A 144,179-nucleotide genomic window follows, 5' to 3' on the forward strand; every position below is an offset into this window, starting at 1 on the left:
TGCGAACAGCTTCTGTCATTTTACCAAACGCGAGTAGCAATTGGCGGGGTTTGTTGTGAAAACCTGGCAACCCTGCTGTACAACGTACATTTGCTGCAGCGTCCTTCTTTTTCGCGGAATTAAATGTAACGTTACTCCCAGAACAGACGTTGAAAATAACAGAAGCTGTTCGCCTTATTAAAGGTGAGTGTACCACAGAGTGATTTTAAAGCTCATATTGCAAGGTAAAAACGTACATACAGTTGCTCTAATGTAAAGATTTTGGTCGCTATGAGTAGATTAGACGTCGGAAACGTCACGGTAATTCTATCACGACGTGAACGCATCATTGTCCTTAACATTTAACTGTTGTGGTAGATCAACACAGATCCAGAATATGTCCACCGTGTGAATACTGCTCCGTCTTGGATGTTTCTGAGTCCAGATTTAAACACCAAGAGTGTTTGATCTGATATTCTAATATTTATGTCTGTCTGTCTGTTGTGCAAGTCTATAATTGTACTATTAGGCAAAGCAAGAGGACTAAAAAGACGTCAGACTTTACCTTCTCGGAGACATATTGCAGTCCTCCACCTTCAGGACCTTTTATTATTGAATACTTGAAGTAGGAGGGTGATCTCCTGCCTTGGGAAGAGATATATTATATAGAACAAAGAAAAAAAGAGAAATATGTGGTGATGATGCATGATTATGTACATTATGTGCCAACTCAAGGCTGTGGTGAAGACTAATATTAGACTAAAGGTCTAATAGATCTAGAGAAATTATTAATAATGTAAGAAAGAAAGGAGTTTTAGCCCTGTAGGGTCTTAAGGGCCTCTGGTTTGAGCAAAGGTCCGAAATAAAGAGAACAAAAATGAAGATTTCTCTCTATATTTATATTTGTCGTGTGCCAGTTGCATTGTTTCTTTTATTTCACGATGTCAAAAAAAAAAATGCAAACCTCTGGATGATACAAACCACTGTGACAAATGCCAGAAAAGAAATCTAAAAAAGTATAAATCTAAAAAAAAAAAAAAAAAAAAAAAAAAAAAACATTGTTTTTACTTTTTTAAGATATTTATTTATGTTATGTTTTTTTATGGTTCATGCTTTTTTGAATATGTCAGTTTGGAACTGTAAGATTTGTACATGAGATTAGTTTAACTTTCGTTTTCCTGTACAGCAGTGCAAACAAGTCCAATGTGAGTGTCAGCATGCTGAATGAAACCGTGTGAACATGGTGCATCAGTCGTCACGGATGAGACGCATTGGCATCATGATGGTGTAATGTGTTTGAGAATGGTGTGTCCTCACCCACATCTTCCCGCCCACTGCCAGTGGATTGCCCGTGCAACTAAATAAAAGCGTTCGCATGTTTTCGGGGTGCAGATCTGAGATGCTAAAGAGTGTGGGATATGCTTGCATGATTGTGTCTGTGTATGCAAATAGGATCGTTCCGGGGTGTGAATGCGGCGTGCGTGCGTGTCGGAGAAAGTTAGTGAAACGAGAGCCTAGGAGGCGCGACTGGGGTGTTCGGTGTGAAATCTATGTCATGTTCGATGTTTTTAAACCCTGTTGGGCTTTACTCGGAGTCCTCAACTTCCCTGATATTTGCTATTGTATGTGTTGTAATCCCCCCCCAACTATTCTTGAGTGTCAGTCGGCTTGTTTATATCCATTAAATAAAAGTGACTTTCTTTCTGAGATATGCTCTGTTTCATTTAAAAACAAATAAAAGTTTATTAGTTGAAGTCCAATGAGTGTTTTACAGTGTCCTCATAAAAACATTCTATGTTGCTGTTACATTACATACACAACTGTTCAGAAAAACTGCTTAGTATGCATTGAGGAAACTTGGAAAAATTTTATCATGTTTTCCAAAAAAAAAAATAGATTTATTTCTGAAGGATCTTGTGAGACTGAAGACTGGAGTAATGAAGCTGAAAATTCAGCTTTGCGTTTATAGAAATAAATCAAATTTAAAAATGCGTTAAAACGAACATCAGTTTTTTAAAATTGTAATAATATTCCACAATATTACTGCATTTTTAATAAAATAAATGCAGCCTTGATGAGCAAAAGAGACATTAAAAAATCTTATTGACACCAAACATTTAAACGTAATGTACTAGTCAAAAGGTTTTGAACAGTAAAAATTTTTCATGTTTTTTTAAAGAAGTCTCTTCTTTGATCTAAAATACAGTAATATTGTGAAATGTTTTTATTATTTAGAATAACTGCTTTCTATTTGAATATATTTTAAAATGTAATTTATTCTTGTGATTAAAGCTAAAGTTTCAAATTTTCAAAATAAAGTTTTAAATTTTGGAAAAGAACTTACAGAAATTAATAGCAAGGGTGCTTTAAATTGTTCAAAAGTGATTATAAAGACATTTATAATGCTACAAAAGATTTCTATTTCAGATAAATGCTGTTCTTCTGAACGTTTTATTCATCAAAGAAATCTGAAAAATTCTACTCAGCCGTTTTCAACATAATAATAAAAATAATGTTTTTTGAGCAGCAAATCAGAATATTAGAATGATTTCTGAAGGATCATGTAATGATGCTAAAATTTCAGCTTTGAAATCTCAGGAATAAATTACATTTTAATATATATTTAAATAGAAAGCAGTTATTTTAAATAGTAAAAATATTTTAAAATTTTACAGTTTTTGCTGTACTTTAGATCAAATAAATGCAGACTTGGTGAGCAGAAGAGACTTCTTTAAAAAAACATTAAAAAAGCTTTTGACTGGTAGTGTACACACAAATAAACTTCTACAGCATTTATATACTACCTGAAGGCTAATAAAAATGCAAAGAACACAATTAAAAAAAATAACATAAGATTGATATAGTTTAAGGCCCTTGCTAGTGCACAAATTAATATTCATGAGTGACTGATTCCCAATTTACAGTAGTCAACTAGTAAGTGAAATAAAACACGGCAAGCCCAAAAGCTATTTGGGGTAGGAAAAGTTCATGCTTATTACAATACTGCTTGAACACATTGCTGCTGCTGCTATTTTATAAAAGCAGTAAGCAAGTTGTAGGCCATGTGTTACTGTGAAAACATCCTTTTTTTGCCTTACAGCAGCTTCCCTGGGCTATACCATCTTATCATGGTGTAAGGAATGGCCTAACTCGAAAAAGCTCAGCGCTGCAAATAACTTCACAGGCCGCATTTACCATTTATCTCCCCTTCAAGATGGAATCTATCACTCGGTCGCTCTTATCAGAGAGCCAGTATCCAGCCATGGCCGCCATCGCCCCCATAAAAATGGAGGTGAAGACCAAGTCCCCTTTAGCCGCCAGAGTGGCCAATGCGCACAGAACAACGCCAAAGAACATCTGTTGCAGGACCTCGATTTCATCCTCCTGGATGTCATCAAAAAGACCCTTTTCTTCAGAAGCTGAGGAGAGAGATGGGAAGACGTCATTGAATTCAGAAACATCCGGAAATGCATTTAGCATTACATTATGTGATTTATACATTGAAATTAGGTAAATGATGCATTTTAAATGCAATGTCATTTAAATTGCATAAAAACGCTTGATGAAAAAAAGTGGTGTGTAAATATATAGTCCAGTTGAGGTCAAAAGTTTACATACTGTACACTTTGCAGAATCTGCAAAATGTTAATTATTTTACCAAAGTAGGAGGGATCATACAAAATGCATGTTATTTTTTATTTAGCGCTTACCTGAATAAGATATTTCACATAAAAGATGCTTACATATAGTATACTGATTTTATAAAAACGACCCCGTTCAAAAGTTTACATACACTTGATTCTTATTACTGTGCTGTTACCTGAATGATCCACAGCTGTTTTTAAGTTTAGTGATAGTTGTTCATGAGTCCCTTGTTTGTCCTAAACAGTTAAACTGCCTGATGTTTGTTTTTTCAGCATTTTTGTGTATTTGTACCCTTTCCAACAACGACTGTATGATTTTGAGATCCATCTTTTCAGTCTGAGGACAACTGAGGGACTCATATGCAACTATTACGGAAGGTTCAAATGCTCACTGATGCTTCAGAAGGAAAAACAATGCATTTTTCTTTTAAACACTATACATTTTTTTGAATTACATAACACTGATGACAGTGTGTCCTTTGGGACAAATGTGATTCAGTGTTTGAACTTCAAGTGTTTGAGGGGTTTTATAGTGAAAGGATTAATTCACTTACAAATCACATTAATTATCACAATAATAATTTACTAATATTTTACTCACCACCATGTCATCCGAGATGTTCATGTCTTTCTTCAGTTGAAAAGAAATTAAGGTTTTTAAAGAAAACAATCCAGGATTTTCCTCCATATAGTGGACTTCATTGGGAGCCAATGGGTTCAATGTCAAAAGTTTCAATGCAGCTTCAAATGGCTTTACGTGATCCCAGCTGAGGAATAAGGGTCTTATCTAGTGAAGTGATCTCTCATTTTCCAAAAAAAGATAAAAACTAATATACTCTTTAACCACAAATGCTCATCTTGCACTAGCTCAACTTCATGCATTACGTAATTGGAAAGGTCACAGATGATGTAGGTGGATGCACCAACCCAGTGTTTACAAAGTGAACTTGCAAAGAAAGCCAAACGCCCTTTACAAAAAAAATGTAAATCAACAATGTCAGATGATTTTTGAGTATTGAGGTTTTCATCCCACCCTACCTTTTTGAGGAACTAACCATGCATGGCCTTTCCAACGTGATTACGTGATCGTGTCGTAGACATGCATTACAGAGCTAATGCAAGACGAGCATTTGTAGTTAAAAAGTATATACATTTTTATTTTTTAAGAAAATGACAGATTGTTCCGCTAGATAAGACGCTTATTCCTTGGCTGGGATTATTGAAACTGCAATTTGGATCTTCAACCCATTGGCTCCCATTGAAGTCCACTATATGGAGAAATATCCTGGAATGTTTTCCTCAAAATACGTAATTTCTTTTCGAGTGAAGAAAAAAGACATGAACATTTTGAATGTTTTGGTGAATTAATCCTTTAAATAAACTCAAACCACTAAAAAAATACGTTCATAACTAAAATCTAAAAATATATTTAAAAAATCGTAAACTTATTTTGTTTAAACTACTTAGCACTTTCATTTAGTTTAACTTGATTAACTAAAATAACTAAAACTGAAATAAAATTCATTTAAAAAATAGACATTTAAAACAAAACTAATGAAAACGGCAAAAACAATACTAACCAAATAAACTAAATAAAAACAAAAAACATAATGAAAATTTGAATACTCAATGAAACCAAAACAACACAAACACAGACTCTTTGGTACACAGATTACATCTGTGTTATTTAATATGTGTGAGAAACTGAAATGATGTGTTCCAGTTCACCTGCTGTCTGGCTTCTCTCACAGGCATCGCCTCTGGGTGTGTAACCCACTGCACACTGACAGTGAAAAGAGCCCTCTGTATTCACACAAAACACGTTGACACCAGGACAGGCCAACACCTCTTCAGCACACTCGTCTATATCTGTAGGAGAAAAAAAATACAGCTGTAATGTCTGGCCCGCAATGCAAATTGAAAAACGAGATAAGCAAGATAAACAGCTATAATTATACAGTAGAACAAAGACAGTTTTGTTGCAAAATACTAGATAATTAACATAATAATAATATATTTATCTGAAAAAATGATTGTTTGAATTACATTTTTAAGTTTATTATTGTAATTTTTTATTAGGGGTATAAGCGCACAGTGTAATTGTTAAAATGGTCACGGATCAGCAATCTACATAAAACTGATCGTGCAGACCAAACCATACGTCGTAGAGACCCCCACTTGTTCAGGTACTGGGTTGGATATCTCTTCTCTATGTCCTGTTAGAGCACTGCATACATACATTGAGTGTACCTGTCCATTGCGACAGTCACATTCACATTTGCTTATATGTTTTGACAAGAAGTGTGCAGGCAAACCTGTGTCCAAGCAACGTCTATCTCACTTTATAGTGGATACAATTTCACATGCATATTCTAGTCACAATCTTCCTATTCCTGGTGATCTAGTCGCCCACTCTACCAGGAGTATGGCCACCTCTTGGGTCACACTTTCAGACATATGCGCCGCGGCCTCTCCGTGCACGTTCACAAGATTTTATAGGACTAATGTAACAAATCCAAATTCTTTGGGGTCTGCTGTTTTATCTGTCATTAAGTTATCCAGGATAAGATCGTGGTGACGGTGTGAGTGAGGTCGAAATAGATCGTAAGTTATGTCCATAACTATGGATCTATGAGACTGAACGATGACCATCACCATCTCTTGTCACTCGGGACAAGAGGAAGACATGAGGAAGTGGCTGGTCCATCCAGATGATATATAACAGCCAACCCCTAAGGTCAGTCACCTGACGTTGTTATTAGGTCTCGAGGATAGGTGGAAGAATGGCGTCATTCAGGATAAGACCGTGGTGACGGTAATCGTTCAGTCTCATAGAACCATAGTTATGGACATAACTTATGATCTGAGATCACAGGGGGAAAAAAATGCGGAGCTTGGTGGCGCTATTAGAGAGAAAAAACATAAAAATGGCTATAACTGCACAACCATTTGTCCTATCAACATGAATCTGGTTGGAACTTGGTTGGAAGTGCTACAACTGTACAAGGACATTGGCGTATTTAATTGGCGTATTTACCTCCAACTTTCCTCAACACACCTGCCTGGAAGTTTCAAGTATACCTAGTAAGACCTTGATTAGCTGGTTCAGGTGTGTTTGATTAGGGTTGGAGCTAAACTCTGGTGACCCCTGGCATAAACGATTGTATTTCGCACGGTTTTCCGGTTTCTGAACACTTCACTGTGAACAGCGTTGCATCTAGAACCACTGCTGTCAATCAAATTGTTTGTTAAAAGATTGAGATGAACTTTCATGAACTAGTCCTAGGATTTTTTTCTCCATCTGGGAAAAAAACACTGCAGTACAATTCTCTGGACTGTCTAGGTCAATAATTATCAAAAAAAGTAAAAATTTACCCTTTGGGAAGCTATCATGGGGTCGTTTAGAAAAGGAGCCTGTCCAAATTTATCCAAAATCCTATAAAGCCTAAAGGAAAACTCAAAACGTTTAAAGGAAAACACGAAACCTGGTGAGCACATGAGACACATAATTCTAAACAAGCATGCAAAGCTTTAAGGAGATCGGACATAAAGTCATAACTGTTAAAAACATAACATTTATATGGATTGCCAAAAATGCTTTTTCAAATCATTGATTTAGGTTTCTACAAGCTTGCTACAGTAAATAATGTCTTTTTTCATATGTGCTTAAATGCCTTAAAGCACTTGAACCCTGGTAATCTCTGGTTGCAGATATATTTATTATAGTCAACATTCATGGTTGAAATGCTTACTATAGCCACAAGATGGTACCATTTGATGCAGAACAACTAATTTGTGTCATTACAGAAGAGATTCATGTATGTTTACAAGCTTGATACAACAGCAGCAAATTCCCAAATGAAACTATAATATATTTTTAATTAATTAGTCCAGCTATGAATAGTATGGCAATCAATATTAAGAAAATTTTTCTAAATTATTCAGCCAAACAAAGCAAGTCTACCATTTATAAAAGGAAAAAAGACACAGAATCTACTTAGAAGTTCAGCTTTATTTAAAATCCTGTCCATTTTTTACACTTAGAATGTCTGTCAAACTGTTGTTTGCATAATTCACGAATCCCAGATGTGACACTGTATCAGCTGACAAAAATAATCAAGATGTCTGTTATCACATTACCTAAAAACACTAGCTGAACTTCCTTCTGTCTACAGCCTGCAGTGTTTTTACCGAGCTAACAAGGAACATTCTGAACATTCTGGCAAAGTTACTTATAAGTACAAGTACAAATGCTACTCCACTGACATTATTAGAATGTTCACCCAGAGTTTTCTTAAATGTTACATTCTGAACTGTTTAAGAATGTTTAGAGAACACTCAAAACATTTCCACAGTGTTCCAAAATGATAAAATGGAATGTTTCCTTAACAGCCAAAAAACAAAACAAAAACAAAGTTAAATGTTCAGAGAACATTCAGAAAGAACGTTTTTAGTACTAAATGAGAACATATGAAAACATTTATAGAACATATTTTAGTAAAGTATTATATTTGAATTCATTTTATACTGCAAAGGCTGAAAAACAAAATATAACTAGCTATCTAGACAACTCACCTATGCATCTCATGCCTGATGATCTGTAACCAGCAGCACATTTCCTACAGCGAGCAGATCCTCCACCCATACAGCCAACACAGGCCTTATCACATTCTGATGAAGGATAAATAATTAAATAATATTTATACAGTATTAAAACAATAATCATGTGACGTGCAAGCATAATTGTGTTGCTCTTGTGATCCGTGTGTTTTGAGGGTAAATCACTGACCTTTGCATTCATAAGAGCCATGGGTATTGAAGCAGTACGTGTTGTCGGGACACTGATCCAGATCAGTACCACATTCATCAGTATCTGTCAGCGTTAGAGTGCAGAAGTGAACTTCAGAAAGAAATGGACCATGAGGTGAGTGAAGCGTACAGTGTGTTCATCTCACTCACCCACACATAGGTTGTCATGGAGGATGAATCCGGTGTGGCACTGAAGGCATTGGTCTTTCTCTGGGCCCCCGCATGCTTTACAGTGCTCTGAGCAGTTCTGGCCCAAAATTGGATGAAAAAGGGCCACGTAGAACACAGCAGACAGGAAGAACATCCGTGAGGGTGACATTACTCTTGCATTAATCCTGTGTGCAGCAAACCTCCGCTTTCCACAAAGTTTACTGTTAGAATGACACTTGATGATTTGATTTGAATGAAACAGGAATTGATTTGAAGAAAAAAAATTTATTCAATTCATTTTATGTACAAAACCTTATCAAATACACTACCAGTCAAAAGTTTTTGAACAGTAATATTTGTAATGTTTTTAAAGAAGTCTCTTCTGCTCACCAAGCCTCCATTTGTTGATTCTAAGTACAGCAAAAACAGTACACTTTTAAAATATTTTTACGATTTAAAAGAACTGTTTTCTTTTTTAATATATTTAAAATGCAATTTATTCCCGTGATTTCAAAGCTGACTTTTTAGCATCTTTACTCCAGTCACATGATCCTTCAGAAATCATTCTAATATTCTGATTTGCTGCTCAAAAAACATTTATTATTAATATGTTAGAAACAGCTGAGTAGATTTTTTTCAGGTTTCTTTGATGAATAGAAAGTTCAGAAGAACAGCATTTATCTGAAATACAAATACTTTGTAAAATTATAAGTGTCTTAATGGTCACTTTTGATCAAATTTTAAAGCATCCTTGCTAAATAAAAGTATTAATTTCTATTTTTTTGTTCTTTTTTCCCAAATAAATAATTATACTGACTATAAGCTATTTGAATAGTATAGTGTTTAATGTTACAAAAGTTAGTTTTTTGTTTTAGATAAATGCTGATCTTGAACTGTTTTAAATATTGATGATAATAATAATAAATGTTTCTTGAACAGCAAATCAGCATATTAGAATGATTTCTGAAGGATCATGTGACACTAAAGACTGGAGTAATCATGCTGGAAATTTAGCTTTGATCACAGGAATCAATTACTTTTTATAATATATTCAAACAGAAAACAGTTATTTTAAATAGTAGACACTTTTTTGCTGTACTTTAGATCAAATAAATGCAGGCTTGGTGAGCAGAACAGACTTCTTTAAAAAAAAAAAAAGTTGAACTTTTGGTAGTGTGTGTTTATATTTATTATACAATATTAAAAATGCATAGTATTTAAGGTGTGAGAACTTCATGTTAAATAAATTAATCCACTGCTTTTATAAATTATTTCAGAGCTTTATTGTTAGTGCTGCTTATGATCTGTGATAATTAAAGTGATTTATTTCACGTTATTGTTGTATATTGTACTTTTTTTTGTTTATTGTCAGACTGTGTTTGTTTACATCTATTGATTTTGTTCATTTTATTTGCATACATGTTAAAATACTATAAAAAGTTCCAGTTTTCAATTCAAGTTTCTAAAGCCAAGTAGCTAAATATTACATTTGGGGTTGAAGTGTGAGTATAAGGTTGATATATTTTTGTTATATAAACGATATTGGTTTATATTCGTAGAGGGGTTATATCATGCAACCTAAATGATATTTACCATGCATGCTAAACCGTAATGCATTAAAACAAAATAAACAAGCAGAATGCAAAAGTTTAGAAAAGATGAGCACAGAATTTGTATTTTAAATACTCACAAACGGGAGATTGATGATTGGGCGTTCAGTAAAACCAGTTATTTTCTAGTTTTCGCTTTTCGGGGTCAGGACGCACTAATACACCCAACAGATCCCCCTGTGCGCCGTTGACGGAAGAAATACAAATGCTACTATGGCGAAGGTGACCTTCATAAATATTGCATAGGATATTCCAGCATAGACTGGATAAAGTTCTATGCTAAAGGCTTGACTCATGAATATTAATAAGGTCCTGATGACGTTGCATGACAAACTTTCAAGGGTGCATGAATATTAAAAGAAAGTCTTCACCATAGTAGTCTCGCTGATTTGCTAAGCTAACGTTAACTTCGCTGTGTTCTGTCAGGGGGCGCATAAGTATTAGCGTTTACATACACTAATTCCACTGAGTAGTAGCTATAAACACAAATGTATACACAGCTCAGAAATTTATATACAAAGACACGTAATAGTAATTGCAAACGGCTCCAGCGCGGAGAAAAGTAACACACACCACCTGCTTCTGACTCATTATGGAACTTTAAATATCTGAGAAATTACACTTAGAATGCCTTTCGTTTTTAAAATGCATGCGTCAAAGTGGAAGAATTATTATTTAGATTTATTATACCTGACTATCAGGCAACTTTCGTGCCACTAAGTCTCTTTTTCTAGTTTTTTCCTCAGTCGACGCACAAACCCAACATGCAGCAGCTGAGAAAGTCGCACACGTTACACACCGCTCTTCTCAAATAACAGCGTTTATTTTTAGTCTGCATTGGTTCTGGTGGAGGATATTTTTATGCTGCCCCCTTCTTAGCTTCTTTTTATAGACTCTAATTGTCTACCCTGGTGAAAAAACCAGCATATGCTGGTAGGTATGTTTTGATGCTGGAATGCTGGTTAGGTAGGTTTTGATGTTGGTTTAAGCTGGTCCTTTGCTGGTCCTTTGCTGGTTTTTGCTGGTCATGTTGCTGGTCAAGGACCAGCATGAACCAGCAAAGGACCAGCATATACCAGCAAAGGACCAGCTTAAACCAGCATCAAAACATACCTACCAGCATATGCTGTTTTTTTCACCAGGGTATCCACTTCAAGCCTGCTGGTTGTTGGACTCAGCTGGTTTTGGTTTGTCCAGTCTGACCAGCAGGAGTGTACACCAAACCCATTTAAAACAAACAGACAAGCCTGGCTGTCAGACCAGATAGGACTAGTTTATATATATATATATATATCTCTCTCAATTTTTTCCACCTTTTTCTTCCCGTTAGAGTTGGCGCCGCCATTTGTAAAATGTATGGGTCTGGCTTCTGGTCTCTGTACAAAGCTCGTTTTGCTGCTTGATATGGCAAATTTATATGTCTTACCATGTTATTTTAATGTATTATCTTAATTATGAACACTGGTTTGTACTGCAAACACTTTTATTGTTGTTATTCTTCTCGTTATTTCCCTACAGAGTGTTTTCATGACATTGACCATGCGTTGACCATGACAGACAACACTTAAGTGTAAAACTGTATTTGAGTACAACCAGAGCAAATGACAGAGCAAACGTTCAATTAAAAAATATATATATTAGTCATATACAAAATATATGTATAGCCATATTTACATTTGGAATTTGTGTATAAACACAGCCAAAAGCCATTATTTCCATCCACTAAGTAAAAGCTGAGATGTAATTTCCTTCCAAACACCTATGAAAATATAGGAGTAAATGCATACTTATTTCTATACATACAGTATGAATATTATTTTTTTCTTTGATGTTGCGTTTAGGTGCATTTATCAATGTCTTTACTTCCTGTAGCGTCTGTACTTTCGAATTTCCTCATTTGCACTTGGAGACTTCCTTCTTAAACAATTCCCGGAGACTGTAGCCAGGTACTGTCAATATAATGTCTGTTTTATAACATATTCACATAGTACTCCAAGGTACTTATTAATAATATATATAGTTCCTTGGTATTTCCAAGCATGCCCATAAAACCTCTGGATATGGCTTTATCTTCTGGTACTTTTATTGTTCATGTTAATGTGACTGACATTCTGAACAATGTTCTGGACTGATGAGGGAGTAAATGACACATCAGTGCTGTTCAATTTTAAGAAAAATGTTTTCCTCTGTGTCTTCCGCATCTACGCTGAGTGAATCCGATTGAGTGAGCATGGATTCGGTCCTCCACCTCGACTTACAAATGTTCTGCACTCCTTGGGACAGCTTCCTCTGTGCATTTTTTATCCACCACATCTTCTTCAACTTCCCGCTCATGTTATTAGGGCTCTCCAAACACAGTTCCATAAGTAATCCCTGAGACTGCGAGGGCAGTTTATAAAGCGGAAGGCCCCTCAACAACTTAGGCATGTCATGTTCCTCATTGATGGGAAGTTCATGAAAGTCTAATTGCAGAAGGACAAACCGCTGAGCCGGGCATCCCTTTTGACGATCAGCAAAAATGCAGCCCAATGCCGAAGCCAGCGTATCTGAGGAGTATGTGGCGGGTTTGTTTTGTTTTTCCACCGCAATCTTCCAGTACAACTCAGCTCTCTCCAGTGTTGAGGGTGAAAGCACCAGAAGAGCTTTCCCACCATGTTTCTGGATGTGATCGAGCTTAGAGTGGAGCCATGCGGCTGGGCCGCGAGAACCAAGCTCTGTTTGGCTCCACAGGTCAAGAAATACTCCGAACCCCAGCTCGGAAAGCAAATGGCCCAGCTTACACACCAAATGTGGGTCTGTGGAAGAGGAATGGAGCAACAACACCTGTCCCCTCATATCTAGAAAAAGAAATGAAGAGGCCATAAGGTAAATGAACTCTTCTTGATAATAAAACACACAAATAACTAAATAAACACCTTGTGTACCTTGAGAATTACATCTTCTGTCCCATTTACTAAGCGGCCCTGTGAAAGGGAAATACAAAAAAAATTCTCATAAATTCTCATCAGAGAAGAAGACTTTCAATAATACGTCAAGGAATAGTTCACCCAAAAATCTAAATTAGCTGAAAATGTACGTCACTTGCTCATCAATGGATTCTCTGCAGCAAATGGGTGCCGTCAGAATGAGAGTCCAAAAAGCTGATAAAAACATCACAATAATCCACAAGTAATCCACACGACTTCAGTCCATCAGTTAACATCTTGTGAAGTGAATAAGCTGGATTGTGTGGATTACTTGTGAATTATTATGATGCTTTTATCAGCTGTTTGGACTGACGGCACCCATTCACTGCAGAGGATTCATTGGTGAGCAAGTGATTTAATGCTACATTTCTTCAGATCTAATGAAAAAACACCTACATCTTCGATGGCCAGAAAGTAAGTTCAATTCTATTCCTTTTAAAGTCATTAAAAGACTATAAAACACAGAGAAGGGTAAGATGGGTGAAAGAACACAAAATGAAGAAGAATGAGTTGAAAAAGACAAAGAGCATGCTGAGATGGAGCAAATGTGTTCTACACAGATCACCACTAAAATATGTGCCATTCACAGACACATGAATAGAGCCATTGACGGCATAGAGATGCAAAAAGAGTGTCTTGTATGACAACAAAATCTGTTTTAAAAGAACTTAAGTTTTTTGAGGAAAACATTCCAGGATTTTTCTCCACATAGTGAACTTCAATGGTAGACAAGTATAAAAGTATATAAATTGTATTTTTTTTTTTTTTTTTTTTTTAAATAACCAGTCGTTTCGCTAGATAAGACCCTTATTCCTTGACTGGGATCGTGTAGAGCCTTTTGAAGCTGCACTGAAATTGCAGTTTGGACCTTCAACCCACTACATGGAGAAAAATCCTGGAATGTTTTCCTCCAAAAACCTTAATTTCTAAACTGAAGAAAGAAAGAACATCTTTGATGACATGGGGGATTACGAAATTTCTATTTGTTTTATTTTTATTTAATACATGGTGATTTTAGTTAGAAATGTAAGTCATCCCCTACATTATCTTACTATATAAACAGAGATGCTGTAGATTGCAAAGACTTACATTTGAGTTTGTTCACCAGGAGAAGAACTGCAAAAGCAGTCAGACAAACAAGGACCAGCGGCAGGAGAACAAGAAGGCTCCAGTACTGTCGCTCCACTAAGACAACATGAACAATAGATCAACTGATAACAATCTCCATACTTATTTTCACTATAGTAAAATAGTTTCAGTACAACAAACACAAATATCATGTGATCAAATGACAATGAATGGCAGTTTTAAACAGGATATAAATGAAATGTCTTTTTTTCTCTCATCACACACTTACCGGGATGTTGACAGTACTGCACAATCTTTTCATCCACTTTGAGCTGCAGACAAAGACACAGACAAAGATGAATGTTTACCATGTTCATTGTCTGTTTGCACTAAATGACTGATGAATGCTGAAAGAAAGAAATCAAAAAGACAGATGCTATCACACCATCACGCAGAGTCGCTGCTGATCCCGAGACCTGATATTCACGAACTTCCCGGATGCCTGTAGAGAACAAATATCATTAAAGTAAACTGCTTTTTAACTAACTGGAAAAACAATTATTAGCTTTGACCTCAGTCAAAGTAGATGCCATATTTAATTTCACATACGTTAAAACGAAAGCAAACATTTATGGTAGTTTGTTGTGTACCTGGCAGTCATTCAGTTTCAAAAATCCAAAAGTGACCAGTTTTGCATTTTTTTCTCATTTAAATAATACAAAATTGTTGTCATTGTCATTACTTCATTACTAATTATTACTAATTACTGTCATTACTAATTATTACTAACACATTTGATGTAAAAAAAAAAAAAAAAAACACATCAGAAAGTCTTGTATTTGTTATATTGGTCTTTGGCTTTAATGTTTAATGTTTAATCTTGCTTTAAATATTTATTATTTATTTTATGTCAAAATGTCTATTTGATATGGAAGCCCGTTTTCACCACAGAATAATAAACATTAAAAAGGTAATTGTGATTTTTTTATCTCACAATTCTGACTTAAAAAAAAAATCTGAATTCTAAGAAAAAAGTCAGAAATGTGAGATGTTAACTTTCAAATGTGAGATAAAAAGGCAGAATTACATTTATTTATTTACTTTATTTTTATTTACTTTATTTTTTTCCTCTGGCAGAAACAGGCTTCCATACTTTGTTGTAATTTCTTTTTTAATTCTAAAAGCATTTATTTTCAAGTTTCAATGAAAAAAACTTGGAAATACATTTTATATCCTGCTCATGCAATATTTCTGCTTCCTAACAACCTCATTCCATTTATGCCAAATTTAATATGCTGTCTATTAGGTCTACACAGGACAGAAAATACATATACTCAAACTTTATATTTACCCATAGTACTGTGTTGTTTTCTGTCCAATCATTACAGCATTTCTGCCTGAATCCTTTAACTTCTGTGCATGTTCCATCTGCCTTGATCTGACACGGCCACAATTCGGCTCTTATCCTGCAGGGAGCTGTTAAATTCCAGCTTAGCACTGGCTCACCATTATTTGCCTTGATGTGGGCTAAAGACACTGACATGTTGTTCAGGACATTGTCTTGAAGTTCTGCCAGTAAAAAAAAAATGGTGGGAAGACAAAATAAATTAAGATGGTGTTGAAAATCTTCCAGATCCTAACTTGTATTTTTAAGAAAGGTGAAGACATTAGATCAGCGGTTCTCAACCAAGGGCTGGGGTCCGCTAGGGGGCACTAGATTATTTAAAATAGATTTAAATCTGATGTAAATAAATAACATCTTATTATATACATTTTTCTGGTTATTTTATATGGTGCAAATAAATAAATACACATTTTAAAAAATATATTAAATATATTTATAATACTATTATTTAATACATAATTTTATACAATTTAATTCTTATCGGGTAAATCACAAACAACTGGAAAAAGTAGAACTGTAAAAGTCATGGGGTCTCTGAATATTGTTGTGGTTTTACCTGTTTTATTGTTTTCAAAGGGACAGATTTCCACACGAACTGAATCATTTTTCCATACCTGAAGCATATGCACACACACAGGGCAAATTAAAATCATGTAGAAATAGATTTTAGATGGCAATGTTTTGAGTGTGTGCATGACTGAAAAGCACTGTACCTGGAAACATGTGCAGTATGTGACTGACGCCAGTGGAATGCTGTTATTTGACAGGTCCTGAGAGAAGAAAAGGTAAGTTAGCAAGAACCAAAACACAAACGGGTTTGTACGGTCTACTGTTTGTCTGTAATGAGCCCTCAGGCTGTGTGTCATTTTGGACAGAAGTAATGGGTTAGTTCACTGACCCAGCATCTTCCTTCTCTTCCACGTTTCATACACAGGGACAGGCCCTCAGAAGCTCTTTCACCCTCATCAGCCAACAGCACCTTAACCCAACCCTCCTCTATTTTAATGTACACCCTGGGACCTAAAAATGAAAATAAGGAAACATGGAGTATAAAATGACTTTGGTCTTTTATACTTTAAATAAGGGAGGCTGTTGTCAGAAACTTTTTTTTTTAAAGGGGTCTTATTCTGTTATTTATCTTTAGAAAAGCATGTAGTTAAACCCAGACACCAAATCTCCGATCCAAAGAACCTACAGTTTAATGTAACCTATAATTTAGCATTTAAGGCTCAAAGTTAACTCAAGTCAAATACCTTACGCATTGTTTTTTTTGTTTTTTTTTTTACATGTTTTTTGATAGGAAAAGTTGGTGAACAAAATGTATTGTAAAGAACCATTGAGGAACTTCTGTTTTACTATTCCTTAACACCCATTTTAGCACTTCTTTTAAAATACATTTTAGTATGGGATTAAATGAGGAAAGCTTTTTTTAAAAATATAAATTAAAATGAAAGAAATTTAAAAATACAATCAATTTGCACATACCTTTACACTGATTTATGTTCTTTAGGTCTGGTAAGGAACACACTGTCAAAAAAAAAAGCCAGTTGTACATGAAAGCTTACACATTAATACAATCTCCCCTAACATATAACACAGTATAAATATAATTAATGAATAAATAAATAATTCTTATAATAACATTAGATGCAACAAGACAAAAGTTGTTTGAATAAAACTAGCACAAATCGATAAAACAGAGATTTACAACAACAAAATATCTACTTTTGATCATATGCTGTTGTACAGTCAAAAGTTTTTGAACAGTAAGATTTTTAATGTTTTTAACGAAGTATCTTCTGCTCACCAAGCCTGCATTTATTTGATCCAAAGTACAGCAAAAACAGTACAATTTTGAAGTATTTTTACTTTTTTAAATAACTGTTTTCTATTTGAATATATTTTAAAATGTAACTTATTCTTGTGATCAAAGCTAAATTAAAGAAAGTAATACTTTTATTTAACAAGGATGCTTTAAATTGATAAAAAGTGATGATAAAAACATTTATAATGTTACAAAAGATTTACTACTTCAGATAAATGTTGCTCTTCTGAACTTTCTATTCATTAAAAAAATTCTACTCAGCTGTTTTCAACATAATAATAAAATTAAATTTTTTTGGAGCAGCAAATCAGAATATTAGAATGATTTCTGAAGGATCGTGTGACTGGAGTAATGATGCTAAAAATTCAGCTTTAATCACAGGAATAAATTACATTTTTAAATATATTCAAATAGAAAACAGTTATTTTTAAAAAGTAAAAATATTTCAAAATGTTACTGTTTTGCTGTACTTTGGATCAAATAAATGCAGGCTTGGTGAGCAGAAGAGAATTCTTTAAAAACATTAAAAATCTTACTGTTCAAAAACTTTTGACTGATAGTGTATATGCACTGAGAGTAAGCAAAAACAATTGCTACCTGTTTTTAATGTAGGAAACTCATTAATTTCAACTGCAGGTGACTTGGCGAATGATCCAACAGTGATCTTCATTGTTCTGCCAAAGTCAACATCTTTATACTCCACCAGAGTCAGCTGCAGCACATAAGATAAACAGTGAGATAACAATCACATCACCAATTTTACGCACACTTACAAAGATTTTCTTCCCCATTGCTTCTGTCAGGTTTTTCTGGAAATTCTACATTTGTTCACTGTTCACTGCTTTTTTGTATAATAAAAACCTGCCTGACCTTAAAAGAATTTAAATTAAATTTAAATTAAATATAAATAGTATAGGTCCCAATATTACACCGTCATTACTGGTACAAATAATTAAGTTGGTCATGTTGCTTATATTTAATTTAGACTTTTTTTGGACTACAAAACGTACAGTGTATCCAATCCACTCTTACAGATCATCCCACAGAGGTCTTATTTAGAAGAGAAAAGTACAACATTCCTGGACAAAATTATTATTTTTTTTTTTTTTTTGTAGCCTATTTCTAAGTTACCCTGTGTGAACAAAGTCAGTAAGTTTTAGTCCAAGGCAATAACATCAACTAGCATTTTCAGGAAAAAGAAAATCTTTTCTGGGCTAAAATAGCCAGAAGATAACATGAGGGTTAAATGGACATGGTGGTGACACTTACACTGAGAAGTTTATGAGCAGAAGTCACTGTGAAGTCTAATCTCTTGCAGCGCACTTGCTGCCCTTCTGCTGCATGGTAGCATATTGTAATAGTAGCTACATGAAGAAAACACAAAGAGGTGAGCTTTAATAACGCACTGCATGACAGACAATGGTCAATCCACTGCTGTCTTTCATCAAGAGCAAATACAGTTTGAGAAAATCAGTCCATTAGCACAAATAAACAAATAAAGGGCTTTTTAAGCCCACTTGGCTTACCTTTATCTTGCTGGTCTTCACAGACAGAGTAGTCTTCCTGTTAAAAAGAATAAGACAAAGGTTTTAATTATAGATGAGATTTTCAACTTTTAAAAAGAAATTTTGGTTATAATGAACAAAAACATACCCTTCGAACTTCTGATGTGTCGTCTGACACGGAAACACATCCTGAATCCCAGTTCGCTGAAATTAGAAAGGTTAGTGTTAGCATAAACCGCTGTTAGGTCTACGACTGTAATGTGCTGCTACTGTAAGCGCTCACCACTGCTCTCCTCTTCATGTTCTGATTTCTCAGTATCTCTTTCCTCGTCATCTTTGAGGTCTGGAATAATACTCAGCTGGATGGCGATCCACAAACACGGTTCGCAGTCCGTCCCGTGACAGCACAATTTTGGCTTTACGGCCAGAGAACACACATATACAGGACCACAGATCACATTATGTGGTGTGATAGGGTCTGTATTTCTCACCCTGCAGTTAAGATCCTAAAAACACAAACATATTCTAGTTTATAAACGGATCACTATCTTGCTTGCTTTTGTTTTAAAACATTTCGTATTAGCATTTGAATTCACTTTTTAGTTTTGGTTTGACGTGCATCACTGACACAAAATTTCAAGTTTCGAATTTCGAGTTTCAAATTTCATACTGTTCTTTTTTTTAATGGGAAAATTGTAAATCCATACATAAAAGTGCCTTAAAACAAAACTATTATTATTTGTATTTCAAACATAATTCTGGAATTATTATCAGTCTTTAAAACATGTAAATGAAAAGAAAAAAAGTTAATTATGTATTCAGGACAACTGACTTAATCTACCAAAAATCAATGAAATGACAAAAAAAAAATGAACATAAAATTCTTAAGAAAAATTGTTTGCATGTGACATTTTCCAAATTTTTACATTTTACATTTGCATTTTATGAAAACCCATGTTTTGATGATTTTTCTTCTTTCCCCCCCCCCCCTTTTTTACATGAATGACTTTAAAAAAAATATTTGAAAAGTATATGTACACTGTGTATTTTAGTACTTGTTTAATGATAGTTTGACCACTTGAAATCGAACATAAATCAATGTTTGTTTAAAAAGATTACTTTTTTATCATCTCATGCATCCTTGTTTGACTGTGTGTTAATTGACAGACTAAACATTTTTAAGGCAACTAGCATAATATTTAAAAACAAACAAAAAAAATGTATTAATTAATTTATGAATATTTTTTGGTTCTACGTGCTGTTTCTGTACTAAAAATATAATGCTTGCTATTTGAATATATTTTTTAAATAAAATTATTCCTGTGATTTCAAAGCTGAATTTTTAGCATCATTACTCCAGTCACATGATCCTTAAGAAATCATTCTAATATTCTGATTTGCTGCTCAAAAAACATTTAGTATTAATATTATGTTGAAAACAGCTGAGTAGAATTTTGTTTCTTTGATGAATAGAAAGTTCAGAAAACCAGCATTTAAAAAACAGAAATCTTTTGTAACATTATAAATGTCTTGATCATTATTTTTGCTCAATTTAAAGCATCCTTGCTAAATAAAAGTAGTCATTTCTCTCTCTCAAAAAATAAATAAATAAATAAAAATTAAAAATACTGACTCCATGCCTTTGAATGTTACAGTGTATAATGTTACAAAAAGCGTTTTATTTCAGATAAATGCTGATCTTTGGATCGTTCTATCCATCAAAGAATCCTGAAAAAACCTTTTTTAAATATTGATAATAATAATTAAAAAAAATTTTCTTGAACAGCAAATCTGCATATTTTAAAGACTGGAGTAATGAAGCTGAAAATTCAGGATCACATTAATAAATTAAAATATATTAAAATAGAAAGAAGTTATTTTAAATAGTAAAAATATTTTACTGTTTTTGCTGTACTTTGGATCAAACAAATGCAGGCTTAGAGAGCATGCAGAGACTTCTTCTCGTTTGTTTTTTTTTTTTTTTTTTTTTTTTTTTTTTTTTTTTAAATAGCTAATAGGGGTAATATACTTGAGTTGTATAGCCTACTGAGCACTGGACACCTTTGTATATGTATTTTATTAACATTCATAGTTATACAAATAAACAAACTTGTTTAATGAATGAATGAATACTCAACCTGAGGACAGATGACGTTGTTTTCGGGGTTGTGTGTGACTCGTTCCAGTGAACACACGCATCCGCAGGCCAATAGGAGCAGTTGGACAATCCAGCACGTCAGCTTCATTGCGCAACAGTTTCGTTCTCGTTTCCCAAAGACAAGTAATCGAAACCGCTTAAAAACAAAATTCTATAGGTTATATCCTTCGCTGTGTCGTCTCTAGAACCCAAGATGACCATAGTTCTGATCGGCTCGGATGCACAGTCCAAATCTACCGACCGGTGCTCGAATCTCGCCGAGCCGGAAGCGCGAAAACGCGCAGTTACACATCATACTGTCCCGGTTGTCTGTAAGAAGGTGAGAGGAGAACAAGATTAGTGATTAATTATTCCGCGATTCAAACTCTTTCCCTCCTGTGATGTGTCAATTTTGAATTTTGCTCCTAAAAAGCGGTGGAACTGTGTTCGGTAAGAAGTCACCTGGCTTCCAGTATGCCCAGGTGTGTCTCTGTGAGTTACCAGATTGCCAGATAACGTGGGTGTACATGAATCATTTGTACCGCTCTGCCTAGAATGCCTGGATTTCCGATACATGTTAAAGGGCCAAGAATATTGTTCTCATGTATAGTATGTAAACTCTATTATCACTGCAGTTCAGACAGCATTCAAAAATAACATTTCCATAATGCTTGCAAAGTAACAAAAATGTAACATTCCCTAACGTTCTAACGTTCGAATAACCATAAAAGACGTTTTTTAAAAAGTATTTTTGAAATGTTCTGAGAACATTCAGAAATAACATTCCTATAACGCTTGAAAAATAACAAAATGTAACATTCCCTAACGTTCGATTAACCAAAAAGACGTTTTTTAAAAATAAATGTGAAATGTTCTGAGAACATTTAGAAATAACATTCCTATAATGCTTGCGAAACAACAAAAATGTTACATTTCCTAACGTTCTAATGTTTGAATAACCAAAAGGACGTTTTTTAAACATTTAAAAGTGCTTTTGAAATGTTCTGAGAACATTCAGAAATAACATTCCCATAATGCTTGCAAAATAACAAAATGTAATATTCCCTAACAGTCGAATAACCAAAAAGATGTTTTTTTTTAACATTTAAACATAAATGTGAAATGTTCTGAGAACATTCAGAAATAACATTCCCATAATGCTTGCAAAATAACAAAAATCTAACATTCCCCAACGTTCTAACGTTCGAATAATCAAAGACATTTTTTTAAACATTAAAAAATACGTTTTAAATACTCTGAGAACATTCATAAATAACATTCCCATGTTTGCAAAATAACAAAAATGTAACATGCCTTGACGTTCTAATGTTCGAATAAACAAAGACGTTTCTTAAACATTTAAAAATAAATGTGAAATGTTCTGAGAACATTCAGAAATGACATTCCCATAATGCTTGCAAAATAACTAAATTTAACATTCCCTAACATTCGAATAACTAAAAAGATGATTTTTAACATTTCAACATAAATGTGAAAATTTCAGAGAGCGTACTTAATGGGAATGTTAGCAAAATGTTCTTAGAACATATTTTTGTTAGCTAGTTTACTTGTTACTTAATAAAAATACAACTTAAAATTAAACATTAAATACTTATTTAATAGTTTAAACTTAGTATACGTATAGTATAAAATTAGTATGTTTTAAACTACATTTTAAAAATATTTTAATTTCTTACCATCTCATATGTCCATATACTGACCTATGTTTATTTTTAATTGAGACTACTCTTTAAATACTTTTAAATATATATATATATATATATATATATATATATATATATATTGCATAGCTACAATAAAAGATTAGCTTTTATTTAAAGAATGCTCACAAACAAAACAAAATTACTTTAGCTTTAACACAAAATGTTACTTACTGTAAAATGGTCTAAATGGAAAGGTGTTTCTGAAGCACTACGGAGTATGATTATAAAACCTCATATGACTTGTTTGTCTTTGACACACATTCATTAAATGAAAGAATGTGTGAGTGAACCTTGAGTGTATGAGAGACTCACTCCTCCCAGCTGACAGTCAAAACACACACACTCTCTCTTCCTCTCTCACACACACACACACACACACACACACACACACACACACACACACACACACATGTTTGTTTTTGTGAATTGTGGGGACTTTCCATAGACTTCTATAGTTTTTATACTGACCAAACAATATTGTCTATCCCCTAACCCAACCCTAACCCTAAACCTAGCCCTCACAGAAAACATGTTTGCATCGTTACACTTTCAGATAAACATCATTTACTATTTATAATAATTTTTTAACATGTCAAAAATTTCAGGTTTTACTATCCTTGTGGGGACATTTGGTCCCCACAATGTAGCAAAAACAAGTACACACACACACACACACACACACACACACACACACACACACACAGACAAGCACCAGGTGGCTTTGTGGACAAAACCTCAGAAGTAAAAAGATGTTTGTTTGCTTATAATTAACAGAGCTGCTGTACTGGATGAGAATTTGATCTTGGTTGATTGCAGCTTTGTAAAACTGTAACCAGGAAACTGCCACTGGTGCAAAGTTCCCTGTCTGGATCATTCTCTGTAACCGAGTGAATTTGTTTAACAGCTCTTTCATGTATCATGGCAACTGGTCATAATAACTCACCTGAAATTAAGAGTCACTGTTAATAACTGACAGAAACCACCCAAAACAGGGAGTAGCATAGTGTTAGATCATCCAGATGCTTCTTTCAGAGATAATTAGAAACACCCCAAAAACACCCATCCCTGAAGCAGAATGCATCTTGGGGAGACTGGGGCTACCTGTCACAAGGACAAGAGCAACTGTCATGCTGGGGCAAGTTGTAACGTATGTTTCATGTCATGTCATTAAAAGCCCACTATTAAAAGGACACTACCTGCAAAAAAGAAAAAAAAAAATGTAATGGTGAATTATTATTATTATTTTTTTCATTTAGGAATTGTTTGTAAATTTCACAAATGCATTGAATTTAATGTTAACATTTTAAATATATTACTAGTTTTTATTGCATTTTTTGAAATTATAGGGATAATTTATAATAATAATAACAGTTCCTAGTTTTACTTACATTTGACTTTTATTACATATTACTTTTTATAGCATGGACAATAAAGCTGGACATATGCAACAGCTATTCTGAAGCCAAGATTTTAAAGTTTGTATAGATGTTGAGTCCCAAATATAAATATATAAAATATTTAATAGCATAATGTATTCTTTAGCCATTTCTTTTCACTGCAGTGGCCTGCTTGAAGACAAAACAACATGAAAGTACACTGCTTTTCCAGAAAGCTTGCACATTTAAGCTGTATTTATTGAAGTCAAATGATATGATTTAGTTTGACTGAATTAACCTGACATTTGGTGGACATTAAATAAAGTATATGTGTATTTTGTGTGCTTGTTCTAGAAATGCCTAATGGCTGGGCGAGCCCAAAAAAAATCTGAATAAACAAGTCGGTTAGCATTCTTTCGCTTCTTTTTGCTCTACTTCGGAAAAAAGATAGAGGCATTACTCAGACCTGCCCATGCACATTTATTAAATGCTTTTGTCTCATTCAGAAAGGTTATTTGATGCGTATAGCATAACAATTGTTCCTTAAAGAGACTATAATATACGGTTCATGTGTTTTGTGTGAAATGAAAGTGTGAAATGCTCTTTTTATTTCCTCTTTTGTATAAGAAGAACATTAAGTGAATATTTATTGATGCCCCCTTTTTTTTTTTTTTTTTTTTTTGCAATTATTGTTTACAAGTCAACATTATTCAGCTACCATAACACTATATTTTAATTTCTAGAGCATAAAAATGGTAACAGTTGGATTACATTGTTAATACAAAAATATATTTAAACTCAAATCGCTTTTTTTTGTGCAAGTAGGCGTTTCACCTACGTATATTAACAGTAAAGTCACAAAGCGCCCCCTGCAGACTGTATTATGTGATACAATCCAACATTCATTACTGGAAAAAGATTTTAGTGAACCCTTCAATGATTTGAAAGAAAAAGAAAAAAGGTTTGCATGTGTTTATCATATTTGATACATAAGGTTTGTATGGCTCATATACAGTACGATATAGGAGAATTTGGAGCTCATACACTTGGAAAAAGTTGCTGATATTTATATGGCCAAATCGTCAGATAAAATGATGACAGCTTAATGTAAGTCAGTTTCCAAAACCATGTCAGGTTTTGAATAAACAAGCTTTCCATCGATGTATGGTTTGTTAGGATATGACAATATATGGCCAAAATACAGCTATTTGAAAATCTGAGGGTGCAAAAAAATCTGAATTTTGGGAAAATCACTCTTAAAGTTTTCCAAATGAAGTTTTTAGCAATGCATATTACTAATCAAAATTTAAGTTTTGATATAATTACAGTAGAAAATGTACAAAATATCTTCATGGAATATGATCTTTACTTAATATCCTAATGATTTTTTGGCATAAAAGAAAAATCTATCATTTTGACCCATACAATGTAAATTTGGCTATTGCTACAAATATACCCGTGCTACTTAAGACTGGTTTTGTGGTCCAGGGTCACATATAAAAATGCATATGAATATCAGTTGTCACTCTGTATCTCCCAATAATATGATATTTTAATGCTTAGTTTTTATGATTTTTTTTTCAACATTATTCAGCTACCATAACACTATATTTTAATTTTTAGAGCATAAAAATGGTAACAGTTGGATTACACTGTTACTACAAAAATATATTTAAACTCAAATCGCTTTTTTGTGCAAGTAGGCGTTTCACGTGCGTATATTAACAGTAAAGTCACAAAGCGCCCCCTGCAGACTGTATTATGTGATACAATCCAACATTCATCACTGGAAACCCTATAAAGCTTAATAAAATAAAGCAAAATAAAAGATTTTAGTGAACCCTTAAATCATTTGAAAGAAAAAGAAAAAAGGTTTGCATGTGTTCATCATATTTGATACATAAGGTTTGTATGGCTCATATACAGTACGATATAGGAGAATTTGGAGCTCATACACTTGGAAAAAGTTGCTGATATTTATATGGCCAAATCGTCCGATAAAATGATGACAGCTTAATGTAAGTCAGTATTCAAAACCAGTCAGATTTTGAATAAATAAGCTTTCCATCGATGTATGGTTTGTTAGGACATGACAACATATGGTCAAGATACAACTAGGGTGCAAAAAAAAAAAATCTAAATTTTGAGAAAATCACTCTTAAAGTTTTCCAAGTAAAGTTTTTAGCAATGCATATTACTACTCAAAAATTAAGTTTTGATATATTTACAGTAGAAAATGTACAAAATATCTTCATGGAACATGATCTTTACTTTATGTCCTAATGATTTTTTGGCATAATAGAAGAATCTATCATTTTGACCCATACAATATATTTTTGGTATATATTATACTGTAATGCAATGCAATACAGTGATGAATTGAGAGATGAACAAATAAACATTCCTCAAAATCCTGATGTATTATAGTTGACTCACATTTTAACATGATAAGCCTAAGTTGCTTCAGTCCTGTAAGTGATCATTTTAAAATATTACTAACAATATAAAAGTTATTCTTACATTTACTTTATAAAAATCACTAAAGATTTCACAGCAAACAGACACATCTACTGTATCACAACTTGAAGTGGGACATTTTATAATTAGACTAAAAAGCCTTTTACTTGCAAACTTTTAATCAGAATTTGGAGGACAGAGAAAATTGCATATTAAATGTGATACAGTAGGCGTGTCTGTGACAAACTTCCTATACGTCCCTATTAAAAACTCAGAATAGAATAGTTCAAAAATAGAATAGAACACATTGCATATATATCATAGAGAAACCATGCCAGAAAGTGCTCTATAATACAGAATGCCTGTACATATATCATGAAGTTCTGCGTGGTTGCACAACTTCTCCTTTGGGATAGGCATAATATTGCAGCACTTTCTGTTTTCAGTGCTTGAACTGAAAATCTGTTATGTATTTTATCTCGGCAACCTCTCAGATGACACTCCACTTAAAAGTGAAATTGAAAAGTTATTTTTTCAAAATATGCTATTGTGGAATTATTGTGAAACTCATCAAATGCTGATATAAGTATGAACTCACAAATATGCAAGCTTTACAGTATCTATACTCATAAACATTTTAAAACAAGAATGTATACACTACGTGCTTCTTATACTACATTTTTTATTTCTTCTTACCTTCTCACTGAGAGTAAAACGATGACAGTAGCCAAAAAGCCACAGAGAATCAGGTTCAAGAATACAAATACAGGGGGAGCTTTCTTCTTCGTCTGGTCAATAATAGCCAATAGCAGGATGCGGGCATGAATTTAAAAGCAGGAGTTTGGAGGTCAGTTTCCTGTGCAGGACATGATGGATCGAGCAGTTCTCCGGCTGGTTCTCTTGGGTGTTTTTCTCATCTCAGCCACTTCAGGTTCTGTTAAGAAGGTGAGGGTCAATTAACATATCAGGCAACGTGCTCAGGGTACAAAAAGGCAGATAAAGGCATACTTATTTGATTATCTATACATCATTTGTTAGAAAAATCATGCTAAAATGCACATATGATATACAACAGGCTTTTGAGGGTTGTGTATTTGTTCATCTTATTTATCATTGCATTGCCCCACAATTAAAACTATAGGATTTTGATCATGAAACTAAGCATTTAAATATCATCTTACTAAGTAGCCTATAATTGGAAGATGGAAGATATAGAATAAAAACTGATATTTATATGCATTTTATATAAGAAGTCTGCTTTACTGTTATAAACGTCATCTTATGTTTTGGCTATAAGTACCTTCTGGGGATCTTAACACAATTGAGATGTTTTGTGCTAATTAAGCTTGTGTTAAGATGTCTGTGATATTTTACTTTTTATTCAGTTAACAACAACAACAAACTATTCAAAGTAAAAGCTGTTTGGTTTCTCTGTTAAAATACACAGAACCACTGATGACTGAAATATATTTGACTCTTCTGAACTATCTATTTCTCAATAGTTTACTCTGAGATATAGTTGCATTTGTTATTTAGTCCAAAGGCCTTTTCTCTGTTGAATTTACCAGCAGTAAATATTTGAGCAGTCCCACACGAGTAGGAGTCATTTTTCACAATCCAATCAGTTCACAAAGAACACATTTTTTGTGCTCCACTATGCTGCCTTTTAATTGACTTTAATGTAAATATGAAGTAATCCACCTAATTCTTCAATGCCGAAGAAGAAAGCCTATGGGCGAGACTTCCGTTTCATTAGTCGCTATAGAAAAATAATGAGAATAACAACAATATGCAGTAAACGGTAAAACTGTTTGCAATACAAACCAAACTTGTTAATCATGCTAGAAACATGCTAGCAACTTGCTAATCATGCCAGAAACATGCTAGCAACTTGCTAATCTTGCCAGAAACATGCTAGCAACTTGATCATGCTAGAAACATGCTAGCAACTTGCTAATCATGCCAGAAACATGCTAGCAACTTGCTAATCATGCCAGAAACATGCTAGCAACTTGTTGATCATGCTGGAAACATGCTAGCAACTTGCTAATCATGCCAGAAACATGCTAGCAACCTGTTAATCATGCCAGAAACATGCTAGCAACTTGATCATGCTAGAAACATGCTAGCAACTTGCTAATCATGCCAGAAACATGCTAGCAACTTGTTGATCATGCTAGAAACATGCTAGCAACTTGCTAATCATGCCAGAAACATGCTAGCAACTTAATCATGCCAGAAACATGCTAGCAACTTGTTGATCATGCTAGAAACATGCTAGCAACTTGCTAATCATGCCAGAAACATGCTAGCAACTTGTTGATCATGCTAGAAACATGCTAGCAACTTGCTAATCATGCCAGAAACATGCTAGCAACTTGCTAATCATGCCAGAAACATGCTAGCAACTTGATCATGCTAGAAACATGCTAGCAACTTGCTAATCATGCCAGAAACATGCTAGCAAATTGTTGATCATGCTAGAAACATGCTAGCAACTTGCTAATCATGCCAGAAACATGCTAGCAACTTGCTAATCATGCCAGAAACATGCTAGCAACTTGTTGATCATGCTAGAAACATGCTAGCAACTTGCTAATCATGACAGAAACATGCTAGCAACTTGCTAATCATGCTAGAAACATACTAGCAAATTGATAACCATGTCAGAAACATACTAGCAACTTGCCAATCATGCCAGAAACATGCTAGCGACTGGCTAATCATGTTAGAAACATGTTAGCAACTTGCTAATCATGCCAGAAACATGCTAGCAACTTGTTAAACATGCTAGAAACATGCTAGCAACTTGCTAATCATGCTAGAAACATGCTAGCAACTTGCTGATTATGATAAAACATGTTAGCAACTTGCTAATCATGCTAGAAACATGCTAAACATGTTAACAACATGCTAGTAACATGCTAATTATACTAGAAACATGCTAACCATACTAGCATCATGTTAGCAACATGCTAGTAACTTTCAAATCATGCTAGCAACATGCTAGTAACTTGCTAATCATTATAACAACATGCTAGTTACATGTTAATCATGTAAGTATCATGTTAACAACATGCTATCATCTATATCTATCTCTGACAGACTTGCCTTAAAAACATTCAAACTTTAACCTTTTAAAACTACTTTAAACTTTAATCACACCAGAAACATGCTACCAACTTGCCAATTACACTAGAAACATACTAGCAAGTTGCTAATCATGCCAGAAACATGCTAGCAAGTTGCTAATCATGCCAGAAACATGCTAGCAAGTTGCTAATCATGCCAGAAACATACTAGCAACTTGCTAATCATGCCAGAAACATGCTATCAACTTGCTAATCATGCCAGAAACATGCTAGCAACTTGCTAATCATGCCAGAAACATGCTAGCAACTTGCTAATCATGCCAGAAACATGCTAGCAACCTGCTAATCATGACAGAAACATGCTAGCAACTTGCTAATCATGCCAGAAACATGCTAGCAACTTGTTGATCATGCTAGAAACATGCTAGCAACTTGCTAATCATGACAGAAACATGCTAGCAACTTGCTAATCATGCTAGAAACATACTAGCGAATTGGTAATCATGCCAGAAACATACTAGCAAATTGCCAATCATGCCAGAAACATGCTAGCGACTGGCTAATCATGTTAGAAACATGCTAGCAACTTGCTAATCATGTTAGAAACATGTTAGCAACTTGCTATTCATGCCAGAAACATGTTAGCAACCTGTTAATCATGACAGAAACATGCTAGCAACTTGCTAATCATGCCAGAAACATGCTAGCAACTTGTTGATCATGCTAGAAACATGCTAGCAACTTGCTAATCATGCCAGAAACATGCTAGCAACTTGCTAATCATGCTAGAAACATACTAGCAAATTGATAATTATGCCAGAAACATGCCATCATCTATATCTATCTCTGACAGACTTGCCTTAAAAACATTCAAACTTTAAACTTTTAAAACTATTTTAAACTTTAATCACACCAGAAACATGCTACCAACTTGCCAATTATACTAGAAACATACTAGCAACTTAATAATCATACTAGAAACATGCTAGCAACTTGTTAATCATGCTAGAAACATGCTAGCAACTTGCTAATCATGCTAGAAACATTCTAGCAACTTGCTGATTATGATAAAACATGTTAGCAACTTGTTAATCATGCTAGCAACATGCTAGTAACATGCTAATCATACTAGCATCATGTTAGCAACATGTTAGTAACTTGCAAATCATGCTAGCAACATGCTAGTAACTTGCTAATCATGCTAGAAACATGCAAGCGACATGGTATCATCTATATCTATGTCTGACAGACTATTGCCTTCAAAACATTCAAACCTTAACCTTAACCAAGTACTTTAAACATATTTTCAAACTATTTCAGACTGAAAACCATCAAACTTAAAACTTTTTCAAACTTTCTGGCCCGGCTTTCTCAAGCCAACTTAAAGTTTGTCTTGACAAACTTTTTATTTTAAGGTCGCTGTTGTTTTTACCCATTCCTCAGCGCTGTGTTTTGCATTTTTTAAACACAAGAATGTGTGTGAATGGCTGCTTATGCTCAGTTTAGTCAGCCACTCATTATAAACCCCTGATCTGAGTTAAAATTATTAGTCGTACTACTTAAATTAGTTAAAATAAAGTTGTATTATTTAAAAATAAATAATCATTCATTAAGAGTACCTTTCTTGTGTCTTCTCAGAAAGAAAATGTGGATATATACAGCTTCCACATTAACTCCACGGTCACCAGTCGCTACGCCACAACAATCATCACAAGCCGCGTTGCCAACACACTGAATGAATCTCAAGAAATCCAGTTTGAGGTCAAGATTCCCAAAAATGCCTTCATCAGCAAATTCAGAATGTAAGGAAATTCAATACTCTTTATTACAAATGTTTTGAACATGTCTGAAAACTCTGAAAAGTTTGTTTAGGCTTTTTGTTTCTCTATAGGGTTATAGAGGGGAAAACATATGATGGAGTTGTGAAAGAAAAAGGAGAAGCTCAGCAGCAATACAATGTAGCAGTATCTAGAGGACAAAGTGCTGGACTGGTCAAGTACTGGATTTTTTTTAAACTAGGTCCATAAAATATGTATTTATAGCAAGTTTAGTAATATGCTGGGGTTTATTTCTATTTCAGATCTGTTGGAAGGACTTTAGAGGACTTTAAAACTTCAGTAACGGTGGCTGCTTTAACCCTCTGGTGCTCTTCGTTTCGGAGTCACACTTGTGCTCTTCGCGGTCAGAAGTGACCGGACACCTGTAACGCATCTTGTAATTTTTTTCAGTAAAACCATTCAAATTCATTTTTGTTTAATAATATTTTTTCTTTTTTATTTTGCATTTTGAGAGGGTTTTGTGGTAATAATTAATATTTATGCTGTAATTAATATCCATTTTTTTGCCATTGAGAATAATTAAAATTTTATTTATTTTTTTTAAATTATTATTTTTTAATTAATGCAGTATTTCAGGTTAAAATAGAGACTCAGCCATTCAACACTAATTTTTGAAGGCAGATTAGCGCCATCTGGTTGTAAAAAACGAGAAAAACATCTGTAATGACAGGTGTAACTTGATGCCTGTATAGTTCTCTACAGAGCAGCTTGTGAATTGCCTAGTTGTTTTTAGACAATTGATTCAGCATTTTTATTAGGTGGAATAGCTGAACATACATTTAAATAATCTCAAAGACTATTTCTTATCCAGTTTGGGATAGTTTTTTGTTATAAATATGATTTGAAGTGTTAATTTTTTGTATTATGATTACAGTCAAACCTAAACATTGTGTTAGAAAGAGAACACAAGGAAGTATTTGTTACCCATTTTTTAATTCAGAATTTGTACAAAAAAAAATACAATTAATTCCTTTTTAACACTTTATGTCTTTTGCACTCTAGATATGTATTTTTTTTTTTTAAATTTTTATATTTTACATATTCTCAAAATTTGCTGTGTTACAGTTCATTTGTGTGTGTGGATGTGTGAGAGAGACAGAAAACATTCCACACACAGTCAAGGGTTGTGAGATTTGATGACAAGAACAAGAGCTGCAAGAAATCAAAATGACAAGCTGTCACTCGTCTGAGATATTTGAGAAAAATGGGTAAATGTACAGTCCATGGACATGAGAGAAACCTGGGTAAGCAAGTTGTGAAACAAACGATGCATGACCTTCAGGAACATATCGCCATGTGACTATTATTATTATTATTTTTTTTTTTACTTCTTATGCTGTTGACACAAAGCTTCTTCAAAAAAAAAAAAAAAAACGCTCGAAACAATGTAATGGAACAAGCCCGAGCTTCCAAATGCACAGTTCATAGGTGTGTGTGTGTGTGTGTGTTTATGAATGTGTATGTTTTAGAGTAACACCCCTTCACTGTTGTGAGCTTTCGCTGAATTATGACTGAGTTATTGAATGGATTTTACATATTCTCAAAACTCTGCTCTGTTTATAGACACCGTAGTTCATAGGTGTGTGTGTGTGTGTGTGTGTGTGTGTGTGCACGTCTGTGTGTGAGTGGATGTGTCTACATCAGTGTCACCCCTTCACTTTTTTCAGCGTTGCAGCTGATTTGTAGATTGTATACATAGATACTCTCTGAATTTGTATATGCAAGAGAGTGTGTGTCTTTTGCACTCTGGATATGTAATTTTTTTATATATATTTTTTTTATTTTACATATTCTCACTTTGCTGTGTTACAGTTCATTTGTGCGTGTGTGTGGATGTGTGAGAAAGAGACAGAAAAATTCTCTAAATTTTTGCATTTTTGTCGTTTTCCCATTCATTTCCTGTGGTCGGTCATTTTTGACCAAAGAGCACAAGTTGTTTTTTTTGTTTTTTTGGAATCGTGCCCTCATTTTTTATGTGTGTTCACATTCCAAATGCCATAAAAGTCACTGAATTTGGTACCGTTCTGATGAAGCTGTGATTTTTGAAAAATTCAAAACCGAAAATGTTTCGGTCAAAAGTGACCGAAGAGAGGTGTGTATATAATGTGTGTGTGTGTGTGTGTGTGTGTGTGTGAATGGGTGTGTTTATGAATGGGTGTGTTTTAGAGTGTCACCCCTTCACTGCTGTGTACTTTTTTTCAGCATTGTGGAGGAATTGTAGATTGTACACACAAAAATTCTCTGAATATTTGTATTTTTGTCGATTTCCCATTCATTTCCTGTGGTCGGTCATTTTAGACCAAAGACCACAAGTTGTTTTTTTTTTTTTTTTGGAATCGTGCCCTCATTTTTTATGTGTGTTCACATTCCAAATGCCATAAAAGTCACTGAATTTGGTACCGTTCTGATGAAGCTGTGATTTTTTGAAAAATTCAAAACCGAAAATGTTTCGGTCAAAAGTGACCGAAGAGAGGTGTGTATATAATGTGTGTGTGTGTGTGTGTGTGTGTGTGTGTGTGTGAATGGGTGTGTTTATGAATGGGTGTGTTTTAGAGTGTCACCCCTTCACTGCTGTGTACTTTTTTTCAGCATTGTGGAGGATTTGTAGATTGTACACACAAAAATTCTCTGAATATTTGTATTTTTGTCGATTTCCCATTCATTTCCTGTGGTCGGTCATTTTAGACCAAAGAGCACAAGTTGTTTTTTTTTTTTTTTTGGAATCGTGCCCTCATTTTTTATGTGTGTTCACATTCCAAATGCCATAAAAGTCACTGAATTTGGTACCGTTCTGATGAAGCTGTGATTTTTGAAAAATTCAAAACCGAAAATGTTTCGGTCAAAAGTGACCGAAGAGAGGTGTGTATATAATGTTTGTGTGTGTGTGTGTGTGTGTGTGTGTGAATGGGTGTGTTTATGAATGGGTGTGTTTTAGAGTGTCACCCCTTCACTGCTGTGTACTTTTTTTCAGCATTGTGGAGGAATTGTAGATTGTACACACAAAAATTCTCTGAATATTTGTATTTTTGTCGATTTCCCATTCATTTCCTGTGGTCGGTCATTTTAGACCAAAGAGCACAAGTTGTTTTTTTTTTTTTTTTTTTTTTTTTTTTTTGGAATCGTGCCCTCATTTTTTATGTGTGTTCACATTCCAAATGCCATAAAAGTCACTGAATTTGGTACCGTTCTGATGAAGCTGTGATTTTTTGAAAAATTCAAAACCGAAAATGTTTCGGTCAAAAGTGACCGAAGAGAGGTGTGTATATAATGTGTGTGTGTGTGTGTGTGTGTGTGTGTGTGTGTGAATGGGTGTGTTTATGAATGGGTGTGTTTTAGAGTGTCACCCCTTCACTGCTGTGTACTTTTTTTCAGCATTGTGGAGGATTTGTAGATTGTACACACAAAAATTCTCTGAATATTTGTATTTTTGTCGATTTCCCATTCATTTCCTATGGTCGGTCATTTTAGACCGAAGAGTACAAGTGTGACTATTTTTTTTACGACCACTTAGCCTGCTTGAATCATGCCCTCAATTTTTTTTTGTGTTGACATTCCAAATGGCATAAAAGTCACAGAGTTTCATACCATTCCGATGAAGCTGTGATTTTTAAAATTTTAAAACAGAAAAATTTTCGGTCAGAAGTGACCGAAGAGCACCAGAGGGTTAAGTAAAGTGACCTTTGAGTTGACCTACGAGGAACTGCTACAGCGTCGCCTCGGGAGATACGAGCTACTCATCAATGCCCAACCGATGCAGCCGGTGGCTGACTTCAAGGTAGAAGAAGAAACAAAGAGGAGATGACTACTTAATTTAGATGGATGGTTAGAGTTTATTTCTTTTACTTACATTAGATGGATGTGCACATCCGAGAGAAACCAGGAATTTCCTTCTTGGAGGTGAAAGGAGATTTGAGCACCGGTGATCTGGCCAATGCCATCAAAACCACCAGAGCAGACAAAGATGTAAGAACTTAAATGAGGGTTCAAACACAAATTAGATGCTCATACACTCAAAATACAGTTAACACATGACCAAACTGAACATTTCAGGCATGGGTGACCTTCTATCCCACACGAGATCAACAGACCAAGTGTAAAAGCTGTGGAGAAAATGGGTTGAATGGCAACCTGCTCATAACATACGATGTCGAGAGACGAAATCCCAAAGGAGACGTTGTGGTACGGTTTCAATAACATGCTTTAAGAGAGTAAAACAAGCTACGATTTGGCACTTACTTTTCTGTTCTCTCAGGTATCAAATGGCTATTTCGTCCACTACTTTGCACCCTCTAATGTTCCACGTATTCCCAAAAATGTGGTGTTTATCATTGACCGGAGTGGCTCTATGCACGGCAGAAAAATAGAGCAGGTAAAGGTTCAGCCAAATCAAAAGCATGTAATGAGTTATGAAATGTTTTGACTGTAAAATCCTCAAAGAACAGTCTTGGGGGGATTTCTGTATTGACATCATTTTGGTGTTGTTTTGTTAAAGTTAGTAACAAACCTGTCCATGTCTTGTAGTATGCAGTATTAGAGAAAGAATATCTTCCAGATGTGCTGACAGGCGTGTTTTTCTTTAGACTCGTTTGGCACTGCTAAGGATTTTGAGTGATCTTGATGAGGACGACCACTTTGGATTGATCACCTTTGACAATGAAGTTAGCTTATGGAAGCGTGAGCTCCTCAAAGCTACTGAGACAAACCTGGAGAATGCAAAATCTTTTGTGAAAAAGATCAGCGATGGAGGAGGTGAGATACAGCACTAATGCTAAATAAGGAGTTAGAAAGTTGTACCTCACAGTGACACAACTGTGTTTGGTCTTCCTTCAGCCACAGACATAAACGCAGCAGTTCTAGCAGGAGTGGAGATGATCAATCGACATCCACGAGAGGGAACAGCCTCCATCCTCATCCTGCTGACTGATGGAGATCCCACTGCAGGCACACATTCACACTAACACAAGCTAAACAGTGTTTTATTATAGTATTAGTTTATTAATGAATTACTCAAATAACTCAAAAACATCAAACTGGGATTTTTAAACAGGTGAAACCAACATTGAGAAGATCATGGCTAATGTGAAAGAGGCCATTGGGACAAAGTTTCCCCTCTATTGTCTTGGTTTTGGATATGATGTTAACTTTGACTTCCTGACAAAGATGTCGCTGGAAAATAGTGGAGTTGCTCGCAGGATTTATGAAGATTCGGATGCTGATCTACAGCTGCAGGTGAACTACAGATTATCAGCTGTGATTTCGGCCTTTATGAGTGTTTGAGCGCATTGAAAGTTTGTTTGATTTTTAGGGCTTCTATGATGAAGTTGCCGTCCCTCTCCTCACTGATATTCAACTGAAATACCCAGGAGGGACAAACCTTACCAAGACCAGCTTTAACTTGTATTTTAATGGCTCTGAGATTGTGGTGTCAGGACAAATCACAGACAACAGTGTGGAGAGTTTCACCACTGAAGTCATCGCAGTATCAGTAAGATCTTCACTCCTCTTCTCTTTATTACGATCACTGGTCGATTATGAGTATTGTGAAAGTGGTACGGACAGCATTCCTGATGAAAATGTTCACTGATATTATTATTTCTGAGTAGAAAGGCAGTAATGTGAAGTATCAGGACACTATAATGACAAAAGACTCCAGTAATGTCCCACCTGAGAATGAAGATTTCATGCAGAGATTGTGGGCCTACCTTACAGTGAAGCAGCTTCTGGAGAGACAGTAAATTTACGCACACAGACACTAATTATCAAGTTAAAAAATACTATTTCACAGATCAGTGTCCCCAGTGTATATGCCTGGAAGGAGGAACAATTGCATACAAGAAATTAAACTTACCGGCAAACCTCATATGTCTAACCTTATGTCTATCTGTCTTCTCTCTGCATTTCTGTCTCAGGGTGCTTCTTAAAGGACAAGAGAAAGAGGATGAAAATAAAGAAGCTCTCAAACTCTCCCTCAAATACCAGTTTGTCACTCCCCTCACCTCTATGGTCGTTACTAAGCCACAAGAAGGTGAAGTGGAAGTTGCCGACAAACCCAGAGAGGGACGAAAAGAACATTTTGATGATTTTGATGCTGGTATGTAAAAATATTTGTTAATTGAATATGGGATTAATGTAGCTACAATGCTCAGCACAGTTGTGACCTATGAACACATTGTAGATGATACAGCTTCTGACATAATGCTAATGCAATGGACACTGCACAGGTGTTTTTAGCTTGACTGAAATGCTGCTGATTTGTCTGTTTTCTGAAAGAATAACTCTAAAAATTATAAAATTATGTCATGCTCAAAATTTGAAAATGTTTTTTCTTTCCAGATCCAGTTCCTGATAATGTCCAATGTCTGTGCAAGTTATTCTACTTACAATATTTACTGTTTTTTACGTGCATTTTCTCTCAGATTAATAAGTTAGCCATCTTTGTGTCCTTGTGAGCTACAAAATTATAATTATTTGTTTTCTGTTGTGCTGTGTGAATATGAAAATGCATTTGTATGTATAAAGTGGTCGGAAATGTAAATACCTCTTGACTTAAATGTCTTAAATATATGCATGTCTAACTTGGAATTTGTTTTTATATTCCAGCATTACCAGTGCAGCAGCCCAATTGTAAGTCAAATTCTTTTTCACGTTTATTGAAGGTAATAAATCTAATTGTTATTTATTTATTTATTTATTTATATATTTTTGTGTTTTTTAAAGTTGTATACAGTATTGATGAAGAAGAGTCAGCTTATGGTATGTCAGAATTTTTCTTTTTTTTTAAGTTAAATAGTTTGGTAGTTTTATTTTATTGTGTTTTATTCATAGTGTTTTTTAGTATGTAAAATGTACAAAACAATATTAAATGGGTACAACACACCGTACAACCCCTTAGCTGTAACCTTATTGAAAAATATTTTAATTTAGTGTCATACTAGTTGTAGAAGATACAGAGCAATGCAATGAATGTTGCACAGGTGTTCTTAGCTTGACTGAAAGTGGAAGTGTATAAAAAAATTATATATTTATTTCAGCTGTAATGTTTATAATGTCAAAATGTTCTTTCTTTTTAGATTTCATTATTGATGTTCAGCCCACATGTAAGTTATTCAATTTACAGTATTTTCTGGTTTTTACTTGCATTTGGTCTCAGATCATCTACTGTAGATATCCTTGTAGGCTACAAAATCATAATAAATAGTTTTAATTTATTGGCTTTTAATGATAAAAATCCCATACTTTATTGAGAATGTTCACTGTTGCTTTTTTCTGTTTACATTTGTAATTGTAGCAAGATTTTTATAAATACTTTAGTGTCGCTCTTTGATCAGTTATGCATGTCGCCTAAAACTAAATTCAATAATTTGAATGTGGATTTACATCCTTTACAATGTTTCTTGGTCTTAGATAGCTCCCCAATACATGAAACTAGTCCCCCTGCTGTGGAAGGTACATAAAATTTTTCTTTTTCTTAATTACAGTTAAGGTCAAAAGTTTACATACACCTTGCAGAATCAGCAAAATGTTCATTGTTTTACCAAAAGAATATTTTTTATGGACTAGAATATTCTTGTGGACTATATGTAAACATCTTTTATGTGAAATATCTTATTCAGGTCAGTACTAAATAAAAATAACATGGATATTGTATGATTCATCTTAATTTGGTAAAATACTGAACATTTTGCAGAGGTGTATGTAAACATTTGACCTCAACTGCTTTCGTTTTTTGAGCACATATTTTATGAAATCATGACATTTTGATTCTTTCTCCAGACGTCCATAGCAATAATTTCCTCCTGCCTGTTGTTGGTCAGTCAAAGCCACTTTGCTTTGACATTCCTGTTCCTCACAAACTCAGACTCCTACATGATTCAGCTTCAGGTTAGGCATTACGAGATATTTGTTCTGTGTGTGCATCTATTTAACAGCCCACCTGTCTTACTGTGTTTATTGTGGTATTTTCTGTTCATTCTAGAGTTTTCTATGAATGGAGAATCTTTGAGTGAACAAAATGGGTTCCATCAAATTGCTTTTCATTATAAAAAGAACCATCACTTAATAGTAAGCACAAAGTCTATCAGTTACCGAAATGGCCAAGACAATGTTGATTTTTTGTGGGGCCAGGAAAAGACCCAACACAATACAGATGGGTAAATATATATAAGTTTGCAGCATCTATATATTCATAATTGTATGCTAAATCTTAAGCATATTAACTCTTCTCTGTATGCTTGTACTTTTTATGTGTGTGTGGGTGTGATAAAACAGGCAGAATTCACTCACTAACTCAAGTTATTCCCTATCAACAGCGTGTCTCTGGTTGTTCTGGAAAATGAATTGAATGTTACCATGGGAAATATTGGTGTTGTTGTTCTTTCTCATAAGAAGGATGGGGTCATGTTTTTGTGGCCTGCCATTTGGGAATATCCAAAAGATATCAGCCTGACAGGTGTTTTAGGTAAGAGAGCAACTCGCTGTCTAAACATTTAAAGATTACTTACGGTGCATTCACACGGGGGCGTCAGCGTCAACGTGTCCCGTTTACTTTGAGTGGAGTGACGTCAAGTATTGCTGAGGTCCGTTGCGCCGTTACACAATCAAAACTTGCCTCCTGCTGATACTAAAAAAAAAATAATTCACCCAAAAATTAAAATTTGCTGAACGTTTACTTACTCTTACTCTCTGAGGTAATGTTATTGTGTCAGTTATATACTGTGCATTGATTAGCCAACAACTATTTCTTATTATTTAAGTAGATATTTTGGATAAATTGCGGTTTTTAACCAAAAATGGTTGATTGATCACCATATTTTTGGATATTCTTTAAGGAAAGGCTAATATTTCATATGAGGAAATTAAAGGATCACAAACACCAACTCTAAAGATAAACGACAAGGAGGTGAAGGCGTCTTTGTAAGTGATTCAGTTTTTGTACCCCATTTTAAAAAGTACTGTGTTGACCTATGTTTTTATAAATATTTATTTTGCATCTATTAATTGTAGGGAAACTGTCAGCGATTACAGATTACATTCAACTCCTATTCGAGAGTGCTGGCTTGTACCGTTCCAGGCTGTGATGGAGGCAGAGATTTCTGATTTTACTGTTATTCAGCTTTAGAGCTGACAAAGAGTGTTTCCTTCTGATTCTGATGGTTCATGTGAAGTACAGTTGAAGTCAAAAGGTTACATACACCGTGCAGAATCTGCAAAATGTTTATTATTTTAAAATAAGAGGGATCATGCAAAATGCATGTTATTTTTTTATTTAGTACTGACTCGAATAAGATATTTCACTTTCTGTGAAAACTTTTTGAATTTGAAGATCACGGTAAATGTAACTTATTTTGTCTTCTGGGAAACATGCAATTATCTTCTGTAGCTTCTGAAGGGCAGTACTTATTGAAAAAAATATTATATTTAGGCAAAATGAGAAAAATGTACACATCTTCATTCTGTTCAAAAGTTTACACCCCCGGCTCTTAATGCATCGTTTTTCCTTCCAGAGCATCAGTGAGCATTTGAACCTTCTGTAATAGTTGCATATGAGTCCCTCAGTTGTCCTCAGTGTGAAAAGATGGAACTCAAACTCATAAAGTCATTGTTAAAAAGGATTCAAATACACAAAAAAAACTTTTGAGGACAAACAAGGGACTTATGAACAACTATCACTAAAAAAACAGGAAACAACACAGTATTAAGAATCAAGCATATGTAAACTTTTGAACATGGTCATTTTAATAAATTTAACCATTATTTTCTCTGGTGGACTATTTGTAAACTGTATTTTATATGAAATATCTTATTTGGGTCAAATCTAAATAAAAAACAACATGCATTTTGTATGATCCCTCTTATTTTGGTAAATTACCATTTTACAGATTCTGCAAGGTGTATGTAAACTTTTGACTTCAACTGTAAATGCTTCAATACTTCAAACCTGCATGTACTCAAAATTAAACTACATTGTCATGTGATGAACAAACCCTTGACAAGTCTGCAGTTTAACCAAACACAAAATATTAAAACAATGTACAACACAAGTTGTTTGACTCCTCTTGACATTTTATGAGGCTGTGTAAAAACTGTTACATTGAAATACCTGTACAAAGTTCCTTAGTGTCCAAAATATTGGTCATGGTTACATAATTTATGAGAATGTTATACATATTTCTTTTATATATATATATATATATATTTAAAAAAAAATACATTATTGTTAATAGATTATATAAAGTCATTTAAATATGTAAACAACTTGCTTTATGGACCAAATCATTCTAATTAACTCCGAGGGTCTTTTCCACAAACTCCTCGACCCAGATCCATTAGTTCCTTTCTGAATTTCTCTGACATAAAAACATAGAGAATGGGGTTGGCCACTGTAGAAGAGGTTGCCATGATGCGCGCAAAGGTAGCGAAAGGTCCGAGAGGTATAGGACCAGATGCTTCATTAACCTTAGCGATCTGGGCAAACATCAACCCATAGGACGGCAACCAACACAATGCAAATGCCAGCACTAACACAGCAGAAGTCTTAGTCACATGCGCATGGTAGTGCTCCAAATGGTCAATCTGAGTTGTGCGTCCCCTTCTAGTGATTTTGAGGTAATGGTATATCTTGGCATAGGCTATTACGATGATCCCAAGTGGAAATGCAAAAGCGAATAGGAAGTGGCACAATCCATATGCCAACTGGCCTTTGTCAGAGAGGAAATTGAAACATGCCAGGTCCTCACGCGTTTCACGGCCTGAAGTCAGCGTCTTCCAAGCAAACTGAGGTGACGCCAAGACCACCGCCGGTATCCACAGTATGCCCGCAACTATTTTTAAACGCCCCTCTCTACGCCATTTATATGCTTTTGATTGATGGACCACGATGATGAACCGTGCAAAAGCCAAAGCGGCCAGCGTAAAGGCGCTTGCTGCCGTACACATCGCACTTAGGAAGCTCACAGACTTGCACATAAATTCTCCAAACGGCCAGTGATGGGTTGCAATTGCAACTGTGTGATATGGAAGACAGGAAAGGAGGAGAAGGTCTGCCACACTTAATGACAGAAGAAGAACATCTGTGCCATTTGCATTTGTTTGTTGGAGTCCTCCTGTCCGTCCTCCGCTGGGCTGTCCATGTCCTTTGCGCATTGTTCGACAAATGACGATAAGAACCAGGATATGTCCCACCACCCCGGTTACCAGGATGAAGCTGTCAAATATGGGTACCAGCACTCGCTGAACATCACCTGGTCCATTACTGGAACCGTTTGTCCCATTATCCATATTGGAGCATCCAAGAATTAACCTCAAACTTGATTTGAATGTAACTGGTTCCTAAATGCAAGTACTATTTTTATGCATCTCTTCAAATATTCTTGTTATACAGCGTACGTCCTTATCCATCTTGTAGTTGTGCCTGACGTCCAGAGGTGATTGCACTGTACAGTAGTCTTGATAAAACACTCTGGAATGCATCAATAGTTAATGATTGCAGGACTCAAAGTGCACAAATACTGCTACTGGTTTAGTTCTCTTTACAGGAAGCAAGATGTTGCCTGAAATCATTTATTTCCATTCCACAGATTTCCTCTATAATTCCTTTACAGATAAGACAGATCCAAAGCAACATTGGCAGTTTTACTTGCCTGTAGTGACTTCAGTGATTGCAGATGCATTCAAACGATTTGCTGCATTCTTCGTCTACTTCAAGATGATTAAAATTTAGTGTCTATGAGCTCATTAATCCACAGTATCATTCTGCTGGGATTCTCAAAACATTATTCAAAGGATCTGGAGTGGAGCACAGTGCTTCATGCGGAAGCGTGGTTCAACACCCGGAGAGACAAGTCAACTGGTCTTTGACCTGACAGCAGTGACGCAGCTCTTATAAACACAGAGCTTTGTTTAACCACCCATTTAGTGAACTGTTAAATTTAGTCAGTAGATATAACCTCCAGCTTCTGTCTTTAGTTTTTTTTTTTTTTTCAACCTGACCCTTAATTCCAACTGCTTGCCAGATTTTCCTCCAAAAATTTTAATTCTGTCATCATTTTATTCTCTCTTGTGAAACTACGGAATCTTTGGAACACGGGTTATTTTGAAGAATGTTTTTTGCGATACAATAAAACAACATTTTTCAAAATATCTTCTTTTGTGTTCTGCAGAATTTGCAATGACATGAAGGTGGGTAGCCTAAATAACAGTATTTTCTTTGTGTGTGTGTGTGTGTGTGTGTATGTAAACTACACCTTTAATTAGTACTGAGAAATAAGTGTTACATGATTTTAAAGTTTCTTCAGTTTCCTTTAGAGGAAGTGTTACAGTAAGTCATAAACTTAAGTGTGTGTCATCAGACAAGTTTAAAGAACAAGGGCAAGGGTCAACGCATACAGATAAATTGTGCTGTACATAAGTTAGATTGTATAACTGCTGACTCAAATACTCTCATTGAGGTCTTGAGGTCTTGGTTAATCTACTGAATCACCATGACTTGGTTTATGACATCACCCTTTAGACAATATGTAAAGAATTACACACATCTGATGCATTTCTTAAAAAAGTTCTTCTCATTGGGACTAGATAGATGAAAATAAAAATAGCCATTATAGTTAATATTTATAAAGTTATTAAGGTTGATTACTTCCTGTATTTAATGTAGTACACTTCATTTAATAGTAAAGTAGACTGCTGTTCACAAGTTTGGGATCAGCAAGATTTTTTATGTTTTTAAAAGATGTTTCTTATGCTAATCAAGGCTGCATTTATTTGATCAAAAATCCAGAAAAAAATATTGTGAAATATTATTTCAATGTAAAATAACAATTTATAATTTATTCCTGTGATGCAAGCTAAATTTTCAGCATAATTACTCTACTTTTCAGTGTCACATGATCCTTCAGAAATCATTCTAATATACTGATTTATTATCAATGTTGAAAACAGTTGTGCTGCTTAATATTTTGTTGGAACCTGTCATACTTTTTTTCCAGGATATTTTGATGAAAAAAAAAAAAAAACAGTATTCATTTAAAATTCTTTTTTTTTTTTTAAAGAAATTAATATTTTTATTCACCAAGGATGTTAAATTGATCAAACAAATTATAGCAATCACTTACATTGTTAAAAAAGACTTATATTTAGAATAAATGCTGTTCTTTTTACCCTTTTTTTTTTTTTTTTTTTTTTTTTTTTTTTAAGAATTCTGAAAATCACAGTTGTTCCACAGCACAACTGTTTCCAGCCTTGATAATATAAGTAATAAATCAGCACATTAGAATGATTTCTGAAGGATCATGTGATACTGAAGACTGGAGTAATGATGCAGAAAGCATGCAGAAAGTAATGATCAGAAATTCAGCTTTGCATCACAGGAATAAATTCAATTTTAAAATATATTAAAATAGAAAACAATTATTTGAAACTAATAATATTTCACAATTTTCTGTATTTTTAACAAGTAAATGCAGCTTTGATGAGAATGAAAAAAAAACAACATTAAAAATCTCAAATTTTTGCACAGCAGTGTACTGTATTTACTGTATTTCTTAAACATGCTAGTAATGAATATTATGTTCGATATGACACATGTTGTGATATCTCATATTTGGCCAAATGTTTAAGTGTTTAATGGACAGAAATGTTTATTTGATTAAACTGGAATCCTAAAATGCACATTATGGTTACAATCATTTAGATTTTGAAGAGGGATCATTTTAAATACATTCAAACAAATTTAAAAGTGTTCCAGAATCTAACACATTGTTTTTATGTCGATGAATTCATGACAAGATGGGTGTCAGAGATTTCATGGTTTGCCAGTGACAGAAACCATACACTTTTACATGGAAACATGCTCTGTCCCAGTGTCTCATTTGCCCGCTTTGAACCCAGGTGCGGTAATGAAATCAGAAATGTCTTTCTGCATCACAGCGTAGAACGAGACAAGCCAGCATTTGATAACCGGCTTTGAAGAACGTCTGTAGTCTGTGACATCCTCCCTACAGATACATTCATAGATTAAACAAATGCATAAGACAAGTAAAGTAGTGTACGTATTGTTTATCACGTACCAGCTTGCGTTCACTTCCTGGTCATTTATTTTTAGAGTTGGTGTTTGTGATCCTTGAATCTCCTCATATGAAGCATCAGTTTTTCCTTTAATATCATCCACAGTTATTTAACCCATGTTGGTTTAATAACTCTTTGATTGCTAAATTGTTCATGTGTTTTAATATGAAAAAGCAATAAGCACTCTTACCTAAAATGCCTGTCAAACTGCCATCTTTTGGCTGTTGCTGAACAGCAGGCCACAAAAACGTGTGCCTTTTTTCCTTATGGAGAAGAATAATGACGCGGATGTTTCCCATGGTGACGTCTATTTCATTGCTTCGTAGAATCAGAGACACGCTGATGAAACAGAGAAGCTGATGATGAATTCTATCTCTTAGATGAATAAACAGGCTATAACATACACAAATTTGATAAAACACATATAGTTTGAGTAGTATTTACTTCTCTGTATTGTGTTGGGTCGGTTCCTGGCTCCACAAAAACTCAACTTTATTCGGGCCGTCGTGATATTTGATAACTCTTGTGTTTATTGCCAGATTGTTTGTTTTGTAATGAAAAGCAATTTCACGGAATCCCTTTCGTCCAATCATGGAGTCTCCATTCATAGAGAAACCTAGGACACACAGTAAATGTATAAAATAGTAATATTTAATTCAAGAAAAGGATTACTTTCAAAAGGATGTGCATGTAGTGAATGTGTAATAGCAACCTGAAGCTGAATCCTCTAGGAGAATAAGATTGTGAGGAACAGGAACGTCAAAACAAAGTGGCTTAGACTGACCATCAACAGACAGCACGAAACGATTTCTACGAACTGTTGAAACTAAAACAAAACATAACCAAATGCAGTATATAATTATTATATAAAATTGCGTAATAATTAAGTTTGAGAGCTCTTTATGTACCTGAATCAACAGAAAAAATTTTTTCTTCATGAACCATGGGCATTTGACCTAAAAAAAAAAAGAGGTTTAGTCATTAAAAAGCCAAAAACATTCTATTAATAATAAAGTTTTTCATGCTAAGTCAGGTTATCAATAAGTGAAATTATTAGGAGTTTAAGGGCATAGCACTGAAACCCCACTGTAATTGTTAGAATGGCCAAGGATCAGCAATCTCCACGCAAAACTGACTGGGCGGACCAAACCATACAGGAAGTCGTAGAGACATGAAACTAGGAGGGACGGTTGTACTCACGCTGTCAGAGTGAGGTGCAAAATCGCTCATAACTCCTTAAACGCTTGTCAAAGGCTCAAGTGTCTTATGACGTTGGAAACTTTGGCCACACCAAAGATTCCAACGTCACACCAGACAAAACGCATGCCACAGATTCGTCCGACACCCTGGTGAAATTCGTGTATTTTGCATTTTTTGAAAAACCTACTTTCGTGAAATAGCCCTAGGTTATTTGCCCGATCGGAACCAAATCAGTTCAGGAAGATTCTCTGGAGAGTAAATATCAATAATTATGAAAAAATGCATAATGTTCCACTCTCCGTCAAGGGGCAAGGCTGCCTTTTCTAAAATGGCTATAACTTTTAAACAGAATGAAAAAAATTTCGCCAAACTCAAAATGCAAGCGCGTATGTAAGAGCTGAATCTTTGATCAAGTAACAATAAATAAATAATTGCAGAGCTTGGCCTCTTGGTAGCTATAAGAGAGGAAAAACTGGCTATAACTACACCAACGCAAACCAATAGATGGCAGCAGAGGACCACTATTGGACTCGTTCAACTCACTATAATAGTACTTTTCACAAATTTTTCCTTTGGATTCATATTTAGACATTATAAGATTACTGTTACAACATTTAAAATCACATTTTCTCAAAGCTGACCACTTCCTTTATATTGAGGAATCACATTTTGCAATTATGCCACAATATGATTAAATTGAAACCTGAAAATTGTTATAAAGAGAAGACTTGCAGTAAGCATTTTCTTACACATTTTCTTACACATCAAACCTATTTATCTCTACAACAAAATATGGTTGCATGTGTGTGTGTAATTATGCTTAATGTGTATTAAATATTATACTTTAACGCTTTCATTTCAGTGTGTGTACGTGTGTCAGCCCAACATTTCAGGTTGGCCGAGATCATAACAGCTTAGATGCAATAAAGGCCTTAAAGTGCTTGAGCTCCATTAATTGCTGCTTGCAACTGTATTATTATATAGATATGTTCCACCTGAAACAGTGTTTTTTTAAGTTGTGAGCATGAATAAAACATCTGTTTTTAACAAATTTGTTTTCAATATGTGTGTTAATTGCAACTCCACCATTTTACACCTTAACCCTTTTTTGCCTAGCCCTTTTACACCAAAATTAAAAAATATATACACATTTATATTCTGCCAAAACAAAACAAAACAAAACAAAACAGAGGAGTTTCAAAGCAGTGTTTAGAAAAATGGGTAATCTTAAAGATCATGGTAAATTTAATACTGCTTGGTGTGAACACTGTGGAAGCAATATGCAATTTCCTTTTTACATTACCAACAAACCCCCCCCCTTGCAGACCGAAACGAGGAGCAACACCACCACCACCAACAAGACCTGTTTCTGGGATATGACACAAATGAAATATATATAAGTAAGTAAATAAATAAATAAATAAAATATATATATTCTATTAAAACTGCACAACTTGCATAATAACTAAGTTTGAGAGATCTTTATGTACCTGAATCAGTAGAAAGAAATTCCGCCGAAAATAACATAGGCATTTGACCTAAAAAAAAAAAGAGGTTTAGTCATTAAAAAGCCAAAAACATTCTATTAATAATAAAGCTTTTCATGCTAAGTCAGGTTATCAGTAAGTGAAATTATTAGGAGTTCAAGCGCATAGCACTGAAACCCTACTGTAATTGTTAGAATGGCCAAGGATCAGCAATCTACACGTAAAACTGACTCAGCAGACCAAACCATACAGGAAGTTGTAGAGACATGAAACTAGGAGGGACAGTAGTACTCACGCTGTCTAAGTGAAGTACAAAATCACTCATAACTCCTTAAACGCTTGTCAAAGGCTCAAGTGTCTTATGACGTTGGAAACTTTGGCCACACCAAAGATTCCAACGTCACACCAGACAAAACGCATGCCGCAGATTTGTCTGTCACCCTGGCGAAATTCACGTATTTTGCATTTTTTTTGAAAAACCTACTTTCGTGAAATAGCCCTAGGTTATTTGCCCAATCAGAACCAAACCAGTTCAGGAAGATTCTCTGGAGAGTGAATATCAATAATTATGAAAAAAGCATAATGTTCCACTCTCCGTCAAGGGGCAAGGCTGCCTTTTCTAAAATGGCTATAACTTTTGAACAGAATGAAAAAATTTCACCAAACTCAAAATGCAAGCGCGTATGTAAGAGCTGAATCTTTGATCAAATAACAATAAATAAATAAATAAATAATTGCAGAGCTTGGCCTCTTGGTAGCTATAAGAGAGGAAAAACTGGCTACAACTACACTAACAGAAACCAGTAGATGGCAGCAGAGGACCACTATTGGACTCATTCAACTCACTATAATAGCACTTTTCACAATTTTTTCCTTTGGATTCATATTTAGACATTATAAGATTACTGTTATAACATTTAAAATCACATTTTTTTCAAAGCTGACCACTTCCTTTATATTGAGGAATCACATTTTGCAATTATGCCACAATATGATTACAATGAAACCTGAAAATTGTTATAAAGAGAAGACTTGCAGTAAGCATTTTCTTACACATCATTTTACTTCAAATCTCTATATCTACAACAAAATGTGGTTGCATGTGTGTGTGTGTAATTATGCTTAATGTGTATTAAATATTATACTTTAATGCTTTCATTTCAGTTTGTGTACGTGTGTCAGCCCAAAATTTCAGGTTGGCCTAGATCATAACAGCTTAGATGCAATAAAGGCCTTAAAGTGCTTGAACTCCATTAATTGCTGTTTGCAACTTCATTATTATATAGATATGTTCCACCTGAAACAGTGTTTTTTTAAGTTGTAAGCATGAATAAAACATCTGTTTTTAACAAATTTGTTTTCAATATGTGTGTTAATTGCAACTCCACCATTTTACACCTTAACCCCTTTTTGCCTAGCCCTTTTACACCAAAATTAAAAAATATATACACATTTATATTCTGCCGAAACAAAACAAAACAGAGGAGTTTCAAAGCAGTGTTTAGAAAAATGGGTAAGCTTAAAGATCATGGTAAATTTAATACTGCTTGGTGTGAACACTGTGGAAGCAATATGCAATTTCCTTTTTACATTACCAACAAAACCCCTTTCCCCTTGCAGACCGAAACGAGGAGCACCACCACCACCACCACCAACAAAACCTGTTTCTGGGATATGACACAAATGAATATATATAAGTAAGTAAATAAATAAATAAATAAATAAATAAAAAATTCTCTCTCTCTAAAGGCGTGTTATAGATGGGACTGTAAATACCTACTTGTAAAGTGACCTGCAGTATTATGACTATGATGGCTGTGCATTACTAATTAAGAAAGAAAAAGAAAAGTGTTATTCACTGTATACAGCTGTCAGTAAAAGTTCAAAACCACATGTGAAAATCTGTTATTCAAGTTTTACTCAAATTGTTATACTGATTCAATATTTTGTGAAGAAAAAAATTACATTATATAGAACTTTTCATAAGTGATCTATGACTTTTGAACTCCCTTGTGTATAAATATCAATACAATAGCTAAATCTATCACATTCATAACTCAGACACATTACTTATATAGAAGTTTTTTTTATGTAAGCATTTTTTAATCATATTTTATTACATGTAATGTTTAACCTATGATGCTGTTGATGCAAAGCTTAATACTTTCGTAAACAAATTTTTATATCATCACTGTGTTTATTTTGCTGTATAAAATCAAATGTTAAAAGTCAGATGTTTGTACACTTTTGTTTATAAGTTTTTACAACTTCTCAGTTCTCACCTGGAGGTCTGGGTGGCGTTTCTCCCTCTTTGGGTTTGTCGGCAACTTCCACTTCACCTTCCTGTGGCTTAGTAACGACCATAGAGGTGAGAGGAGTGACAAACTGGTATTTCAGAGAGAGTTTGAGAGCTTCTTTCTTGGCATCCTCTTGCTCTTGTCCTTTAAGAAGCACCCTGAAACGGAAAGATGCCTTCAGTGTCCATCCTTAAATCGGAGAATGTCATATCACTCATAAACTCACTGTCTTTCCAGAAGCTGCTTCACTGTAAGGTAGGCCCACAATCTCTGCATGAAATCTTCATTCTCAGGTGGGACATCACTAGGGTCTTTTGTCATTATAGTGTCCTGATACATCACATTACTGCCTCTCTACTCAGAAATATTAATATTAGTAAACATTTTCATCTCGAATGTTGTCAATACCACTTTTACAATACTCATAATCGACTATCGTAATAAAGAGAAGAGGAGTGAAGATCTTACTGATACTGCAATGACTTCAGTGGTGAAACTCTCCACACTGTTGTCTGTGATTTGCCCTGACACCACAATCTCAGAGCCATTGAAGTACAAGCCAAAGCTGGTCTTGGTAAGGTTTGTCCCTCCTGGGTATTTCAGTTGAATATCAGTGAGGAGAGGGACGGCAACTTCATCATAGAAGCCCTAAAAATCAAACAAACTTTCAATGCGCTCAAACGTTCATTGAGAACGAATTCACAACTGATTATCTGTAGTTCACCTGCAGCTGTAGATCAGCATCTGAATCTTCATAAATCCTGCGAGCGACTCCACTATTTTCCAATGACATCTTTGTCAGGAAGTCAAAGTTAACATCATATCCAAAACCGAGACAATAAAGGGGAAACTTTGTCCCAATGGCCCCTTTTACATTGGCCATTATCTTCTGTATGTTGGTTTCACCTGTTTAAAAATCATAATTTGATGTTTTTGAGTTATTTGAGTGATCAGCCATGGACACATTAGGCAATTTCATATTTTTGTTGTCTTATTCTCTTACTAACAAAGATAGGAGCCAAACTGGTCATGATAATAATCAATTGTTCCTACAACTATTTCAATTAAGTCTAAAACCCTTTATAAACAGGTCTGCTAATAAACTCTGTATATTGTAGGATGGCAGATAAAGTGTTGTTCTGTTCAAGAAGCTGAACGAATGAACTAATGCCATGATAAAACACTGTTTAGCTTGTGTTTGTTAGTGTGAATGTGTGCCTGAAGTGGGATCTCCATCAGTCAGCAGGATGAGGATGGAGGCTGTTCCCGCTCGTGGATGTCGACTGATCATCTCCACTCCTGCTAGAACTGCTGCGTTTATGTCTGTGGCTGAAGGAAGACCAAACATAGTCGTGTCACTGTAAGGTACAGCTTTCTTACTTCTTATTTAGCATTAGTGCTGTAACTCACCTCCTCTATCTCTGATCTCCTTCACAAAAGATTTTGCATTCTCCAGGTTTGTCTCAGTAGCTTTGAGGAGCTCACGCTTCCATAAGCTAACTTCACTGTCAAAGGTGATCAGTCCAAAGTGGTCGTCCTCATCAAGATCACTCAAAATCCTTAGCAGTGCCAAACGAGTCTAAAGACACAAAACACTCCTGTTAGCACATCTGGAAAACAACACCAAACTGATTTCAATACCAAATTGATTTGAAATCCCCCCAAGACTGTTCTTCTAGGGTTTTAAAATCAAAACATTTCATCGCTCTTTTGATTTGGCTGAAACGCTGACATTTACCTGCTCTATTTTTCTGCCGTGCATAGAGCCACTCCGGTCAATGACAAACACCACATTTTTAGCAATACGTGGAACATCAGAGGGTGCAAAGTAGTGGACGAAATAGCCATTTGATACCTGAGAGAACAGAAAAGTAAGTACATTATAAACATCACCGATGTCTTCCACTTTTGCCAAAATCCTAAAAACTTATTTTACTCTCTTAAAGCATGTTATTAAAAACGTACCACAACTTCTCCTTTGGGATTTTTTCTCTCAACATCATATGTTATGAGCAGGTCTCCATTCATCCCATTTTCTCCACAGCTTTTACACTTGGTTTGTTGATCTCGTGTGGGATAGAAGGTCACCCATGCCTGAAATTATCAGTTTGATCATAAGATAACATTATTTTAAGTGTATGAGCATATTGGGAACATCTAAACTGTTTTTATCTGTCATTTACGCTTACGTCTTTGTCTGCTCTGGTGGTTTTGATGGCATTGGCCAGATCATCGGTGCTCAAATCTCCTTTCACCTCCAAGAAGGAAATTCCTGGTTTCTCTTGGATGTGCACATCTAACTGATGTGAGTAAAAAAACATCTATTTATCTATTCACTAGAATTAAATGAATATATAATCAGATATTATCCATCATAACTGATTATATATTTGTTCTTCTACTGTACCTTGAAGTCAGCCACCGGCTGCATCGGTTGGGCATTGATGAGTAGCTCGTATCTCCCGAGGCGACGCTGTAGCAGTTCCTCGTAGGTCAACTCAAAGGTCACTTTACTAAAAGCAGCCACCGTTACTGAAGTTTTAAAGTCCTCTAAAGTCCTTCCAACAGATCTGAAATAGAAATAAATTCGAGTCTACAACTAACAATGCTATAAATACATGTTTTATAGACGTCATTTACAAAAAAATACAGTACTTGATCAATCCAGCACTTTGTCCTTGAGATACTGCTCGACTGTATTGCTGTTGAGCTTCTTCTTTCCCCTTCACAACCCCATCGTATGTTTTTCCCTCTATAGTCCTATGGAGAAAACGACACCATAGGATCTCTTAATATCCTTAAACTGACATTGTGTAACTGAGACATTGCAGAAAAAAATTCCATCACACAAATGGCAGCATCACTAAACATGTTAGTTATTATAGAATTATTTGTACCATTATCTACAATTTCTTGCAATAAATAGAAACATTTCTACATTTTTATTTTGTTCTTATCTGGATGCATTATCAAATGGACCTGACATCACATGGCGTCTTCACCTCTTTAGTTCTACTTATATAACACTATATAACTAATGTTCACCCACATTCTGAATTTGCTGATGAAGGCATTCTTGGGAATCTTGACCTCAAACTGGATCTCTTGAGATTCATTCAGTTTGTTGGCAACGCGGCTTGTGATGACTGTTGTGGTGAAGCGACTGGTGACTGTGGAGTTAATGTAGAAGCTGTATATATCCACATTTTCTTTCTGTTGAGACATCAACAGTACACTCGTATCAAAGTATACTCATATTGTATAACAGAAAGTGATTGGCTAATGCACATTTACTCCTCCTTTTTGCAGGACTGCTCAATTGTTCAAATGTTTACTGCTCAAAAATAGCATGGAGAAAAGGCCTTTGGACTAAAAGACAAACATGTTTTGATGAGTGCATCTCAGTGCACACAAGTGAGGAAGAGAAAGTTACAAAGTTCTGTCAATTCAAATTATATTTTTCTGTCAACAATATTATAGACATAATCAGAATAAAAATACTGTTAAATATCTCAACAGAACAACCAAACATTTTTGTTTTGTACATTGCATTGTGGTTTTTTATTCATTAAAAAAACAAAGATTATACAACAAACAAAATCATATTAAATCAAAATATGTGATACACAACTGTTCAAATGTTTGGGATTTAAAATGTTTTTTAAAGAAATTATGCTCACAAAGGCTGCATTTATTTAATGAAACATTATTGTAATTTAAAATAAGTTTACATTTACAAATGTAATTTATTCCTGTGAGGCAAATCTGAATTTTTAGCATCATTACTCCAGTCTTCAGGGTCACAGGATCCTTCAAAAATCATTTTAATATTTATTTATAATTTTTTTTTAAAGAGTTATTTACTATAAAAAAGAGTTGCTTAATATTTTTGTGAAAACATGCTACATTTTTTCAGGATTCTTTCATAAATAAACATTATTTGTTTTATAACATTACAAAAATAATTTAGTTAATAAAAGCATAAATTATTTAAATAAAATCTTACGAACGTCAAACTTTTGAACAGTAGTGTATTTTCAACATCCGTAACAAGATATAATTTATCTGAAGTACAGATATTTCATCTATTTTTGTAACCTGATTTGACTCAGTCTTCTTCATCTTGAACTAAAACTTGACCCTCACCTTCTTAATAGGAACTGAAGTGACTGAGATGATAAAAACGCCCAGAAGAATCAACCGGAGAGCTGCTCGATCCATCATGATCTGCATAGGAAACAGACCTCGAAACAAACACAGCCTTTAAACTCAAGTCCACATCATGCTATTGGCTATTACTGACCGGATACAGGAACCTCCCCCTTTACATGCAAATTAGAGTCTCTTGAACCCCACTGTAAAAGCATGGTGTTGTGCTTTATTTATATTATCAAGACAGGAGCACACAAACACATATTTTCCAGGAATAATAACCAACTGAAGGCTTTGTACCATGTATAGATGACATTTTTGGTGTGCAATTTTAATTGCTATTTTATCAGATGGTTTGTCAGCTAAAGCCCAGGTGAAACATACCCATACACATTCAACAAGTGGCGAGTAAATATTCCACTCTAAAGCAGAACATTATATACAGATGGAAATCACTTTAAAATCATATTGTACATGGTTATCAAAACATGCCAAAGATGTGGTACGCATACTGGAAATAACTTTGTCACGCCCCTACTATTTGCCAAGAGATGACAGTTTTATAGCTGATGAACAATGTCCATTTGAAGAATATGTTATATTATTGGAAAGGTCAGCACGATAACCGACAATACATTTTTTTTGCCAAACTCTACAGCTGAGTGACAGCGAAGTCAGAGAGCTTTCGCTGTGCGACAGCCTGGAATGGTACAAGCCAACATCCAACCTCAGGAGCAGAAGCAATTCTGTAGTCCTTCGTCATCACCCTGAAACAACAACACACCCTCTATTAGATTATATGTAATAAAATCATATGCCAAAATGCAGTTTTACATAAATTCAGCTATGTGTACTGACCTAAAAAAAAAAATCTTACCTACCCTAAACGTTTGAAAAGAGGTATAAAAATCAGAATATGTTTTCTGACATATCATGTGACACTGAAAACTAGAGTAATGATGCTGAAAGTTCAGATTATAAAATATGAAGATAGAAAGAAAACAGTCATCTTAAATTGTAGGAATAATTCAAAATGTCACTTGACCTTAAAAAAAAAAAAAAAAATCTTACCAACCCTAAACGTTTGAATGGTAGGGTGTATATTTTTATTGTCTTAGGTTTTTCCTAAATTTAAAAAAAAAAAATGTAATTTTTCCAAATTTTGACTGGTAGTACATTATTGATCACTTACCAAGACGTCTTCACTTCCTGATCCTTTAACTTTAAAGTTGGTGTTTGTGATCCTGGGATCTCCTCATATGTAATATCGGCCTCTCCTTAAAATATAATCCACAGACATTGCAATTTTTTGGATTATTAACCACAAAATCATAGATAAAATCAGTTGAGATTTAGTGCTGATACACAACACATTATTAATTACTGACAGTCTTACCAAAAATGCCGCAAAAACTTGAAACTTGTGGCTGTTTCAGAACAACAGGCCACAGGAACTTGTCATTTTTTTTTGTGTGGAGAAGAATAGAGACACTGATGTTTCCCATGGTGACATCTATTTCATTGTGCCGTAGAATTAGAGACACGCTGATGAAACAGAGAAGCTGATGAGTGAATTTTGTCTAACTGTGACATACACAAATTTATTGAAAAGCATATAGTTTGAGTAGTATTTACTCCTCTGTAATGTGTTGGGTTGGTCTCTGGCTCCACAAAAACTCAAGATGATTCTGGCCATCAGTGTATCTGATAGACGTTGTGTTTATTGTCAGATGATGGTTTGTTTTGTAATGAATGGCAATTTCATGAAATCCATTTTGTCCAGGCATGGATTCTCCATTCATAGAGAACTCTGGGACACAGTAAATGTATGTATTAATTCAAGAAAAGGATGACTTACAAAAGGATGCGCATGTAGTGAATGTGTAATACTAACGTGAAGTTAAACCCCGCAGGAGTCTGAGTTTGTAAGGAACAGGAACGTCAAAACAAAGTGGCTTAGACTGACCATCAACAGACAGCACGAAACGATTTCTACGAACTGTTGAAACTAAAACAAAACATAACCAAATGCAGTATATAATTATTTTATAAAATTGCGGAATAATTAAGTTTGAGAGCTCTTTATGTACCTGGCATGGCTGTAGCAACAATTGTTTTCCACGGAATCATCTGTCTTTGATCCAAGATCAATTTGCTGCCAAAATCATAATCTAAAAAAAAGGGAGTTTAGTCATTTAAGTCAGAGGGTCAAGTCAGATCATTTATGCAGTAATTCAACTTTTCATGCTACATAAGTTTATTAATAAGTCACAACGCTCATAATGTAACAATGAAATCAATAAACAATGCAAAAGTTGTAGCAATGCATTTTTTAAATAATTAAATAGAGGAATTCAATTATTTAGTAATTAAACTCTGCCAAATTACAAGGTAATAACTCTCAAAAACACAACAGTTATTCATAAAACATTTCATAAGAATTACTGGAGCTGCATTTAAATCATTTTCAAATGTTTTATATTAGGAAGCTTCATTTCAGAATCACACCTAATGCCTTATTTTTATTTATTTTCACTCTATTATCTATTTATTTTGATTTTATTTTTAATAAAGCAAATTCACAATTATTAAAAAAGGGAGCTAATTATAAACATTCTCAAAAAAGTAGCTGAAAATTATTATTATTTTTGGACACAAAACATTGCCAAAGCATTGTCTTGCATACCCTCAACTCTTACTCCAGGAACTGGGAATGGTTTAGCCATTAAATAGACAATAAAAGACTTGAATTTCTTACCAAGTATGATAATTTGACAAGACATACATGATATGTATGCTGTGTTTATTCATTACAGAATCTGATAAATGATAGATAAAAGGAATGAAACCACCTACGTGCAACAGGACCATTAGAGTGATATCGTCCGCCTGAAAACAAAGTATTTTTATGCTGTAAGCATGAATCAAAGGTCTGTTAATCACAAATATATTTTCAGTATGTGGGTTTTATTGCAACCCCCCCATTTGCCGAGACCTTTTCCACCAAAATTAAAAAAAAAAAAAAAAAAAAAAATTATATCTTGCCAAAAAACAGAGGGGTATTTATAAAAAGGGATAGTCATAATGATCATTGTGATTTCAATACTGCTTGATCTGAACACTATGGAAGCTGTAAGACAAAAGGGACACATTTTCCTTTACACATGATGTATATCTTGTACCCATTAAAAAAAAAGAAAACGAAAAAGAAAAAAAAAAAAAAAAGCCATACCGCGATTCACTGGAAGACTGCCAACATATCCTGTTACAGGGATATAAAACAAATTATAAAAAAGAGAGCTATTTTAAGGCAGATACAGTATACTAACATCAGCATAAAATGAAAATTCATGCAATTTTAGAAAATGATTCTATTTTCTAATTGCATGTTATAGATCATATTGTGAATGATCTATGTTCTTTTAAAAATGGAGGGTCTTTATAGCCTTAATGAGGTGATCATGTTGATTTGAATATTGCTTGATCTGAACAATACAGAAGATATAAGACAGAAGGAGGCATGTTTACCTTTACACATTATTTACCTATTTAAAGAAGAACGTTTTTAGAAGAAGAAGAAATGCATACCATGGAACACTGGACGACCAGGTGGACCGGGTGGACCATAGTTGTACTGACTCAATCCTGGTGCTGGGAAATTTCAAGGCAGATGCATTATAATAAAGTCAGCATGAAATGAAAATGCATGTATTTTCCAAATGCATGTCATAAATCTCATTGTGAACTATCTATCCATGTATGTGTTTAATTTTTTCAATTATGACTTTTTATTTTCAAATTTAAAACATCATAACTGGTCTATAAATTATTATATTATAATATTAAGTCTCCATCCTATTTATATTACACTCAGATGTGCATCACAATACGAACGAAAGATCTCTGCAATAGTATACATAAAGAGAGTACATGAAATATTAGTTTAATCTTTTTGTACTTACATGCAGCGGCACCATGAGGTATAGGACGGAGGTTCATTACTAATTAAAATACAAGGAGAAAACTGTTATTCATCTGTGTACTCTGGCCAACAAAAGTCATTTTCTTCAGTTCATTTCCTCTGTTCAATCCATTGAGGTCAGATGTTAGTAAAAACATGAACACACTTTTATAATGATGTAAATCTGATTGCTTTAAATCAATCTATTGCTAATCTAGTGCTTTTTTAACTGTGATCAGATTAATTTTGTTAGTGACAAAGAACAAATTTTACATATTCATCTACTGTAAACTCTTGTTTCCAGCAGCATCGGGATGTTTGCTAATGGTAAACAGCTGCTTGCATATTTCTGACTTCTTTTTACCCCTACAAGCAAAAAATGCAAAGGAACATTGCCATGAGTATATTGTGGCCTTAACTTCTAGGATGCACAAATAAAGTAGCTTCTTCAAATCATCTTTCATTAGATATGTTTTGTAGACATGGCTAATGCATTTGTTTAGAACTTTTCATATTGCTGCTATATATTTAGCTGTAGAAAATGGACCTTGCACAAGGTTTGTACACTTTTTATAATGTTAGTACAACTTTTCAGTTCTCACTTGGAGGTCTGGGTGGCGTTTCTCCCTCTTTGGGTTTGTCTGCAACTTCCACGTCACCTTCTTGTGGCTTGGTAACGACCATAGAGGTGAGGGGAGTGACAAACTTGTATTTCAGAGAGAGTTTGAGAGCTTCTTTCTTTTTATCCTCTTTCTCTTGTCCTTTAAGAAGCACCCTGAGACAGAAAGATGCCTTCAATGTCCAAACTTAAATCGGAGAATGTCATATCACTCATAAACTCACTGTCTTTCCAGAAGCTGCTGCACTGTAAGGTAGGCCCACAATCTCTGCATGAAATCTTCATTCTCAGGTGGGACATCACTAGGGTCTTTTGTCATTATAGTGTCCTGATACATCACATTACTGCCTTTCTGCTCAGAAATAGTAACATTAGTGAACATTTTCATCAGGAATGCTGTCAGTACCACTTTTACAAAACTCACATTCGACCATTTAAGAGAAGATGAGTGAAGATCTTACTGATACTGCGATGACTTCAGTGGTGAAACTCTCCACACTGTTGTCTGTGATTTGTCCTGACACCACAATCTCAGAGCCATTGAAGTACAAGCCAAAGCTGGTCTTGGTAAGATTTGTCCCTCCTGGGTATTTCAGTTGAATATCAGTGAGGAGAGGGACGGCAACTTCATCATAGAAGCCCTAAAAATCAAAGAAACATTAAATGCGCTCAAGCACTCATCAAGGATGAATTCACAGCTGATAATCTGTAGTTCACCTGCAGCTGTAGATCAGCGTCTGAATCTTCATAAATCCTGCGAGCAACTCCACCATTTTCCAGTGACATCTTTGTCAGGAAGTCAAAGTTAACATCATATCCAAAACCAAGACAATAAAGGGGAAACTTTGTCCCAATGGCCCCTTTCACATTGGCCATGATCTTCTCTATGTTGGTTTCACCTGTTTAAAAATCAAAATTGATTTAATATTGATATTTTCAACTTATTTGAGTGATCAGCCATGGAACATTAGACAATTTCATATTTTTGTTGCCTTATTCTCTTACTGACAAAAATAAGAGCCAAACTGGTTTGGATAATAACCCATTGTTCCTACAACTATTCAATTACTGTAGGTCTGAAAACCCTTTATGAACAGCTCTGACAATAAACCTTGTATATTACAAGATGGCAGATAAAGTGTTGTTCTATTCATGAAGATGAATGAATGTACTAATGATAAAACACTGTTTGGCTTGTGTTTGTTAGTGTGAATCTGTGCCTGAAGTGGGATCTCCATCAGTCAGCAGGATGAGGATGGAGGCTGTTCCCTCTCGTGGATGTCGACTGATCATCTCCACTCCTGCTAGAACTGCTGCGTTTATGTCTGTGGCTGAAGGAAGACCAAACATAGTTGTGTCACTGTGAGGTACAACTTTCTTTTCTTACTCCCTATTTAACATTAGTGCCGTAACTCACCTCCTCTATCTCTGATCTCCTTCACGAAAGATTTTGCATTCTCCAGGTTCGTCTCAGTAGCTTTGAGGAGCTCACGCTTCCATAAGCTAACTTCACTGTCAAAGGTGATCAATCCAAAGTGGTCGTCCTCATCAAGATCACTCAAAATCCTTAGCAGTGCCAAACGAGTCTAAAGAATGTCAGCACATTTGGAATTTATTCTTTATCTGTTAAGACTGTATACTCACATTTACCAAAATGGACAATTTTTTCTTTTACCTATTTAAAGAAAGCAACTTCACATTAATTTCAACACAGAAAATGTTCCACAAACGTTCTTCAAAGGTTTTACCGTCAAAACATGTCATAGCTTATTATATGCTTTTGATTTGCACAAAACGTTAATATTTACCTGCTCTATTTTTCTGCCATGCATAGAGCCACTCTGGTCAATGATAAACACCACATTTTTGGGAATACGTGGAACATCAGAGGGTGCAAAGTAGTGGACGAAATACCCATTTGATACCTGAAAGAACAGAAAAGATTATAATATTAGAATGTCATTCATGTCTTTTTACATGGCCAGTCTTTTGAAATTCTCTCCACTTTTGTCATATTATTTGAAAGCATTTTATTAAAAATGTACCATGACTTCTCCTTTGGGATTTCGCCTCTCAACATCGTATGTTATTAGCAGGTTGCCATTCAACCCATTTTCTCCACAGCTTTTACACTTGGTCTGTTGATCTCGTGTGGGATAGAAGGTCACCCATGCCTGAAATGATCAGTTAGGTCATTTGGTAACTTTATTTGAAGTGTATGAGCATATTGAGAACATCTAAACTGTGTTTTAACCCTCATTTAAGTTCTTACATCTTTATCGGCTCTGGTGGTTTTGATGGCATTGGCCAGATCACCGGTGCTCAAATCTCCTTTCACCTCCAAGAAGGAAATTCCTGGTTTCTCTTGGATGTGCACATCCATCTGATGTGAGTAAAAGAAACACAATCTAACTATCCGTTGAAATTGATTATGAATTTCCTCAAAATTTCTTCCTTTACCTTGAAGTCAGCCACCGGCTGCATCGGTTGGGCATTGATGAGTAGCTCATATTTGCCGAGGCGGCGCTTTAGCAGTTCCTCGTAGGTCAACTCAAAGGTCACTTTACTAAAAGCAGCCACCGTTACTGAAGTTTTAAAGTCCTCTAAAGTCCTTCCAACAGATCTGAAATAGAAATAAATTCCAGCATATTAATAACAATGTTATAAATACATTTTTATGGACCTTTTTAATTTTTCTTAAATGTACTTGATCAATCCAGCACTTTGTCCTCGAGATACTGCTTGATTGTATTGCTGCTGAGCTTCTTCTTTTTCCTTCACAACCCCATCGTATGTTTTTCCCTCTATAGTCCTATGGAAAAAATGACACCATAGGATCTCTTAATATCCTAGAAACTTACATTGTGTATCTCAGACATTTGCAGGAAAAAAAATCCATCACACAAATGGCAGCATCACTAAATATGTTAGTTTCTATAGAAGTATTTGTACCAATTATTACAATTTCTTGTAATACATTGAAAAATTTCTACATTTTTATTTTGTTCTTATCTGGATGCATTATCAAATGGACCTGACATCACATCCACATGCTATAAATGGCTTCTTCACCTCTTTAGTTCTACTTATATAACACTATATAACTAATGTTCACCCACATTCTGAATTTGCTGATGAAGGCATTCTTGGGAATCTTGACCTCAAACTGGATCTCTTGAGATTCATTCAGTGTGTTGGCAACGCGGCTTGTGATGACTGTTGTGGCGTAGCGACTGGTGACCGTGGAGTTAATGTAGAAGCTGTATATATCCACATTTTCTTTCTTTTGAGAAATTGAACAGTAAACTCATATTAATGTTTGGTCAAAGTGATTGGCACATTTACTCCTCATATTTGCATAAGATTACTCAAATATTTACTGCTCAAAAATGGGATGGAGAAAAGGCCTTTGGACTAAAAGACAAATACGTTTTGATGAGTGCACCTCAGTGTTCACAATTGAGCAACAGATGGATAAAGAGAAAGATAGTTCTGTCGAACTGCATTTTACTGTCAGCAATGGCATTAAAGACATAAACAAAACAAAAATACTGTTGAATATCTCAACAGAGACACCAAGCAGTTGAGAAAATGGTCGATTTTGTACATTGCGCTGTGGGTTTTAATTAAGAAAAAAAAGACAGACAGATTATACGACAAACTAAATCATGTTAGATCAAAATACATGATACATTATTGTTTAAAAGTTTGATGTTTGTATGATTTTTTTTTGTATGTTTTTGAAGTCTATGCTCAAACAGTATTTTTGTTAAATATTATTGCAGTTTACATTTTAAAACATATTTTTTCCTGTGATGCAAAGCTGAATTTTCAGCATCATTACTCTAGTAATAGTTACTTACTCTAAATATTTTGTAACATTATAATTACCTTTATGGTCACTTTTGATCAATTATTTTTGATTAACTTTTTCATCTTGAACTAAAATTTGACCCTCACCTTCCCAACAGGATCTGAAGCGGCTGAGATGAGAAAGACGCCCAGGAGAATCAGCCGGAGAGCTGCTCGATCCATCATGATCTGCACAGGAAACAGACCTCAAAACAAACACAGCCTTTAAACTCAAGTCCACATCATGCTATTGGCTATTACTGACCGGATACAGGAACCTCCCCCTTTATTTGCAATCAGAGTCTCTTGAACCCTACGTAAGTCAATATCAGAGCATGCTTTTCAAAAAATACATTATCAACATAGTTTGTAAATTAATTTATGTAGAGCTTTTATTTATTTTATTAGTCAGGACCATAAAATATACACGTTTTCCAGGAATAAGCACAATCAATAATTGTAGAAGCATGTACGGTAGGAGTAACTGAACAGTTACTGTGTATTGATAAAATTTTTGATTTGCAATTTGAATTGCTTATTTATCACACGGTCTGCCAGCTAAATCCCAGGTACATTCGTGTGGCCAAAGAAGCACACATAAACATTCAAAGACATTTTATTGCTATTTGTTATATTATTAAATTAATAATATAACATTAATATGCTTTATTATTGAAAAGAGTAGCATGATGGACAATACAAATAATTTTTGCTGAAATCTACAGCTGAGTGACAGTGAAGTCTGCAAGCTTTTGCTGTGTGACAGCCTGGAATGGTACAAGCCAACATCCAACCACAGGAGCAGAAGCAAGTCTGTAGTCCTTCACCATCACCCTTTAATAACAACAAACACTTACTTAAAATCATATGCAGTTTTATTGAAATTCAGCTATATGTGCAGTACTAGTCAAAAGTTTGGAATAATTAAGATTTTAATAGATCAGCACCAAATTAGCATATTAGAATGATTTCTGATCATGTGACATTGAAGACTAGAGTAATGGCTGCTGAAAAGGCAGCTAGGCAGGAATAAATTACATTTTAAATATATTAAAATTGTGTTATTTAACATTAACAATATTAACATTTGACCATATTTTTGATCAAATAAATGCAGACTGAAGACTATAAGATCTTAATTACTCAAAACGTAGTCTATATTTATTGATCACTTACCAAGATGTCTTCACTTCCTTGTCTTTTAACTTTAAAGTTGGGGTTTGTGATCCTGGGATCTCCTCATATGAAATATCAGCCTCTCCTTAAATATTAATATTAGACATTATCATTTTTATTATTAAAGACATTATAAATGTTAGTTTAATACCCACACTATCGTCACTGACAGACTATCTTCCGTATCAGTATAGATTAAGTATATTGTAATGATATAGTATGATTGATTAGCGACTCTCTTACCTAAAATACCCATCAAACTGACATCTTTTGGTTGTTGCCAAATGGCAGGCCACAGGAATATGTCACTGTCTTTTTTATGAAGAAGAATAACAGCGCGGATGTTTCCCATTGTAATGTCCATTTCATTGCTCCGTAGAATCAGAGACACGCTAATGAAACAGAATAAAGTATAAAGACTTATAAATAACAATAAAGACAACTATATTAGCGTCCACACATAAGTTTGTGTAAAAGTGTGTGTGAAAATGAGATAGAAATTTAAATTTTTTTTTCAAATTAATACTTTTTTTTGCATTTGGTAAATTCTCTAAATGTATGAAAATGTAAACAATTTTTTTTTTTTTTATAATAAGAACATTACTTTTCTCTCTCATGGTGACTGAGGTCTTGCTCCCATGAAAACTTCACAGTTTCCTGCCCATCAGTGTAGTTAATTTCACTAGTGCTGAGCAGCAGATGGTGATTAGCTTTGTAATGAATTGTAATTTGACTAAAGCCTTCTCCTCCAAATGACTCATGTTGCCCATTCATAGTGAATTCTGATTATAGAGTATAAACAAACACTAAAGTGAGATTTTGCTTACATACACATGAACAAATGAAGCAATGGAATATTACTGTTCATTACAACAAACTGTACTAGAATGTGCTGGATATCTGACCCGATAAGACATTCTGTAGGAGTCTGACTTTCTGAGCAAGAGGAACGTTGTAACAAAGCGGCCGAGCATTACCAGAAGATTTCAAGATCCTTATGCTCCTCACTGAATGAAAAAAAAAGAGAATGAAGAAACGAAAATAAGGAAATATATGTCAGATGAAACTACACAACACTGCTTTACGATATATAAAGTGAACACACACAAGACTCACATACATGGAGGAGAGGTTGTCGGAGGTTTCCGAGTTGTTCTTGGTGATTGTACTACGGAAAGAATTTTTGGATAACGTTCTGGAAATAAGATAATGGAAAATCAGTATAACCGCTATAATCATTTATTTAATGCTCATTAACATATTAGAATACACACCTTTCATCCTGACATATTGCTGCCTTTGACTAAATGAGACATGGGACTCTATGATGAAAGTAAAGAGAATTATAAATAAGTCTGAGTGGGGATTTACATGAACTGAAGTAACAGAAAAGGAAGTGGTGTACAGTACCATATAGCCCTACACGGCTGTCAGGAAGAAACGCAGAAGCTGCAGTGTGGAAAACTCACATCAGACACTACTTTCCAACAAATAAAAGCAAAGCTTGGCTAGATATATAAGCATATTTTGTGTGCTTTCCATAATATACAGCTGAGGTCAAAGTTTACATACATGGTGAAATGCTGTAAAACCAAAGAATTTGTGGGACCTGAAGGATTTTTCTGAAGAACAGTGGGCAGTTTAACTGTTCAGGACAAACAAAGGATTCATGAATAACTATCACTAAACAAAAAACACAGCTGTTATTTTCTATTATTACTATTATTTTCTCTTGTGGACTATATGTAAACACCTTTTATGTGAAATAATAATCAGGCCAATACTAAATAAAAATAACATGCATTTTGTATAATTCCTCGTATTTTGGTAAAATAATTTTTACCAAATTACCAGATTTTGCAAGGTGTGTGTAAACTTTTGACCTCAACTATATTTTTTTATGTTTTCAAAAGATGTCTCTGCATTTATTGATGGAAAATACAGTAAAAACATCAAATGTTTTAAAATGTAATTTACTCCTACAATGACAATAGATTTTTTCAGGATTCTTTAATGAATAGAAAATTGATGAATTAAGAAAAAGTATCTTTACTGTCACCTTTCCCTAATTTCATGTATCTTTGCTGAGTATTAATTTATTAACAAAACTTACTGACTCTAAACTTTTATAGGTATATATCAAGTGATAAATAAACAGTTACATAAAGTTACAGTTTTCACAAATAATAATACTGTTTTTATTTTAGATAACACGTTTGGAAATGTAGGAAAAAGCAAAAAGCTGTGGACCTGAAGGTGTTCTGTGACTGGTCTTTTTTCTTTTCACTAGACAGGAGAAATAATGCTCATTAGCAAAATATAATGGCATAAAGATTACTCTGATAACAAAATAAATAAATAAATATCCAACCGTTTTGACTACTTCCTGACGTTTTAGTAATTCCTGATGAAAGCCTATTTGTTTTTTTTTCCTCTTTAGGTTTGTGGGCAACCTGCATTTCCTCATCTTGGGGCTTGGTGACTACCAGTGATGTAAGCGGTGTGACAAATTTGTACTTTAGAGAAAGAGCAAGGGCTTCTTTCTTCGCGTTGTCTTTTTCCAGCCCTTCCAGAAGCACCCTGAGGCACAGAGACAAAATTAACATGAAAATTCTGTTCTACTATGACATACATAAAGTAGAATCAGTATGTATACATACATTTTCTCCAGTAGCTGCTTCACTGTAAGAAAGGCCCATAATCTTTTAATGAAGTTCTTGTTTTGAGGAATGTCAAGGTCCCCTGTAGGTACATTGCTATGATATACAACCTTAGTGCTTTTCTGAAATAAAGAAAATAACCGTAAGCTCAAAGCTTTAAAAAATTACAATTCCGGTCATTATTTACTCACCTTTAAGACATTCCAAACCTGTATGCTGTTTCTTTTTCCAATTGAACACAAAAAGACCATTTTAAAGAATATTCACGCCAGGTATAACAACCTAAACAAAAGCTATCTTATAACAGCTTATGAGTTGGAATGACTTTAGGGTGTGTAAATAATTACAGAATTTTTGGACAAACTATTCCCTTTAAATGTTAGTCTTTAAGGGGTGATCTTACCGATAATGCAATGACCTCAGTGGTGAAACTTTCCAAACTGTTGTCAGTGATCTGGCCAGCTACCACAATCTCAGAACCATTGTAGTACTGGTTGAAAGTGGATTGGGTTAAATTGCCCACCCCTTGATAGTTAAGTTGAACATCAGTCAAGAGCGGGATAGCCACTTCCTCATAGAAGCCCTAATAAAATTGTGCAATTACAAAGACTTATACAATAATAATTTAACATAATTATATGTTTAGTTCTGGGAACAGCAGATGGCACAGTGGACTCAAAACCCAGGTCACTATTTAAAAAAGATTTTGTTTGTTTATATCTGACCTGCAGCTGTAGATCGGCATCAGAATCCTCGTAGATCCTGCGAGCAACACCTTTGTTTTCCAACGACAACTTATTCAGAAATTCAAAGCTGACATCAAACCCAAATCCCAAACTGTACAAAGGGAATTTTCCACCAATCGCCTCTTTGACATTTTTCTGAATCTTCACTGGGTTAGTCTCACCTTTTTGCATAAAAAAGAAACAATCAAGACAGATTTAATGCATGGCAATGAAGAAAAAAACGGATATTTTACTGCCAAATGTGTACTTCGTTATATTTTAGTGTAATGTATATTTTTTCATTTTTTCTTTATGTGTAAACAGTACATATACAGTCATGGTCAAAAGTATTAACAGTGACATCAGTTTAGTGCAAAGTATTTGCTTCAGTATTTTTCTCATGTTTCTGTGGTAAGGCTTTTGTTGGCAACGACATTCAACATATGCAAAGAATCAATTTTGTGTTGACCCTTCTTCCTCATAACCTCTGCAGTTCATTCTGGCATGCTGGATATCAGCTTTGGGCCAAATTTTGACGGAGGCAATCCATTCTTGACTTATTAGGGCTTCTGCTTGTGCACTTGCCTTTTAAGGACTGTCCACAGATTCTCCATGGGATCAAGATATAGGAAGTTGTCTATGAATGGTGAAGAAAGGTGATCTATCATGCTGAAAAATGCATGGATCATCACCAAATTGCTTCTGGATCATTGGAAGAAGTTAAAAACTGAAGCAGTACACTTTGCAAAAAATGTAAGTCACTGCCAATAATTTTGGCCATGACTGTGCAATATTTATGTATGTGTACAAGAGTGCATGCAGGAGTGAATCAGTTATTTTGTGCCTGTAGTGGGATCTCCATCAGTCAGCAGGATCAGGATGGATGCGGATCCCTCTTGCGGGTATTGTTTAATCATGTCCACAGCTTTTAGCACTGCAGCATTAATGTCTGTGGCTGAAAGGAAAGAAAATGTTACAAATGAATGCAATTTAGTGAAACTAGGGTGGAAGTCTAGGATGTCTGTTATTGTTTTCAAAGATCTGGCGATTGAAAACTGTGGAAAACACTACTAAAACTGTGGAGATCATATGTGACCCTGGTTCAAAAAACCCATCATAAGGGTCAATTTTATTTTTTTTTAGATTTATACATCACCTGTAAGCTGAATAAATACGCTTTCCATTGATGTATGGTTTGTTAGGATAGGACAAAATTTGGATGAGATCTATTTGAAAATCTGGGATCTGAGGGTGCAAAATACTCAAAATATTGGGAAAATCGCATTTAAAGTTTTCCAAATGAAGTTCTTAGCAACGCATATTACTAATTACAAAATTAAGCTTTGATATATTTACGGTAGACATTTACAAAAAATCTTCATGGAACATGATCTTCACTTAATATCATAATGATTTTTGGCATAAAAAAATCAATAATTTTGACCCATACAATGTATTTTTGGCTAATGCTACAAATATACCCATGCTTAAGACTGGTTTTGTGGTCCATGGTCACTTGTTTTTTGAATGGTTTCAGTTAGGTCATCATTTTCTCTTCAGGGAATTATTTGTCACACATCCATTTATTCATCTAGAATGGTTCTGTTTAGTTAGCAGATGGTGGATACTTTACATCCTCTACTCGTAATCCCCTTCACAAATGCTTTCGCTTCTTCCACGTTTCCTTTAGTTGCTTTTAGGAGTTCAGGTTTCCAGGTTTCAATGTGACCGCTGAACGTGATCAATCCGAAGCGGTCATCCTCAGCAATGTCACTCAAAATCCTCAGCATTGCCAAACGGGTCTAAAATATAATGCTTTCATTAGCTATAACCTAGAAAAACTGTAACTATATGAATATTATCATTTCTTCTGCATTATTCTCTCAAACCCAAAGAAGAAGTGAATTCACCTGCTCTATTTTTTTGCCCCTCATGGAGCCACTTTGATCAATGATAAACACCACGTTTTTGGGAATGCGTTGAATATCTGTAGGTGCAAAGTAGTGGACGAAGTAGCCATTTGATACCTGAGGATATATACGAATATTTGACATGCACGAATGAGTTCTGACACTGAATGATTCATGTCACTTTGTTGCGGTAAATTGCTGTGAGTGAACACTTTCTGGTTGTCAACACATTTGTCTTCCTGCCAACTTAAACTGAAATACCTAAGTGCACTACATACCGTCAGATCTCCACTTCGTTTTTGTCTCTGAACATCATACATAATAATCAGGTTGCCATTCAGACCATTTTTACTACAGTCATCACACCTTGTTTGCTGGTCACGAGTCGGGTAGAACTTCACCCATGCCTGAGATTGCAAAACGGAAAGTTATCACAATATATTTCATCATAATAACATATTCAAGCTTGTCTTTTGTTATTGAGTTCCATTTTTATTTCTTACATCTTTGTCTGCTCTGATGGTTGTGACTGCATTGGTCAAATCCTTAGTGCTCAGACCACCTTTGACCTCCAAGAAGGAAATTCCTGGATTTTCGTGGATGTGTATGTCAATCTAATCAAAGTAAAAGTCAGAAATTGTACATTTCTTTCCTTTTTCCATTATGATGAACATAAACCCCCATCTATACATCTTAATAACATAAATTTTGATGTGTCTCACTTCATACCTTGAAGTCAGCCACCGGCTGCATCGGTTGGGCATTGATGAGTAGCTCATATTTGCCGAGGCGACGTTTTAGCAGCTCCTCGTAGGTTAACTCAAAAGTCACTTTACTAAAAGCAGCCACCGTCACTGAAGTTTTAAAGTCCTCTAAAGTCCTCCCAACAGCACTAAAACAGAAATAGAGACCAGAATCTTTAATAATCCTGAAATAAATATATTTAGTTGAACTCTTATTTACATGCAAACCCTTGGCATTTTTAGCTAGTGCCATGCTCTACTGTTTGAGGTATGGGAATAATCTTTAAAATACCAAGCACCTGACAAGTCCAGCACTTTGTCCTCGAGATACTGCTTGATTGTATTGCTGCTGAGCTTCTTCTTTTTCCTTCACAACCCCATCATATGTTTTTCCCTCTATGGTCCTAATGGGAAACGGATTGTTATTATTAGCTAATAAAATCAGGAACTGATGTTATTAGATAGAATGGGTTTATTTTTAGGTTTAGTTGTAATTTTACAATCGTTTGAACATTTTAATGACTTGGATAGTGTTTGTGTATTCACTTACATTCTGAACTGGCTGATGAAAGCATCCTTGGGAATCTTGACCTCAAAATGGATCTCTTGAGACTGATTCAACAGGTTTGCCACACGGCTTGTGATGACTGTTGTAGCGTAGCGGCTGGTGACCGTAGAGTTAATTTGGAAGCTGTAAATATCTATATCTTGTTTCTGTATTAAAATGAACAAGTATTAGTATAAAGCTCTTAGGACAGAGGTCGTTTTGGACGAATCCACACAGAAAACAAAACAACCCCACAGTACATAGTAATGTGGACTTTCTCCTCAAACACGATTAGTCATTTACATGATATTTTGAACGTACGTTTACCATTGCCAACAAATAGAAATGTTCATTTTAACACAGAGATCTTAACAATGAAACTAAATTACGGAAAACTTTGCATTTAACTTTTTTTAACAAAGATTACAGTATTCATTTCACGATTAACTAACTATTAATAAACACTAGTGGCGAATAATGACATGAAGATTTAAGAAAATTAACAATAAAGTACTTTGTACGTTGTACTTTTTGTTTCCGACTGTTGACTTTACCTTGTCTTCAGCAGCCAGGTTGAAACAGGTGAATAGGAGGCCAAAGAAAGTTAGTCTAAGTACAACTTTGTCCATGGTGATCTGTGGAGAAATGAAAAAACAGACAACTAATAAAGCCAATATTGGCTGTCAAAGGCAAAGTTCAGACACTGCCCACTTAAAAATGCCCTTATATGGTAGAACTCAGACCATGCAAACATGTAAAACAAAGGAATACAAAAGAAATATAACAAATAGTATAACAAATGTTAATCATATGTAATAAGTATCCAACTTTATAATAATACTAGATAGAAACAGATTACTAAATAAATAAATGTGTAAGTTAACACGTAAGATACCAGCTCCTTCACACGTTTTGAAGAAGTGACGTCAATTAAAAAAACTGCATAATTATAAAAATGGGTCTTTTATTATTTTGTGTAACAGTGGCGCTATTAATATTCGTAGGAAGAAAGAGCGGGAACTGTGATGTCTGACTAAAAATATCTTAAATATTTTAATATTATTCCATACTTTCTGTAGTGAATCACAGGCTGATACTTACCTCATGTGATGTACATTTGGTCGAAATCTTCTTTATTAAAAATTGATTTGGTGAGTTCAAAAGTTTTTGTCCAAACTCAGGCTTGAGGAGTAAATGAATCACAGTCACAGTATTTTTATTGTCTCCATTTTTCTCGATCTCTTTATGGAAAACGATTAAGTATTAAGCAATGTTTTGATGCAGTAATGTTACAGATATGACAGTATCTGTCTCTCTTTCTGTCTAGTAATAATTCGACGTGTCCGCCATCTTGGAACGATTTTGTTGTCACTCACAATAAACCATCAGTGAGTTTTTGAAGATGCAACAACATTGCAGCATCTGGTTCCTGCACAAACTGAGTAAATTTTAACAGGTAAGAATGTGATTGTTTGGGTTTTTAATATGTATTAACTCAATATTACAGGTTTTTAAACTAAAGTACCTTAAATGCCTTTAGTTTAGCAAAAGCATCTTCTGACGTCTGCCTAAGATATAGATATTACAGTTGCAGTGCGGACTTGCTGTCAAGTGTGTTCATAATTAAGGTTAAAATAATATGGTACGACACCAATTTGCAATATCAAGCAGCAAAACAAGCTGTTTTGTACAGCTAAAAATAGCCAGACCCAATTTACAAATGGCCCACTGTTATGGGAAAAATAAGGTGAACACTCAATGATTAAATTTCTTTGCTGAATATTGTTAAATATTCACCGAGTGCCATCACTTTAAAGTAAAAGTAAAGTAAAATTCCAATCATGGAAAACATACATAAAACTACATATACTCTATATATGAAAAAATGTATAAAAGGTTAAGTAAGGTAAATGTGCTGTTGTTGTACTCTAAAGTAGTTTTAAAAGTAACATGTTAAGCGCCATTACTTAGTACCTTATGAGCTACTAAAGCATTTGCACAAACACAAAAAATGACCAGTCACTGCAAATGCTGATTGTACCTTTAATCTTTCGAAATAGTGGTATGGAAAAGTTCTGCAATACTTTTTCTCATGATATGAAGCATTACATCTTCACATTGCCTATTATTTATTTGTTTGTACAAAGCAGACATTTCTGAAAATGTGTAACCAAATGCATTTCTTTCGAAGATTGTAACGTAGCGTAGGCTAATGAACTTTTTCTGAAGATAAACGTCAAGTGGCTCAGATTTAAGACAGGCCGCCTCATATTTCAGTCTATATAGCCGTACAGAAAGTAAACAAGCTTAGTAATAATGCAAGCACTGTTATAGTCCAGTCTTATTTGCTTAATGCAATTAAAAAAAGCTAGCTAAATCAAACGCCATCATGTTTTATGACCCAAATATTAATAGCCCATGTAATATTATTTCAGTATATCTGATTAATCTTCTGCATTGGTGAAATACAAAAATAATAGAAAATAAACTGAAACAAGATTTGCTGTATCATAAGAGAGGTAAAGACTCCCATACATTATAGCACCATTAACCATGACAAAAAATAATAACCTGTCTATACTTCTGCTTAGTGCAAGATTAGATCTAATGTCACTTATGTCTAAATATATAATGCCGTTTGAAAAAGAGGTTCATTAAAAGTCATCCTCATCCTGTTGCATTCCACATTTGTGTGTTTAAACATATATTTTATTTTATAATAACATAGAACTTGCCAGAACTATAAGTTAGAGAATAAGAAAACATCTACAGATGTTTGTTTACTAATACCATATTTCAAAACCCAAATTTAGTTGTTAATAGTTAGTTTAGGGTAGACATGGTCTTTTATACTGTAAGTTGCAAAGCATCAGTCTGTGTCAACACTCTCTGGTGCTCCACCAGGAAACTCCAGTGTTATCATTATTAATAAAAACAGTAGCATTGAGATCTAAATGATGGCATTGTGCTATGAGACTGTGCTGTAACTGCAAACATGACCACACCAGCAGAGATCATTCAGCTCATCTTTTCATTATTGTAAAATTTGTCATTACAACTTTGAAAACAAATCTTGCTCTCCTTTTTGCTTTAGGTCAATGTGATATTTGTTTTACAGTATTGGATGATGTAGAAAATGACAAAATGAATGCACACACCTTCAAAACAAAATGTCACTCATAACTGAATTATACCATCAGTAGGTGTCGAAATGCATTTTATAAACATCCATAAAGGAGAGGTGGGAAAAAAAAAACATGAATTTAGTTCATATGTAGTTCATATTTAGTTCATAAGTATTATGCTTAATAACAGAAAATTAATAGCAGTCACCATTACTCTCGGTACACTGGCTGGTAATGTACGTAGCACAGTCTTAAGCTGCTGTTCAAGGCACTCCTGCAGGCTTGTTCACCTGGAACGTACAGTCTCTCGTTTCTCAGTGCAATTTTTGTAGTTACTTTTCTAGCATGCGATAATGTGTTTTGAGACTAGTGCGAAATTAGTGAACGCTGTGGGACGCGGTGAAAAATTCACAGTGATGTCATGATCGTGATCATCGCTTCAAACTCCAAAACACTGTTTGACCTAAACCTCGGTCTTTCATTCAGTTGTCCAGTTTAAGCACATATGCAGACAGAGCTTATATTTACAGAAGTATAAACAGTGTCTATACACAAATTTAAGGGCATATTACTGTACCTTATAGCATTTACATATGTGTACAGTTCAAGGTGATTCTGCACAAACACAAGCAAGCTAAATAGATTTCGATGAAAAATATACATTCTGTACATACGCCTATGCTAAAATTCAGTTATTCTACATAGGCTATATGAATATGTACAATAATACTGAGATGATATGTCTACATTGTTGGTTTGAATATTTACATGTTCATGTGATATTACTACACTGTAAGCAACTACATGCTAGCAACTGCAACAGATAGAATTGCACACTAACAGGCCTAACCTGCACTCTAAAGAAACTCTAAAGTATTTTTGGCGACAGAGTAAGAATTGTAAGTACAGTGATGGTAAAGCTACATGGTCCTATTTCTAGAACTAGGAACCTCGCTGGGGGAAGAAGGTGCTGTCCATGAGGGCAAGTGCACAGCAGAGAAAGCAAAGACTTCTTGGTTAGGAGTGGCACTCATTGCCGTCCAGTGGTCTAAGTGTGGGGTGGTCAACATCTTTCCATAAGGGTTACCAGGCACCATAAAACTGCGCTGGAGTATTTGTGAAGTGTCAGTCGCCATTACAGAGGAATGGAAATCAATCCGTGGCCATGAAAGATGCAGCTGGGAAGCATTCAATCTTTCTATTGAACCTGGAACCTAAAATAGACATCAGAGAATGCTGTTAGCACCAAACTTTTAGCATGAGTATAAAGGAGACATAAAATAATCTAGGGCATCTGTCACGATTCCATTCGATTTGAGTACTCGATTTAAAAAAAATTCGACTGCAATTTGCCCATGTCGAGTAATCGCCAAATTACCGCATATAGCGCTTTCCAAATTGGATTAAATAAATAAATGCATTAGACTGTTTTCCAAGGCTGCATGATATATTAAACCCATTTAAAATCATAATAAAGCATAATGCTATTATGAATTCACAAATGCTATGATTTTATGAAATATATGCAATGCAGCGTACATGCATTGCAAAGTTACTGTTTACTATTCATAGTAAATGCTGCTCCACACAAACAGCAATCATTTACATGTGAGGACCGTCTCAAACTCCATCTCTGCATATTGCTGTGAGTCTGAGTTGCTTATAACGTTCATCTGGGAACAATGTGCACCATTTAATCAGATTTATAAGGTAAATCATTTATAAACAGGGGTGCACAAAGGTTTTTTTAGCTTGGTTGTCATAAGAGTACCTGGAGATTTAATTTGGTCCTCACACTACCCATACTGTGACCCATTAAATATAAATAAAAAAATAAATGACTAATATTGTCAATAATGTCATTGGACTTTATTTATTTATTTTTTTGTTTTTAAATAACAAAGTGTAGTAATACTGTTTTAAAATAAAAAGGTAGTATTAAAAATACAATTATTTTTTGTACAGTATTGTACAGTACGTATTTAATTTATAATGTGAATTTTCATCATTTTTAAACCTAAATTAGCAAGTTTTTGAAGTAATTTGTTATAATGGATAATGTACATTAGTTCTATTGTTAATAATACATTATTAAAGTAATTATTATTGCCTCATTGCTATACATATGTATTTTGTGTCATTTTAAAGTCTATTAATTGCTTAGGTCTATTTTTATCTCAGAAATTAATTATAATTATCCAAGTACTCGATTAATCATCAGATTAATCGACGATTACTCAATTATCAAAATAATCTTTAGTGACAGCCCTAAAATCATCATCACAATTTAAAGGAATATTAAAACTTTTTGTATGAATATTTGGTAGGGAAGTATTTTTAATAACGTCACCTCTATAGCGCTCCAGATCCTGGATCTGGTCAGTTGCTGTGGTCTTAGACTGAGGGAGCGTGAGCGTGAAGGGGCCCTCACCCCTTTTGCCCAGTTATCCACCTGTCTATGAAGCTGCTGTGTGAAAGCATCCGTCTTGTTGTTGCTGTTGTTAGTCTGTGCTTGGGCGAGACCAATTGGCTGGTGAGGAGGGGGAGTGGATCCGGGAGGCATTGGGGACGGATTAGAGGCAGCTGAAGGTGTTCCAGATCCTATGAAACAAGTCAATTTGAGATGTTTGAATATCAAAAAACATGAAATACAATCCACATTGTCTTTGATAATATTAAATAAGTTCACTTCCAGAATAAAAATGTCCTGATAACTTAATTACACCTATGCCATCTGAGATGTTGATGTCTTTCTTTCTTCTGTCGGAAAGAAATTATGTTTTTCAAGGAAAATTTTCCAAGATTTTTCTCCATATTGTGGACTTCTGTGGTGTCCAAGGTTGGAAGGTCCAAACTGCAGTTTCAATGCAGCTTCAAAGGGCTCTACACGATCCCAGCCAAAGAATAAGGGTCTTGTCTAGCAAAACTATCTGTCATGTTCTTAAAACAATAAAAATGTATATACCTTTCAACTCTTGCACCAACCCGACCTCAAGTTGAAATGGTGACAGAGGTGGAAGTACTGACCCAGTGTTTACAAAGCAAACGTGCAAAGAAATTAAAATGCACCTACCCTACTATTTTGAAGTACACAGATGAAGAACTAACTGTGCGTGACCTTTCCAGCGTGATTACGTAGTGCATGAAGACGCACATCACAGAGCTAGTGAAAGATGAACATTTGTGGTTAAAAAGTACATATGTTTCTTTCTTTTTATTTAAATGACCGATTATTTTGCTAGATAAGACCCTTATTCTTTGGCTAGGATCATGCAGAGCCCTTTGAAGCTGCATTGAAACTGCAATTTGGACCTTCACACCATAGAACTCCACTATATGGAGAAAAATCCTGGAATATTTTCCTAAAAAAAAAACTTCTTTGTGACTGAAGAAAAAAAGACATGAACATCTAGGATGACATGGGGGATAGTAAATTATCATGAATTTTTGTTCTGGAAGTGAATTAATCCTTTTAACTATAATTAGACTTAATACTGCTCTAAAACTAAATGTTGTACGTATGTCAACAGGGCCTAAAACAAGGCAAGTATCAAGGCAAATTCTTGTTTATTGCAATCAAGGGAGTGAAAGAGAGCTATATCGGCCCTTTTGATGTTTGAGGTAAGTTATAAACTGTGGGCCGACATATTTCGCATTGCAGCTCTCCAAGATATTTAACTTGTGTAGTTAGAAGCATTTGCATTCATAAACTTGCTTATCAAATATGCTTTAAGCTAATGCTATTATGGTGGTCACAATATTATGTGCACACACTGAAATGATGTTTTTAACATCACAGCTAACACCTGGAGTTTCAGCTTAGGCAAATTGTATATATTTAAAGTCTAAAGTAAAGAAATTGAGAAAGGACAATACTTACTGCTGCCACGTTCTTTACCCAGACACAGGCGTTTAAGTGTTGACCCTACAAAAAGAAAAGTTAAAGTTAGTTTTCCGTAGAAAATTACTGCACAAAGAGGCACACATATAGATGCAACATATCATTTAAATTTTTTAAAGTTACAACAGCAAAAAAACTGCATTAGAGGTAAGTGATTACAAGTCAAAATGTTAAAACACTGAAATGGAGGTGAGGATGATTAAAGTGAAGCTCAGCTAAAAAGTATCTTAAGCATAACCGCATTGCCAACAAAAACAGACAACTCATTAAAACACTAAATTACGTAAGGACAATCAGAGCATAGAAAGAATCAAAAAACACAAGAAGGACACATAGGATGATCAAAGATGAAGCACAAATACCGATAAGCAGAAAGATAATTGAATAAAGTGAAGAAGAAAGTGGGAGAAAGATAGCAGGGGCTCCAACGTATGACATGGAGAATGGCGGAAAGGAGAGAGATACAAACAGATGGACAGAGAAACAGGCCCACTGAGGAATCTAGCGCGTGGTTTACTACTGGATTTATAGGTGACCTGCGCAGACGCCTGGGGAGAAGGAGGCCAGCCTGTGGACAGAAGTACAGAGGTGAGAAAAAGAGTAAGATCCACTACCTCATCCAGTGTCGAAAAATTACTTTTAATGCATTCATAAAAATAAATCTGGCTATAATTTAACTTGTTAATGCCAAACCTCCATGTAAAAGAATTTAATTTGGGACTTAAATTTGGGAATTATATGTAAAAGACTTACAGAAAAAGGTTTTCATAGAATACTTTACATGTTTAAAATTTCATAAGGTTTTAATTTAAATGCCAATTTCATCTGATATTTTTATTTTTTTGCAGGTGGGTGATCAACTGATATTAACTGGATAATCTTCTCAAATCAATCATTCAATGTCTGCTACAAAGCCAGACTATTTATTTTACTGACATAAGGACTTTTCTCTAAAGGTGCATGCTGGGACAGCAGAATCAAAGTCACCTTGGCCAGGCTGGCTGCGTGGCCCAAGTCCTTCTCCCTGGAGACCAGAGTAGATGTTGTCGGAGGAGAGAGATCCTTTGAGAGAACAGGGCTGTTGGGTCTGAACCGGAACAGACACAGAACAAGGTAAAGTCCCAGTCCCAGAATAAGCCTTGCCATCGGACAAGTTGGAAGCCCTAGCAGGAGACCCATTTAAGCTTGGGACAGGCTCAGCTGAAAGAAGAAAATCACATGTTAAGATGCTCTAGGGTAGATTCTAAATGCTAAGATACTAGATGCCTTATATACGAATGTGACTCTCCAACTAACCTGATTTTGTTAAATCACTAGGTTTGCTGCTGTCACTAGTTTTAGAGGCAACATTTCTCAGCTGTTGTACTAGAGGACTGAGCAGTTTGCCAGCTTTTAGCTTGTGTCTGCTGGTCCTGCGCTTGCGTCCAGCAGGGGGCGCTGTGGGAGGGATAGAAAGACCTGGAGGAGGTGGTTTCCCTAATCTGATGTAGAGAAGCTCAATCTCTTCTCGGTGGTGGGCCTCCAATTCGGTTATTTCCTTCATATGCCTGTATAAAGATAATCAAGCAGTGGTGAGTACCTAATTATTGCTCTGATTACTATCTTTCACATGTAGACATGACAAACTCACTTTTCTCTTAGTCTATGAAGCTCCTTCTTTATATCTGAGTCCTCCATCTCCGAGTCATTGTCACTGCTGACATAGGATCCGTACACCCCTCCTTTTCTGCTTGGCGAATCAGAGCTTTGCACACTACTACTGCGGCCGGAACGCTTAAGAAAAGCCACCGCTCTTTTCATGAGGTCACTTCCTCTCCTTTCTGACCTACCGTGGCGGGATGGGGTTGTGGGTGCCATTTTGGCAGGGCTGCTCTCGGCCCCAGAGTCAGAAGACATGAAACGGGTGTGAACGGTGACATCCGCTGAGACTGAGGTCTGTGCCCTTGGCAGCGAGCCTCGTTTTGTCAGAGGAGGTGGGGCGTCCAGATAGAAGTCAGGTGGGGCAGAATATCTGCTGCTGTGTTTTCTGCGCGTGACCTCGTCTTCTGTGCTGACCACTGAGAATCTGCCGACAGTAGTAGCCGAAACAGTCGGCTCTTCATACATGGCACATTCTCCCAAAAAGCCACCAGGGTGTGCTGGAGATGCAGTGCTGCTCAGGCTACGCTGCTTTCGACCTTGACCTGACAGGATGTCAGTGGAGCTAGGCACCATCTAATCCAAAGAATTGAAATCAAAATAAAGAGACGAAATACTAATATGACAATAATATTTCACATATTACATTAAAGGGATAGTTCACCCAAAAATGAAAATTCTGTCACTAATTACTCACCCTCATGTTGTTCCAAACCTGTAACAGCTTCGTTCATCTTCTAAACACAAATTAAGATATTTCTGATGAAATCCGAGAGCTTTCTGACCCTGCATAGACACCAACACAACTACCATGCTCAAGGCCCAAAAAAGTATAAAATATATTGTTAAAATAGTCCATGTGACATCAGTGGTTTAACGATTTAACGATGTCCTTACTACCTTTCTGGGCCTTGAACATTTTAGTTGCGTTGATGTCTATGAAGGGTTCAAAGTTCTTGGATTACATACAAATTATGTTAATTTGTGTTTCAAACATGAACATAGATCTTACGGGTTTGCAGCGACTCAAGGGTGAGTAATTAATGACAGAATTTTCCTTTTGGGTTGAACTGTCCTTTTAATACACAACCATTATCTTATCATTTAAAATTAAACATTTGGTACAAGAAGTGGCAACCAGTGGGCGACCAGTCTTGGGCTACAGGGTGATATGGCTGCCAACTAAAAGCTAGAAATTAGAAGCATGCTGTACATGAAATACCTTATATCGACTTCTAGATCCAGAGCAAGAGGTAGAGTGTGGCATCACATGTCTCCTTGACACAGTAACTGTGGAGAAAGATGGCTTTAATTTTCTTATTGTTTGTAAATGATAAATGTTTCTTGAAGAGCATTTCTCATGAGAAAAGAAAAAAGAGATTGAAATATCGTCTTGCCTCCAACTGCAGAGTCACTGAGAGCACTTAAACTATCCACACGTTCTGGAATCTGTGGCTGAATGACAAAAAGCAAATGTTTTAGGTGGTGATTCATCAATCACAATCCTGAAAACACAATGCTGAAAACAAGGGAATAGCTACTGGTGATAGATGAGTACATACAAAAATGTAAGTACTTGGGTATCCATGCCTCACAACTTACCAGCTGCTCTCCTGCTCTGAATCGTCCCTCTCCCATAAGACTAGGTGTGCTGGTTCCTGACCCTCCCACTGCACTCTCTGGTCCAGGTGGGGATTGTATATACTCTGTGCCAGATCCTGGAGTTTCAGCAGCACTTCCCGATGGGTACATGGGAGCATACTCTTGATACAGCAAATTCCTCAGTTTCTCGTCCAGAGTCTTGATAGTGCTGTCTACAAACCCTCCTCTGGTACGGCCCTCTCCATCTGATTCACTAGGGACAAAGTGGTGCTGTGAAGGAGCGGGACTTTGAGGCAGGGACGGTGGCTTAGTTCCACTCACAGTCGACACAGGCTGCTGCAGCACCACAGGCTGCTGTGTACGTTCTGCTCGACTCGATGTAATGGAGTGGAGTTGTTCACGAGCAGACGTAGTGTCTTGTAATGGTGGTGGCATCACAGAAGATGACCTCTGAGTCCCGCTGCTCACTTCAAGGGACAGTGGCATGACCAAGGGGCAGCAGGGCACATCCTCCACCATGGAGACAGCACATGCCATTTCAGCCATCTGCTGAGCGGTGTGCATGGGGGAAACTGCGCCTAATCTGCCACTTTGGGTCTCGTCCACAAAAAGAGAGCTTTGAGGATCCATGCATGGCTGGGATTGTTGCACACTGACCTGTGGCACGTCCTCTGGATGGGAAACAGGCTGCACTGGCATCGCAGCGGCTTGCGGGGCAGGGGGAGCTTGGGAAAGAGCAGTCAAAGACAGAGGATCAGTAGTGGTCATAGATAAGGGGCTCCAAACCCCGTAAGGATCACTTCCTCCAGATGGAGGCGCTGTGGCACAGGCTTCTGAATCTGTGGAATGAAAGAAAACTCTTTTTGTTAGGTGTAGGGGGTGTGCCGATGCAATCGTGATGCAACTACGCAATGTAATAACATGACATTACCCATTGATGCAGAAGCAGATCCTGTGCTAGGTTCTGGTGGCTGGGCTGATGCACTCTCACCAGGCTGAGCTGTCGTATCAGTTATTGTCGTTGTGGATGGAGATTGAGTGGATGGACCTCCATCTGACGATACATCCTGACAGGCAGCAGGAGCTTCTTCCACAGGGCAGATGATGAACCACCTCTTACCCGTGTGCAGAACTGAGCACAGGACAAGAATTCATAATAACTGTATAAACATTGATACATTCATTATTCAGGAAACATTTGGTGACATTTTTTAGATTACAGGTGGAAAATTTTACCATTTTGCTGATAAACTGGCTGGGGGGCTCCAGGTTGCTGTCCTTTAATTCCCTGGAGAGTTGCAGGAGGCTGTTAGTGTCATTCAATTTAGTCATTTTAGTGAATTTAGTGATTTTTCCCCCACACATTACAGATCTCAATCTTTAACTGACTCCTTGTATTACCTCTCCTCCTTGTTCTCTAGGAGTTTGTCCTTGCAATTGACTTGTCCCATGTTCTGATGTCTTCTCTCCATCCATGTCTTCGCTTAGAATGTCCTCTGCCTTGTCGACAATATCCTTAAGTTGATCTATGAAAATCTCCTTTTCTATTGGTAGAATGAAACCATTTTCCACCTGATACACAAATGAGAAAAACAATCTACAAAGCTGCACAGAATAGAAACTATGAAAAATGGTAATAGGATGAAACGGCTTTAGGCTTAAAGGATTAGTTCACTCCTAAATTAAAATTTCCTGATAATTTACTCACTCCCGTATCATCCAAGATGTTCATGACTTTCCTTCTTCACTCGAAAAGAAATTAAGGTTTTTGAGGAAAACATTCCTCAATAAGGGACAAAGGGATGAAGGTCCAATTTGCAGTTTTTAAAGGGCTTTACACAATCACAGCCAAGAAATATTGGTCTTATCTAGTGTAACGATCAGTCATCTTCATCTGTGTACTCCGGTTCAAAAAGGTAGGGTAGGGTGGAAAAACTCCATCTCATTGTCTTCTACAGCTTCACTGGAGAAATTCCTCTTCAACAACATCGCTATTTTACCTTTTTTGCAAAGGACATTTGACTTTCTTTGCACGTTCGCTTTGTTAACACTTGGTCAGTACTTCCACCTATGTCACGCTTGACTTCTCCAACGTGACTACATAACGCGTGAAGTTGAGCTAGTGCATGATGAGCATTTGTGGTTATAAAGTATATACATGTTTATTTCTTTTTAGAAAATGACCAATTGTTTTGCTAGAGGAAACCCTTATTCCTCAGCTGGGATTGTGTAGAGCCCTTTGAAACTGCAGTTTGGACCTTCAACCCATTGGTCCCCGCTGAAGTCCACTATATTGAGAAAAATCCTGAAATGTTTTTTTAATTTCTAAATTTACCTTAATTTCTTTTTGACTGAAGAAAGACATGAACATCTTGGATGTCAAGGGGGCACAATATTGCTTCGTAATGCTCTGAAAGTCAGTGCAGAACCTTAATCTCACCATATAAGTGGCTATTTCTTCAGGTGCGTCTCCATCTAGGTCAAATTTGAAAGTCACCATTTTATGATTGTGTGTCTCCAGCTGGCATTCCACCATCTTGTCACCTGTATTACTAACCTGGAAGTAAACAACATGTTAGTAATTGCAAAAAACAGTTATACTTAAAAAGACTACAAGATTTATCCTCACATTTAGCATGCTTAGCTTTGGCTTGTTAATTTTTTCCTGGCGTGAGCGTGTGCGAGCTGATTTGCGGTGGTGCTTTCTGGGTTTGCCATCACCCTTTCCTCCACCAATGGGTCCCTCATAGCTGTCACTCATTTCTTTACCAGATCCTGCATCTTGGTTTAGGCTAAACAGACAAGACAGAATAATCTAAAAAAATGCTAGGAGATTATTGTTATATTGTTTTACTGCATTGGGTGGTATCTGCCACTGTAAGTAGGTTATACACACCCACTGTAAATAAAGAATTGCATAATGTTTGAATTCAATCAGACAATAGGAATAAGGGAATAACAACATCTACCTACCTGTCGTATACATAACTATGGAATGGAATAGATACAGGCGCCTGTAAGGAAAACACAATTATTACTTGGTTTTAAGAATGCATATTATAGTCAGATAAAGGAGGCGTTATGCCTACTGCTACCTCAGTGCTGGGTTGAAATGGGCTGGGCTCTGGAGCAGGAGCAATAGGCATTGAAGCAGTGTCTGCCATTTGCTGAGTTGTACTGGGCATGCCAGTACTCTCAGGAACAGCATATACTGTCTGTATGCCAGCAGGCTGCAGAGGAGGCTCCACGTTCTCAGGTAGGACTTGGACAGGGGTAAACTTTGGCTCTGACTGCCTGTCCTGCGGAGGAGACTGGATCTGCGACATAATAGTGTGAGCCTCATGTCGAGGGTACTCCTGTTAAAAAAAACATTGTTGTGTTTCACTGTGCAACAGGAGTCTTGACCTCAATTGTAAGGCACACAGAATAATATAAATTATCCTGCATCATTGGTTGCTATGACAAGGCACTACTGCACCGATCCCTGATTAATGTACTACCATTCTGCTGTCCCTCTCAAAGTAATTACTGTTCTTTAACACTTGTGTGATCATAGAAATTATACACATTCCCCATGCGAAAAACAGTCCTTGCACAAAGCAGGAAAGAAACCACATCATTTACCTCAGTAAAAGATTCAGGAATAGATGGGTCTTGCTGGAGGAGGGAGGTTGGATTAGGGAGGGGAAGGGAGGGCTGTGTTGGTTTGGGCTGAGAGTGGAAAAAGGCACCTTCTGGTGGTGGAACTGGGGAGTACATCTGCTGCAGATGTTCCTCAGAAGGAAGCATTGGTGGGGACAGGGCCATAGCCAGGAGAGGTACAGGGGTAGGTACATTCAGAGGGGTGGACACAGGTGTGCCTGTTCCTAGCATGCAAGGTACGTTCTGCATTGGTAGTATGGGAAGAGGAGCAGTGATAGGGCTTGGTGAGTAGTAGGGGGGAAGATACGGGAGGAACATTTGTGGGGTAGGGAGAAGAGTAAGAGACTGAGGAGAACGGTATTGACTCTGTCCCTGCAGAAGTGCCCCCTTCTGGCAATAGAGGATATGCCGAAGGAAACTAAAGAATAAAGAGCAAGATAAAAAACTGTAAACAGCCAGAGGTAGAAGCTAGAAAGCTACATATCTGCATGTTGAATTAAGAAAATCCCTCTACTTCTACCATCGAAGGTTGAATAAATTTCACCCTTGCTAAAGAATTTACTTGTTCTGGAATCTGAGAAAAGGGGTTGCACACATAGGACTAGTTACAGGTTTCATGAGCTGACCTGTGTGGCAATTTGTAGAGGCTGGAGAAGCGGCGTCTGAACATTTAGCTGTGGTTGTGGAGGAACGGAAGCGGTGCTGAGCATTGACGAAACTGACTGTAACAAATGTGGTGGAATGGACTGAGCATCTGAAGATGTTTGCACTAGGGGCTGAAATGTTGATAAAATCTGGGAAAGACAAAGAGAGAAAAAAGAGAAATAAAGAATGATATTAAAAATAAACTAATAACTCAACCATTCGCACGGATTACGCTGGATATCATTGTTTAGTGGACTTTCAAAAATCTGCTAAATTCATGGCATGGCTGAAACAGAATTCCAAAATTTTCCAGAACATTTAAAGACAGACTGTGAGGATGTTCATACAGATTGAGTCTACCTGAGGCGGGAAAGCTTCAGGATGGAAATAGAGATGAAACTGAGAGAAATACAAACACAAGGAAGAACAAAAATCTAAATTAAACTATTAAACTATGACTTTGCTAACACACAGGAATGCATCCATCCTCATTTAATGGAGGTGAAACCTACAGCAGCCTTACCTCCTGTGCTAGTGGTACAGTTGTCTGGTTTTGCTGTGCTATGAGGGCAGAGGCAGGAATGCTCTGGGGACGAGCATGTGGTACAGGAGTCGCTGGAGCAGAGACGGTCTTAGATGGAACCAATTGTGCGGAAGGCTGAAAAACACATTTGCGAACACAAATCTTAATATAGGAACATTTGCAATTAAGCATTTCACAGGCAATAGCAGTTCTTCCAGATATTAGTAAGATGGCAAGTCTAACAGCACATGGTTTGATGTGACAGGTAAATTATCAGCTACTGACAGGGAACAAAAAAAGTAAATGTATGATATCAAACATCAGAGCAGTGATTTGCTCTACACGCAGGGGATGTTGCTCTAAAAGAGACCACGTACAGGGTGACAGGGATAATTTGCAGTGTTGCAGTAGCAGTCATTTATTGTTCAGTCAGCTTGCTGTGCCTTCCTCCAGCAGTCTTTTAAAAGACTGTGCCCTTCAAAAGGACTTAACATTCCCCTGAAGACAGCCCCATTTCTTATTCTTTTAGGAATAGCAGTGATTAGAGAAAATTTATTCTGTTTAGTTCCAAAAACAAAGTGATAATTTCCTCTTGAATGCAACATAGGAATACAACTATGAGCGATTGGCATTCGGAAGCAATATCTAAATGCATATGAAAGCAGCATTTTTCAAAATATGGGTAAGCCAGAAGTGCTGGGATCATAGCTAGTATGTTTTATTTTTCACCTACCACAAAACCTGCTCCAGCTTCACTGTCCTGCACAGAAAAAGACCCTGTTTCCTGATGGGATAGTGGTACGCACAAAGAGCTTACGCTTTGGACCTGAGGTACAAGGAACCTGTTAACTCTAGCATCACCGTGGGCATCTCCAGGCTGTGCCTTGTCAATCAGCACAGGGGAACTGGTACGCCGATTGATGATGTGATGTAGACAGCGATGGAGGTGAGACAAATCTGAGCTGTCTCCCAAACTAGGAGAATGTGGACCAATTGAGGAGATGGGTGACACTGGAGAGGATGACCTGAGTGGGGATGGTGGATCAACTGGTGATGACATGGACATGTGCCTAGAAGATGTGTGGACCGGTGAAGGTATAGATACATAGACAGGAGTAAACACAGTGGAATGACTTAGAGTTGACATGCTGTTAGGAAGAGTTGTGACAGGAATCTGTGCAGGAGAATGGCTTTTATGCACTGGAGAAGGTGGGGTGACTTGAACTGGTATTGAACTTGGCATGTTCTTAAGAACAGAAACTTGCTTTGGAGGCAGTGTAGATATATTTGGAGACTGTGGGGTCTTATAAATTGGTGAGTTGGAGTCTTGATGAGCCAGATTAGATGGGAATGATGGTTTCAATAGGGAAAGGGATGGCATGTTTTGGTGGATAGAGGAGGAAGAGGGTGAAGAGGCATGACCGAGAGACCCTTGACCCCCTCGACCCCCTGGCCTTGCAGCTTGCAACAGTGCCATGCAAGCTTGGCAGTAACGTGGATAGACATCAGAGTTCCTTCTACTGAATGACTGAGAATTTATTTTCACCTGCTCTGAACTATATTTACAGGTTCCAGTGTCTTCAGAAACATTATTTGGTGCCTGATCATCATTTGTGAATGATGAAGACCCTATGAAGGCACTTGTAGACAGCGACTGATCCATTTCATCCCTAGAACTTGCTTCAGGTCTGGGACAGCTATAAGCCTGATGATGCAGGCACTCTAACAAATTCTGTAGGTCAGTTCTCCTCTGTAATATGTCGAGAAATGAAGTGCTGCAACGCCTGGTCGCCGTCAAGTTATCGGAGAATATCAAAGGTCTCTGGGAGTCACCAGAAATACTGCCATGTCGCTGCAAGACATTTTTTAAATTTATACAGTCATCATAACAAAAAAAACTCAGTGCTAAGGGAAGAAAAGATCGGGAATAAAAATGGTGGTTTTAGAGCAGGGGCGTCCAAACTCAGTCCTGGAGGGACTCCTGCAGAGTTTAGCTCCAACTTTCAGGAAGATTCTAGGATGTCTAGTAAGTGGGGTTGGAGCTAAACTCTGCAGGATACCTGCCCTCCAAGTTTGGGCACCACTGTCTTAGAGTTTTTCTACAAAGTAAAGCTCAACTCCAATGATAAAGAGAATTTAGTTACAAACTTACAGGTGATTGCTGGTAGGCGCTCTGATGCAGGTGTACCGAAGATTGTTGAAAAGCCCCTTGATGTAGCTGATGAGTTGACTGTTGATATTGCTGGTGCAACTGAACGGTGGGTTGTTGCTGGGGTGCTTGTGGCACCAAACCGTGGGCCTGTGCTTGTACAGCCTGGTGCAGGGGAGCACTAGGCTGTTGTTGGGCTCCTTGGGGTTGTTGAGGACTAGGTTGTTGCTGAGTCCCGTGGAGTAATTGACCTATAGTTTGTTGTGGGACACCTTGGGGCATTTGTAGAGCAGACTGTTGTTGAGTTCCCAGGGGCAGGTGTGCAGTAGATGGCTGTTGGGCACTTTCTGGCAACTGAGCCAGATGCTGTGCTGGAGGGCTTAAGACCCTTTGGGCAGTGGAAATGGACTCAGAGAGGGAGGTGCTGTCTTGGTTGCCCGAAGTGCCTGTAACCATTGTTGAGCCTGCACTGCTGTCTGCTGCATTATTTGGGACAAATGACACAAAGTGCATATTTAAGTTAAGTTGGACTATGGGGGGGCGCCACTATTTCATGAGCTACTGGCGCTACGTGTTGCTATTTTTACCACAACACAACTCAGAAAATACAAATACTGACACAATGCCACATTGTGCAGCTTTTGGTTGTAATTTTCAGTCAAAGGGCAACAAGAGAAGCAATGTAAGTCTTTTCCTGTGGATGAATTAAACTTCCTAATGACCTGCATCTTTGTTCCTCCACTTTAGCCCCGACAGCTTTGAGGATTTTAGTTGACCACAGCTACTGAAATAGCTTACAAATGGCAGAGACAAGAAATGCTAGATGCCATCCTGACATGATGTAAACATGGCAACGCTTGTCATGACGCCGTCATGAGTTTCTCAGCATAGATTTCACTCGATATCTGGGGGCGTTTAGACTTCTTGTGGGGAAAAATCGATGATACAGGATTTGGTTTAAGCCTACACTTATTTACTGCCACCTGTTAACCTCTTTCAGTAGCTGTGGTCATCATATCAATATTTTATATTCTGAGCCGTGTTGTGGTAAAAAAAAAAGCAACAGGTAGCACCAGTAGCTAACCGAGTGCAAACATTTTAAGTCATAATGGCGCCCCCCCCAAGTCCAAAATATGTAAAAACTATGTGGATTTTTTAAATAACGTAATTCTTTCATTCGTTTTCTACTACATATTTCAGTAAGAGAGATTATTTTAGCATCATTATTAAGCATCATTATTAAGCCGTATAGGTTCCCTTTAAATAAGTTATAGAAGAGAAAGAATGAAACTAAATAATTAACATAATATAGTCAAGCGAAATATATCTTACTAGCAACATCTTATTGGTTCTGTGGATACTGTTATTAATCTCAGACCCATTCATATAATGACTAATTATAAAATGTATTTAAAAAAAGAAACAATTTGTACTGGTCTTTCCATCTTTTGTGTGGATATCTTTGAAGTGCTAAGTAACACAGTTTCATCTATACATTTATCTCTCACGTGTAGCTGTAGTCGCACTGGTTGGGGCACTGCAGACCAGACTGACTGCTTCAGTCTGTAGTTCCTCTGGTTCAGATGGAAGACTGGGTGGTCCAGCAACTGGTGGCCCTGTGGAGGGCACCTGAAGGAGATTCTGTGTCTTGGTGCTTCTCTCTTCTGTCTTTCCATTACGACCTGATGCGTTACGCTGTCGTCTCCACTTTATTAAAGACACACGGTCACGGATAGACTTACCCACAATCTTCACATCAATCTCTAAAAAGAAGCCAGACTCCACCTGCCAGAATAAATCATTGAACAACTCTTTAATAGTCACTGTTACTTTTTTAATTCATTATGAATATTCCAAATGTTGCATTTCAAAAACTCATGTTTGTTTACCATTTCCTGGGCAACTGTTTCTGGGACTTCTGTGTCCAGGTCAAAGGTGAACTCGATAGCACCACTGTCTTTATACTTCCCTTTAAGTTTCTTCTGGTCTTCAACCCAAAGCCTTAAAGCAATGGAAGACTTCTTGCCGTCGTCCTCTTCAGCCAGCTCTACTCTTACTCCAGTGTCCTCCGCAAAGAATGCATGATTTAGTAAGTCCTTTATGGAGTACCTTTTAGTAGAAAAAGATAAAGTTTGGTTCATAAAGACATTAAGAAATTGGTGGTACCAACAATGCTATGATATCACTATAGCAGTTATTTGACTGGATTGATGACCCATGCAAGCAGTGCACCAACATATCTAACAACCAGGTTGAACTTATGTCGTTTGCAGGGTTCAAAGAACTGCAAAAGCAAATCACTGTAAAAATAGTAGCTAAATAAAGATACAGCTTTCCAAGAAAAGGTTGTCTCATCATATGATGTGTCACATCTGACAGGAGCATGGGCTTGTTGACCTTTATGGTTATGTGACAGGAGACTATTCAGCTGATGGACTCACCTTTCTTCCCAGCGATGGCAGATACACTCTCCAATGATTTCTTTTATTTCAGGCACGGTCACCTTACTGTAACTGGCTGGCTTCACACCCTGTGCAGTGAATTAAAAAGGAACCCAACACACACACACATACATCTTCATTGAAACCCCTTGTGAAAGGACACTGAAAGGACATTTTACAGCAAGACTTTTCGGAGGCAACATTTTTCTTTGTACCTCCACTTTAGACCAGATAATGCATTTTTCTCACTCAAGTATTATTCTATTCTAAAAATATGAGTATTGGGTCGGTGAGGAGCACTTTGCTCAGACTTACGCTAGTGACTTTGCGATAGATTTGTGCTGCATTTTGGCACTCTGAGTATGGATACTCAGATGTGGCCATTTCTAGCATACACATGCCAAATGCATACACATCTACGGCTTCATCGTAGTGCTCCTCATACATCTCAGGAGCCATAAACTCAGGAGTGCCTAAAATAGGAAGAGGAAAAAAGTCAAGAACTACATGTAGTGTTTGCAGTTTCACATAACAAGCTACAGTCCACTTACCAATTACACTTTTGGCAAAGGAAGCTCTCTTTAGAGTGGCCAGGCCAAGATCACCAATCTTGACTGAGCCTGTAGGACCAGTGATGAAGATGTTGTCACACTTCAGGTCCCGATGGATGATGGGAGGTGTCCTCGTATGGAGAAAGTGAAGACCTTTTAAGATCTGTCTGCACCAGCTTCGTAAAACCTTTGGTTTCATCACCTTGAATCGCTTCAGATACCTACGTATTAACAGAAACATGGTTGTCATTATGTAATCAACGTTACATTACAAAACTGGGTTTGCGCAAAGTACTGCAAGTTATTTGACTTACGTTTTCAGTGTTCCAGACGTCATCAGTTCAGTGACTAAAACAATGCACTTCTTGCCTTTAAGAGGAGACTCCCAGAAGTCATAGAAGCGCACAATGTTTGGATGCTGAAGGCCTTTTAGCATCTCTGCCTCCTCTTTAAACCTCTGACGTTCTGCTTTGGACAGCTTACGATCCTAGGATGGCAAAGGCATTGGTTGGGTTGAGAACAGTGAAAGAGACAGACAGACAGGCGGAAAGAGAGATGGATTGATAAACATAAAATGATAAAGACTGCCACACTGTTGTAAAAACTCAATTACCCTCCTTTCAGGGAAAAGACAGTTGTATGAAATAACTACTGACCAGTGGAAGACATTTTGAAGACATTCAAGTCAATTATTATTGATTTAAAAATGCGCTGTAATAGCTTTCTAGGGATAGACAATATATCCGTTTTATTGTGTTTTTGTGTTTATGTGAGTCGTGGGGGTGGGGACAGTATCTTCAAGCATGATATGAGTAAGAAAGTCAAGAAGAAGATCAAAGGCAACCAAGAGATAAAAAAAACAACTAAACTACAGTTATTAAAGCATATTGCTGCAACATGAAAGACAAAATATGCATGCTCCTCAAAGAGAGGAATGTGTGATTAACATATTGTAGCCCTTTGATGCAGTACAGTGGAGAAAATAGAATTAAAACAAACTCACCCTAACATTTTGTGTAGGGGCTTGTCTGATAAACTAAATAGATTTGAATCTACATGAAATTTAAATCTCTTCATTCAGGGTACAAAACATAACTGCATGTTAGAGAGATACTTGCAGTTGGGTTAAAGGGCTAGTTCACTCAAAAATGTAAATTCTATCATTATTACTCTCCCTCGTGTCATTCCAAACCTCTAAAACCTTTGTTCATCTTCGGAACACAAATTAAGATATTTCTGATGAAATTACAGAGCTTTCTTACCCTACATAGACAGCAACGCAACTACCACATTCAAGGCCCAGAAAGGTAGTAAGGACACTGTTTAAATAATCCATGTGGCATCAGTGGTTCAACCATAATTTTATGATGCTACTATGTCCTTACTACCTTTCTGGACCTTGAACGTGGTAGTTGCATTGCAGTTTATGCAGGGTCAGAAAGCTCTCAGATTTAATCAAAAATATCTTACAGTTGACGTCAAAAGTTTACATCCCTCTTTCAGAATCTGCTAAATGTTAATTAATTATTTTACCAAAATAGCAGGGATCATACAAAGTGCATGTTATTGTTTATTTAGTACAGACCTGAATAAGATATTTCACATAAAAGATGTTTACATATAGTCCACAAGAGAAAACAGTTGAAGTTATGTGACCCTGTTCAAAAGTTTACATACACTTGATTCTTAATACTGTGTTCTTACTTGAGTGATCCACAGCTGTGTTTTTGTTTGTTTTGTTTTGTTTTGTTTAGAGATAGTTATTCATGAGTCCCTTGTTTGTCCTGAACAGTTAAACTGCCTGCTGTTCTTCAGAAATATCTTTTAGGTCCCACAGATTTTCCAGCATTTTTGTGTATTTGAACCCTTTCCAACAATTACTGAATGATTTTGAGATCCATCTTTTCAGATTAAGGACAATTGAGGGACTCATATGCAACTGTTACAGAAGCTTTAAACACTCAGAAGGAAGGAAAAACAATGCATTAAGAGCCAGGGGGTGAAAATCTTTGAACAGAATAAAGAGGTGTACATTTTTCTTATTTTGCTTAAATATCATACTTTTTTTTAAAAATTAGTTCTGCCCTACAGAGGCTACAGAAGATAGCTACATGTTTCCCAGAAGACAAAACAAGTTAAATTTACCCTGACCTTAATGCATGTTTTTTTCTTCTGGAGCATCAGTGAGCATTTGAACCTTCTGTAATAGTTAATAGTATATGAAAAGATGGATCTCAAAATCATACAGTCATTGTTAGGAAAAATAAAGCTGTGGATCATTAAGGTAACAACACAGTATTAAGAATCAAGCACATGTAACTTTTGAATGGGGTCATTTTTATAAATTCAACTATTATTCTCTCTTGTGGACTATATGTAAATATCTTTTATGTGAAATATCTAATTCAGGCCAGTACTAAATAAACAATAACATGCATTTGTATGACCCCTCTTATTTTGGTAACACAATTAACATTTTGCAGATTCTGAAAGGGGGATGTAAACTTTTGACCTCAACTGTAATTGTGTTCCAAAGATAAACAAAGCTCTAAGAGGTTTAGAATGACGTGAGGGTGAATAATTAATGACAAAATCTTCATTCTGAGTGAGCTAACCATTTGAAACTAGTGTGTATAGCAACTGTACTAGGCTTGAAAATGTTACAGTTACAGAGTCATTGGTGGTCACATGATGGTATGTAGCTATGGTCAAGCAGCTGACCAAATCAATACCTTTGCATCTGCCCTCTTCCTGCTGCTAAATTTACTAAACGCTGACACGGAGTATCTGTAACATCTCTGTCCCTCACAATCAGGCGATGTGCAACCCCATAAAACCTCTGAGACTCACCCCCACTCTGCGCCATTTAATACCTCGCCTGAACTCGGAGACACACACACAGACATATATTTCATTCGACCTCCCCCATTCTTAATTTCCCATCCAATTTACTGTATAGAAGCACTTCAAACCAAGCATGCTATCAGATACCTAGGCTGTTTCTATCAGAGTGACCACAAAATCAGTCATAGTCATTTGAAAATGAGGTTTATACATCATCTGAAAGCTGAATAAATAAGCTTTCCACTGATGCATGGTTTGTTAGGACAATATTTGGTTGAAATACAGCTATTTGAAAATCTGGACTCTAAGGATGTAAAAAAAAAAATCAAAATATTGAGAAAATCGCCTTTTGAAGTTGTCCAAATGAAGTTCTTAGCAATGCATATTACTAATGAAAAATTATGTTTAGATATATTCATGGTAGGAAATGTACAAAATATCTTCATGGAACATTATCTTATTATCTTAATGATTTTTGGCATAGAAAAAAATTATAATTTTGTCCCATACAATGTATTTTTGGCTACAAATATACCCATGCTACTTAAGACTGGTTTTGTGGTCTAGGGTCACAAATGAGAAAACGCAGAAGCAGTTCACATGCGATACTGTGATAACAAATTTCATTGCTTTTTTAATTGCATTTAAACACAAACAAATTAAACACTGTGGCTTTGATTATTTTCAGTGGTGTGTTAAATCAGAAGCTCCGACAAAAGGAAATGAGCTTTTTGCTTATGGCCAGGGCGTGGCTCTAAGATCTTTTCCTGAGATGTATCTCAAATGAAAACTCCATCACTGACAGCTTTTTTCATACATTCTGTGCGCTCCTGATGCATCACTGTCAGACAAATGAGGGATAAGTCAGCTTGGGCATTCAGCTGTTCATAAAAAGGTCCATTAGGAATATCTTTTATGTCTTGAGAATGCTACTGCTTGATGTGAGGGAAGCCATGTTCCTTAGTACACAGCCATCTTCACCTCATCTGACCTGTTCATGTCTTTTCCTTTCTCTCTTTCCTCCCTCCAGCAGATTTAGGGGCCTCAGCAATTTTCGACTTACTAAGGCCGCTATGCTCAGCAGTCAAAATATGCTTCTAATTCCCTCCATGTGATTTTAAGATTCACAAAGCTGGATAAATCCTATTCGAAACCAACAGCATGCCCCAAACGATGGCTGTAATACATACAGTAGCACTCTCTCAAATATAAAATAGAATAAAGAAGAAAAATACAAGAAGTCAGAACAAAACTCACAAAAAATGTTAACATCTATAGTCTGACTGGGAGCACCACTCACACACAGAAACAAAAAAACAGAACATCCTCATGTATAACAGGCATAACTGCCTAGTCATTCTTCCATGGACAGTGAACACAGAATTTATCCTGTCTTCTGAAAATGAAAATAAGCATCTTAGTAGTCAATGAGGTATTTTCAATGAACGTTTCTGTTGATTGTGTACAGTAAAAATATGTTGTAGGCTTATATAATAACGTGCAAATGTCGTTGTATATGTAAATATTACAAAAAGTTTCCAAGATGATTTGATCTGGTAAAACATGACTGTCTTGTTTGTGGTTTAAACCTGAAATTAATTCAAAAATAGTTATAATAGGAGAACATAACAGAGAAACTGCTTTATGGTGTTTTACTATTGCATCATTTCAGCAGGTAAGCGCACATGACCAGACCTTATCACATGACCCTGATGCAGAGGGGACTGACTGATCCTCCAGGGATGTGCACTGCTTCTCTACAGAGAGCATCCACACCCTTTAGCCTTTCCACTTCAGCTTTTCTACTTCTACTTAAATGTCTACTTCAAAGATTCTTGAGTACTTGTATATTAACTCTGATACATATTTAGTTAAAGCTGTAAGCCGCACAAAGGTATTACGATGTGCAAAATTACTCTTAATGAACATAATCAACCTCTTTCAATGTTCTAGAAAGTAATAACATGAAAATTTAACACTTTGCATTCTCGGTTAAACTCAGCTGAACCTCAAATGGTTCGAGACTACAATACGGAAACACTATTGAACATAGGAAATCTGATCTAGATGTGGTCATGGTGATTCAATTTCTCCATTTTACAATCAATAGTGCAGATAAAAGGAGGAGGCCGTATCAGATGACCCAGCAAACTTGTACAATGAACAGGCGTTTTGAATGGCAACAGGATCAATCAGAAAAATATAGTTTTTTTTTTTTTTTTTTTAACAAACTACACAGAAACTTAATCTTTCATTAAGTTCAGTTTTAACTTCTAAACAATCAATATCCTACAAAGATGCATTTTAGACAAGTCATTATTCACTATGTCCAACAAATAAGTAAATCTGTTGTTATATAGCACCTTTTTTGCCACAAAAAACAAATTTGGGAAGACCAACAACAGGAAAAAGTAAAGGTAAAAGTGTGAGAGAAGGCCTAGTTTGTAGTCACTGAAAAGTAAAACATTGCAAGGTTTGTTAAAATTAAGAATATGTTGTATTTTTCTTACCTGAAGTTCACACCAGGCCACCTCCACCCACGTCTCAGTGTCCAGGCCCTTATAGACCGTTTTGAAGGACCCTCTTCCAAGCTCAATATCAAACTTAAGAAAGCGTCCACTTGGAGAGGTGGACACTGCCTTCATTTCAGCCTCTTCCTCGTTCTCATCACTCCCAGCTTTTCCCACACTCCTGGATGTTTCAGATGATTCAGCATCTTGTTTCTCCTCAGCCTCACTTGTTTCGGGCTCTTTGGTCAAGTTTTCATTCACACCGTCCCCCTGTCCAACTTGACTATCTGCGTGAAAGCTCCTCTGGACCGCGATATGTGCACTTTTAACGGGACTGCTGGTGATGTCGCACTCTGCAACCTCGAATTCTTGATCCTCTGACTCCGAGAACCACAAACTTCTGCGTATGAATCTTTGCCGGACCAGACGTTTGTAATCTGATAGTGGATATGCGGTTGGATCGCTGGCCCCTCTGTGTGCTGCAGCTGTGGGGTCCGTGTGAGTGGGATGTTCATGGCCATTTTCATAAATTACAGTCTTTTTTGAGGGGACAGACGGAACTGTGAAGCCCACAGGCTGCTGCTCAGAGTTGGATCCAGTCAGGTTTTCCATGACCAGTGAATCGCTGGACACTCATCTGTGACATTCAGCCGTTCGCATGATCCTCAATGAATGAATGCACCTGCAATATGGCAAGCAGTTTTAACATTTATTGCTTAAACTAAGCAGAATCTCTTTTGTGTCCCTAGGTGTTTAATTACTAGTACATACTTCAATAATGACTAGTATCTGTTACGAGTTAAGTACTAATGGCCAGATTTACTAAACAGAGCAAATAAGCGTTCCATAGCTCAATTCCATAAAAGCGCCAATGGGAGGGAAAAATTCTGTGACTTTCGTGATTTATTGACAATGGCTAAAAACTATGGCTGATCGGGCTTTCTCTTCATTGGCTCCTAAATTGTGGAATTGTGGAGATTAGAAATGCAGAATCCCTTAAGATTTTTAAAGCATCCCTTAAAACTCACTTTTTAGGGTAGCTTTTATGTGATTTATGCGACTACTTCCTTTTTATTATACTGGCTTTGTATTTTTTATTTTTTTACTGTGTTTTTTGTGTGTGCATCTTTTAACTTCATTATTTTATCTATGTTTGTAAAGCACTTTTGAGATGCTTCTTTTAAAAGCACTATATAAAATAAAATTTATTATTATTATTATTATAGAAGTATTTAGCACTTGTTCATTACATGCTAATATTTATACCTCTTCTAGATGCAAGAACACTATCCCAATAATACAAATCCATGTTTACTAATGTATATTTATTAGTTACTAGTACATATTTACATAAAAATAAATAAATAACTCAATTGTTGTAACATCTCTAATCTCAGCAGAATATTAGAAATCGCTATTCTATAGTTACATTAAAATTCCAGTAAAATTTGAAATGTCACTAGTAACAACTGGAATATTATTGTTACCAATAATAGTGGTTATGAAATAGTGACTGCCAACAATTAAGTACGTTCTACAAAGTAATAAGAACTAATTATCTATATATAGGACCCTGGACCACAAAACCAGTCTTAAGTAGCATGGGTATATTTGTAGCAATAGCCAAAAATATTGCATGGGTCAAAATTATCGATTTTTTTATTTTTTCCATTAAGATATTTTGTACATTTCCAAACGTAAATATATCAAAACTTAATTTTTGATTAGTAATATGCATGGCTAAGAACATCATTTGGACAAATTTAAAGGTGATTTTCTCAATATTTAGATTTTTTTGCACCCTCAGATTCCAATTCTCAAATAGTCGTATCTCGACTAAATATTGTCCTATCCTAACAAACTATACATAAATGGAAATGCTGTATAAATCTCAATTTCAAAAAATTGACCATTATGACTGGTTTGTGGTCCAGGGTCACATATTAGTTACTACTAGAATTAAAAACACAAATAGACAAGATACTAGCTTCTATTTAATAATAATGCAAACAATAGGTGCTGGAAACAGAATAGACACAAGTTAGTTTTAAATGATTAAATGTTAAAACGGTTTGCCATACCTGCAATACCAGTCTGTACTGACGCAGTTCGGCATCATTTGAGGACCGACTGCCAGACTCCTCGTTTACATATAATAGCTCATAATAATTAGAATCAAATATTTATGCAATTAGTTAAAAGAGCAAAACTAAACTAAAAATATATTAAAAACTCTTTTTTTTTTAAGTACAGGTAAGCTTCCGTACATTAGAAATGCATGCCAAAAATGTACTTTAAAAGCTATGAAATAGTTTTGCAAGATTTTTTTTAAATGTAAAACTACTATCGGTATCTAACTCACCATGCTGTGTAGTTGACAGAGGTTGTCCCGTTGTTTAATCCGTCACAAAACTATAAAGTGCGCAGCTGTCCCTTGAAAGAACATTTTAATGAATGGTCTCTCAGACATAAGCAACCACATAGCAGCTTCAAACCCGAGTACCCTTGCTTCTTATAAATGTCAGCGTCTGTAAGGGACATGAAATCCACAGCCCGCTGATGAGATTATTTGCTCACTGCGGCAATGCTCTCCTCATCTCGGATAATACGGCACCGACACCTCCCTAAAGATTCCTCCCTCTTTATGTTATAGCGTTCATAGTTAGCTTCGGTTCCAGTGCTGATGCGCTGTTACGGACATCCTGCAGCGCCTAGCAACACTGTGTGTCCAATAAAAGCGTCTGTTTTTAGGCGGTACCCTTATCCTCCTCTACACGGGTCGTCATGGACCCCACGGAACGCTGGGTCCGCCCAAACCTACGTGACGTGACCAGGAGCTCGGTGAAGGACGGAACGGGGCACGTCACTGTCCTGCAGAGACATAACTAATCGTCAGATATATTGAACTAAGTTTTATATAGTTGACAGCAACTTCGCATACAGTATCCTTTTACTGTGCTCGGTATATCCCTGTTCTCGCCACGTGACTTGGTTAAGACTGCTGAATATTTAATATGAATGAATGTTGTATGACGATGCTTTTTATTCTCTCACCCCCTCCCCTCCTCCTCTTGCCATCTTCCCGAAAGAAAATGTTCCACCTACTGGAGAGAGAAGTGTTTATTCCCTGTGCAATAACACTTACAGTATAACATTCTTATTGGGGAGACAAGGGTGAGTTGGAGCATCAGTTATAAATAAATTATTGGGTGAAATATTACGTGGTCACCACCTTCCTGGGGTGATTATAAAAGTTGTACAGTAGAATGAAAAAAGGTAGGTTGTTATAACAACACTCTTTGCGCTTGACATATTATATAATAGTGAGTCACATAAATAAAGACTGGGAAATGTGTTACTATTCAAGCCCAATATAGACAATCACTTGTGTCTCAGTTCATTCATGGAAAATATATGGACACATTTTTACACAGCAAAAGCATCATCTTTATCATTTAGAGATTTTAAATGACAGCGAGTGTCAGCAGTGAGGGTCAGAAATCTTACACGTTGTCTAATGTACCCGATATTTATAGAAACGGCACTTAATACTGCAATTAATTAGTCTGTCATGAGTCTGTACTTTAAGAACTTGACACATTGAACTGTTGTCAGTGCTCGCTCTTAAACTACTGCAATTAAATTATTCAGCTCTGTCCCAGTAGGCAATTTTCACAAATAGGGAACTGAATAGGACTTGAAAAACTTAAAGGGACAGTTTACACAAAAATGAAAATTCTGTCAGTATTTGCTCACCCTCAAAGTTCTTTCAGACATGTTTGAGTTTTTTTCTTCTGTTGAACGCAAAACAAGATATTTGGAAGAATGTTGGTAACCAATCGGTTGACGCCATTTACTTCCATAGTATGAAGAAAAATACTATGGAACTCAATGGCTACCATCAACTATTTGGTTACACACATTCTTCAAACTATCTTCTTTTCAGCAATAAATACATAAATAAAAACAAATAATAATAATTAAAATAATAAATTAAAAATATAAATTAAAACATAAACATTTTCAGGTCAGTTGTCTGTTTAAAATATTAATAATAATTAAAAAATAAAATATAAAGGAAAAAAGGTAAAAGGAGGTTTTATTGCCAGATTACAATAAACTGAAAATTACATTTTCATTTAAAAAATAAGTTATTTGTTTAATTAAAGAATATTACAATTCAAACGATTATTTGACGAAGTACAGAAAAAAGACAGGATGTCTCATAAATGTATCAGGAAAAAAATGCAAGAGGGAAAATGTATATTTTATATATGAAGAGTTAATTCAACTTTTCAAAAATTATGTTTTTTCATTGTGCATTCCAGTTAATCTCAATCAAACTGCAGTTGGGTTATTGTGATTAAGTAAATAATAACTAAAAGAAAACACAGCTAACTAAGACAATAAAACACAATAAACAAACATGATTTCTGATAGTTTGATAGTTATCTCTTTTTGCAAATAAACTTCACATACTTAATTTATCTCTACATACATGTGATTACTTTTTTCTGAAATGTTTGGAAAATATTGCAAATACCACATGATGCATTTTTTCATATTTGCTAACTTTCGAGTCAGAAACAGTGCTATTATTATTAACTTGGCTTGAGAAAGCCAACTTACTGATATGCTGTTTTCTTCTGAGACTAAATCTGTCGACACTAACTCGTCCTAGAGCTTTAATTCTACAAACTCCAAACTCAGCCCAGATCTTCAGACTGATCTGAAGTTAGCTGCTATATCTTTTCTAACTGATCGGACTTACGATTTTCCTAAAAATTACGATTAAAATCGGGAAAAATCCCATAGACTTACATTGACGGAATGTTCAAATGAGCCAACACTTTTCAAATTCCAACTGTCAAAACTCCCAGAATCCTTAGAGACTCAGTCAAGCTCAAACTCATCTATCTATCTATGCCTAGTAACCAGAATCATGCTAGTAACTTGCTAGTCATGATAGAAACATGCTATCAACTTGCTAATCATGCCAGAACATTCTAGCAACTTGCTAATCATGTCAGAAACATGCTAGCAACATGCTAACAACTTGCTAATCATGCTAGAAACATGCTAGCAACTTTGCTAATCATGTTAAAACATGCTAGAAACTTTGCTAATCATGCTAGAAACATGCTAGCAACATGCAAACAACTTGCTAATCATGCTAGAAACATGCTAACAACTTGCTAATCATGTCAGAACATGCTAACAACTTGCTAATCATATTAGAAACATGCTAGCAACTTGCTAATCATGTCAGAAACATGCTAGAAACATGCTAACAACTTCCTAATCATGTTAGAAACATGCTAGCTACTTTGCTAATCATGTTTAAACATGCTAGAAACTTTGCTAATCATGCTAGAAACATGCTAGTAACATGCTAACAACTTGTTAATCATGCTAGAAACATGCTAACAACTTGCTAATCATGCTAGAAACATGCTAGCAACTTGCTAATCACGTCAGAAACATGCTACCAACATGCTAACAACTTGTTAATCATGTTAGAAACATGCTTGCAACTTTGCTAATCATGCTAGAAACATGCTAACAACCTACTAATCATGCTAGAAGCATGCTAGCAACTTGCTAATCATGTTAGAAACATGCTAGCAACATGCTAGCAACTTGCTAATCATGCTAGAAACATGCTAGCAACTTTGCTAATCATGCTAGAAACACGCTAGCAACATGCTAACAACTTGATAATCAAGCCAGAAACATGCTAACAACTTTGCTAATCATGTTAGAAACATGCTAGCAACATGCTAGCAACTTGCTATTTATTTTAAAACATGCTAGCAAAATACTAGTAACTTGCTAATAATGTTAGAATCATACTAACAACATGTTATTTATTTATCTATCTATCTTATCTATCTATCTATAATCTGACCATTATCTATCTATCTATCTATCTATCTGACAGACTGCATTCAAACTTTAAAACTTTAAAATATTTCAGACTGAAAACCATCCAAACTTAAAACTTTTTTATTTTTTTAAATATAACTTCTTAAACTTTTTAAACTTTTCAAACTTTTTCTAACTTTCTGGTCCGGCTTTCTCAAGCCAACTTAAAGTTTATCTTGACAAACTTTTTTTATCTAGTTATTATTATTACACTGGCATTATTGAAGCAACCCGTAATAAGCGTGAGTTCTGGCTGTGTTTGAACTACCACTAGATGGCAGCACAAACACAGATGTCATGGCTCCTCTGAACATTGAATGGTGTTTTTTTCCTCCAGACTTTCCCGTTCTTTATATTTGTTGGCACCGAGTCAACAATCTGAATGTCAATGATCTAACAAACCTGCAGGCCTATGACTGGAACATATTTGTGCTTATAGGTGCCAACGTGTAAAACATTAGGCGTGATCACGGACCCATTATAAGCTACTAATAATAGTATATACTCTGATAAGAGCACGAGCTTTGATATTAGATTGTGGACGAACGGCGACTAACTCTGGCAAAGTGTTGAAACAAGATACTATATCTTGTAGCACTATAGCGATTCGAAATCTGAATCGGTTCTTTCGAACAAATTCTTTCATTCTTATGAAAATAGACATTTTTTACAGCCTTTAGTGGCATATTATGTACTTTGCATTCTGAAACACAGCACATATTTATATTAAAAAATATGTTTTATGGTCATTTCATGCGGTACAATTGTTGCAGCCATAATTATTTTTGTAAAAACATTTTTAAAACATTAAACACTGGCAGTTTATTTAAATATCCCGGCTAAAAATGTTTTATTAAACGCTTATTAAAACGTTTATAAAATAAATAAATGCCTCAAAGAAATTTGTAAAACGAGTTGTTCAGATGGGTCTTAACCGGTTCGTCTGAATGATTCAAAAGATCCGGCTCAGAAGAACGATTCAGATTTCTGGCGCAGATTGTCCAGCCCCCTTTTGCTTTCATCGTCCATGAGCTCATAATGCACCACAAACATACTTAAACCCAGCTGTTAACGGATTGTTAGATATAATCAAAGGAAAGATTATGGCTTCAGAAACGATGGAACTGAATGGAGATGCTTTCGTAGGTGAATCAGGAGAGGTGAGTGATTTTGAACATAATAGTATCATTCAAAAAGACCACAAATGTATCCGCCAATGGGAGGTTAGAGTTAAAGTTTAACCCATTATATTGGTGTCCGTGAAATCCGGGATAGACGCAAATACGTTGACTGATCACTAGGCTAACGTTACTCTTATAACGAACGGGTTGATGGCGTTTCTTTGGTTTTTGTAGGAAACAGAATGCTCATGTACATTTTTCTCTTCATACTGTATTGCAATGAATACACTTGCGTGGATAAATCTAATTGAAGGGATATTGTGGTTTGCCCCGCGGGGTAAATATTATATAACTGCAGACCATGAACAGATAGAAGCTGCTTTCGACTGTCCAGGATGTTTTTATCCAGTAACGGAAGGTAGTAAGTGGCAACTGGTCAGCATTAAAGCTCACCAAAGCGGTTCAAAGTTTTGAAACAAACCTCTTATTCATTACCCTGGTGTTTCGCTCCACCGCGTCCAGACAGATGATGAGATCACCGAGCCGTAAAACCCTCAACAATAGACTGTGAAAGACGCTAATAAAGTCTGTCAGATGAGACGACACATAAATAACGCAGATTAATGCATAGCAAGTGTACATTCAATAAGATTACCCCTTTCCTCAATATTTATTTTTTAATACAAGTATTTCGTATTTCATATAAATGTAATGTATGTAACAGATGTGACCCTGGATCACAAAACCAGTCGTAAGGGTCATTTTTTCAAAATTGAGATTTATACATCATATGAAAGCTGAATAAATAAGCTTTTCATTGATGTATAGTTTGTTAGGATAGGACAATATTTGACTGAGGAATCTGAGGGTGCAAAAAAATCAAAATATTGAGAAAATCACCTTTAAAGTTCTTCAAATAATGTTCTTAACAATGCATATTACTAATCAGTAGGAATTTTACAAAATATCTTAATAGAACATGATCTTTACTTAATTTGCTAATGATTTTTACCATAATAGAAAAATCAATAATTTTGACCCATACAGTGTATTTTTGGCAATTGCTACAAATAAACCCCAGCGACTTAAGACTGGTTTTGTGGTCCAGGGTCACATATATTGTAAAGTCTATTACAGTTAACTACCAATTAATCTCACCGTAGCAAGTTCCTTTTCCATGAAAAATTTCCATTAAAAATCCATCTTTTTACACTGAGGACAACTGAGGGACTCATATGCAACTATTACAGAAGGTTCAAACGCTCACTGATGCTTCAGAAGAAAACGCAACGCATTAAGAGCCGGGGGGTGAAAACTTTTTGAATTCGAAGATCAGGGTAAATTTAACTAATTTTGTCTTCTGGGGAACATGTAAGTATCTTCTGTAGCTTCTGAAGGGCACTACTAAAAGGTATTTAGGCAAAATAAGAAAAATGTGGTTTATAATGCATCGTTATTTCCTTCAGAAGCATCAGTGAGCGTTTGAATATTTTGTAATAGTTGCATATTAGTCTCTCAGTTGTCCTCAGTGTGAAAAGATGGATCTCAAGGGCTCAAATACACAAAAATGCTAAAAAGCTTGAAGAATTTTTTTGAAGAACAGCTGGCAGCTTAAGTGTTTAGGACAAACATGAACAACTATCACTGAAAAAAAAACAGCTGTGGTTCATTCATGTAACAACAGGGTAATGAGAATCAAGTGTATGTAAACTTTTGAACAGGGTTATTTTTATAATTTCACCTATTATTTTCTCTATGTAAACATCTTTTGTGTTAAATATTTTATTAAAAAAATAACATGCATTTTGAATAATCCTTCTTATTTTGGTAAAATAATTGACATTTTTCAGATTTTGCAAGGTGTATGTAAACTTTTGACTTTAACTCTAAACACTAAAACCATAACGGTGGATTTTACATTGAGCCAGCCAAAGAAGGAACAAAAAATCTACAAAGTAAACAAAAGCTGACATGACATAACTTATCTTCTAACAATAAAGAACTAAAGCATTTAGTATAGTAGTTTCGATTCCTACCACTAGTTACTAAGTAGTTTATTGCTTTTAGGTAAATATATATGAATGTATGGAGGAAAGTGTATTTTATGTGTTGTGACAGGTCACCATTTCTCACCTTTTTTCTTACACTTTCATTAATGTATGCACTGAAGAAAGATGAGGTGAAGTGGTTAGAAACCACCAGTGGATTTTTTCTTCACCCAACAAACATTCTGAAACACAAAATCAAACATATCATCATTCCTGTGGGCAGCACCAATGTTTAAGACGCTGTGTGTTTAGGCAGACTGAAAGGGCAGTGATTTCCATGAGGCTAATTTCTATGCCAAATGGAAAGTGATGACTCCACCTTCTTTGGTATGATGTAATGCACGAGCAATATTATGGACAACTGTGCTATTGATTAGAATTATAGGGCCACAGGTCTATAAATAGTCTGTTTGCAAAGAAAAAAACTTTTCATCAACACATGAAGGTATGAGCAAGTTAAGAGTTATAAACAAGTATGAAATGTGATTGTCCTGTAGTTATAGGTTTGTTGACCACATTACAGTTACAATCACTTTGCCACATTGTTTGTGGACTAGTAATGGCGGCTGTGCTGTGCTGTGCAAGATACTTTATTGGTGACATAGTGAAGTGGTTCTACAGACGAGAGATGCAAATCTAAAAAACAAGATAAATGCATTGACATTTCCCTGCTTTTTATACCACCTTATCTATGATTTAATGTTAAATATTTATAGAATACAGTATATGACATGTACAGCAACCTATGTAAGATTGTCATTACAAACTATCAGGGTTGCCATGCTGTTATTTTTAAGAATTCTTTCTTTTAGTGTATGAAAAGTTTCCGCTCATGTAAGCATTTGGGTTTTAACAACTAATGACAACCAATAGCAGGACAGAGAAAGAGGAAGAGACCCCAGGCTGTTACTTTTAGACAGTTGGTTCATTTTTTTCCACGAAAAAGGGTGTTGTTTAAGTGTTGGTGTCTGAGTGTCATTGGGGTTCATGGAAAAAGGGAGTTTTTCTACTTACTTTGCCTTTGCCACTCCCAGCATAGGCAAAAGGGTTCTTGTGTTGGCTAGAACCGTACCCAAAGTCAACACCTGTCCTGCACTCCACTACAGAGCCTGGAGAATATGTGGTTATGCAGTGCAGTCAGTCTTAACCAAAGATGAGACATAAACTTAGTATGGGGGAAATCGTACATTTTCGTTCGTACTGAGGTCTGCTGCCTGCCTGGTGAGAGTTGAATAACACAAAGTAGATGTAATGACTCCAGAGCAAGCTCACACCTGTAGCTTGACCTCTCCTCCATCATAATAGAGAAGAATAATGCTTTTGTGTTCACAGAACTCCATTAGAAAGTAGCATACAGAGCTCTTTCTCTTGGATCATGGATCACATGACTAGCCTTGTATTATCTTGTTTAAAAAGGAAGAAGGATTTCTCAAGATAATTCTTTGAGAGGCACTTTATGCTGAGTCAATGTACAATGTGAGTTTGATGACTCAAAACACTTAAGATATATTACTTCAGCAACAATAACTATACGAACAAACTTCAAATACATCTGATAATGTAGAACTCTGTTTGAACGCATGAAGTGCCAAACACTACATCTCTGATTATGATTATTATTAATAATGCTTTGTACTAACCAATGTTTCAAAGTGCAGTTGCATCAGAACGTCAAAAGAGGAAGTCAGACCTTTTTGACCAAAAAGCTTCTTTAGCAGGATAACAGTTCTTAAGCTTATTTTAGGAAGTAATCAGTTATAAATAGAACATTCTACTGGAATCGCAGATGTTGAGTTTTTTTGTCCAAACCCTCATCTTGGTTGACCTTTCAATATTTAAAGTATGAAATTTTGCTGAAAGCAAAACATGGGTGGAGATGAACTAACGTTAATTTGTTGTTGATGAACATGTCATGATGAAAGCATATCTCTGTGAAATTCTAATGGGTGTTATTCAATCATTGAGGTGTTTTCAAACCATGATGGAAATTTTCAACTGCTTTACCTGGTTTAGGAGTGGGTCTTCGAGTAATACAGCTAAACAAACACTCATTGTAACCTGAAAATGCCCACTAATTAAGAAACACCCATTTTGGTGCTGCATGTGCATTTCTCAGTAGTCTGATGCTTCCTCATCAAAAATAAAACAGGTACAAGTCTTATTTGTTGAATCACCTAACATATTCATACAACTTCTCTGGTATAATTTTAAACAATGTTGCTTAATGTTGCAATGTGACATAAACATGAGACAAAATGTCACAGTCAGTTTTGGGGAGTAACTAGTTACACATAACTGCGTTACGGAATTTAATTACAAAATAAATGTTTCTGTAATCCATTAAGTAGGTGTATATGACTTTCTTCTTTCAGACGAATACAATCAGAGTTATATTAAAAAATGCTCTGGCTCTTCCAAGCTTTATAATGGCAGTGAATGGGTGTTTTGAAGCAAAATAAACTGCATCCATCCATCATAAAAAGTGCTCCACACAGCTCTGGAAGGGTTAATAAAGGCAGATCGATGTGTTTGTGTATGAAAAATATCCATATTTAAAACTTTATTTTATTTATATTTAAAACAGCCATTTACTGCCATTACAAAGCAACTCTGATTGTGTTGATCTATAAGAAGAAAGTCATATACACCTAGAATGGCTTGACGGCGAGTAAATCATGGGGTAATTTTCATTTTTGGGTGAACTATCCCTTTAAAGGCTGTTGCTGTTTTAATGCTTTTGATTGGTTCTTGTTTGAATCCGTATTGCCTTATGTCTCGCTCCCCTGATTACTGTTTCATCAGGTAGTCATTCATTTTAATCATCACAAAAAACGACATCTTGTTGATGACAGATGAGGCTATTTTCTGACAGTTAAGGAGTGAACCTGCATCTTATTATTTTATTTATAGACTAATGTTCCCATCCCATGCTTTTTCCTGTGAGTAACTGCCACTGCCACAGCTCATCTATCCAACACACCTGCCTGAACGTTTCCAGTGATCCAAAGATCTAAATTAGCTGGTTCAAGTGTGTTTAATTAAGACTGGTGATACACTCAGCTGAAAAAAATCTCTATTTACAAATGCTAATTGTAGAACCTGTATTGATTTAGACTTTGATCGACTTGAGCTAATAGATTAAATGCAATTAAATGACAGCATAATCATAGTTAGATGTTTTTGTGCTGAGTAATTAAAAAGTAAATCATACTGTGTTTAACATTCCTGAACGTGCCTGCGTGTATGACAAATGAGTTGACTTGCTCATAGATGACATCATGTTTTCTTTTTTAGATTTCAGCAGTCTGATGTAAGCCAGATTGTTAAAACCTGAACCGCTGGACCACTTATAGTCTGACATAAGACTCCTAAAACTAATCATTTTGAAGTTTTTAATATTTTAGTCTGTTTTGTCCCACATTTATTTTTTAAAGACTGATATTTTGTAGCTTTTCATCATGTTAAACTGTGCTGGAAAGTAGAGATGCACCGACTGACCGGCTAGTGATCGGAATCGGCCGATTTTTCGTATGATCGACCCAGATCGGTGACCGGCCGGTCAGGCTCACGTCCGCCGATCCTTTTATTGCCAGCGGCGGCGCAGGCAATTACGTCACAGCTACACGCACACTCACAGTCTGGTGTTAACATGTCGTTGGTGTGGAAGTTTGTAAAGCAAAAATACATCGTGGGGGAACAAGCTCAAAAACGTTCGGAACAACAAACCTAATAAGACACTTAAAACACTATCATTTAGCTGAATATGCCCAGTTTGAAAAGGGGAAAGTGGCTAAAGCTAGCGCGCCGAGTCCGAGCCAAAGCTCGTCAGCCACAAGTCAGCAGCCTGTACTATCCTTTGCTGGGATGAGCAGTGAGAAGACCAAAGCAATTACGAGGAAAATTATGGAATTCATGGCCCTTGATGACCAGCCGTTCTCCATAGTCGAACACCACTGTTAAATTGTTTTGTTAAATTAATGTCGTGTATTGTAGAATGCACGCTCAGCACCGCCGAGAGTTTGGCGCCATCGTTAAAACGAAACCGAAAGTAAAACGCGCGCGCGCATTCAAAAGCAATTTTAATACCCCACGTTTAGAGAGCGACTCCCCAATGTGCGCAAATTAGTCTACATAACATATCTAGGCTGTAGACTATAGGTTATGTAGTTGTATTTAATACAACCTTAATATTCATTTGGTGCTCCTAAATTTTTTTTGGTGCTCCTAACTTTTTGAAGTTGGGAGCACCAGTGCTACCAAGTAAAAAAAAAAGTTAATTTCGAGCCCTGATTCAGTAGGCCTATTTGTAGTGCACCAGCCACCCAATAATAGCAATAAGCTTTGTGCTTTTGATGCTTTTAATATAAAACACAGTCTCAGCTTTCAAAATCTGTCAGTTATAGCAAAATACAAACAATGCGTCTTGCAATAATGTGTTTTTCAAGCTCTCTAGTGTGGCGTAGCAGATCGCTGAATTCATGCCAATCAATCAACTTTTTGATTACAATGAGATATTAGTGTTTATTAAATTATAAGGTTTTCTTTGTGAAAATTCCACCACCTACTCCGCAAAATCGTCTGTGGCATCCAATCTTTCATTCCTCACATGTATATAATTAAAAACAACAAAAAAAAAGCAAAAGTTTGAAATGGACTCCAACTTTCATTACAGTTCTTTAAAAAAAAAAAAAAAAAAAAATCGGAATCGGCAGGTCACACTTACTGTAAAATCGGAAATCGGAATCGGCCAAGAAATTTGCAATCGGTGCATCTCTACTGGAAAGGTGTCATTTTAAACTTTTTAAAACTTTAAAAAGTTTTCCTCAAACTTAAACTTTTAAGTGTAATTAAAATATAAATGTTTCAACATTAACTGAGGGTGCATCATCACATCATAACATTGATTCAGTGACATTATCATAGTTTTTTTTTGATAATTCAACATTTTTTCAACATTAACCGAAGGCGAGTAAGTTATGTTGAATGGTCATCACTTAACAATGTTGATTCAGTGACATTACCACTGTTTTTGTTGGATAATTCAGCATTGTGTTAATATTTACTGAGGGTGAATAAGTGATGCTCAGCAATAACCACATAATAATGTTGTTTTAGTAACATCACCATTGATTTTTTTTGTTGAAATATTCCATTTATGTTGAACCGGTGTCACTGCATAACATTAATTCAACAACATTTTCATAGATTTTTGAAAATCTCACCATTGATTCAACATTAATTGCAGGTGCAAAAGTGATGTTGAACCAGTTTTTGGGATTGACAACCGCAATTAGTTTGCATTGACAACAGTATTCTGCTGCCGTGTGAACGTTCACACAGCAGTAGAATACGGTTGTCAGTACCGTATTTGAGTCCTTAATACGGTTACGTTCACACACAGTATGGTTATTTACGGGTGTCACAACCATAATATATATATATATATATATATATATATATATATATATACTACCGTTCAAAAGTTTGGGGTCAGTACATTTTTATTGTTTCTTTTTTTTTTGTTTTTTTGTTTTTAAGAAATTAATACTTTTATTCACCAAGGATGTATTAAGTTAATAATTAAAAGTTTATTAAAAGTTAATAATAAATAATTTACATTGTTATAAAATATTTATATTTTGAATAAACACTGTACTTTTAAAACTTGTTATTCATGAAAGAATCCTGAAAAAAAAAAAAAAAAAAAAAAAAAAAAAAATCACAGGTTCCAAAAAATATTTGGCAGCACAACTGTTGATATTATCCAACATTGATCATTCTAATAATAAATCCGCATATTAGAATGATTTCTGAAGGATCATGTGACACTTAAGACTGGAGTAACAGCTGATAAAAATTCAGCTTTTCATCACAGGAATAAATTTTATTTTAAAGTATGTTAAAATAAAAAAACATTATTTTATATTGTAAAAACATTTTGCAATATTACTGTTTTTTTCTATATTTTTAATCAAATAAATGCAGCCTTGATGAGCATAAGAGACTTCTTTAAAGACTATTACAAGTCTTACTGACCCCAAACTTTTGAACGGTAGTGTGTATATATATATATATATATATATATATATATATATATATATATATATATATTCAACATACAGTTTGAAACACGACTGTAAGCTGCTGTGTGAACGGGACATTTCGAGACTCACACCTGTAAGTAAATAGGTTGTCAGTCCCAAAAAATGATAGTGTGAACGATGCCAATTAATTCAGTGCAGTTAACCTTGACGTATTAACATTGTTTCAGTGGTTGCTGCCTTGAGGGAATTTATTTTGACATTAACTATAACCCTAGCAGTGACCCATACTAATTTTGTTTGATACAGAAGGAAGGAAATTTTGTCAGGGTCAACTAACCACTCACCCACTTCCCTTCACATTCTACAAACATCCTAAAGAAAAAACACAAGTGACTTTCAGTTTCTTGTAAAACTGAGAAATATGCCCAAAGAAGACAGATGATTCAAATTTCTGAAGAGTAGATACTGCAGGTCAGAAAACAACAATTGGGCATGAGTCAAATTATGTGCAAATTTTAGGTCTCACTTGAAAGCATGCTGTGATTTACAAACTGTAAGTAGGGGTGTGTTACACTGGATCAGCATCCTGGTCCTCAAACAATATTTCTATGAAACTGTCATAGCATTAACACCAACCTCTTAAACTAGATTTGATAACACCGTTTGATTACCCAAACTCTAAAATCTGGTTGATAGCAGAATTTTCCCACCTCTTTCTCTGTAAACACTGCATGATGCTCATGTACTCATTACCTTGGCTCATTCCCACAGATGTAGTAATGTCACGTTTGTTTTCATGGTTGTGTTTAGCGTCCTCGACAGAACCGCTGGTCCAGGAACTCCCCAATTAACATGAACCATTACGCCAATAAGAAAAGTGCAGCAGAGAGCATGCTGGATATCGCGTTGTTGATGGCCAACGCTTCCCAGCTGAAGACCATTCTGGAGGTGGGACCCACGTTCACCTTATATGTTCCTCTCATCAGCCTCATCAGCATCTCCCTCATCCTACAGATCATCGTGGGGGTCTTGCTTATCTTCATAGGTGAGAGAAGCTCATCCAAGTTCACAGACTTTAAAATATAGAGACAATAGTGATTTTATACATGATTAGGTTTGCTTCACTTCAAGACAAAAACATACTGTTATAAGTACTACACTCTTAAAAATAAAGGTGCTTTAAAAGGGTCTTCACAGCGATGTCATAGAAGAAACATTTTTGGTTCCACGAAGAACAATTCAGTCAAAGATTCTTTGAAGAACCATCTCTTTCTTACCTTTTTATAATCTGAAGAACTTTCTATCGCCACAACAGAAAGGTTCTTCAGATATTAAAGGTTCTTTATGGAACCATTTAGACAAAAAAGGTTCTTCTATGGCATCGTGAGGCACCTTTATTTTTAAGAGAGTAACATAGCCTAGTTACTAGCCTATAGTACATAACCAGTCATAAGGGTCATTTTTTAAAATTTACTAATACATCATTATACATTATTACATCAGCTTAATAAACAAGCTTTCCATTGATTTATTTGAAAGCTGGAATCTGAGGGTGCAAAATATTGAGAAAATTGCTTTTAAGGCTGTCCAAATTAAATTCTTAGCAATGCATATTACTAATCAAAAATTAAGTTTTGATATATTTACGGTAGGAAATTCACAAAATATCTTCATGGAACATGGTCTTTACTTAATATCCTAAGGATTTTTGTCATAAAAGAAAAATTATTTTGACCTGAACAATGTATTGTTGGCTATAGCTACAAATATACCTGTGCTACTTAGGATTGGTTTTGTGGTCCAGGGTTCAGTTCAATAACAATTGTCTAGAAGGAGAACTGAAACATGCTGTATATACTTGTACTTAAATAGAACTTTCATTACAGAAGTTGCAGAGAGATTGATCCTACACAAATCTGTTTGTACTAAGTATTTCAATATGATTACATCAGGTGGTAAAAGTCAGACCTGCAACACTTTGGTGTTTCCCATCAGAAATGCTTTTACTTTCACTTTTCACTTACTGCCCACATAATGAGAGTATGAGCAGATGAATCATTTCGAATCTTAGTGAAAGAAAGACACTTTAATCATATGAAGAGATTCTGTCCCAATTTGGGAAATATGCATATTCACTTCTCAACTTCAAAAAGCACCCAGTGTCCTATAGTGCCTTGCGAAAGTATTCATAACCCTTCAGTTTTGTTGCAGCCTTATATTAGAACTGCTTTAAATTACTTTTTCTTACATCAATCTACACTCCATACATCATAATGACAAAGCACAAAACAGGTTTGTAAAAAAACTTGATGATTCCATTGGATAAGTATTCTGGGACACTTAATTTAGCTCAGGAGCTCTCATATTGCTTGTAGATGTTACTACACTTCAGGTGAAGTTAACCTGTGGCAAATACAACTGAATAGGTATTTGGAAAGGCACACACCTCTAGATAAAAGGTCTAACTGCTGAAAATGCATATGAAAGCAAAAACCAAGCCCTGAGGTCAAAAGAACTACCAGTAGAGCTCAGAGACAGGATTGTGTCAAGGCACAAATCTGGGGAAGAATTCCGAAAAAGATTCTGCTGCATTGAAGGTTCACAGAAGCATGTAGCCTCCATTGTCAATAATGGAAGAAGTTTGGAACAACTAGGACTCTTCCAAGCATCATGTATGGAGGAAACCAAGCTCTGCTCATCACCTGTAGAGTACCATCCCAAAGTAAAATATCATGCTGTGGGGCTGTTTTTCAGCGGCAGGGACTGAAGGCTTCGTCAGAGTAGAAGGAACACTCAACACAGTTAAATATAGAAATAGCCTTAATGAAACCATAGTCCAGAGCACTGAGAATCTCAAACGTGGCAGAAGGTTCACCTTCCAACAGGACAATGACCATAAGCACACAGCAACAGTGGCTGATAGACAACTCTGTGAATGTAGTTGAGTGGTCAAGCTAGAGCCTGGGCTTGAACCAAGTCAAACATTTTTGGAGAAACCTGAAAATGTGTGTTTGCCCCCATCCAAGCTGACAGAGCTTGAGAGGTGAAGAGGTGAGGAGCAGAATGGCAGATAATTGCCAAATCCAGATGTGCAAAACATGTCGCATCATACCCAAAAAGACTCAAGGCTGTAAAGGTGCTTCAGCTAAGCACTGCGCTAAAGGTTTGAATACTTATACAATTTCAGTGTTTTATTTTTAATAAATTTGCAGAGTTGTTAAAAAACAGTTTTTTGCTTTTTGTTAATACTGTATTTGAGTCCTTAATACGGTTACGTTCACACACAGTGTGGTTATTTACGGGTGTGACAACCATATTCTATAACCGAACTCACACCTGTAAATCTTCGGGACTCAGGCCCTGTTTATACTAGTGCGTTTTCATCAGTTTTGTGTTCACCGCGCGGCTCAAATGCTCCGCTCTTCACTCAAATTTAAAAGCTGCTGTCGGTTAATGATGATTTGATGGGTGAACTCGCAGCTCGACTGGACTCTTGTCAATACGGGCTTGACTCCCCGTTGCACGTTCATACAGACAGTACTAGTATTCGAAAAGCGACTGTAAGCTGCTGTGTGAACGGGACGTTTTGAGACTCACACCTGTAAATAAGTAAATGCGGTTGTCAGTAATTTAAAGCAGTTTAACATAAGTCTGCGACTACTTTGAAAAAAAAGAGGAAGGGGTATAAATACTTTTGCAATACTTTCTGTGATTTACACTGGAATCCACTGTGAACACAATCATGCTGTAATGCATGGAAACTTCTACATTTTTGGTATTGAAGGTTTTACAGTAATCATACAGTTCTTTTGAAGCTGTGGAGGTTTTAACACCTTCTCTACAGAACGATAGACACCATATAATTATCGTCATTTTCCATGTCCACATTTGTCAGATTTCAGCCTTTCATTTTAACCTTTTCTTAAATAACTGAATTGCATAATGACCTACTGTTATTGCTTTTGTTCTACAGTGAAGTGGAATCTGAATGACACGAGTAAACACTATATACTGAATCTTCTGGAGAACATCGTCACAGCTCTCGTCTTTATCATTGTAGTAGTAAATATTTTCATCACAGCATTTGGCATCCAACGACCGGAGGACACGAAATCTTAACTGGCAACTCCAGTTTGGGGTTTCCTACAGGTATATATAGCTGGACGTTTATTATTGAACATCACAAGAAGTTCTTTTCATCACATATTCATATGTGCCTCTATGTAAATATGCTTTATTGTTTTGCAAAGAACTTTTTTGGTCCCAAAAATGAGGTAATAACAGCCTATTGTGGATTCTGATTAAATTTGAAGCTAAATTTAATTTAAAAGATGAACTTACATGTAATTGTTAGATGGGTATTTAACACTGTTAAATTGCATTAAATGTCAAATTGGATCAAATGTTAATGACAAATACCTGTCAAGCCTGAAATGGACCAATAGGAAAGCAGCACCTCACCTCACATGGGACCTTCATACTGCCTACCTGAACGCCTCTAATTACTGTATCAGCTGTCTGAACGGGAAAAAAATGGACTCATTTTACATGTGGTTTAACACAATGCAGCTCTTGCACATGGCATGTTTGTGTTTTTTACTTAAAGGACATATTTAAAGATGTTGCTGTATGAAGGATAAATTGCTTATTAAGCCTGAGAACAGTTTGAGCTGATTATGACTCTATGAAGAGTGTTTAAATCAGCACTTTAACAAAAAGGATCCTTTCTTACGAAATTCAGTACTTTTACAAAACATGAATACTAAATCTGACTTGGCATAGTGATACATCATAAACATAGCACACCTTTTCTTGTATTAATTGGCCAAAAACATCATGAATTGATTTTTTAGTTTTTTTTTTTTTTTTTTAAGTACAAGAATTTGCAATTGATACAGTAAAAACACTGATAAAAGAGCGCCATCTACTGATTATGAGCTACGCTACAGAAAATGAAGGATACTGCTTTTTTCTTTAGAATATAAAGTTGTTTAGTGTTTTGATATTTGTTGTGATTAATTACTATTCATATGTTGAAGTTTTTGTACATTTTATATGGATATCTTTTGTAATGACCAAAGATTTCCTTTGTTTTTCAGTTTTAGAGAACAGTATTAGTAAACGAAAAGCAAATGATTAAAAATAAATGCATTTAGTTATTATGTCAGTGCAAAGGTAAATAGTAGACCTACTTACAGTTGTCTTTACATTCAATATTGCACACTGGTCTTCTTCAATCCTAAAGTTGCTGCATTTAAGGACAAAACAATTATTCTGACACCAATAAAATTATTTTTCACCAATCGTTTTTTGCTGAAAAAAAAAAAGTTGATTGTTTTTCTATATAAGATGGGAAAATCAGATTCGACAAACAGTTTTAGAGTTTTATTTAGACTAATCATTTTTTATCCCCTGACAAAATATAGTGTTTTTCATGTAACTATTGTGAATGTGCCCCATCTGAACAATTTGTAGGCCCAAAGTTTTACAAAACACTTAAAATTGCACTGCAGAAAAAAGGCCACAGGAGTAATTTGACAATATTAATTATTAGTACACAAACCAGTACAAACATACTGCTAGTATAAAAGTAAGCAAACAATATAAACATATTTGTTGAAATCTTAGCCCACAAAAAATGTATTACAAAGTAACAAACTCCTAATACTCAGAGGTTCAGATTTACCTGTAGTATTTATTTTGTCTCAAAATATTCTGACTTTGATTTGATCTATTTGATTTGTCAAGTTTACCCATGTACACTACCAGTCAAAAGTTTTTGAACAGTACGATTTTTAATGTTTTTAAAGAATTCACTTTTGCTCTCCAAACCTGCATTTATTTTATTCAAAGTACAGCAAAAACAAGAAAATTTAAAAATATTTTTACTATTTAAAAGAACTGTTTTCTATTTAAATATGTTTTAAAATGTAATTTATTTCTGTGATTTCAAAGCTGAATTTTTAGCATCATTACTCCAGTTACATGATCCTTCAGAAATCATTCTAATATACTGATCTGCTTCTAAAAAAAAAAAATATTTTTGTTGAAAACAATTTTCAGAAGAATAGCATTTATCTCAAATCGAAATCTTCTGTAACATTAAAAATCTTTATCATCACTTTTCAGCAATTTAAAGCATCCTTGCTAAATAAAAGTATTAATTTGTATTAAAAAAAAAAATAAAAAATTGGATTTCTATTCATCAAAGAATCCCAAAACAAATGTACTCAACTGTTTTAAATATTGATATTATTAATAAAAAATGTTTCCTGAACAGCAAATCAGCATATTAGAATGATCTCTGAATGATCATGTGACACTGAAGTGATAATGCTGAAAATATAGCTTTGATCACAGGAATAAAATACATTTTAAAATATATTCAAATAGAAACAGTTATTTTTAAATAGTAAAAATATTTAATTTTTGCTGTACTTGGGATGAAATAAACGCAGGCTTGGTGAGCAGAAGAAACTTCTTTAAAAACATTAAAAATCTTGGCGTTCAAAAACTTTTGACTGGTAGTGTACTAAATGGTGTAGTGAATTATAAACCTCTGTGTTTAAATTTTACTACTATAATCTCTTAGCAAGTCCCAAGTCTGTGAGAAGTGAAATATGTATTGACTATGAATAATATATAAATAATAATGAGTTCTGTTTTTGAAGTACAATAAAACAAATGCACAAACAAAATAAGGGTTGCATCATTAACAGAGCAGCTCTACGTTTCAACTTCAATTCAATACTTATGCGTAAGTAGCAAGTTTGGTTCCTATCCAACATTCCTTAAAAAGTAATGAGTTCCTGCTCCTGGTATTGCATATAAATGGCTATTATTTCAAATGCATGACTCTAATGTTTGATTACAGATCTTAAGTAGTTATATAAACCATTATATTGCTATATTTAAAAATATAACAAGAGATTTAGGCATGAAATATTGAAATTAAATCTTTGGATTTAAAATTCTGTATATACATAGTATGTACATATTTTTTTAAAACCTGAATTTAAATATTTTTTGACATTTTTTGAAACGGATCGCATTTTCTAAATTCTTTTTAAGGCAGCAAAAAATCCATTATTTTCCATCTTCCGTGTACCAGATGAGAACGTCCCGCACTTTTCTACTAAGGCCCATCGCAGCCAGACCAAGAGCGCTGCTGGAGCCTGACACTTGCTTGGACTCTGCAGATAAAAACATTTTGAGTGCTTTCAGTCTAGGAAATGCATATTTGATGTGGGTGTGAGGACATTAAATAGTTTGTGTTCTTGCTTACCACCATAGTAATACAGCAGAGCTGCTCCTACAGCCACACTGAAACAACTAAGAAAGAAAAGCGGACCTGTGCAATGGAAAAAAAACATGATGGAACAACATTCATGTAAACTGAGTGCATTTACTAGTGTACACTCACAGAAAAAAAGCTGACTTACTGTGGTCATTCATTACATATCTGTCCTTGGGACTCGGGATTGGGGCGATGGGTTCACCAGAATCTACAAAAAGAAATAAAACTTAATGGTTAAACCAAAAATGCTTTGAAGTCAAGCTTAATAACAGGCTTCACCCCAAAATGAAAATGTATTCACGCTCAGGCCATCCAAGATGTAGATGAGTTTGTTTCTTCATGGGAACAGATTTGAAGAATTTAGCATTGCATCATTTGCTCACTAATGGATCCTCTGCAGTGAATGGGTGCCGTCAGAATGTCCAAACAGCCGATCACAATAATCCACAACTAATCCACACGACCGATGATGTTTTTATTCACTGCAGAGGACCCAAATCTGTTCTGATGGAGAAACAAATGTATCTACATCTGGGATGGCCTGAGGGTGAGCTCACTACCAGTCAAAAGTATTTGAACAGTAAGATTTTTAATGTTTTTTTTTTTTTTTTTAAAGAAGTTTCTTCTGCTCACCAAGCCTGCATTTATTTGATTCAATGTTTAAAACAGATGATTTCTATTTTAATGTATGCATTTTAAAATGTAATTTATTCCTGTGATTTCAAAACTGAATTTTTAATATCATTACTCCAGGCACATGATCCTTTAGAAACCATTCTAATATTCTGATTTGCTTCTCAAGAAACACTTATTATTGTTAAAAACAGCTGAGTAGAATTTTTTTCCAGGTTTCTTTGATGAATAGAAAGTTCAGAAGAACAGTGTTTATTTAAAATAGAAATAATTTGGAACATTATAAATGTCTTTATTATCACTTTTGATCAATTTAAAGCATCCTTGCTAAATAAAAGTATTATCTCTTTCCAAAAAAAAAAAAAAAAAAAAAAATTATACCGACTCCAAGCTTTTAAATGGTATAAAGTATAATGTTACAAAATTTCAGATAAATGCTGGTCTTTGGATCTTTCTATTCTTCAAGGAATCCTGAAAACACTACATAACCGTTTTAAATTTGATAATAATAATAAAAAATGTTTTTTTTTTTTTTTTTTTTTTTTTTTTTTACAGCAAATCAGCATATTAGAATGATTTCTGAAGGATCATGACACTGAAAGCACTGAAAGCTGGAGTAATGATGCTGAAAATGTAGCTTTGATCAAAGAAATAAATTACATTTTAAAATATATTCAAACAGAAAACAGATATTTTAAATAGTAAAAATATTTAACAATTTTACTGTTTTGCTGTACTTTGAATCAAATAAAAGCAGGCTTGGTGAGCAGAAGAGACTTCATTAAAAACATTAAAAAATCCTGCTGTTCAAAAACTTTTGACTGGTTTTAGCAAATTTAATATTTTGCATGAACTATTCCTTTAAATTTCTACAACCATTATGAATCAGACATTATATGCTCCCTTGGAAAAACTAAGTGAATATCCTCAAAGGAACATTTTTTTTTGAGTGGAAAATGACGGTCCTGCCAACCTCTGAGTCGGAGGCGTGTGGGTAAGCTGAAATAAACATCCTCCGCGTGGAGGTGCACTGCGCGGTAAAACTCTCGACATGCCTCCTCTCCTTTGTCCTGTAGATGAGACAGCAGCTCCGCCAGCCTGATACACGTAGGCACATCCAAATCCCTGTACTAATGTTGGGGAAAATCATTATCGGAAAGAAAAATAACATACAACTCTTGACGTTTGGACTGTTTATCTGTATAAAGTTCAGCAGCTTTGATATCAAAACCCAGAAGATTAATTCACCACGGATTCCCCAATGGGGTTTTCAGTTCAGAAGTAAAATAAGGTCTGTGGTAAAGCAAAAAGTCCAAGTATAGTAAATTTACCACAGACCTTGTTTTAGTCTTAAATTGGAAATCCCCATTATAAAAACCCATAGGGTGAAATGAAAATACTGAAGTAACCCATAGTGTATTAGTCCTCCGAATGGGTTTTGACATCACATCTGCAGCAATGTTAGGGTGGAGCTCTTACTTTGGAGGCCTCCTTGTCAGTCAGGATCTGTGGGTAGATTCTGTTGAGCTGCAGGATGAGTTTATCCACCAGTTCTGTATCGAGACGTTGATCCAGTTTCAGAAACCGGCTGTCTATTCGCAGTTGTTCAAGAAAGCTCTCTGTCATTTACACAAAAGTCATAAAGTCAGTGAGAAAACTGCCAAATTTACATTTTTTGGATGAACTATTCCTTTAAATAGTCCAGTCTACTAACAAAGATCTTGATGAATGCTGTACACATTTCAGCCAGACGATGGAGCCACTTGACAAAATTTACATTGAGCAGAGACTGTGAACGCAGGGCTGTCAAACATTCTTCTGAGGTGTTATTTCAACGCCTTTTATTCATCAAAACGCCTTATAAGTTTAAAAATAGCATATCAGCAGATTATAGAGCTTCTGCAGTGCAACATATTACGCAGAGTAGACTTTAATACACCGTAATGGAGCACAGCGACAACTCTCGAAGCAAAACTAGTCGAAGCAGCTCAAGTTTGTGTATAAGGACTCTACAAAGCACACTTTATAACGTAAAAAGTATATACTTAGACTTCATATTTATGCTTTACATCATACAAAACAGCAGTAACAAATATAAGTTTGACTGACCTCCCATTTTGAAGTGCCCTCTGCTGTCTTTTGTTTTGGAAACGCCCATTACATTGTATGTGGAGGGGCGGAGACCGTGGCGAGAATTACCGGAAGTTCCGATCAAAATGAGGAAAAGTTAACGTACGTACGGAAGTTCACACAAATACAGTTTATATTTAGTTTAAAAACTAGATTTGATTTCTTTTGATAGCTTAGATGAAACACTTAATGAAGGTTAGATATTAGACACGGTAAGCACCTAAAGCGATTTTACTACTAATAAATAGAATTTATAACATATAACGAATAAATACTAATGTTTATACTCAAACGCTCGGCTATAGCTTATAATATAACAGCCTATAATTTAATTTGTGACAACATACCATATACACTACTACTAGTCAGAACAGTAAGATTTTTAATGTTTTTTAAATGTCTTTTCTGCTCACCAAGCTTGCATTTATTTAATTCAAAGTACAGCAAAAACAGAAATTTTTTAAAATATTTTTACTATTAAAAAAATCTGCTTTTTATTTGAATGTATTTTAAAATGTAATTTATTTCTGTGATTTCAAAACTGAATTTTGAGCATCATTACTCCAGTCACATGATCCTTCAGAAATCATTCTAATGTTCTGATTTGCTGCTCAAAAACATTTATTATTATTATTGTGTTGAAAATAGCCGAGTAGATTTTTTTCAGGTTTCTTTGATGAATAGAAAGTTCAGAAAACAGCATTTATTTGAAATAGAAAAATTTTGGAACATAATAAATGTCTTTATTATCGTCCTTTGATCAACTGAATTCTTGCTACATAGAAGTATTCATTTATATAATTTCTCAAAAAATAAAAAAAATAATAATACACACACACATATACATATATATATATATATATTTATATATATATACACACACACATATACACACATATATATATATATATATATATATATATATATATGTGTGTGTGTGTGTGTGTGTACTTGTTTTTGCTACATTGTGGGGACCAAATGTCCCCACAAGGATGGTAAAACCTGAAATTTTTGACATTGTGGGGACCAGCCTGCGGTCCCCATGGGTACAAAAGCTTATAAATCATACAGAATGACATTTTTTGAGAAAGTAAAAATGCAGAAAGTTTTCTGTAAGGGTTAGGTTTAGGGGTAGGGTTAGGGTAAGGGGATAGAAAATACAGTGTGGACAGTATACAAACCATTGCGCCTATGGAGAGTTGCCACAAAGATAATGAACCAGACTGTGTGTGTGTGTGTGTATGTATATATATACACACACATACATAATTGAGGAGCTCTTTTCCAAAACGCTATAAATCCATTTTGATTAATTTGAGTAAAATTTTGTATTTTTTTTAAAATCCATAATTTCCATAATACAGTACTGATTTTGGCAGGAACTCAATTTTGTAAAAAAAATGGCGTTATTCGCGTTTTGGAAAAGAGCTCTTCATATATATATATATATATGTATGTATGTATGCATGTATATGTATGTGGGTGTGTATATATATATATATATATATATATATACACACACACACACACACACACACACACACACATAATTGAGCTCTTTTCCAAAAAAAAAAAAAAAAAAACAATTCTTACTGTTTAAAAACATTTGACTAGTAGTATATACAACATTTTTTTACCCTGTAAATAAATAGAGAGAAATAACTCTGTGCACACATATCCTGACAGTCATCAACAGGGAAAATAGTAAAAAAAAAATAAAAATAATAAAATAAATAATTAAAAAAAAAAAATGTCCATGTTATGCATAGTAATATCTGCACAACCCTGAATTTATCATTAGTACTACAGAAAAATTGTGTGATATTGCTTTGGCAGTTCAGAAAACAGTAATTGATATTAAATCATTTAGTATATTTGTAGTTGACAATTAAGTCTGGTTTAGGTCTAACAGATTTCCAAGAAAGCAGAATGGGAAAAGGATTTGGCTGGAAATAAGAGGAACAGGTTGAGTGCCTTTTTTTTTTTTTTTTTTTTTAAGAACCATTAAACTTGAAGCGAAATGCAATATTTTATATTAGTTTATTATTTTTTTTACTTGCTTTTGTCACATGAGAAATGTTAAGACAGACATGGGCCTATAATGTGTTCCTCATGATAAACTACAGATAAGCACAAATATTTAGAAAAAAAAGCACAACATTGACATCAGCACTGTAAAAAAACAAAACACAAAGGAAACAGAGGCGAGGCAGTATAGCTTACATTGTACCTGTAAGATTTCAAGTAGAAATGCAGAGGCAGCACACATACCAGTAATAATGCTTACAAACCTAGTCATTAATACTGAACTCATAGCCAAGGTTATGAATAAATATGAACAAACATGTGAGGTCATTCCATAAAAATGTGTAAAAATTACTCAAAATGTCATATAAAGCTATGACATGGCTGATGAAGCGCTTTCAGCAAATAGAAAACGGGCTTACACTCCAGAAACAGCACAAAATTGCACTTAATTTGTAGTCAAAAGACAATAAAGGAAAGAAAGGAAAAAGTAAAACTTGTCTTAAATTTGAAATGGCACTAATGTTCTGAGGCAAAGTTTTCTGCTTGCTGAAATACAAACAAAATCATTAGCAAGATTATGCATAGGAAAATAATGACTAACAATGTCAACAGACACCCATCAGAAATCATTACTTCCACAAAGGAATGTATGATTTTAACACACCTAATTCTTACTAACACTTAAAAATCTCCAAAACAAGAAATCTGAGCTGACATTCAAAAGGAGTGTTTAATTATTGTCCAAATTCAGATTTTACAGAAATACTGGAGACTATGGCTCTTTGTTTATGAAAACAAAAACCAATAGTTGCATAAAAGGCACAGGAGGTCTTATGAGAGGGTTATACAAAACAGATAATGTCTAAAAACAAATATTGCGATGTAAAATACAAAATGCTGACCTTAATGCAGTATTTGGCAAAAAAGTAGAAAGTATTCCAATTTGGAATTGATTTCTTCATGTCTGAATTTAACATATCCTTAACCCACTATAAAATTTGACTCCAGACTTCTGAGGAGCAAGTCATAGTTATTGTTCCTGAAGTGGAGTTACATTGCATCACTACCAAGATAATGTTTAGTTAGGATGTTTGACTGTTGAACAAGAAACATATATAGGCCTATTTAACATAATCATTCTCCCTGGAATATGCTTAGAACTTGACAGTTAAGCATAAAATACTATAAACATACCACAGTTTTTATATTATTACTTTTTTCAGTTAAATACATAAAATTCGCAAGAACAAAACAAAAAATGTGCCAAGCATACTAAAATGTGCATCTCTTACATAATAATAACTAATGCACTAAAAGTGCACATTAAACAAAAACAGAGCAGAAAAATAAAAAAATACCACAGTAACAGTCAGAGTAATGATTACATAGATCGGTTGGCTTTACATGTGAGCCTGTGTTTTCTTGCAGCCACATCCAGGGACAAATTTCTTGTTTCCATAATTGGGCCAGGCATGTGTATTCTGGACGTATAGTGTACAGCGAAGGAAGGAGGAAATAACCGTTTGCGGATAATCTCCAGAGCTAATAAAATTACTGTAAATTGAAAACAAAATGATCATCAGAATTATCACATCATAGCTGATCCATATTGTAAATAATTCATATACACTACCAGTTAAAAGTTTTTGAACATATATAACATTATAAAAACTTGGAGTTAGTATAATTTATTTTTTGGGAAAGAAATTATAGAAATAAATACTTTTATTTAGTAAGGACACTTTAAACTGCTCAAAAGTGATGATTAAGACATTACAAAATGTTACTAAAGATTTCAGATAAATGCTGTTCTTCTGAACTTTCTATTCATTAAAACCTGAAAAAAATTCTACTCAGCTGTTTTCAACACAATAAATGTTTTCAAATCAGAATATAATATAATATATAAATTCAGCTTTGAAATTACAGAAATAAATGACATTTTAAAACATTTAAATAGAGCAGTTATTTTAAATAGTTAAAATATTTTATTTTACTGCTGTACTTCGGATCAAATAAACGCAGGGTTGTTGAGCAGAAGAGACTTCTTTAAAAAAACATTAAAATCTTACTGTTCAAAAACTTTTGACTGGTAGTTTATCTTCATAAGTCAAGCTGATCACATTGGACATACAGTAGACAAGTGAATGTTACCGTCAACAATGAGACAGGTTAGACCCATTAGTACACCGCAAAAACACAGAAGACGCATTTTTCCAGATGCAATGGACTGCAGGAAGCAGAAGACTCACATGCAACAGACAACATGCCAACTAATACAAACTGTTGAAACTGAGAGCAACAGATCATGCATGATAGTGGTTAAGAGTCACCACTGTGAAGACAACATGGACAATGTGTTTGGCTGAAAGGCTAGATGAAACAGTATGTACAAAATTGACAGACATGGAATGACATGATAAATTTGTTAAAAGCAACTTTGTAAATCTAAACATTTCTCAATGTCTTTTCTGTGTTTGAAAACTCTGAAAGACATCTTTCATTTGTCAATTTTAGCAAAAAAAGACTGTATCATCACTTATGTCCTTTAGGGTTGCAACCTAGATTGCAAAGCTTCCAGCAGGATCAGTAAGGTGTGTCTCTGTTGGGATTACACAGATTTATTTGCACTGACACAGAGATTATCAGACTAGCTTTGTGAAACTGGGTTTAACTCAATGACATTCAGTATTCTCAGTGCTGGTTGGGTTAACCTACAGTAGAAACATTGGGCTCAGATGTTCAGAGAAAGAGAAAAAAAATAAAAATTTACACTACCCGTCAAAAGTTTTTTTGATGTTCCAATTTTTTATGTTCCAAAAGATTTTTAATGTTTTTTTGTTTTTTGTTTTTAAGTCGCTGCTTCTGCTCACCAAGCCTGCATTTATTTACAGCAAAAACAGTACATTTTTGAAATATTTTTACTATTTAAAATAACTCTTTCCTATTTGAATGTATTTTAAAAATGTAATTTATTCCTGTGATTTCAATGCTGAATTTTTAGCATCATTATCCAGTCAGAAATCATTCTAATATTCCAATTTGCTACTCAAAAAAACCCCCAAAAAAAACATGTATTATTATTATATTGAAAACAGCCGAGTAGAATTTTTTCAGGTTCCTTTGATGAGTAGAAAGTTCAGAAGAACAGCATTTATCTGAAATAGAAATCTTTTGCATATATAAATCATAAAGATCTCATTATATATATATATATATATATAAATGAACTCAACAGTTTTAAATATTGATAATAGTAATAACAAATGTTTACTGATCAGCAAGTCAGCATATTAGAATGATTTCTGGAGGATCATGTGACACCGAAGACTGAAGTAATGATGCTGAAAGTGTAGCTTTGATCACAGGAATAAAATACATTTTAAAATATATTCTAATAGAAAGCAGTTATTTTAAATAGCAAAAATATTTCACAGTTATTACTGACTTTGCTTGGTTCAAAGAAATGCAGGCTTGGTGAGCAGAAGAGACTTATTTAAAAAACTTTTAAAAACTTACTGTTCGAAACATTTGACTGGTAGTGTAGAATCTAGTTTCATGACACATACTGAAATTTTGCATACACTACAGCCTGTTTTCTTTAAAAAAAAAAAAAAAAAAAAAAAGTAGGTACTATAAATGTAAAAAGTGCTGGTACTCGTCAATACTAAAAGTCACAAAACAAACTCTGTCTTCCAAAATTTAACAATCTTGTAGTGGTGTCTTTTACTTGTAGCAATTGTGATAACTCTAGTAGGTAGTATGGTATTACCAACCAATTCAATTTCTTCATGTTGACTTACAGGAGAAGGACTAAGCACCGACCTTTATAATAAGTATTAATAAAGCCATCAACTGTTAGCACAAACAGTGACATGCCAGCATAGCACACATACAGTAAAAGGAATGTTAGTTAGCATGAGGATGCTGATGAGTGAGTTACACACAGGTGTTATTCGGATCCAGTGTCATACAGAATTTTATACTTCTCACTGCAGAAAACCGCAGGACTTCCAATGAGGCCGTGTGGCTGCGGTCGGTTCTTACAGGGAAGCCTAGGACTTACATGGGGGCTGGAAAACGACAAGGGTCCTCTGCCACGGCCAGATGAAGCCTTCCCACGACCGCTTGCCCCAGCACCGGATCCTCTTCGGGACTGTTCGTGGTCGAACTCCAGATCCTCCAGTCGTTGAGTGAGAGCCAGTTTCTGCTGGATGGCCATCCGGAGGAGGGAGTTCAAAGTCTTCTTCTCATCTTCTGCTGCAGCCAGCTGCCTCTGCATGTCGTCCAATTGTGTTACATACTCATCACACCTAAAGAAGAAAAGTAGTGGAAAAGAGCAAGTGAGACTTAGTTACCCCAACTGATTTTTGGACATTTAGAAGGGATTTCTGGTCCCCGCAGTACCTGGTGGCAAACATTGCCCTGAGAGAGGAGAATGTGGCGGCATCTTCTTTAAGAGCCTTCAGCTCGTTCCTCAACTTCATCATGGTTTCAGTGACCATGGCCTTTTCGTTCTCATATTTGCTCTTTAGGTTTGCCAGGGCAACCTCAGCTGTCTATAAGGAGACAGAACCACAACACAGTTCAGAAAATTGATAGTCTACAACAGGGATAGGCAACGTCAGTATCCTAGTATAGCTCCAACCCTGAAAAAAATCTGCTTGTTCAGGTATGTTTGATTAGAGTTGGAACTAAACTGCAGGTCATCGGCACTCCAGGACCAACGTTGCCTATCCCTGGTCTACAAGAAGAGTGATATTCCTGCATCACAGACACCCATGGCAAGCTAATCGTTTTTATTCTCACCTGTTTGTTGGCCTTGAGCACCGTCCTCAGCGTGGCAATCTGTTCTCGCTTAGTGCTCAGCAGGGACTTGAGCTTCAAAATCTCCTCCATGCAAGCAGCTTGGTCTTTATCCGCCACCGCGGCCAACTCTAGAGACGCAACTCTTTGCCTGGATAGTTCTGTGGTGCGGTCCACCGCCTTCTGCAAGTGGCGTATCTGATCCCGAATTATTGCTACTAGGTTGTAGATGTCCATTGGTTCAGGACGTGGATCTTCTCTAACCGGTGTTCCAGAAGTTGAGCTGTCAGGAGCGGTGGAGGTGGACCTGGGTGCCTCGGATTTGCCGTCGGTGGTTTGCGTCAACGTAGACTGAAGATCTTTACCCTCGGTCTTGTTTCCTTTACCCTCTTTGTAAAAATCAAGCATGACGCGATTCGGGGTTTCGTTGTTGCACATGCAGACATGGTGGTAGAGGTTTGCAAGCTCTTCGCTGAAGGCAACAAGCTCATCCTGGGCAACGCTGAGACTTCCTTCTGTCTCGCCCGCGACAGCAGTCACTTCCTTCAGCTCCTTTTCCAACCGAGTGACTTGGTCGCGGTCTGCACGGCTACTGCTCTCCAACTGAGACACTTGAACACTGAGGTCCCGCACTTGTCCCTCCAGTCGTGCCCGTACCTCTTCATGCTCGTCCTTCATCTAGAAGAATCATGCATAATCATGTTGCCATGTTGAAATCTATCAAACAAATAATTTGAACAAAACTTGACTTCTCAGTCCTACTCACCTCATCATGCTCTGATTTTAGTGCCTTAAGCTCCTCTCTCAATTCACCTGCCTCTGCTATTGCTACCTCATACTTGCAGCGAAGTATTTCTGGCCCATTGATGTCCAGCTCATAATAGTCCACATCATTGTCCTCTCGACTGTCCCGCTCTCGCTCACTGTCCAGGGCCGACTGCCTCTCCTTGCCTGCCTGCAGTCTCCTCATTACGCCCAAATCATCGCTAAGTCTTGTCATAGCTTCTTGCTGTTCGGCTAATGCTCCTCGAGCATGCTCTAACTGCTTCTGAGAGTCCTGTAAGGTGGTGAGAAGAGCAACCTTCTCTCGCTCCACCTGTAAGGTGAAATAGAGCAGTAAAACATAAAATTTTAAGTAGGGTACGATTCATGAATTGATTATGAGATTTTCCAAATGCATCATGATTCTCTCTGGAATCGATTCTGAAATTATTTTTTAACAGCAGATGGCGTGCTAATCTAGTTTTTAACAGCACACTCAAATACTCATGAAGAAGAGCGCTAAAAAGTGCTTGTGCGTTCAGCTCAGAATGCTTTTATGATGCAATCATTTACTCACCTTCCCCTAGTCATCCAAGATGTTCATGTCTTTTTCTCTTCAGTCGTAAAGAAATTATGTTTTTTTGAGGAAAACATTTCAGGATTCTCTCCATATAATGGACTTCAATGGTGCCCATGAGTTTGAACTTCCAAAATGCAGTTGAAATGCAGCTTCAAGGGGCTCTAAACAATCCCAGCCGAGGAAGAAGGTTATTATCTAGCAAAACACTTGGTTATTTTCTATACTAATTTATATACTTTTTAACCTCAACTGCTCGCCTTGTCTAGCTCTGGTTCATGAAATTTAGGGTATATTTTGAAAAACTGCCATGTAATTTTCTCCTCCAGGTTCAAAATCTCTCTATATCATTGCAGAAGTACCAACCCCGTGTTTACAAAAAAAGGTAAAACAGTGATGTAGGACGATTTTGAAGTTGGAAAAGAAAATAAGATAGGAGTTTTTCGACATACCCTAACTGTCATGAACCAGAATGCACAGAGTTCAGGCAGAGCTAGACAAGACGAGCATTTGACATTAAAAATTATATAAATTGTCAATATTTTTAGAAAATAACCAATCGTTCCACTAGATAAGACCCTTCTTCCTCAGCTGGGATCATTTAGAGCCCTTCGAAGCTGGATTTAAACTGCATTTTGGAAGTTCAAACTTGCTGGGACCATAGAAGTCTACATGGAAAACTTTTTTTTTTCTTCTTTTCTTTTTACGACTGAAAAAACAAAAACGTGAACATCTTGAATAACAAGCGGGTGAGTAAACTATCTGTAAATTTTTGTTCTGGAAGTGGACTTCTTCTTTAATGTAAATGCAGTGCCATCTGCCGTTAAAAAATTTGGCTCAGAATCGATTTGAGAGAGAATCGCGATCCATTCGGAAAATCCCAGAATCGATGCAGAATCATTTCTTGGTTTGCGGTGCATCGATTTATTTTCCCAGCACTCATTTTATTGGTTTGGAACAAGGTGACTATGTCAATGAGGTTGACCAAAATGCTGAAATCTAATCAAATGCAAAGGAGTGCATACCTGTAAGAGCTGTTGCTTGAGTTTCTGGATTTCTGAAATGTTCAGCTCTGTCAACAAGTCATCCACCAGACTTGGTGCGGGACGGAAGTTTCCATCTCTTTTGGGTGAAGACAATCGGTTGTCTTCATCGCTAACGTCGCTGACTTTAGCAAATCCGTTTTCAAACGTCAGAATGGCATCGTCGTTATTTGGTTCATCTGTGCTCAGTTTGAGCCCATCCAATGAGCTGGCAAGGAGGGAGTCTCCCAGGGTCATGTGATGTGTCAGTTCTTTCCGAAGAGCTGCTTTCTGTTCCCGCTCGGTCTTTACGGTTTCTAGAGCCTCCGTTAGCTGACGCTCTGCTATTTCGCGTAACCGAACAGCGTCCTCTAGCTGGCTATTCAGGTACTGCACTTCCTCTTCCAAACGTCGGTTCTCATGTTTAAGTCCCTCGAACTCCACCTTTGGAGAAGATCAGAGATTTAGAAGAAGCAAACCAAAGATAAGAAGGTGATGGTGCATGGTCTGGTCCTTGTTGGACTGGAATCAGCCACCTTTCGTGATCAATGGTCAGTGCTACTAACCTGACCCTGTTTAAGGGTTAAGACTTGTTTTTGAAGGCTGATATTCTCCTCCTCCAGTTCAGTGTAGTCTTGCAGCAGACGAGACTCTCGGATTTTGTACTCCCGAATGTCGTCACGTAGACGACTGCGCTGCAGCTCCACGATCTCATTATTCTTAGGGACACAACGAAGTTTAGTTGATAAATGACTAATATAGATGCACATATAGAGCATAATTGTACTGGGGGCATAACTTACTAGGTTTGTTTTTACAGTTGAAGTCAAAAGTGTACATACACCTTGAAGAATCTGCAAAATGTTAATTATTTTACCAAAATAAGAGGGATCATGCAAAATGCATGTTATTTTTAATTAGTACTGACCTGAATAAGACGTTTACATATAAAAACATAAAAAAAAAAAAAAAGTGTTTTTTGTTTAGTGATAGTTGTTTATGAGTCCCTGAACAGTTAAACTGCCTGCTGTTCTTTAGAAAAATCCTTTAGGTCCCACAAATTCTTCGGTTCTTTCAGCATTTTTGTTGATTTGAACCCTTTCCAACAATGACTGCATGATTTTGAGATCCATCATTTCACAATGAGGACAACTGAGAGACTCATATGCAACTATTACAGAAGGTTAAAAGTTAAATTTACCCTGATATTGAAATTCCAAAAGTTTTCACCCCCCCTCTTAATGCATTGTGCATCAGTAAGCATTTGAACCTTCTGTAATAGTTGCATATGAGTCCCTCAGTTGTCCTCAGTGTGAAAAGATCAATCTCAAAATCATACAGTCATTGTTGAAAAAAAGTTCAAATACACAAAAATGCTAAAAAAACCAAAGAATTTGTGGGGCCTGAAGAACTTTTCTGCAGATCATCAAGCAGTTCAATTGTTCAGGACAAACAAGGTGTGTGTAAACTTTTGACTTCAACTGTATGCATGATTATTAAATCCAATACTACAGCACAAACCTCTCGCAGCTCGAGTACATGGGTGGCCAGACGTTCGTTCTCCGACTGGGTGCTGGTGAGAGTGTTTTTTGTTTGTCGCAGGTCAGCCTGCAGTTCCTGCACTCTCTGCTCATAGTACGCCTCTTTAGATGCCGACTCCAGGATAAGGGACTCCTCCCTGCTTTCCCCGTCTGCAGCCACCTTTCTATGGGTGGAGTGAACCTGGCCATATGCCTGTATGAACATGATCAGGAAGAGATTAGAATTATGTATATTAAGTCTATTAAGTTCTAAAGATGTGTCTATTAACAAATTACTTATTTTGTTGGGTGGAGGCTGGATGAGGACAGACTTGAAATTATCAGTGCTGATGGATATAAATCTTAACTGTACTGAAGAAACGCTATGGGATATATATGGGCAAAAAGTTAAATATTTACATATTTTTAACCATTTTTCTTCAGATTTGCTGTAAAAATGCACAGACAAAAAAAATCTTTCAATTCTGTCTAGGCCTATGCTAGACACTGAAACCAAATCTCAGTATTCCCACAGACAGTTTAGTTTGGTGTACATGTAATTTTCTAAAACTCAAGACGCATTTCCTGCAAACTGATTATGTAACCGGCTGGAGACAAAACTAGTGGAATTCTGTCCAAAAGCTCTTTTTAATCAAACGTTCCATCTCTTTCTTTTCCCCCTTAAATCTGTGTGCCAGTCTGAGTGATGTCATTGGAATGATACAGCCTGACTAAGTTGCCACACACACAGGCAACCATGGCAGCACAAGCCAGATATGTTAACAGCTCCATTACTGCTGGTGGCCTGGCAGAATGGCTAACAGAAAGGCATGAAGGGATCACTGATATATGATGGACAAAGCACACTGATGAAAGTCCTAACAATCTGACATATACATCAGGGTGTTTCTTCAAATATGGGCATGTTTGGCCCTGGGGACTTAAACTTAAATTAAACACTAAATTTACTAAATCTAAATTTTCAGCATCATTACTCCAGTCTTCAGTGTCACATGATTCTTCAGAAATCATTCTAATATGCTGATTTGCTGTTCAAAAAAACATTATTATTAATATCAATATTTAAAGCAGTTGAGTACATTTTTTTCAGGATTCTTTGATTAACAGAAATAAATACTTTCATTTAGCAAGTATGCTTTAAATTTATTAAATGTGATGATAAAGACATTTATAATGTTACCAAAAGAACTTTCTATTCATAAAAAAACCTGAAAAAACATCTACTCAGCTGTTAATAATATGTACACCTTTTTTATATAAAAGCTGTTAATAATAATACATGTTTTCTGAGGAGCAAATCAGAATATAGGAATGATTTCTGAAGGATCACGTGACTGAAAATGATGCTAAAAACTCAGCTTTAATATCAGAAATAAATTACATTTTAAAATATATTCAAATAGAAAACAACTATTTTAAATAGTAAAAGTATTTCTAAATTTTACTGTCTTTGCTGTTGCTTCGGATCAACTAAATGCAGGCTTGGTGAGCAGAAGAGACTTCTTTAAGAAAAACATTAAAAATTACTGTTTAAAAACTTTTAACTGTTAGTGTATCCACTAACAATGTTAAACAGTCAACATACATGCATACTCCATTAATAATATAATATACATTTTCACACAATAATCCCCATAATTTTTGTTTTTAGAATTTTTTAATGTAATATTTTGGCTTATAATTGGACGCAAAAAAAACAATAACATTTAAAGGTACAGTTCACCCAAAAATGAAAATTCTGTCTTCATTTCCTCACCCTCAAGTTTTTCCAAACCTGTATGAGTTTCTTTCTTGTGTTAGAAGATATTTTGAAAAATGTTGGTAGCCAAACAGTTAAAGGGACCATGGTGTCACATGGACTGTTTTAGCCATGTCCTTGCTACGTTTCAGGGCCTTGACCGTGATAGTTCACTTGCTGTCTATGCAGGGTTAGAAAGCTCTCAGATTTCATCAAAAATATCTTAATTGTATTCTGCAGAGGGTTTGGAATGACAAGAGGGTGAGTAATTAATGACAGAACTTCATGTTTGAGTGAACTAACTCTTTAACGGTAGCCATTTACTTCCATAGTATCCCCCTCCCCATGCGATGGAAGTCAATGGCTACCATCAACCATTTGCTTGCCAACATTCAGAAGAAATAAACTCTTACATAGAAATTGAAATGAAATTGAATGTGCCTGTAAATTGATGAAAATTCTATTAGCGACACCGTCCCATAATAATATCGGAATGTGTGAGAGACAGAAAGAGCCGTGGAAATGGTGTCAGCATTAAGTCCTCCTCCTGCCACAGCAGCTGCTGCTAAGAACTGGCAGCTGTCCACCTGTCACTCCGGGTTGCCAAGACATTTCTTTAGAACTTTATTCTGATTCTAGAACAGGGATTCCATGTATAAAGGCCATGCCAACAACACACAGACCTCCAACACTGTTTGCTTCTCTCTGTGTTCTCAAACTATTGATAAACAGACCTTTAATATGAGGAATTTCTGCATAGCATTAATTGATTACTTGTGTATCTGTTAATAAACTTACAATTCTCAGTACTGCTCTGCTTAAACTCAACTAGAGTTGCATTTGCAGCTTACTCTCTGTATAACCAGTACTGAGAAACGGCCTTGTTAAATATATCCATGGCACTGCTGTATAAGGCTGCCATTGAGACTTCAGGAGCAAGATTAATCTGTGATGTTAGACGCTTGCACAGACTTCTACAGTGAGCGGTTTTATCGCTGTTTTCAATTTGTAATGGACTGTAGAAAAGCTGTTTTCAGTTTATGAATCATGTAAGGTCAGTAAGTAAACAGAATAAAGAGTTTTAAAAAAAAAAATGTGACTGGTCAGGCAAGTAATCAGTTGACTTTTGAAGTTCTTAGTCACTGATTTTTTTGAATTACACAACATTTGATGTCTGTTTGCAATTTAAATACACTACCAGTCAAAAGTTTTTGGACAGATTTTTAATGTTTTATAAAGAGGTCTCTTTTGCTTACCAAGTCTGCATTTATTTCATCCAAAGTACAGCAAAAACAGTAACATTTTGAAATATTTGTAAAATTTAAAATAACTGTTTCTATTTGAATATATTTAAAATGTCATTTATTTTAATTTAGCCTTGTCATTTTAATTTATTATTGTAATTTATCATTATTCCATCATACGATCCTTCTGATATTCTGATTTGCTGCTCAAAAAACATTTCTTATAATTACTATTATTTTGAAAACAGCAGAGTAAATTTTTTTCAGGTTTCTTTGATGAATAGAAAGTTCAGAAGAACTTTCTTTTGGACATTATAAACGTCTTTATTATCACTTTTGATTAATTTAAAGCATCCTTGCCAAATAAAAGTATTCATTTCTATAGTATTCATTTCTATTAATTTTACTGACTCCAAGTTTTTGAATGGTATAGTGTATAATGTTACAAAATCTTTTTATTTCAGATAAGTGCTGATCTTTGGATCTTTCTATTCATCAAAGAATTCAGAAAAAAAAAAATGTACTTAACAGTTTTAAATATTGATTATAATAAAAAATGTTTCTTGAACAGAAAATCAGTGAAGACTGGAGAAATTATGCTGAAAATTGAGCTTTGAAATCAGAAAGAAATTACATTTTGAAATATATTCAAATAGAAAACAGATATTTTAAATAGTAAAAATGTTTTACAATATTACTGCTGTTCTTGTATTTTGGATCAAATAAATGAAGGCTTGGTTAGCAGAAGAAACGTCTTTTTAAAAATAATAATAATAAAAAAAAAAACATTAAAAAAAAAACTTTTGACTGGTAGTGTACAAAAACAAGAAAGTAGACTTCAAATAATGTCAACACAGGCCTTAGAAACCCATTTGAAATTCCAGGGTGAATCCATGGTGAATTATTCTTCCGGGTTGGCCTACAAACTGACGTCATGACTGATCTTCTCTAGCAACAAAAACGCTTGCCAACGACAGCTGATTCAGAAACCAGACAAGCGTCGCTCTATGTGAGAGAACACTCGGTTGTCTCAGAAAGAAAGGCTTTTTCTCCCACAGAGTAGTTTGACAGAAGCTTGGTTTGAAACTCTAATTAGATTTAAACCAAGTTGATGTTAAACTGCTGTGCTGTCAACACAATGTATTATCAGATATTAGCCGACTTTGAGTTTAAAAAAATAGTTTAACATCAACTTGGCTTAAATCTAATTACAGTTTACATATCTCTTTTTAAATAGCAAATGCATTAAAGATGAGCAAGACTGGACAGATTAAAAATATCTTCTACTTCCTAAAAGCTTGCATGGGTAAGTCCTAAGTTTTTAAATATACTTCTCATAAGTTACAGAAAACAGGAAGTTATGGGGAGAGGAACAGAACCAGCTTCTTGTAGCCAGACAGAAATAAGCAGTTTTTTATGTAAGTTTAGGGACGTCTACCTAAAATATATACCATATTTTCCTAAATATAAGTCACATCCAAAATGTGATTATAATTCAAATCAGCTTATAAATGCACCATTGCATCAGAGCACACATTTGTTTTCATCCTGAATGAATAATAATTTTAAATTCCTGTTCTATTTTTAATACAGTTAAAATATGAAGTTAAAATGTGCTAAAATAAATAAAATGTTACAATATATTATTTCTGAATGCAATAATTAAACGTGACTCATGCATCAATGCAACTTGTGTTGTTTTTTTCTCGCAACAATATTATTTTATTACAATGTGACTTTTCATTAAAATATGCCAATACAGTAACAGATTAGTGAATACACTTATTTAAATAATTACTGTACATGGCATCATCTGTCCACAGTCATCTGTATAGAAAACACTAAAAACGCAAAAATGTAGATTGTAAATAATCTCAACTTTTGTCCATTTAGATGCAATGACTTGGCAAACACAGTGACTAAAAAGTGTTACAAGCTGGACTCAAATCTCTGTCACTCTCATGAGCACTACAGGTCTCATGACAGTAAGATTTTTAATGTTTTATACAGAGGTCTCTTCTGCTTACCAAGTCTGCAGTTATTTGATCCAAAGTACAGCAAACACAGTACAATTTTGAAATATTTGCAACATTTAAAAAAACTGTTTCTATTTGAATATATTTAAAATGTATTTTAAGCTACATTTTTAGTATCATTACTCCAGTCACATGATCCTTCAGAAAACCTTCTGATATTCTGATTTGCGGCTCAAAAAACATATATATATATATATATTTTTTTTTTTTTGTTAGAAATAAATATTTAGAAAAATGTTTTGTTTTATTTTTAATACAATTAAAATATGAAGTTAAAATGTGCTAAAATAAACAAAATGTTACATTACATTATTTCTGAACGCAATAATAAAATGTGACTTATGCATCGATGCAACTTGTTTTTTTTTTGTTTTTTTTTCACAACAATGCAATTTTATCCTAATGTGACTTTTCATTCAAATATGGTAATACAGTTACAGATTAGTGATGAATACACTTATTTAAGTTATTACTGTACGTGGTGTCATCTATCTATAGTCGGCTGTATAGAAAACACTAAAAACGCAAAAATGTAGATTGTAAATAATCTCAACTTTTGTCCATTTAGATGCAATGACTTGGCAAATATAGTGACTAAAAAGTGTTACAAGCTGGACTGTCACTCTCATGAGCACTACAGGTCAATGTTGAAGTAAATGCACTCATCATCGCTAGACCTTATCATGATCATCAGGTGGAAAAATGCATTTACACTGTTGAACTCTACATCAAACACGTTTAATCAGATAAAGCTACAAATCTTGATCAAAAAGAATGTTCCATTTAGAAAACTGCCGTTTTTCCCTCGCTAGACTTTAAAAAGCTCAAATATTTACTTCTGCTTCTTTAAATAGTCACAAACCCTATAAACCACACCAGTCTGTAGATAGGCTGTATCAACTCTGTGGTGAGGGAGTCCCACCCCTGCACAGCTGTGGACCCACCACACTGCTGGAGGCTCTATTCTGATCCCTCATGTTGAAGGAGATGACAATTTACCCTTTTTTCACGCTTTAAACCCTTTCTGATGGAATGAACAGCTGACAAAGTACTTCATGGTTAGAACACAAAATCTAAACCGAACATTTGCCACTGTTTATTTGATATATGACTGTGGTGTACTTAGAGTTCCTTCAGTACACTCAACATTCAACAGCAAAAGAATTCCAATTTTATTTTAGAAATGGGGATGTACAATATATAGGGGCCTATGATTTCTGCGATGCAGAAAACGCGGACAGAATCACAGAATCCAGTCATAAAAACAGAATTTGCACAATTTTGGATGAATATTTCAAGAGTAGGCCAGTACACTAAAATCAAAATGCGATATAGACTAGTGCCTGTGAATATTAAGCTGCAAAAGTACAATTTAAACATGACTGTTCCGTGTCTCCGTTTGAATAAATGGCACAGACGTGCTGTCTGTTTACTACACACATACTGAAGCACGTGTGACGCTTGTGGTGTTTATAGCCTATGTCACCTCAATATATAAGTATGTGAACATATTAACAATCTCTAGAACTGCTCTGAGAGTCACTTCATGAGCATTTTACTACTTTATTTAAATATACTACTATATTTATTACTATTTCTTTTGAAAAAAAAAAAAAAACTAGTATCATATACAAATAGAAACTTAGAGGTCTTCACAGCAACCTGACAAAATAAAAGTTTGGTTTAACTTGAAGAAACTGTGACAGAATTGTATTACTTATTGTAATGACAGCACTACTACTATTACTACTAATAAAATTATTAATAAAAATATTATTTTTTAAGGAATATTTACCAGCAAAAAAATTACCAGAAATACAAAACAGTATTTTTAAAAATAATTAAATAATTATTAAATAATAAAAAAAATAATTATTTGAATTAAAAATAAAAATTAATTAATTAATAATGGAAAACTGAATTTGGTTAAAAAAAATAATAATAAATAAATAAATGAATTTGAGAAAAAAAATACAGTATTTTATAGGACCTTAAAAATTTTACAAATTTGTGTTACATTTTTAACACATTTCTGTTTAATTGTGCAAGTTTCATGATTTCAATTTATTATACACACTTTTTATTAATGTTTGATCATTTAACCATTAAAACAGAGTTTAGAAAAATTAAAATGGAAAAAAATGAATTAAGAAATAAAAGAAATAAAATGGATTTCATAGGGCTCTAAATATATTCAGTATCTAAATATTATCAGTATTGGCCAATCATAGCATAATATGCAGTGATTATTATTATTATATTACTGAAGAAAAAAATAACATATATATATATACACACCATCTTGTTCTAAATAAATGCTGTTCTTTTGAAGTTACTATTCATCTTTAAGCCCTAAACAGAAAATTTATCACAATTCTCACCACTGATATTAATAGGAAATTTTTTTGAACAGCAAATCAGCATATTAGAATGATTTCTGAAGCATCATGTGACACTGATGACTGGAGTAATGATGCTAAAAATTCAGCTTTGCATCATTGTTTTTGGATTTTTCATCACATAAATGCAGCCTTAGTGAGCAAAAATACTTCTAAAAATAAATCGTATTCACCCCAGCCTTTTGAATGGTAGTGTATATATACACACCATGTCAGCATTTTTTTTTCAGTTGCACATATTTTCTAATTTGCATGAAGCATATAGAACTCTAGATTGGAGCTGTAGTGTAAATACTAATTTCTTAAATCATTTTGCATTAAGAATGCTAATCTTGTCAAGACTGTGTCTTACTATGCTTAGAGAGTGTTTTGAGAATAGGTTAACATACGCACGTGTGTGTGTGTATGTGTGTGTGTGTGTGTGTGTGTGTGTGTGTGTGTGTGTGTGTGTGTGTGGTGGAGTTAACACAGGTGAGAGAGCAGATCTGATATACCGGGATGGGATTAACCCGTCTCCTCTTTTCACCTCACCCTCTGTCTGATCCAGCATGTCTGAGCCTTGATCACTACACCTATCTTTAATGCATTCTGCATGTGCACTCTCTCGTGCGTTAACGTCAACATTTCACTCCACTGGTCTAGCATCACTCAGCATTTAATAGAAAATAGAAAAAGAAAAAAAAAAAAAAAAAAAAAAAAAAAAAAAAAAGGTTAAAACAATCTTACCACAAATACAAGAGAGTTCAGATTACATAAATAAAAGTTTAAAAACTTTAAAAACTGTTTTGCCACACCGCAGAACCATTTAAAATTAATTAGAAGAGGTAAAATATATAAATACATAAATATATGTATTGTAAACAAATACATAATTTAAATTAAAATAAAAAAGTGACTAGTAACAGGACCCAGGACAGGATTTATTTTTACATTTATTTTTAATTTAACAGGACAGGATTTATTTTCAAAAATCTAAAATCTAATAAAAAAAAATAATATCATGCATACACATAAACTTCTATTTAAATAAATAAACATATTTAAATTAAAAAATAAATTAAATTTTAAATTACATTTAAATTTAGTAACAAGACCTAATTGTTTTTAAATGTTATCCTAAAATAAAAATATATTAATAATAAATAATTAAACATATAACTTTAAATAAATAAACTAAAATTTAAATAAACACGCTAAAAAAATTAAGTAACCTACTTATAAATATGTAGTTGCTATTCTAAATCTTGATCTGTCCATGAACTTTTTACTTTAATTAATCATCATTTTATGCACTGAAAATTAGTATTTTTTGACTAATCTATCTGTATTGTATTAAAAAGTTTGAACTGCTTTTGTTAATAAAATGACTCATGCAAGATAATCTGCCTACTAATCTGATTTCATGCACTGACCTACTACAGAAATCTAATAGCATGAAAATGATACACAAAAGCATTCATAAACAGAAAGGATTTAATAGCTTCCAGCTGAAGCCCCTCATTGACACCCCTAGTGTGAGATCAGTCTAGGCCACGTCATGACCGAGGTGCTTTTTTTAGCCTGATTTCTTCCCAGATCTTCTTACTACATGACGAAGACTGCGTCCTGTATTTAGAGCAGTGCAGAAAAGATTAGACTAGAAGGAAGTATACACACAACCGAGACAAGCTCCAAATAAACTATAATTCTAACAATCAGGATTTTGTCTGAGCTTGTGTTGGTGTTTGTGTTGACAGGAAGTTGCAGGGGAAAAGGAGAGAGAAAGAAGTTGCGCAGAAGGTCCTGAGAACACATTCAAATTCATTTAGGTCTAAAACAATTTATATACAACCTACATCCCAGTCTAGGTTTATTTCAGGATGTCGTATCAGGAAGAAACATCTCGGTCACTCAAAAAACTGACTTGTTTTCTCACATCAACATCTCACTTCTTGTCATTGTTTCATTTTCAGCCTCTAATCAACAGCACGGTTCTTATACGTATACGATAGAATGCTGAATATACAATATGACGTATTAAATAAATTAAGGATTTATTGATTTTACATACACTCATAAATCTTCTCTAATTAAAAACGCATATCCTGCTTTTCCACAGATAACAGGCAGGAAATCCTGAGGTCTTTTTATAAGTCATTGTGACAAAAACAAACAAGGATCACTTCAAATATTAAAATAAATGTACATTTATACTATTTAAACTTAACCTTAACATAGCCTTTGTATAGTGTAAAGCTATATACACTACCAGTCAAAGGTTTTTGAACAGTAACATTTTTTAATGTTTTTTTTTCTTTCTGTTTACCATGCCTGCATTTTTTTTATCCAAAATAGCAGTAATATTGGTAAATAGTTTTACTATTTAAAATAGCTGCTTTCTATTGTAATATATTTTAAAATGTAATTTATAGAAATGTTAAAACTTTTACATTTTTATTTAGCAAGGATGCTTTAAGTTGATCAAAAAAGATTGATAAACATTTATAATGTTGCAAAATATTTATATTTCAGATAAATGCTGTTCTTCTGAACTTTCTATTTCTATTTCTAACTTTCTATCTGTTTTCAACATAATAATAATAATAATAAATGTTTTTGAGCAGCCAATCAGAATATTAGAATGATTTCTGAAGGATCATGTGAATGGAGTAATGATGCTAAAAATTCAGCTTTGAAATCACAGGAAGAAATTACATTTAAAAATATATTCAATTAGAAAGCAGTTATTTTAAATAGTACAAATATTTCATTTTTTTTGTTTTTGCTGTACTTTGGATCAAATAAATGCAGGCTTGGTGAGCAGATGAGAATTCTTTTTTTTTGTTTTTGTTTTTTTAAATGCTTTCTGACAATAATAAACAGCTTGTTCACTGAGTAGACTACAACAAAAACATATGCATTATGAATATTTTATCAAGAACAATAAATTTTGACAAAAGAACTTTAAAAAGTAGTTTAAAACAGTCCATAAAACCTGCACAATAACTATAATACAATCTGAGGTGGTGTTTAAACACAGTACATAGTATGGTTTACACTGAATAGCTGTTTTTATATATTTGTATCTAACAATTAGCATTCCAACTTTGTCATTTAAACGCTTATTTCGTCTGTATCAGTTTAATTATGCGTACAATTTTAACTGAACTACCATATTTTATTCTGTAAAATGTCAGGGGTAAAAAAAAAAATAGACCTGAATTAAATAATAATATTATGTTTTTTGTGGTTAATTTCAAACTAAATGTTCATTATAATATCATCTGTCCATAAATTATTAAAGTAACACTTGTTTTGCATAATATTACACTATATTTAGGTCCTATATTTCTTCATCATCCACTGACTAGGCTGTCAATAGAACGATAACGAGTACTTCAAACCTGCAAAATATCATATTTATCGATATTTCTTAATATTTGTGGCACTTTTTGTGAAGTACCTGCTGAAGAACAATGAAAGTACACAAAAAGACTGACAAAGGGTGGAGACAGACTGATAGACTTGACTTTTTCTATTGTGCGGCGCAAGCAACAACAACCGTTACGTTTAAAAAAAACAAACCGCTACTCGAATATTATTAACGTTATATTATTTGGTCTCACTCTCACCTCTCTAAGCTGATCCAGTTCTTGTCTGACGGTCTCATATTCGTTCTCCAGATCTTCAAAGCGTTGTTTCAGCTGCTGGTTCTCCTCCAGCACCACAAGCCCGTACTCCGCCGCCTGGATCTTCTCCCGGCTCGTCTCGCTCAGTTCCCGCGTCAGGCGTTCGATCTCCGCTCGGAGCCAGTTGGGCCCGGCCTCAGTGACCAGCTGCGCCTCGGGACCTTCATCCCCGGACATGTTTGCCATCATCACCCGGCACAGTCTAATACAGGCGATAACGGACCCAGCCCGTTAACTCCTCAGTCTCAACCATGAAGATTGCTCATCAATCTGAAGTGCATGCAGTTTATTGGCTGCACTGTTGTTAATGTAAAAGTTCGAATTCAGTTTTACAAACTTATTCCCCATGTTTGGATATATAACTCCATGATTTCCTCTCGTTCGGATGTCATTCCTGAGATTAGGAGGGGAACTCGGTCTGCTGTGAGATCATCCAGCAGGAATACGAAGTGATTTTGTCGCTCATGTTTTATAGGTAATGTAGTTCCATTTACACATGCGTGCGTTGTATTAGGGATGGTGTCGGACTGCAAGACCCATAATGCTTTGTGTACTGTACACGAAGGCAACACAGGATGCACAGATGGTTCACAGACTGAATGCCAAATTCAAGG

At 35.4% G+C, this 144,179-nt stretch overlaps 9 protein-coding genes and 1 long non-coding RNA gene across 15 annotated transcripts; 3 read left to right on the plus strand and 7 right to left on the minus strand.

The window, feature by feature from the left end:
• Positions 1-1,324: 1,324 nt before the first annotated feature.
• LOC127172897 (protein disulfide isomerase CRELD1) lies at positions 1,325-10,539 on the minus strand. Of its 3 annotated transcripts, none has more exons than XM_051122399.1 (6): positions 10,273-10,539; positions 8,583-8,787; positions 8,413-8,496; positions 8,199-8,294; positions 5,352-5,492; positions 1,325-3,398 (listed from the first exon to the last, which is right to left on the minus strand). In XM_051122399.1, exons 2-6 carry the CDS (start codon positions 8,749-8,751, stop codon positions 3,178-3,180), a joined length of 711 nt encoding a protein of 236 aa, XP_050978356.1. In that variant the 5' UTR covers positions 8,752-8,787; positions 10,273-10,539; the 3' UTR covers positions 1,325-3,177. The 3 variants fall into 3 exon arrangements, with proteins under 3 accessions (XP_050978356.1, XP_050978355.1, XP_050978354.1); XM_051122398.1 differs by having other exon boundaries at positions 8,583-8,817; positions 10,273-10,538; XM_051122397.1 differs by having other exon boundaries at positions 8,583-8,803; positions 10,273-10,527.
• Positions 10,540-11,449: 910 nt separating this feature from the next.
• On the minus strand, positions 11,450-21,554 carry il17rc (interleukin 17 receptor C). Its single transcript, XM_051122396.1, has 16 exons — positions 21,100-21,554; positions 19,245-19,467; positions 19,110-19,165; positions 18,983-19,019; positions 18,726-18,820; positions 18,054-18,168; positions 17,117-17,158; positions 16,530-16,651; positions 16,345-16,401; positions 16,188-16,245; positions 15,578-15,795; positions 14,672-14,728; positions 14,516-14,558; positions 14,248-14,343; positions 13,117-13,155; positions 11,450-13,029 (listed from the first exon to the last, which is right to left on the minus strand). The coding sequence occupies exons 1-16, from the start codon at positions 21,205-21,207 to the stop codon at positions 12,344-12,346; spliced, it is 2,052 nt and encodes a 683-aa protein (XP_050978353.1). The 5' UTR covers positions 21,208-21,554; the 3' UTR covers positions 11,450-12,343.
• Positions 21,555-27,439: 5,885 nt separating this feature from the next.
• Positions 27,440-41,625, plus strand: LOC127173171 (inter-alpha-trypsin inhibitor heavy chain H3-like). Of its 2 annotated transcripts, none has more exons than XM_051122865.1 (24): positions 27,440-27,600; positions 31,386-31,549; positions 31,639-31,743; positions 31,828-31,879; positions 35,250-35,360; positions 35,438-35,548; positions 35,636-35,764; positions 35,838-35,954; positions 36,166-36,334; positions 36,416-36,526; positions 36,633-36,814; positions 36,891-37,070; positions 37,189-37,316; positions 37,495-37,676; positions 37,919-37,948; positions 38,186-38,209; positions 38,303-38,338; positions 38,656-38,682; positions 38,990-39,031; positions 39,359-39,466; positions 39,561-39,735; positions 39,895-40,043; positions 40,414-40,498; positions 40,589-41,625. In XM_051122865.1, the coding sequence occupies exons 1-24, from the start codon at positions 27,523-27,525 to the stop codon at positions 40,701-40,703; spliced, it is 2,610 nt and encodes an 869-aa protein (XP_050978822.1). In that variant the 5' UTR covers positions 27,440-27,522; the 3' UTR covers positions 40,704-41,625. The 2 variants fall into 2 exon arrangements, with proteins under 2 accessions (XP_050978822.1, XP_050978823.1); XM_051122866.1 differs by having other exon boundaries at positions 37,919-37,942.
• LOC127173173 (uncharacterized) lies at positions 33,631-34,687 on the plus strand. The gene is made up of 2 exons (XR_007828725.1): positions 33,631-34,058; positions 34,445-34,687. It is a non-coding gene; the product is annotated as an uncharacterized LOC127173173 (long non-coding RNA).
• LOC127173172 (galanin receptor type 1) lies at positions 41,357-45,051 on the minus strand. Its single transcript, XM_051122868.1, has one exon. It carries the CDS (start codon positions 42,860-42,862, stop codon positions 41,867-41,869), a length of 996 nt encoding a protein of 331 aa, XP_050978825.1. The 5' UTR covers positions 42,863-45,051; the 3' UTR covers positions 41,357-41,866.
• A 142-nt stretch (positions 45,052-45,193) lies between these two features.
• On the minus strand, positions 45,194-71,675 carry LOC127173492 (uncharacterized). Its single transcript, XM_051123407.1, has 47 exons — positions 71,530-71,675; positions 70,979-71,142; positions 70,728-70,832; positions 70,415-70,577; positions 70,189-70,299; positions 69,964-70,092; positions 69,686-69,802; positions 69,409-69,577; positions 68,620-68,730; positions 67,776-67,957; positions 67,454-67,633; positions 67,051-67,172; positions 66,762-66,970; positions 66,641-66,676; positions 65,801-65,839; positions 65,665-65,712; positions 65,511-65,585; positions 65,296-65,397; positions 64,995-65,172; positions 64,634-64,782; positions 64,391-64,475; positions 63,938-64,048; positions 63,493-63,527; positions 63,323-63,420; positions 62,482-62,645; positions 62,070-62,174; positions 61,823-61,985; positions 61,635-61,745; positions 61,408-61,536; positions 61,171-61,287; positions 60,780-60,948; positions 60,583-60,693; positions 60,080-60,261; positions 59,824-60,003; positions 59,587-59,714; positions 59,346-59,518; positions 58,745-58,783; positions 58,371-58,433; positions 58,015-58,044; positions 57,639-57,671; positions 57,469-57,489; positions 56,873-56,953; positions 56,677-56,790; positions 56,418-56,592; positions 45,837-45,985; positions 45,649-45,733; positions 45,194-45,576 (listed from the first exon to the last, which is right to left on the minus strand). The coding sequence occupies exons 1-47, from the start codon at positions 71,602-71,604 to the stop codon at positions 45,447-45,449; spliced, it is 5,445 nt and encodes a 1,814-aa protein (XP_050979364.1). The 5' UTR covers positions 71,605-71,675; the 3' UTR covers positions 45,194-45,446.
• A 1,327-nt stretch (positions 71,676-73,002) lies between these two features.
• On the minus strand, positions 73,003-99,374 carry wnk2 (WNK lysine deficient protein kinase 2). Its single transcript, XM_051122864.1, is given in 32 exon segments — positions 73,003-75,314; positions 76,451-76,701; positions 77,981-78,025; positions 78,471-78,569; positions 78,989-79,201; positions 79,298-79,548; positions 79,632-80,215; positions 80,862-80,929; positions 81,037-81,094; positions 81,242-82,080; positions 82,173-82,373; positions 82,478-82,547; positions 82,643-82,813; positions 83,682-83,798; positions 83,871-84,033; positions 84,215-84,255; positions 84,337-84,597; positions 84,866-85,180; positions 85,182-85,301; positions 85,510-85,677; positions 85,889-85,927; positions 86,052-86,186; positions 86,785-87,903; positions 88,204-88,679; positions 89,709-89,985; positions 90,090-90,309; positions 90,642-90,730; positions 90,957-91,114; positions 91,193-91,413; positions 91,507-91,679; positions 96,547-97,228; positions 98,909-99,374. Coding segments are annotated over 31 exon segments (7,848 nt in total). The 5' UTR covers positions 97,159-97,228; positions 98,909-99,374; the 3' UTR covers positions 73,003-75,020.
• Positions 99,375-103,482: 4,108 nt separating this feature from the next.
• ninj1 (ninjurin 1) lies at positions 103,483-117,007 on the plus strand. The gene is made up of 3 exons (XM_051123326.1): positions 103,483-103,631; positions 112,495-112,729; positions 115,658-117,007. The coding sequence occupies exons 1-3, from the start codon at positions 103,575-103,577 to the stop codon at positions 115,801-115,803; spliced, it is 438 nt and encodes a 145-aa protein (XP_050979283.1). The 5' UTR covers positions 103,483-103,574; the 3' UTR covers positions 115,804-117,007.
• A 48-nt stretch (positions 117,008-117,055) lies between these two features.
• card19 (caspase recruitment domain family, member 19) lies at positions 117,056-121,820 on the minus strand. 2 transcript variants are annotated; one of them, XM_051123324.1, is made up of 6 exons: positions 121,724-121,820; positions 121,094-121,233; positions 120,588-120,744; positions 119,127-119,189; positions 118,970-119,035; positions 117,056-118,877 (listed from the first exon to the last, which is right to left on the minus strand). In XM_051123324.1, exons 1-6 carry the CDS (start codon positions 121,770-121,772, stop codon positions 118,771-118,773), a joined length of 582 nt encoding a protein of 193 aa, XP_050979281.1. In that variant the 5' UTR covers positions 121,773-121,820; the 3' UTR covers positions 117,056-118,770. The 2 variants fall into 2 exon arrangements, with proteins under 2 accessions (XP_050979281.1, XP_050979282.1); XM_051123325.1 differs by lacking the exon at positions 121,724-121,820 and having other exon boundaries at positions 121,094-121,240.
• Positions 121,821-123,740: 1,920 nt separating this feature from the next.
• On the minus strand, positions 123,741-144,015 carry bicd2 (bicaudal D homolog 2 (Drosophila)). Of its 2 annotated transcripts, XM_051122842.1 has the most exons (9): positions 143,509-144,014; positions 132,461-132,673; positions 131,506-131,658; positions 130,943-131,383; positions 129,345-129,674; positions 128,582-129,256; positions 128,180-128,331; positions 127,839-128,085; positions 123,741-125,326 (listed from the first exon to the last, which is right to left on the minus strand). In XM_051122842.1, the coding sequence occupies exons 1-9, from the start codon at positions 143,752-143,754 to the stop codon at positions 125,324-125,326; spliced, it is 2,460 nt and encodes an 819-aa protein (XP_050978799.1). In that variant the 5' UTR covers positions 143,755-144,014; the 3' UTR covers positions 123,741-125,323. The 2 variants fall into 2 exon arrangements, with proteins under 2 accessions (XP_050978799.1, XP_050978798.1); XM_051122841.1 differs by lacking the exon at positions 123,741-125,326 and having other exon boundaries at positions 125,337-128,085; positions 143,509-144,015.
• Between the last annotated feature and the right edge of the window lie 164 nt (positions 144,016-144,179).

This window comes from Labeo rohita, chromosome 11 (genome assembly GCF_022985175.1).
Source record: "Labeo rohita strain BAU-BD-2019 chromosome 11, IGBB_LRoh.1.0, whole genome shotgun sequence".
Lineage (NCBI taxonomy): Eukaryota > Metazoa > Chordata > Actinopteri > Cypriniformes > Cyprinidae > Labeo > Labeo rohita.

What these genes read in the sequence shown, in the direction of transcription:
- LOC127172897 (XM_051122399.1), bottom strand. Translation starts at nt 8,751, where the DNA reads ATGTCACCCTCACGGATGTTCTTCCTGTCTGCTGTGTTCTACGTGGCC. An exon ending in TGGCTCTTATGAATGCAAAG is followed by an intron (nt 8,295 to 8,412) that starts GTCAGTGATTTA and finishes ATCCTTCATCAG; the next exon opens with AATGTGATAAGGCCTGTGTT. An exon ending in TGAGAGAAGCCAGACAGCAG is followed by an intron (nt 3,399 to 5,351) that starts GTGAACTGGAAC and finishes CTCTCTCCTCAG; the next exon opens with CTTCTGAAGAAAAGGGTCTT.
- il17rc (XM_051122396.1), bottom strand. Translation starts at nt 21,207, where the DNA reads ATGAAGCTGACGTGCTGGATTGTCCAACTGCTCCTATTGGCCTGCGGA. An exon ending in ACACATCAGAAGTTCGAAGG is followed by an intron (nt 19,020 to 19,109) that starts GTATGTTTTTGT and finishes TCTTTTTAACAG; the next exon opens with GAAGACTACTCTGTCTGTGA. An exon ending in GCAGTACTGTCAACATCCCG is followed by an intron (nt 14,344 to 14,515) that starts GTAAGTGTGTGA and finishes ATGTTGTCTTAG; the next exon opens with TGGAGCGACAGTACTGGAGC.
- LOC127173171 (XM_051122865.1), top strand. Translation starts at nt 27,523, where the DNA reads ATGATGGATCGAGCAGTTCTCCGGCTGGTTCTCTTGGGTGTTTTTCTC. An exon ending in AAAGATCAGCGATGGAGGAG is followed by an intron (nt 36,335 to 36,415) that starts GTGAGATACAGC and finishes GTCTTCCTTCAG; the next exon opens with CCACAGACATAAACGCAGCA. An exon ending in CTGAAGTCATCGCAGTATCA is followed by an intron (nt 37,071 to 37,188) that starts GTAAGATCTTCA and finishes ATTTCTGAGTAG; the next exon opens with AAAGGCAGTAATGTGAAGTA.
- LOC127173172 (XM_051122868.1), bottom strand. Translation starts at nt 42,862, where the DNA reads ATGGATAATGGGACAAACGGTTCCAGTAATGGACCAGGTGATGTTCAG.
- LOC127173492 (XM_051123407.1), bottom strand. Translation starts at nt 71,604, where the DNA reads ATGGACAAAGTTGTACTTAGACTAACTTTCTTTGGCCTCCTATTCACC. An exon ending in GGGGCAAAAAAATAGAGCAG is followed by an intron (nt 69,578 to 69,685) that starts GTGAATTCACTT and finishes ATTATATTTTAG; the next exon opens with ACCCGTTTGGCAATGCTGAG. An exon ending in AGTCACCATGAGAGAGAAAA is followed by an intron (nt 64,783 to 64,994) that starts GTAATGTTCTTA and finishes CTGTTTCATTAG; the next exon opens with CGTGTCTCTGATTCTACGGA.
- ninj1 (XM_051123326.1), top strand. Translation starts at nt 103,575, where the DNA reads ATGGCTTCAGAAACGATGGAACTGAATGGAGATGCTTTCGTAGGTGAA. An exon ending in TCGTAGGTGAATCAGGAGAG is followed by an intron (nt 103,632 to 112,494) that starts GTGAGTGATTTT and finishes GGTTGTGTTTAG; the next exon opens with CGTCCTCGACAGAACCGCTG. An exon ending in GGTCTTGCTTATCTTCATAG is followed by an intron (nt 112,730 to 115,657) that starts GTGAGAGAAGCT and finishes TTTGTTCTACAG; the next exon opens with TGAAGTGGAATCTGAATGAC.
- card19 (XM_051123324.1), bottom strand. Translation starts at nt 121,772, where the DNA reads ATGGGCGTTTCCAAAACAAAAGACAGCAGAGGGCACTTCAAAATGGGA. An exon ending in CTGACAAGGAGGCCTCCAAA is followed by an intron (nt 120,745 to 121,093) that starts GTAAGAGCTCCA and finishes CCCCAACATTAG; the next exon opens with TACAGGGATTTGGATGTGCC. An exon ending in TCTGCTGTATTACTATGGTG is followed by an intron (nt 118,878 to 118,969) that starts GTAAGCAAGAAC and finishes TTTTATCTGCAG; the next exon opens with AGTCCAAGCAAGTGTCAGGC.
- bicd2 (XM_051122841.1), bottom strand. Translation starts at nt 143,754, where the DNA reads ATGATGGCAAACATGTCCGGGGATGAAGGTCCCGAGGCGCAGCTGGTC. An exon ending in AACTGGATCAGCTTAGAGAG is followed by an intron (nt 132,674 to 143,508) that starts GTGAGAGTGAGA and finishes ATGTTCATACAG; the next exon opens with GCATATGGCCAGGTTCACTC. An exon ending in ATGTACTCGAGCTGCGAGAG is followed by an intron (nt 131,659 to 132,460) that starts GTTTGTGCTGTA and finishes TGTGTCCCTAAG; the next exon opens with AATAATGAGATCGTGGAGCT.